This window comes from Mizuhopecten yessoensis, unplaced genomic scaffold, assembly GCF_002113885.1.
Source record: "Mizuhopecten yessoensis strain PY_sf001 unplaced genomic scaffold, ASM211388v2 scaffold917, whole genome shotgun sequence".
NCBI classification, from domain to species: Eukaryota; Metazoa; Mollusca; class Bivalvia; order Pectinida; family Pectinidae; genus Mizuhopecten; species Mizuhopecten yessoensis.
This window is the reverse complement of record NW_018403786.1, coordinates 1,497,858-1,617,099: the sequence shown is the minus strand read 5'-3', so window position 1 is coordinate 1,617,099 and position 119,242 is coordinate 1,497,858. Positions and strand designations below refer to the sequence as shown.

Sequence of the window (119,242 nt, the reverse complement as noted above, 5' to 3'; positions counted from 1 at the left end):
TTCATTGTCGGCTTACATATTGATGTACTATCTACTCTTGTTTTACTAGTAACACAACGGACATTTCATTTGCATTATAATTGTCCATTGATTTCAATTAAATGTCCATTATGTTACCAACGTCCATTATGTTACATGCAATGTCCATTATGTTATTTGAACTAAATATCCCAATACTTTTTGCAGCATTGCCTATTTTTGGTTCTTTTTGCCCATGGTATATCAATTTATAACCATAAGCTAATATATTGTTGTTTCATAAACAAGCATATGCATTTACGTTACAAATTCTATTCGGAACAGACCCCGTCACTATGCAATTACCTAAGCCATTGATATAGTTTGATTTTTGCCCTAACGAAAAAACTGAGGAAACTATTGTCCATGTCCTACTTATGAAATTGTACTGCTGTTCTAAATTAAACAAAATCTAAGTAAAAGTTCCTGTTTTTTACCTATCAAAAATCAATTTTAAAATTGGTAACATAATGGACATTTTTACCTTAATTACCAAATTTCCGTTGCTATGGTAACCAAACAGGTAATATTTCAGATTTCCGGTATTGAAATAATGAAATACTGATATATGTACTTCAGTTTGGTTATATAAAACTGATTGTTTATTGATGTTGTTTTTGCATTTTTTTCAATTCAGAAAATTGACATTTTCTGATAATGACTCATATACGTCCCTGGTATTACCACGGACTTAGATAATCTAATTCCGTGGTATTACAGACATCGTCTTACGTCAATTCTTAAATCGTGTAATTACGTAATTATCGTCTTACACCAGGGACACATCCCTGCTTACACTGATCTTAAAATCATGAAACCATGGCCATGATTGCATGAGAATTGTAGATCCACTATATGTGTTGTGAGAGTATGTAAATTTGTTTATGTCAATGTATGTGGTCAATTAATTCATGTAGAAGCTCAAAGTACCAATATATAATTCAACGATATTTGAAAATTACAAATTTTACTAGGTTATCCCCTATCACATCAAGAACAAAACACCAACAATTGTGTCTGGCTCAAGTGACTTCGCGTATGAATTAACGCATATAGATACGTATCTATAAATAGTATAGGTCTACATATTGTAAACAGGTATGCGACTTCACGTACTACTATCTGTATTAATAACTTCAATTGAATATTCATAAATAAGGCCTTATATAGGTGAGGTCATGCTTCTTTAATTCTACACCTAAGTGGCATCATATTTCTAGAAAACAAACATTTGTAGATCGAGGCGTACTCAAACATGGCGGCGTACTCAAACATATATGGCGGCCATATCCTTGCGAAGGGACCGTTCCACACACAGCTGCAGGTACACACTGACAAACAGTACTCCCTCAGTATCACTGTTGCAATTGTTGTTGTAGTTAAAAACTATCGATATAACGTAAAGCATTTGTGTTGGTTAATATTCTATGTTGTCCTTATCAAAATAATTAAATGATTTCTTTCTTAATTGAATTTTCTTTATATAGGTCATCACAATAGACTTACACAAGTCCGATACCTAACATTATGAAATATTGAAGTAACTTGAAGTTTCATTTCAATTAAATGTCGATACACTGGTATGGTAGCGTGACCACCACTCTGTTCTTTTGTGCTGATCCCTGTGGCAGGCCAAAATGGGGAAACTCCAGTAATTTTGATAATAATAAAAATAATATTAGATAACTTGCATAAATATATGGCGATGATTTTCTGGTATTTATCAACACTCAGTTTTAAAATTTAATATTAATATCTTTTTAATACAAGTAATTAATTTTCTAATATTGCCACCAAAAATTAAGTTATGTGATATTAAAAAAAATTGCTTAAATAATCGCCGAAAAGGCTGGTTTCTTCTTCTTCTTCTTCTTCCAGGTAAGGAACCGAATTCAATAAATGAATGTATTTGGTTCCGCGAGAACTTTGCGCAGTATCGGACAACACAGAAAGTATTCTCTTGACTATTTACATTAAAACGTTAAACAGAGGTATACAATTAAAATTGTTTATTGATAAAAGAGCGGAGAAAAGGTAGAGGTCTCAATTCAGTGCAGCAAATCATGAACTATATCTATCCATAAGAAAATATCCAAATTTGCAGGAGTGCCATATTAATCGCCTGGACTTCACAATTAATTCATATCCCGTCATCTAATTAAGCCAGTGATGTTTAAAGCTTGAACGATGTTCTACTTTACTTTATAATATGCTATGAGTTACCACTTAATTTTCTGGGGGGGGGGGGGGGGGAAACAGAGACGTATATATTACGTAATATATACGTATCTGGGGGAAAAGGTAGAAATTACCACTGAATCAATCAAACTATGTAAATATGCTGTACAGACCTTGATCCGCTGTCAAAGGGAGACAAATCTTACTATATAACCACTGGTATAAAAAATATATAAAAAAAATGAAGATGTGATTCGTTTCAAGTTGTTATGGCGTTATGTAAGAATACGAATAAGTACACGTAAAATATGCTACAGAGTTTGGTCTAATGTCTAACGGAGACGAATCTTACTTTATATCCAAAAGTGGAAAAAAAATGAAAAAAAAAACACTTCAGAAAATTCGTCTGCTGTAGAAGCGGACGTGAAACCACTCACTCACTCACTCAAACAAATAAGCGTTCAAAGAAAATGAAGATATGTTTCATTATGTCATGACGTAATGTGATAATTAATTAATAACGGTTTGATAACTTTCGGTTTGATTAACACATATGATATATGTAATGCTTACCCAGGATACAGGTACATTCTGCATTAATAATGACTTTTAAAAACAAGTTTATTAAGTTCAAATTCGGTAACATTTGATCTTATCAGAGACGTACATATATACTTTATATGTCTCTGATCTCATCGATGGTTATTTTTGATAGGTAAGTGTGAATTAATACATCTAAATAAGATTAATCTGTAACGTGATAAAAAATATCTATGTTGGTACATTTATATACTGTATAAAGAAATATTGATTTATCACGCATGCATGGTGATCAGTTGCAACAATTTAATAAATAAATAAATAAATAAATAAATAAAAATGGTAATTTTTGAGGACATGAGCTAAACGAAAGGCAAATTACATATTTAAAAATATGTATACAATTTTCATATAAAAATTGGATTAAAAATATGCAATTTATTGTTCAGAAAACATGCATTTTTCTATATAATAATTGGGTAACAATTATCGAATGGCCAAAACAGAAATCTATAAAGGAAACAATTGATAAGAAGAAAAATGCGAAAGCAAAGGAGGGAAACATTATAATAAACAATATACAATGTTACTATTTTGTATAATATTGGATAAAAAAAATGTTGAAAAATGTTAAAAAATATTAATTCTTGCACTGAAAAAAATCCCTGCAAGATCTAATATATATAATTTCATATGAGCTTTTGTCGTTTTGTTCGGATCTCTCTTTCTTTTTAAATATCATTAAATGTATTTACAAATATACTATGAATAGATTATATCTTATCCTAAATATAATGACGTTTCATCGTCAAACCCGAACTAGTCATAAGTGTGACGACACACTTGACTTTACGGTAGGAAACGTGACGTCACAAATACACGCACTCACTGGGCACCACAACACGGAAAATACTCGTCGGCCATATTGGAATAAACAAGCTTTGCTCGCTTATCGAATAAACACTGTTTACGGCCAAACTAGATCCATTTCGGAGCTATGGAGTAGCATTTATGGTGGATATTCAGCAAGGACCATTATGAGGTAAGCACACAACTGACAACTGAAGATTTATTATGCAACCGATCTGATTTTGTTTGGAAGCGCGAACGGCGGCCATTTCTATTTTCAAATTTCTTTGTGCGAACACATCACCCAAGCAGTCAATACCGATCTTGGGCAATGGGCGAATTTTGGAGACAAAATTCGGTACTATTCATGTGTTTGAGCCGCTCGTGAAAAGGCGAAGTCAATATATACATGTTTATGGTGGTATATATGCAACCGGAAATAATCGGTCGACGGCGTACGACGCGTGGTCCGTCGATTTCGGCGTCGTGTTTTTGTTGTGTTTACACGCAATCACTTCCTTTCATACGGGATTTCACATTCGTTTTCTCCATATTTTGCGTAGGTTTGTCATTTATGTGTAGCATTGTGTTAATTCAATGTTTATTGCATGACGCCAGTTTTGTTGTGTTTGTATAGGTGTATTAGTCTATATTACGCCCGAATATCGGCGTGGTAATGGCGTAATCGGATGACGTCGGATTCAGGTCGTTTCGGCCTAAATCTAGTTCGCCTAAGGTTGTTTCGACCTAAAATGAATATGTATTTTTGAACCTATAAATATCAATTGGAATGTTTTTAATGATTTAAAGAGAAATATTTTAATATTTCCAAACAACTGTGTTGTCTGAAGAATTACAACAAGGTATGTCACCTTGTATAATTTGCAGCTCTGATCGATCAACTATCAATCAAACAAGACAAACGACAAAAAGGCTAAGGGACACCTTGGATAACTTCAAGTTATTCATGCACAATTAAACAGAATGAAAACAAATCCGCCCTAAAAATAGTTTAGGGCGAAACAACTTGGTGCAAAATCACCCGGGACAAACAGGAATTAGAGCGTAATGCGACATGACACCAATGATGACATACAAAAATAATTTTGAACTGCAAATTAACATATATGAAAAAAAAATCAGCAACATAATTCAAACAGGATTTATTCATTCCCTTAGCATAATAGGCCTAATGTAGATCAAATGATATAACAAATGTCACATTTTAATCAGTTATAACTTCAATATTTAGAATTTTGTGTTGAAATGTGATATTTTCATAACAAACAGGTCTTTGTTTACTTTATATGTTGCTGTACTGTAGTTATATTTTGTGAGAGGGTGTACATGTTAGTTATAGTTATTTTCCAGTACAGGAACAATATGTTCCTCTACACCGGACTCTATTATACATGTAATATGTTCTCATGTTTAAATATTAGAGTTCACTTCCATCTATGGTTGCCTTACAATATATACCATACAAAGATTGGGTGGGGGAGCACTTGTCTGCTTGTTAAAATCAGTAGTATATATATAGACACAATCTGAATTTTATTGGCCAATGTTAGAAAGGATGTGGGATTAGATTAGCGCAGCGCTGCCAAAAGGAAGCTCCAAATTTGTAGGACTGAAACGATACGCCTACCTCACGATACAATTCATATCGCTGTACAGCATCCACGATTCGGTACGTTTCGATAGGATACAATACTTTCAATACAATGCTATTATTAAGAAATTGAAAACGTCAGGAAGTCACATTTGACTGACCAGGACTTTTTTGTTATGTCACCGATGTCTTTTTCTCTGGTGATGATATCGATGCCTTTGTCTCGAGAAAATGTCATGCTTCCTCTTTAGCCATATTTGTTGTGTTGTCTGCTTTGTAACTCATGTCAGTGTAACAAATAGTACATGTAACACATACTAACAAGTTTGCAAGGTAACGCATTAACTACGCGAAATCCGAAGTATCCTCAGACACAGGGGACTGAAATGATGCCGAAGCTTTCTTGAGCGTAACAGAGGCCTCAGAATTTGTTTCGTTGTTTGTTTAATTCATAGTGATCTGATTTTGAACCGACAACAGCGATTGAACAATGCAATCTCATGTTGAGGAGACCAACTAATCAGAAGCGGTGTTATATTGGGGAGCGTTGTTCTTACAGCCAAGCGGGAGCAGCACCGTACCGAACGTGTACCGTGGGACCGCTCAAATATTCGTGAACTGGACCGAAAAGAAATACTGCAGTGTTCTTGTACCGCAGTGTATCGTTTCACCCTTATAAGTTTGTCGCTATTTTTGAAAGCTGTTATTGTGTACTAACAAAATTCTGTCAAAATTCTGAGTAGTTATGAACAATTCATGTCGAGTATTCAAACTTGACAGGAGAAAATGTTTTCTTGGCATTCTTAATCTGTAGCGAAGAAGTTCTTAACTGTACAACCATACGCTTTAGAGGCAGCTGTCTGTGAACTTCTAGCCAACAAATTAAAGGTAAATTCTTACTTTATTTAGCTAACTTCTTGGAATACAAGTATCACCATTTATTCTTCATAAAAAATATCTTCGAAACAACATCTCAATCATCATTATAAATGAGTAATTTATTTTACGTCATATCCTACTTTTTGCGGTTTGAAATTCTCGCTACGGTACAGTAACCTCTTGCTCACGTATGTTCTCACTTAACATGTTTCTTTTTTTGGGCTATGAACACGAATATATATCTTATTCGATTTATATATTACGATACTTATAATTCTTCCTTGTGTTGTTACTATACATGTAAATTCAAAGCGACAATCATGTGTTATGTGCAAAGTCAGACTCACTGTCAGTCAACAGCGTGGTAGTATGTGTCACCGGCTTTCCCAAAAGAAAAACTGACCACATTGGACGTTGACGTCATGTCATTATCAACTACGTAAAGTGTGTTAGGAGGTATATATTTCCAGTATCTAATTGATTTTAAGGGTGTTACTTGACTAAATAGCCCCTTTAATATGTAAGTAAATATAAGAAAGTCATATGTACCATTATTCATTGCAAGATATCCAAATATATTGTAATAGTACTAATAGGCCATCGTCCGGGTTCAACGACTTGACTGTTTGTTGTGATTTATGCCGATGTCGACTCGGATTGTTCAAATTACTTTTTATTTAGCTGCTATAATTTCGTGTAATTCAAACAGGTTTGACAATATTTCATTAATTCTGTTTGAAATGGTCGGATGTTTATCGTAGTTGTGGACTTGCTATTTATTTTCGGATTTTCACTATTTCTATAGGAGTTCTGATTTTCCACATATGAATTTTGAAAAGTCCTTGTCCTGACATCTTCTCCTAATCTACTGGGCCAATTTCAAAGAAAGTTTACAGATGAGGAGTTATGGCCCTTTGTTAAAAATCTTTGTCCTGACAACATTTCCTTAACTACTACGACCAGTTCAGCAAAACTGGTTTATCTGGGCTAACAAGATTTGGTTTGCAAGTATGTTTTGGCATTTGAAGGGAGTACAGGAAGTATGTCAGTGACCTATATACTTAAATATGTGTACAGCTCAGTCAACAAAGATATCATTACTGGAGGGAGTACAGGAAGTATGTCAGTGATCTTTATATTAAATAAGTGTACAACTCAGTCAACAAAGATATCATTACTGGTGGGAGACTATGGATTGCTTTGCAATGCTCTGCCAATTAGCTATATATATATAGTTAGCCTTTGGCTTACAGTTCTTGTTTATATAGGAGCGGGGGTGTTAATTAGCATTTGGCTTACAGTTCTAGTTAATTTTATCAAAATTAAGTCATGAACTATCCTTAAATGAAAATCGGTGTAAAGGTTTTTCTTCAAAGGGGAAGATAAATTAATTTTGTGCCCGATATTATTCAGTGCACTTGTCCTATTTTAAAAACTTTCGAATTTGCCATATTTGATTTTTATACATCCATTAGCCCTTAAAAATAAAATCTGGAAAGTGGAATTTAGGACCTTTTCTGGAGCAAATTCTGAATGGTAAGTATTAACTTGATATTATTTCCAAAATTTTCCAAAACTGAAAAAAAGGATTCAATTACATTACAAATGTACATATAATTAGGGGATAGTACGTTGTTTTGAGTGGCTATACTGGCGATTAGAACAAGAAATTTGGGTTTGAACTCGTGACCGATAGGTCGAGAGTTTAAACCAAATTTCATGTTCTAATCGCCAGTATAGACACAAAAAACAACGTACTATCCCCATTCTAACACACCTTTACAAATATACTACGCTAATATGTTTTGAAACATTGTATTTACTTGTACGAAAGTACTTTGTGAGCTGAACTGGCGACGTGTCATTCTGCAGCGGACTGACCAATCGGAAAGAAGCTTTCAAAAGTCGGTCTTTTTGCCCCGCCCATACTGCCAAGAGCTCGATCTGTGTGTTGACGAGGCGGAATATTTGGATTGTTCGTGAACGTCCTGTTACCAAAGTTTATACGACACATTCGCTTTACTATTGAACAAGTTCTTACATTTCCATGTCAGTATGCATACCAATCTGTGCTTATTGACAAAATCGGTGATTATTTGTATAGATTTGTGAAGAGTTTTGTGTAAATGCATACGCTACATGGAAATGTTTGATTTGATTTCGGATCTAAATAGATGCCTTCACACGGATGGAACGAACGTTTCAGTGATAAATGGAGGTAAGAACAAGGAGTGTGTTCTTTTTACTTTTTAATTCATTCAACAAATGCATTTCATCGGTCGTTTCTGTTCTGTTGCCTACTAGCCTGTATCAGCGGGATTTCGCTATGAGGCGAGCTTGATGCCATATTATTTTGGTTAGAAACAGGGCGTGGCTTAAGTGCGATGGGAGGAGCTTAACACGATTGATCATGATTCTATCGCAGATTAGAACATGGTCCGTATCCAATCAAAACACGCGTTGCAAACGAATCGTGTTAGAATTACTGAATATGAACTGGAAAAAAATCTGGAATTAATCAATGAAAAGTTTTGTGTATCAATGCAAGCATTTATCATGTCTTTTGTTGAAAAATACAGATTTCAAAATGTAATTAAGGTCTGTTATCAATACTTACAATGTATGATGAATTAAATATTATTTTCTCGCTTGATCGGATCCATTGACCAGTTTCGATAGAGCAATTAATTAAACCTGCTCAACCAACAATCCACTGTTTTTGTCCTTCTTCATTGTTAAGCTTTCTTAACGTAGAACTATGGGTTAGCCTTGTTTTATATACTGTAATTACATATATATGATTATTACATATCGTCAGTATGGAAAGGTTGTACTGAATGGAAGCAGTTTAATTTGTTATTTTATACGAAAGTGAATATTTTTCTTAGAAGATAATCTGAAATGTAATTTTTAATTATGTCATGGACAGTTTAATTAACTTTTTATTACACTATAGAACTTTCAATATCTATACAGACCAAATTTATATAGAATAGTTTTTATTAAAATTTGGAAGATACATGTTTTCTTCATTTTTCTTAATTTTGGGAAAATAAAGCACATGATTTATTTGCAAAAAAATACAAAAGGGATTATTAGACACAAGTTATAAAACTTAAAAGTTTGCCTTCCCCCTTAAAGCAATAATGATGAAATATACATATTGCTGCACAGTAGAAAATATTGATGACAGTAAATTTAGATGATTCAAAGGGAACATGAATAAGATAAAATGTACAATATACAAATCTTATAGATTATATTTGCATTGAATATACCCTTACATGTCCCAGTAACCTGTATATAATATAAACATGCGCTGTAACATTACTATAAACAATCTATAGTTTTTATTTTCATATTGAAACTTCTGTCAATGATGCATATCATATAGTCACTAAAACAATATAAAATTTAATAATTTAAAATTAGCTTTGAAATCAACCTGCAACTTACCATAAGCCTATAATTTAATCAATAAACCCCTGTGCCACACCCTGTCAAAAGCCTTAAAAGCTTAGATATATCAAAAATGTCAGACATGTTTGTTGCTTACTTTCCAGAGCAGAACAAATATTATGATAAATTTCTATTAAGGCCAAAAAAAAAAAGTCTGTTTAGGGTTGCATTGGGAAAAAAACTAGGGTCCTAGTTGGGTCGGATTTTTTTGATGTTTTTTGGTATGTTTTTGGTCATGTGATTATGACCCTACTATGGTATGAAAAACAAAGAATTACATAAACAAGGTTCATTTGGAGGCAAATTTTTCTTCTTAGATGACATTTAGCGCCAACACGGAGCTGGAAGCCATTTTGAAAGGCAAGGTTAAAAGTTTTGGGTCGGGGGTAAAAAGCTAGGGTCAGTTGGGAACCCTAAACATACACCTTTTGTTTTTTGGCCTAATTGGTAAACGGTTGAATGTCCTTTAACAAAACCTGATTGATATTTGTAAAGTAAATTATTCTCTAACATATCATTATGAAGTTATTTGTGTATGACTCTCTCAAACAGTTTGCTTACAGAACTTACCAGTGATATCGGTCTATATAGTTAGATGGAAGAGTTCGTTCATTTTTCTTAAATAATGGTAGAACTGCAGCTAATTTCCATGCTGAGGGGAATTTGCATTCTCTTAATGATCTAGTGAATGAAATAAACAGGGGTTCGCAAACTGTGTCGGCAGTATTTTTTAACATATTATGACTGCTTTTAGAATATCATAAATATCAGATTTAGTAATTACAATGGAATGTAACGACGAATTACAACGGGATGGAAAACTGGGACTGTCCAGGTCTTCATCGATATTAGATATCAAACAAAAATACTTACTAAACACATTTGCTTTGCTAATTTCGTCATGCAATTAAAAAAAATGTTGTTAGCGTCGTATAATACTGTGATAGTTTGCTTATCAATCAGTCGGCGAGTACTAATGGACAATATCATTGCATCAATGTGACTTGCTGGATTGTAACGCATAATTTAACTTCCTACAATTTGATCTTTGGTATTAGACAGGGTAATGCCATGGCTATTTTGACTAGATATTCAAGTGTCGGGCTATATTTAGATGTTAATTTATGCTGGTTATATACATGTTTATGTATATCCAAACACGTTTTTCACTGGACATGTATAATTTGTCAGAACATGCTGTCCACCATTTTTAATTAATTTTAAAGTTACTTATCACATACCTTTTGAATCTTGTTATAGTAATGCAAGCAATTTTCAGACCATGAAATACAACGTTCTGTATTGCACATGTGTAATACGGAATGTTGTATTTACCTTCTAGCCGGGACTACTTTTTATGGGAATCCCCTTGTCATGGTGAACTGAAAAGTTCCCGGTATTTGCAAAAATTTTCAAAGTTTGTAAAATCTTTGTATCAATCTCTACCAAATACGGAAGGTATGTGATAAAAGCAAGACCACACACATGTGTTTTTCTAACGAATCAGAAAGCACTCATTTATTGCACGGACGTATATATTCGTCTGCGCAATAAACTCTTCGTACTTTCTGATTCGTTAGAAAAGCACAAGTGTGTGATCTTGCATATTTATGATACACCTAAAAAAATTAAAGAAGTTTTATATGTATGCTGTAAATTTTACAACACAGCAATTTTTTTTAATTTCAGATTTCATAAAGAACTGGCATTTTCAGAACAAAACTTAATATAACAAATTAGGATCGCAATATAATACCTTAAATATTTGCGTCTCATTTATAGTGCGCAGGTATAAAGTACTTCTTGGGCGGGAAAAAAAACTGTGGGGGGGGGGGGGGGGGATTCTGAAAATACCCGAACAATTTACGATAAATGGACTGGTTTTGGATTGTTATTGTGTATATATAGTGCACACACCTTTATTGACACTTTCATTTTCCCCTTAAAAAGTGCACTCTACACAGGAATATTTACAGTAAATCTATATAGAATCTATGAGTAATGCAGGGTCAGAGCAGGTAATGAAGAATATATGATTGACTTAGATGGAATAATGGAATATGGTACTTTTATGTATTGTAGGAAAAAGGTACAGGTTGGATGATGGAGATCAGATAATGTGTACAACGTTATACCACAGGGATGATAGTGGACAACATTGCTCTGCCTACAGATCCTGTCATGTTGTCACAGTTACCTCCCCTGGCTGTGGATTCCATGACACAGGTATATATATATACATACATGTACATGAGTATGATAATGCCATTGGCAATATACTGATACAATTTCACCAGCTCTACTTGTAATCAGAATAATAAATAAAAAAATGTTTTTGTTACTTTCTAACTTCTACGATTGCTGCAGCTTTCGCTTTGTTCTGATCATATATATATAATCCTAGCAACGAACACATCAGACTTTAATTGCCCTTATCGCTGATACTAATTAAACTGCTGTACTTTTTTAGACCATGAAATATTAGATTGAAATTATCTTCATGGGTAGATATTAAGTGTTCTTTTTTAATGGTGAATTTAATTAACATTTAATAAATTAATATTAATTAATATAACAACATGAGTTAAAGTTTTGCCCGAGACAAAAGTCCTTAATTTTTAAATTACATATCATTTCATAAGATAACATGCATGAGATTCATAACAGGGATTGTGATTCATATCACAATATGAATTTGTAAGAGATAAACAAAACAAACAAAATTATGAAACATCGGATAACAGGTACATTTTTTGTTTTGTAAATATCTATCACTTTTTGTCTACTTTAATGTTCACATTGACCAGTCAACATTGCCAGTTTGGATATGTGTATACACTCACATTGTCCGTGAACAAAATATCTGGATCTAAATTTAGAAACACCAGGTCGATATGGTCACATGCAAGACAAAAATAGAAACATGGGGTCGATGTGCTACATATCATCCAACCTGAGATCAAAGTTTAGCCAATAATCTGTGAGAATCAAGAAAAACCAGACCATGTATGTAATACAAACACTTCCAATGCAAGTATACATATACATACCTTGTTTATCTTCATGATCAGCAGAAAATAATTAAATCTTTGTTAGAATTATTATCATGGGATGTCAGTTTGCAATTGATCTATGAAAATTGAGGCCCCTGCTGCTGTTTTTGCAGTGTATCTTATTATTTTCTTTCCTTCTCTTCTTCATCTTCATCTATTTTTCCTTTCACCAAATGGTTTCCAGGTGTTTTCTCAAAGACTACCAGCTGGATGCCCACAAAACTTCACATGGGCATTTGTGGGCATGTATAGTAGGAGTAATATGATCCTTTTCCTGATCAGTCATCAAAATGGCTGCTGTGGCCTTTGAATGATTTACACAAATATTGGTGTATGCCAAGGTGATGCAAATTGTCCCTCTATGTGTCTTGATTTTGCTCAAACTAAGTGTGCAAGTAAATGTTATGGCATTGAAAGCTCTTTTGGATGCTTTATTTGCAAATACGGGGCAGTTTTGGGGACTCTTGTAACATGTACAAGTTAAAACTTGTATCACAGGGCGGTACTATAGATACCACAAGCCTGTTACAGTTAAAACTTGTTTACATATATATTGAAATAATGCTAGATATCTCTCTGATTGAAAGCTCTAGGGAAAACATGTTTGGTTGCTGACATGACATACATAGATCTAGTTATCTACTATTTTTGTTTTGCATAATTACTTCCACTTCTAGTCTAGACAAATAAAACCTGAATTGCCTGGTGCTTTGTTTCAGATACAATTAACAGAGTTTATCCCCCAGCTGGTCACTCTAGTGACAGGAAGACAGCATCCCCTGTTTGGTAAAAGCCAGTATCGACCAGACTGGTGGCCCCAGGATGTATCTTGGTCCTGGCCAGGTTCTGATGACATAAAACAAAGTGAGAACCTGAAACACAGTGACGACCTCAAACAAGACGAGGTGAGATGAGAAGGACACATAAAACAGACCTTGTCTAAGTGTTTGAACAGAAAAAAATCACTATCTATATCGTTTTAACAAAATACATATCATACTTGTTTTGAAATTATTGATAAAAATGGTAATTTTTGTTTTAATTCAGGCTACTTGCTCTTTTAGATTGAGCTTGATAGTGATGATAAATATAGTGACTGTCATCAAACAGCTGGTTTTAGGATGGCCAGGGCGGTACTATCGATACCACAAGCCTGACTCTTGGGCTAGTGTATTTTTTGACAGGACCAGTACTTTTTCTCTAGTAGTTACTAATAAAGAAATACAAATGTAGTTGATTCTGTAAAACTTAGCTGCAGATATATAAGTAGATGAAAATTAAAGCTGTACATCAGATATATAAGTAGATGAAAATTAAAGGTGTACATCAGATATATAAGTAGATGAAAATTAAAGCTGTACATCCCTGATGTCCCATGATCAGCTTTTATCAACACTTGAATTCATCATTCATGATCCTGTGAAAACGTGTTTTTTTCTTCTGATTCTGCCATGTCCTTAGATCAAATGATAAGATTTAAGCTGTGGGACTCCCCATCAATTGGGCAGATTTTTTCACTTTATTTTGGCATTGGAGATGTGGTTGTATTAAGAATGAAGCAGTTAGACGCTCCAATTGAATGTCGCAGAGTGTACACATGGCATCACTCCTGGGCCCACTTGTATAAAACATCTCAACTCTCAAGATTTCCGCAAGTCTAAGATTTCCCATAGACAATACATTGCTTGAGATTTTCCATAACTTCGAGATGTTTTATACAAGTGGGCCCTGTCTGGATGTCACTGTGTATTCCTAAGAACCCTATTGTCACTGATAATAACATTGTATATGATAAAGGTGATAGGTGGATTGCCTTTGTCGGCCTGATCCCTTCCCCTCGAACAGTCTGATGTGCTTGAACCTTTCCAATATAGCTCCCAGGTTTCCTTGGAACATGCAAGGCCCCCATACCAAACAAGGTAGCAATAGCAATCTATATAATTGTGGAGGCAAAATAAGGCCTGACTGTACATGTATATTTTGTATATGTATGTAGGTATACATTGTATGTGTGTAATTTGATAAAGAAATATCAATTGATCTACTAAAAAAATCATCTTTTTACAGCTAAAACTAGAGATGCTGCGGAAAATAGTCACAAGTTGTTACAAACATTTAGACCAGGAGAATCTACTAAGTGCTGCAAGTCTTCCACAGGAAAACAAGGGAACCTCTCAGAAACTTCCTGTCACCCGAGTGTTGGTGAGTATGTTATATAGAAACCTCCTGTCACCCGAGTGTTGGTGAGTATGTTATATAGAAACCTCCTATCACCCGAGTGTTGGTGAGTATGTTATATAGAAACTTCCTGTCACCCGAGTGTTGGTGAATATGTTTTATAGAAACCTCCTATCACCCGAGTGTTGGTGAGTATGTTATATAGAAACCTCCTATCACCCGAGTGTTGGTGAGTTTGTTATATAAAAACCTCATGTCTCCCGAATGTTGGTGAGTATGTTATATAGAAACCTCCTGTCACCCGAGTGTTGGTGAGTATGTTATATAGAAACCTTTTGTCACCCAAGTGTTGGTGAGTTTGTTATATAGAAACCTCCTATCACCCGAGTGTTGGTGAGTTTGTTATATAGAAACCTCATGTCTCCCGAGTGTTGGTGAGTATGTTATATAGAAACCGCCTGTCTCCCGAGTGTTGGTGAGTATGTTATATAGAAACCTCCTGTCAACGAGTGTTGGTGAGTATGTTATACAGCTATCAGTATGTTAAGTTTCAAAACCTCCTGTTATCCGAGTGATGATATATTGAGGGTCGGAACTTTCCTGTTGCCCAAATGTGGTTGTGTATGTTCAGAGGGAGAACAAATGTCATAAGTGTATTCACAGCATAGCTTGATAGTATGATGATAAACAAATAAAAAAGTTTACTACAGTATTTGATTTGTTTCAGTTCGAGCATGATGGAAACCAGAATGCTGTTTGTTCTCAGGAAAATCCTAAACCCACAGTCACACAAGGTAACTATGAAGCATATTGTCTGGCTTGATGCTGGGATATATTTGCCAGGCTCTGACTTAATGATGGCCAGTTCACAACAAATCCTGATAGTTAATTTTAACACCTTCATTCCTATGTGAACATTGAAATGAACACTGAATATGAATTTACCAGTGAAAAGAGAACATTTCACAAGGCAATTTTTTTTTCGTGCATACATTACAGTATAAATATATAGATCTGATCAAGTTAAGAAGTACACTTTATATAGTGCTATTTATTATGTAAACATCTTTTTTTCTGCTTGTCAATATCTACAATTACATGTTGAAAAACAAATTACTGATTAAGGTCCTGTTAATTATGATTACTTAACTCCCTGCCAGTAATATGCTCAGTATTTGAAGCTATCTAATTACAATAAAACCTGCTTGTTAGGTTACCTGGTCATGGTAACCTATTGTAATAGTCTTTTGTCCGTCATCGTCCATCGTGCGTTAACTTTTCCTTGTGAACACGATAACTTCAGTAAATGTTAACCGAGTTTGATGAAACTTTGTATGCAGCCATATATCAATAAGATCTCGGACGAGTTCGAAAATGGGAATTATTTGACAGTAACTCTGTAAGTTATTGCCCTTTGTAATATTATTATTATTGGACCTTGTGAACACGATAACTTAAGTAAATGTTAACCGAGTTTGATGAAACTTTGTAGACAGCCATATATCAATAAGATCTCAGACGAGTTCGAAAATGGGAATTATTCGACAATAACTCTGTAAGTAATTGCCCTTTGTAATATTATTATTATTGGACCTTGTGAACACGATAACCAGAGTAAATGTTAACCGAGTTCGATGAAACTTTGTATGCAGCCATATATCAATAAGATCAATAAGATCTTGGACGAGTTCAAAAATGGGAATTATTCGACAATAACTTACAGAGTTATAGCCCTTTGTAATATTATTATTATTGGACCTTGTGACAGAGAACTTCTGTAAATGTTAACAGAGTTTGATGAAACTTTGTATGCAGCCATATATCAATAGGATCTTGGACGAGTTCGAAAATGGGAATTATTCGACACTAACTTACAGAGTTATTGCCCTTTGTAATAATATTATTATAGGACCTTGTGAACACAATAACTTAAACAATTATCAACCAAGTTTGATGAAACTTTGTATGCAGCCTTTTATCAATAAGATCTCGGATGAGTTGGAAAATGGGAATTATTCGACAGTAACTTACAGAGTTATTGCTCTTTGTAATAATATTATTATTGGACCTTGTAAACACGATAACTTGAATAAATGTTGACGGAGTTCAATGAAACTTTGTCCGCAGTGTAACATCTAAAAGATCTCGGACAAGTTGACAACAGTAATTATTTGACGGTAACCTGCAGAGTTATTGTCATTATATTATTATTTGTCACTGTGAAGATGATAACTTAACAAAGTGTTTACCAAGATTGATGAAACTTTGTGTGCGTCCCTAGGTCAAAGTCACTTTTTAGATATAGAAAATCAACCGATTCATTATCAATTTTAAAGCATATGAATTGATTTTTCAGTAATGGTCTTCATGTTATTAGGTCCTCGCACATTAGTGCGGATTCCCTATAGTAATCACACAGTGTTTGTCTGTCAGCACTTTCTTTTCCGGAGAATATCTCGGACACCAAAATCACAACTTTATGAAACTTAACATGGTGATACACTGTCATGTGCAGATGTGCAGATGTGCAATAGAGGTTGAAAATATTCTAAGGTCAAGGTTACTGTTACTAAAAATAAATCGGGCCATCAAATTTTGCATCTTTTCACTGGTGATTGGCGAAAATTTTGTTATGACATGAAGCAAAGTTGATGAGAATTATACAAGGAGTCGACTCACCAAAGTTCAAGGTCACTTAGTAAAAAGTCTTGGTCAAACTTTATATCATTTTACTGATGAATTCTTAGTTCTGAGCATCAGATTTTGCATTTCTTCAATAATGAACATTTTATGACATGAAGCAAAAGTTGGTCAGAATTAAACAAAGAGTTGACTCGACAAATGTCAGTCACCGAGTAAAAGGTCAAACTTCATATCTTTTCGGTGATGAATAACAAAGAATCAACTGACCAAAGGGAATTTAGTGTCGTGTTGTTTTGCATAATTGTGAAGATCGAAAAAACACAGTAAATTTAATCAAGCAGGGTGGGGGTGGGGGGTCATGTATGTCTTACAGACATTTTCTAGTCTTAAGAATTTCACTTCTAAACTGGACGTGATGTTGATTGACATTACACAAGAATAGATGTAAATTCATGTGGTACACCTTTTTTTTCATTCATGACGCATTTTTGCTACTAACAAGGTGCTATTAAAATTTTGTGCCTTATTTAATAAATCATTGATTTACCCCTTTACTTGTTTCTTTTAACCAAGAACAGAAGACATACAGTTACCAAGTTTGTTCAAAACACACCCCTTGGGTCAAAATTGGAGTCACACCCATTTATTTCAGTTATCGTGTTCACAGGATCCAACAATAATAGAATTACCAAGGGGAATAACTATGTAAGTTATGGTCAAATTGGTCCGGTATTCAAACTTATCCAAGATCTCATTGATACAAAGCTTCATACAAAGTTTCATCAAAATCGGTTCATATTTACTTAAGTTATTGTGTTCACAAGGAAAAAATAATAAACGATGCAGCAAGGTCACTCAGACTGACGAAAAGTATGAATTGGCCCCTGGATGACAGTCCTAATTTGAATCCGATGTCAGGTGACCGTTAAGGCCCATGGGCCTCTTGTGTTGAACTCTGATGTGATAGTTGAATACTTAATTTCACTTAACGATTCCTTCAGTCCCTGTCACGTCTCTATATAATATGTATACAGGGTCATATATCACAACCAGTGAAACTCTTTATATGTTACACAATAATGACTTCAAGATCTGTCCACTTAATTAGACTGGTAAAGCTTATGTTCACAAACGTGTCTCTAACTTACTAGACAAGAAAATACATTTGAGTTAGTCTTGAGACAAATTTAATGAACTGCAGTTCATATTGAATATATATCAAGACCAACTCCATTCATCACCTCATGAAATTGACAAAAGTAAGATTCAATCCTTCAATGTTTAATCATTGTTATGTTTCCTCTGTCCAATTACTAAAATCAGGCCAAACAAAATTGTTGTTTCCTGTTACATGTCGGAAAAATTAGGGTAGGTAGCTAGGTTATAAATTTATTTAATTTTAGCTCACCTGGCCCGAAGGGTCAAGTGAGCTTAAGCTTATCCCATGGCGCAGCGTCCGTCGTCCGGTGTCCGTCAACTTTTTCCTTTAAAACGCTACTTGTCCTTAACGGCTCAGATAATTTTGTCCAAATTTGGTCTGGAGCATCATTGGCCAAAGGGTTCTCAGTTTTGTATAAACAGGGGGTATGGCCCCCTGGGGGGGAAAAAGAGGGGGAAAATATGTAAATCTGTAAAAAAAATCTTCTTCTCAACTAATTGAAGGATTTTGACCAAATTTGGTCTAGAGCATCTATGGATAAAGGAGCCTCAAGTTTGTATAAATGGAGGGTGTGGCCCCTCTGAGGGCAGAGAGGTGGGGCCCAATTGGGGAAATAGAGGATTTTTTTTCTCCTACTATACAAGTGAAGGGATTTAAACCAAATGCAGTCTGAAGCATGCCTAGGGACGAAAGAATAGATTTTGTATAAACTGAGGCATGTGGGTCCCCTTCTTTATGGCAGATGGGGGATGGGGCATTAGGGGAAATAGAGGAGACTTGTTCTAGAGAATCTTCGGGCAAGGGAAATTTAACATTTATAAATGGAAGATGTGCCCCCCCCCCCTCCAGGGGTTGAGGAGTGGGGCCCAATAGGGGAAATAGAAGGGATTTAAACCAAATGTGGTCTGAAGCATGCTTAGGGGGGGGGGGNTTCTTGTTTTTATGAGGTACATGTAAAAGGAGAGTAATCTTGACTTTTAACTGTGCTTCCTTGAAAGTTGTCAAAAAATAATTTAAGGTAGACACAAAAAATATGTTTCTCAATTGTTGAGACTAGAATGAAATTTTCCAACTGATTTCTATAATGGTGAAAACATTTTCATTAAAAGTGATTTGAATTAGATTTGTTCATGCTTTTCTTTGATGATTCAGTAAAATCAGGTGAAGATTTTATCCGCAATATCAGAAACTGGGTCAAGTGATATAGACTATAATCAGCATCTGGTCAGCTTACACTGGTTGTATGTTTCAGGCCCGCCACAGGAGGAAAGTCCTACCCAGGCTAACAACCCTATCTGGGTGTGTTTCCTTTGTGCCAAGCAATTCACCAACCAGTCTGACCTTATGGTTCACCAAGACAAATGTGAGAATGAGGAGGAGGAGGCAGAGGCAGAAAAAGAGACGGTCTCTAAAGTGTTACCCACACAGTTCGTCCCAAATACTCTGCCATTTCAGGCAGTCCCCACAATTATATCAGCACAGACTATCCAAATAGCCCAGCCTAAACGTATGGGCCGATCACGTGTCATTCCTACTCGTTTGGTGCAGAGGAGGAGGAGACGTTTTAGGGAGATTTATATCCCTCCGCCCAAGGATGTGTTTATAAAACTATTGGACCTAGGGGAGAAACCACGAGACGACAGTGCCCCGGTGGTCAAAGAGGAACATGTAGACAGTGACTGTGAAATTATTGATGTAGAGATGGTAACTACACCGGTAACTCCTCGCACTCCAAAGTCTCTAATGTCGCAGCTGAGTCGGGACGCGGAGGGAAGTCACAGGAAGCGCCAGCTCAGCTTCTCTGGACTTGTGAGTGATTCCGACAGTGGTGGAGAGTCAACAACGAAGGAAACCAAACCTGCTCCCGCCATCTGCTCCTTACTTCTTAACATTGATCTCTCCTCCCCTCTTGGACACAGGGTAAAAAAACAACTTAAGATTGACAACACTATTCCTATCATAAGTAAGGCAGACATTTACTGTAGGGGGTATGACAAAAATAACTTTTTTGAAAAATTAAGACAGAGAGAATCTGCGTATCCATGTACATTTAAGAAGAAAAGGAAACATGCTCAGTATCATCATAGAATGAAGTTCTCTAGTTCACAGAGACGTGAGTTTATGATAACACAAAAGACTGGTCTAAATAGAAAAAGTCGGAAACTTCTTAGTCAGATGGAGCCGTGTAAGGTTGAGTTGGAGCACATGGACCCTGCTGAAGTCAAAGAGTGGTTGAGGCCTAAACCCAGGCCACTCATGCCCAACTACTACCAGCAGGCCCGATATGCTCAGGCCGTGTTTTCAAGGACTTCTTCAAATGCCAGACAATTCAGCAATGAAGTTATACAGAGGGCCATTGGGAAGCCTCTGTGTGGACCCTTGTCTGCCAAGATCCGTCACATGAACCAAAGTCTAGCCTCACTTTCAAAGATGACCCCTATCCCAAGGTCATACATGGTCACCCAGGTTGTGAAGAATGCGGATGGTTCAGAGACCATGAGAATGGTGCATGACCAGAACTCTGCGTATCGTCCAGTCTACAGGTCCCAGGCTGCGGCTGCAGCCAGTCGCAGGAAGCAAAATTTTGTGAGTGAACGACTTGAACGATCAAATAATGAGGTAGAGATTATAGACTTGTCTTCATCTGATGAGGAAAAGGAACCTATCAAGCAAGAAGTCCGAAAACCCATCAAAGCAATCCATAGAGCTAATATACTGTCTAAGGTGTTCAAACCATCTGGGTCATTCCAGCCTCGTCCCTCTGGTAGTGGACTACAGAATAGCACCACCCTTAGCAGACCACACCCATATGTGCACATCCCAACATCTAATCCCAAGGGATTTAGTATTCATTCCTCCCCTCCAGGGGCTCGCACATGTAAGGAGCTTCAGCAGCGCCCCGTGGCAGTTGGAGGAACTCGTGTATCAGAGTTTGGCGGTGTAGGGCAGGGTCTTGTGATAAAGTCACCCAGTCCCGGTCCTGGTTTAAGAATAAGCTCTGTATACAGCCTTCAGGACTCTCAGTCAGAGCAAGTCAGGGACAACTCAAACTATACCACCATCCGGTACCAGGGTGGCCTACTGGCTCCCGCTGGGCCTAGACCCCAACTGTCTAGACCACCGGGGATCAGACCACCGGGGATCAGACCACAGATAATAAACAGTGCTAATGTCCGACAGGGACCCCCAAGGATGGTGAGGGGACCCAGGCCAGAGCCTGTTAAAACCTCTGTCCATAAAATGGAGGTGACCGGTAAAAACAATGATACCGAGGTGGTGGATGTTATCTGTATTGATGATGACGATTAGAAGACAAACAGAATGGTCACTGACCAGTTAACAATGCAAAGTTTACAGCAACATTGTGTGGTGTAAGCTAAGTAATGCAAGATATCAGCATATGACATTTGTATTGGAAGAATGATGTTATGTATTTTATGTGTGTACTCCTTGTTGCAACTCGTCCTGTGTGAGAATTTTGTATCCAGTCTGAGAAGATATGTTTCGTGTGATGCATACCCCAATGTACTAGTCACTCGGCAAACTATTGCAAAAGTCTATTGCAATAGTTTCCGTGTCTGAATAAGTTGGTAAAACATTTGGAATATGTGATACACGTGGACATCCATTTATTTTTAATTTTGAAATTAAGATGACAGGCATAATACACTTACAGTTTATGCACATCCTTAAGTAACTACAGAGTCTTATTATTGAAGGTTTGTTAGTGTAATTAGTCATCAATTACAATTTTAAGTATATATATTTTCCAATGTATTTTTTCCCTTGCAATCTGATAGAACTATACAATTTTGATGTAGTTTTACAACTTTTTATCCTATATCATAGATAAGAATTGAGCTGTCGCTACAACATAGGTTCATCAAATCTGTGATTTTGGACCTTTTGACGGACGTGATTTGTTCAGTAATATTTTGTAAACATTAATTGATGTTGAAATAAGGACAGGATCTGGCCAGTACTAGTTTTACTTGATATTTATAATTAAATCCTATTGTAATGATTACATGGTGACTTGCTGCAGTCACACAGTGAACTGCTACACTAAAATATCATCCACATCGAAACAGACTTAAATTCTGAGTTGAAAGATATTTTGGAGGTGTGATGGTATATAGTTTTCATACGTGAAGACCCTAGTTGTGTGATTGTCTGAACATGGCCTTCAATAAAGTATATGGAGGATTGAACAGTGACAGTACTCTACAAAAAAGAAATTTTGTCGCCTTTCACCTTTGAAAAAAAAAACGAATTATCACTAGGGTAGAAAATTTGTCATGATGCTAGCTTCTTCCCATCAACTTTTACCGGTACAGTAATGGATTGGTCAATGTTTTGTAGTTGAAGCCCTCCAATGGTTTTCGTCAGAACACACATTTATTGAGACATGTCTGCCGATATTTAATTCTATGAAAGTGGTAATTTTAGGGAACATTGAAAAGACTTTGTTTTGTTTTAGTATCATTCCTTAAAAGATTTAGGCAAATCAGAGATATTTAAATTAGGGGACAATTCTCCTTGGGGAATTAATACTGAAACTCATACATCTTGTGAAATGTAAGTTATTTATGATACCAGTATGTCACAAGCAGGTATGGAAGTAACATTCAAGGGCAAACATACTTTGTATATTACAGGGGAAAGTTTGCAAGTAGTTTTTACTGTCACACTTTTTTGGGGTAGTTATTATTTGCCATCAGTTGGAACATCAATACTGAAATATCTATTTACTAATTGGATATACATATAAGATCTAAGCTTGTTTTGTCTAGATCAAGATCAAAATGCTAAGATATACTTTCTATTAATTGTAGTGTTTTACTGGTCAGATGTATCTTACATCAAGTTATTTTTTTTGCTAGCAGTGTTTTCAGAAGAAGGGCTGCAACACCTGCATGGTCATCTAGATCTGATTATGATGTCAATCAGGATGTCTTTAAATGTGAAATCTTGATCAGTACTACTTAAAGGACACAAAAGCATAAACTCGACATTTGATATGAACCCATTGGTGTGGGGTTCCATCTTTATGAAATTATGAACTATTTTGATGTGGGATTACAGAACTGTAGAAGAGACATCATAATATACATCAAGTGTAAGATGGTTTCAACTAGCTGTATGTTATTTTACCATCACTAACAGACTGCAATCAAACATGAAACATTGAATATAATTTTATTTTGTTATTTGTTTTCAAATTCACTTATCTTTCTGTTAATATCCAATCTAATCACACTTTGCTCCCATTAACCTAAAGCAGAATTATATTACCATTGATTGATAACATAATCTTATTCTTTTGGCAAAATTGTATCAACATGAAGTCCTACTTCCTATTGAGAAATGAAATACAGGTGGGTCATTATATACTTATTAATCTGTTCTCAATGTTATAAAAACTTTATTCATATGCAAAGGATACAAAAGTTTGTATTATGTAAGTAAATTTACATAATTGTGATATATACCTCGCCTAATCACCATATCCCAGTTGTAAGGTTACCTCCCTTTCATCACTGCATCATCAGCTTACGACCTTGTGGCAGGGGGTGATTTATATCTAACATTGTGTCCAATATATTGTTGATGTGCCAGTGTGAATCGTAAGTTCATATATTATTACATAAATCATTTCACAGAGATGCAAAAATGGTTTTGGATGAGTGTATAACTGTATATGTAAACAAGTGAATTATTTTGTATGTTTTACAATCCTGCTCTTATTAATTTTCATTTATGAATACTTTGAGTATGTACATTTATCATTTTGATTGAGTTCGAAACTGTCCTACATGCACATGTTAGCCTACAATTGGTAGAATTTGCCAACAGAAAAGTGTGCACGGGTGTTGATCCTCTCTTCTGTCGTCCTCTTCAAGTTTACATGTTACTTCTGTCAACCTATCCTTACCTGGCCACTTATCAAATGTCTCTTCAGCTGTTATAACACAATATTTGCAGATTTTCTGTTTTGAATTTCATGTGTAATATAATAAGGATGAGTAGAAATTGGAAATGTTATCCTTGTTTTGCACCTAAGGATGGCCGAGTGCAGAATTCTGGTAGTTGCCATGGTTTTGAATCCTTGTAACCTAATAGGAATAATTATTTTTTAAGGCATCAGAACTTTTCATAATTTTCGTTTTGAACTTGGGTTTTTGTTGGGCGGATGGATGGTGTGAATTTATCCTTGTTTTCAAAATGACTGCAGTGCAGAAACACAAATTCAGTTAAAATCACAATCATGGCTTTAAATATTAAAATAAATCCTGGTGAATCACATCATCCTGAATCCTTGACCACTGCTGACCGAGGCTGTGGTACATTGTAATCTGTAATGCTGTACGGCTGATGAGGCTGAGGCCTGACATGTGTACCGATATTTACCCTCTGTATATGTAGCTACATTTTGTAGGTAGTGGTATGTCTTGTGTAAGTAGAATCATGTTCGCCCAATGAACTGTGTAATGATGAAATCACCCTGTACAGAAATGGTGATGTGTGTTCATGCCAGACTGGTACATAGATCATGTCTGGATTAAAGATTTTCTAATAATTGTCATGAGAAAACGAAAACAATAAAAATATTGAATATATAGAAGAGTAGTTGTGTTATCTGTTCTCATAACAATAGAACCTCATTATTTTTGGATTCTCAAGAAAGGTCCACCTGGGGTTACACAACAATTATGTTTAGCTACTGAAATTGTCTTGCCGCGACAGAGGGGCGAAAGCGAGACTAAGGTTTTGCTGTTCCGGCGACGGCGTCATTTTTTTCATTTTTTCACATACTTTGGCAGAAAACATAGAATTTTGAGTGAGTTTGAGAATTGGACATAACTTCTTTAATAATTGTTAGATTAACTTCAAATTTCATACACACCTTCAGTAAACACAGTACTTCAATATGTAATATGTTTTTTTTGCTGAGATGACCACAACAATTGTTTTGGCAGAAAACATAGAATTTTGGGTGATTTTGAGAATTAGACATAACTTCTTTAATAATTGTCAGATTTGCTTCCAATTTTATACACACCTTCAGCTTACACAGTACTTAAACATATAATACAGGTTTTTTTTGCTGAGATGACCACAACAATTGTTTTGGCAGAAAACATAGAATTTTGGGTGATTTTGAGAATTGGACATAACTTCTTTAATAATTGTCAGATTTGTGTCCAATTTTATACACGCCTTCAGCTTACACAGTACTTCAACATATAATACGGGTTTCTTGCTCAAATGACCATATCAATTTTTGGGGTAATTTTTGTGGTTTTGGCCAGCTAATGTTAAATTTTTGTTCTTGGCTCAATAGGCAATGCGGTGTACAACTCGTTGCGGGTCAGAAACAGATTTGAAATGCTTGGCTCCATTTGTATTGCGGGTCAGAAACAGAGATTTGAAATGCTTGGCTCCATTTGTGTTGCAGGTCAGAAACAGATTTGAAATGCTTGGCTCCATTTCTTGGGCAGAAAACTTTTTTGGGGTGATTTTTAGAATTGGACATAATTTATTTAGTAATTGTCAGATTTAGTTTGATTTTTATACACACCTTAGGAATTTACAGTAATTAAACATTTACTTTCAGAAACGTTTCAAGGGCCTGTTCGTTTATGCAGAACAACTAATACGTCGTTTTTAAATGTGACATTTTCGGGTATAAATCCTGGCAGACCTGCAAAAGTATATGCAGGCCTTGCAAGCTTAAGGCTTGCCTGAAAGCAGCATCAGATAACTAGGTCCGAACTTATTTCATAAATGAACAACTCCGGTCCACCCGGTTCACCCGTTTGGATCGCGATGAACGAAAAAGGCCCAGGTGTTCAAAGTAGGGTTAAGTTAAGGATATAAATCCTGGCAGACCTGCAAAAGTATATGCAGGCCTTGCAAGGCACTGCAGTTGTTTGAAAAAGTTGTCCCACTGCAGGTAAAACACTAAACATTTCACTACGTTTTCTTCATACGGGTATATTGTAACCTTCCATTCATTCGGTTTTTGAAACAACTGCAGTGCCATTGGGGCAGTGGACTTTTGTTGACCAGATAGCTCAATATATAACAATTTGAGGTCTAGAGTTGGAATCTAGGTCTAGCCTCGCAGAATTTTTACACTCTGAAAACTAACGATAGTTATCTTTTGTTCCTGTCTTGCAGGGTATAGTTTTCTTTTCAGAAATTATTTATCAAAGCCCTTAGTCATGCCTGAAAATCAAAAATCAGTTTCAAATGCATAGTTACAGTTTTTGGCAGTGTCATGGGGGAACCATACGGGCTGGTTAAAGCAAATCTTTTATATACAGTATGTAGTATATTAAAAATATCAGAATTAAAACTTTGTGTATAAGCATTAACAAATGATAGCATTTAAGGTAATTGGTTTGTATCACCATTTCTCAGTAAAAATTCTTGAAATTTTGTAGTTATATTGCTATGAAGTAAAGACAATTTCTGCCACAAAAAAAAATATAGGTTGTCAGAATTTTAAGGATCTTAAATGAAAATTTATGGAAAAGAAGTGAATTTTGAAAAAAAGATGGAAGACAATTTTAGTCAATAAAAATGATACTGCCATAGATTAGTATTGCATTAATCAATTTAATAAATGCTGAAATTGTTTAAAATAAATAATCTATAAACGATTAAAAATTGACATTTTATAATAAAACCATATACACATAGTAATTGCATGTAAGAGTTATCTTTCTTGAAAAACTTAACAGTAGTGAAATAGGTAGCCGGTTTCCTGAAGTACAGAAACATGGGCACATGTGACACATTGATAAAAAAAACCCACTGAATTAATGCCTGGATTGCTTTGAAATACTTAAATATTGAAAGAACACACTGTTCTGTCAATAATAATAAACATACAATATTCATCACAACTCCATAGAATATGCGGAAATTGTGATACTGTCTCCCTACATTGGATTTTCAACTAGGGATGTACTTCCTATTTCCGTTTATCAATACACTCATTGGACCTTAAAGTCATAGGAGTGTATTGCGAAACGGAAGTAGGAAGTACATCCCTAGCTGAAAATCCAATGTAGGGAGACAGTATCACAATTTCCGCATATTCTAATGTTTAATATTAAACTGATGAATATTGTATGCTTATTATTGACAGAACAGTGTGTTCTTTCAATATTAAAGTATTGCAAAGCAATCCAGGCATTAATTCAGTTGTTTTTTAATTAATGAGTCACATTCGTCCGTTGTTCCTTACTTCAGGAAACCGGCTATCTAGTTCACTACTGTGAAGTTTTCTAAGAACGATAACTCATTGCATGTAGTTACTATGTGTATATGGTTTTATTATAAAATGTCAATTTTTAATCGTTTATAGATGATTAATTTTACACAATTTCAGCATTTATGAAATTAAAATACATTAATGCAATACTAATCTATGTTAGTATCATTTTTATTGACATTATTTTGCAAAAAGAAATGTGTGTTTCAAGTCTTTTTTCAAAATTCAATCCTTTTTACATAAATATCCATTTAAAATCCTTAAAGTTCTGACATCCTATATTTTTTTTTGTAGCAGAAAGTTTTCTTTATTTCAAAGCAATATAACTACAAAATTTGAATAAATTCTACTGAGAAATGGCGACACAATCCTATTAACCTTAATAGCAAAAAATCATAAAATAATTATAATATTTCAGATATTTCTGAAAATGATTTTTTTTATCAAATGACTTGATGAAGTGATCAGGCGTTGAACGAGGATGCAGATTTAAGGGTTACCACGATTCAGTTAACGACTCATCTGATGAGGAATGTTAAGCGATACGATACATATGCTAATTTACTGTCTTTGTTGAATGGTATAGAATTCATGGAATTAAGATCAATAGCATCCTTAAATTCCTACATTTGTAAGGGAGATAACTAACAAAAATCACACATGTTACTTGTGTAAGGTAACATGTAACCTTTAGTTACATGATCAGGTGGTGCAGTGGATAGCGCACTTACCTTTCACCAAGGCGACCTGGGTTCAATTCCCCGATCGGAAGTGAAAAGGTTAAAGGTCACCTGTCTGACCACGTGGGTTTTCTCTGGGTACTCCCGTTTCCTCCAACACTAAGACCCCCCCCCCCGTGCGCCAACATCCGGGCCAACAAGAGTGATTAATATAAATTGAAATAACTTGTTTCATAATTGCTGTAAAATAAATACAGTTTATATATTATAACCTTAAGTCTAAGTTCATGAATTTGAAGCATGATAAACAATGTCAAACAGATTTAATATATAGTCAATTTTTATTGCTGGATCATAAAACTTAACAAATTGTAATTTATAGATTACCACAACACCATACAAACAGTCTATGTAATTAAGCACTTTTATCAAGGTGGCTTCAACTCATTCACCCCTGAAGACACATTTGAAGTCGTCCAATTCAGACGTTGGAATAGTTCATTATGAAATTTCAGGGGTGAATGAGTTAAGTTGGCCCTTCTGTTAATTATAAACACACCTCGGACTCTCAGCACTGTACTGCATACACCCATAATACATCTACACGTTTGACATTTAGATGCTCCTGGAGACCACACAATTGACAAGTAATATAGATACAGAACCCATTATTCTCAGATAGTTTACTGTTTGGCTAATTCCCTAATCTAAGTCCATTTATACACATATTTGTTTAAAATAATTTTTGTATGACGAGTTCTTCTTTCTGGATTACAGCTTATTTATTGGGTTACAACATGGCAACTCTCGCATACATAGTTCTGTATTGTATAACACATTGTATAGTTACTGCTCTGATCGAGGTACTTCAGGGATGACACTCTTGACTCTGCCAATGTGTGAAAGACGCCTAATGGTGTCAAAAGCTCTTGTTTTTGTTTTAAAACATTTAGTTATTATTTTTAACTATGGCGTTGACCAGAATTTTACTAAAAGATGAACATACAAATTTTGATTTACAAATATTCCTAGGTATCAACAGCCGACAGCTTATACAATGTTCTCTGCCATTGCACACTAATTTCATTTGTAGATATTCATGAAACCATTGCTGCCATCACTGCCATGTTTTGATTGATTTAGAAATGTTCAACAGCCTATACTCCTCCCATACACACATATTTAAGTTGGAGGTATTCATCAATACCATATTTGCTGCCCTCGCTGCCGAGACCAGATTCCTTCCAGCCCCCAAATGGGGCCTCGGGGACGGACACCACCCCTTCGTTGACCCCCACTAGGCCTGTCTCCAGCTGCTCAGCCACACGCCAGATCTGGCTGAGGTTTTGGGAGTAGAAGTACCCTGGGAGATAGAAATAAACTTGTGTTATATATCAATTTCTGTCACCATTGCAATACATTTGCAGTTTTGTCATGCTAATTAAAGTCCAGTTCCTAATGATATGTCTCATCCTCAATGCATTTGCTAATGTCTGGTTGCCATATTGACAGGATTGGAATATGGCATTACATTTTACTGTAGCAGTACGTTTATGTAACAGAAACATGCACATTGTCTGGATACGAGCCATTACACACTATCTTTTCTATATGTATATTCTTTACAGGGAATCCCAAGAACCTCAGGGTTATTGATTGTTCTAAGACCCTGAACAATTTCATGCTTTTATATATACAGAACATCAACTGGCATTGTAACAGGAACACAATTGGCATCTACAACAGTTAAATTATGTACTGTAAGTGGTTTAATTCAGTGGAAGTTAACTTTAACTGTTGCACCTTGATCAAGTTTACAGTGATTAATTATCTGATACACTTCTGAACTATTCTTCCTTCCACTTGGGATTTAATTTGATGGATTTTACATTTTACATATTCTTTCAAATTTTGTGTTGTTCTCAGATCTTGAATGAGTAATGACATACAAATTATGGTTGTAATATAAGCAGTGTACAGTATAATTATTACAAACCTGCCAACCCTGAGGATGTAACATTCGCTATGGCAACTGCTTCCTCCTCTGTTTTAAATCTGTAAACAGATTATTTTCAATTTATAAAGAATATAACGCTATTTATTGTGGTCTCCCTTAAGCTTCCTGGTACGCATGTTCTTTATGTGTCATAATTATAACCTAAGCTTGTCAATTGACCAGGGGGAAACATTTATAATTTAAAACATGAAAAAACAAATTGAATGTTAAGCTCAGGTATCTTAATCTTAAAAATATGGAACCTGGCAAAAAAAGATCACTTTTTATCCAACAATAAGCCCATGCCTGGAAATAAGCCCACCCATATATACATTGCACTTCAGTAGAAATACTAAGTTACTGTCCTGTAATAGGCCCGCCCCCTACTTGAAGTCAGAGGATATGTGTCGGCCTCCTGAGCTTATTGCAGGATAAATATGGTATAAGGAAAACATGATAATTTATCAGTATTTCAAAAAACAATTCAGTGATAATCAGCCATTGCATGAGCAAGGCCGAGAGATGTCAATGATGTTTAAATATACTAACTTCAAAATGGGAGCGACAGGTCCAAATGTCTCCTCGTATGCACACCTCATTTCCTTTGTAACATGAGACAGCAAGGTAGGTGAGAAGAAGTTTCCATCCAGCCTCTTACCTCCCCTGACTACAGTTGCGCCCTTACTCACCGCATCATCTACGTGGCCCTGGACCTGAGAAATATGAAGCATGGTAGTGTTTCTTAAAATGTCGCCTAACTTCTTGATTGAAAGTAATGATCTTGACATAAAAAGGAGTAATTCATAATAAGAGATATGACAATATGATAAAGGTATAATAAATCAAAGGAAAATACCAATTAATTTTAAATTCTTATATTTTCCAAGATAATGTGTTGATTACTATTGCATATGGAAAAAAAAATGGAAACTGAAGAAAGAGTGATTTAAATTGAAGATTTAAAAAAAAAATCAAAACCTAAATTGCTCAATATCAATTTATGATCACTGGTAAAAACAAAGTATGCAATAATACGTACGCCATCCTACACACAGGTCGTTACTGGTGGCCGCTGGCCTATAGCCATACTTGATCAGAGAACCAGGTGATATAACCGGTCATATCTGGATCCTTACCTTGTCTACAGCCTTGCTGTTGATCAGTGGGCCTTGTGTAGTTCCAGCCTCAAACCCGTCTCCCACTTTGAGTTCCTTGTCCATGGTTTCCGCTAGTTTCTGTACGAACTCATCGTAGATCCCCTCCTGCACCAGGATCCTGTTGGCACACACACAGGTCTGGACAGATTCATTGTAAATGTCAATAGTTTACAGAAACTTTTATTAAAACAAATACTTCTTCATTTTATAACTTTTATAACATTTTATGATATTTTGATAAATTAGACGAGGCAACGATTCAGGTGATAAGAAAACCAAGGTCAGACTTAAGCCAAGTAAAATGTATATCTGTTTCCATTATCCATCCTCAGTCTCAGGTGAAAATTGCACTTACGCTTAATAAATTATCATACCTATTTCACCTTAACTATTAAAAGAACAAACACAAACCTAAATAAAACTTTGCTTTAGAGGGATAACACAATTTTCCATTTAGATAATTTAGATTTTAAGGACACATATATTATAGTTACCCCCAAAAATTGAAGGATACATATTTAAAATACCCGTAGGTTTGCTAGTATTCTTATATAACTACCCATACAGATTTGAAAGATACATTGTACATACAGCGGATACATCAATTATATTTACTTTCATAGGAAATGTAGCTTATTCTGGTCAAAATGGTCAAATTGAAATATGTATTAAGAATATTAAACACTAAGGTACCCTGACATTACAATTCATATTGTATCCTCATTTTGTTCATAGATGTTTGAGAGAGATTTTCAGAAAGAAAATTAATTTTTATATTGTTGATTTTGCATTGTTGCTTAATATGCATACATATACAAGGAAAACTGTGTCCAATGACATTTGTTGTGTGTACATACAATTTAGCCTGTGCGCACTCTAGTAAAATTTGAATGATATGTAAGTGCTATCTACGGCATCAGATATTAGGACATTTTTTAAGTGAAGCATATCTGACTTTTACACTGCTGTGATCACTTACCTGTCCAGAACACCTGAACTTACAGCCCATCAGCCCCCTTACAGCCGCACCCACATCAGCACTGTCAAACACAATGTAAGGGGCATTTCCTCCTAGCTCTAGGGAAACTTTCTTCACAGTAGAAGCCGACTGCTCCAGTAGAATCTGAACAGAAAACACCACACACCCAAATTATAGCTTAATTCATATATCTATGCAGGAATAAACTTTACAGCATAAATTATTTATTCATAATTTTTTAAATATCAGATTCTCTGTATGAGTATATAAGCTCTTAAACAAAAAAGTGACTTAAATTTGATTAGAGCAATTCCTAATACCTATTAAAAAAAAATAATCTGATGAGCAAGATATGAATATACCTTGCCGACTGGTGTGGAGCCAGTAAATGAGATCTTCATCACCAGCGGGCTTTTACACAGCGTCTTTCCCACCTCAGCAGCATGGTCACGTGATGAGGTTACTACATTGAGGACACCTGGGGGTAGTCCAGCCATGGACGCTAGCTATGGAAACATGAATATAACAAAAGGTCATACAGGTGCTCAAAGGTCAGGTATGTATAGAATAGAACCTTCACTCTCTGAAAGAGGCATTTTTGATTAATTTGAAGAAAGTTAAGGTTATACTTGTATAACCAGTTTACATATGCAATGCATTTCTAATGTTAATTTTGTACACACTTCGCACATTTTCATACCATTGTTACTTATCTACAAAATGCACACATGTAGGTTTATACAATTGTTTTAGTGTAAAAAGGTCATGTACAGTTGTACTTGTGTACAAAATATGAGTTGTCTCAAATACGGGGTTATCTATGCATGAAAAGATTTGTACAACAAGAATGATATTTATTCCCGAAAGAGAGGCATACCTCACAGAGGGCAAGGGCCGAGTAGGGCGTGTCCTCAGCTGGCTTGAGTACCACAGTACAGCCTGCGGCAATGGCTGCACATGCCTTCCTAGTGATCATTGCGTTGGGAAAATTCCACTGCAAAAAAACTTTGTTACAGCAAATTGTAAAAAAGGAATTGTCTGTTTGCAAGTCTCCAATTGATATTAAATATGTGCTTTAGTACGTTCTTATATAAGTTATTCATTTATAAGGTAAAGACATCTTAAATGAATAACAAAGCTTGACCAAATTCACATATGTATTAAATAACTATGTTACCGGTGTGATCATCCCTGCCACTCCTAATGGTTGTTTGAGGACGAGGAGACGTCGTGTTTTGACGGGAGTCGGGATAATATCTCCGTACACTCTGCGGGCCTCCTCCGCAAACCAATCCATGAATGCCGTTCCATAGGCCACCTCCCCTGCAGCCTCTGCCAGGGGCTTCCCCTACATTACACAAGAACAATGTTTTACATACAAAATGTAGGTTACCTAAGTAAAATGTCAAGGTCAAGCTTGTCCCCAACATTACACGATTACAATGTCAAGGTCAAGTGCTCTTACATTACACGAAATGAATGTCAAAGTCATTGATTCCCCTAAATTACACAATAACAATGTCAAGGTCAAGGCCAGGGTCTTCCAAAATAACAGAAGAACAATGTCAAGGTTATAAGTAAAATGCCATTCCTTATACAGTAGTACTACATAAGTACAACGTCAAGGTCAGGGACATTCCTATTTTACACATAATAATAATAATAATAATAATAATATACAACATTTGATATAGCGCCCTATCTAAATGTAGCTAACATAAGTCACTCTAAAGCGCTTTACAGTGCCGAGATATACTACAATTAATACAATTAGGATTTACAATTTTTGAGGAATTCGCAGGAGCTGCCTTATCAGACGCTAACTACTAGTCCTATGCCACCTGGCTAATATCTCCCTATGTGTGTATGCCTGCATGTGTGCTGGAGATGTATTGTACAATGTAACATGTCAAGGTCAGGTTAACTCCAATGTCAAGGTTATGATTAAACATTGTTGTAACAAATAAATGAAGATTTCAAATGGACATGAGTATGTTTACAATGAGATGTAAGTTATCACAGACTGAGTACTAAATACTAGAATACCGTAGGTATCTTACCATTTCAGCTGTGAGAACCTTTGCCAGTTCATCTTTATGCTGTGTGCATAGTTCGGCCCATTTCCTAAGAATACCGCTTCTTTCCTTAAAATAAACATGCAAGGATTATACCTTGAAACTGGAAGTAAAATCAGGTACCTGTATTAAATATTCAAAATAGGAGTGAAAACATGAAGTAGTTAATGAAAAAGGTTTTAAATATATATGTACAAGTTTGGTCAATGATCATTTAACATAATTCTGTACTTAAATTGTATACTTTACCTCCAGAGGAAAGGTCAATGACCAACCATCAGGCCACCATACTCAAAACCAAGCCATATAACCTCTAAAGAAAACAGTTCTTGTATCTGTTTTCTAGTTCAGCCTACAGTGATAAGGCATAAAGGTAGATATATAGTCATGTAGTCACTGACCTTGGCTGTAGTTTCCTTCCATGTTTGAAATGCCTTGTGGGCTACTTCTATGGCTTTTTCTGTGTCCTTGGCATCCATATCAGGGACACTCCCAATCAAGCCACCTGTCGATGGATTCGTCACTTTGAACAAAATAAAAACATGTTTGCTTAGAACCGTTTGCCAGTAAAGATGATACAGGTGAACTTATTGTGTGGTGTCTCACATCAGCCTCTTTTAAAATCCTTGTTATCCTGAACAGCTGAAGGGATTTTGACCAACCAGGCAAGTATAAGGTCCAGAGCATCTAATGATCAAGAGGACTCAATCTGGCTTTTACTCCTTCACTCCTACCCCTGAGCCTCTAGAGGAGGGGCTATAATATGTTACTATATGTTCTAATTGATACACATTTTTATTTTATAAAACTGATAACAATAAATTTAAAACAATTACTAACAGCTGAAAGAAATTTTGAATTATTTTGAAATAAAGCAATAAGCAAGAAGATGATATCGTGTGTTTTTAGCTATGAAACTCAAGGAAATTCATGTAGTTAATTACTTTTGACTAAATATTTTTAAGTGTAATATTGAAAAAATATCATGATCTAATCTTACAACTACTGAATCTTTTTAATAATATTGGTTTGTGTTGTGATACGGTTACACTTCTATTAAACCATCAGTAATTGAGATACCTTGAAATGTTTTCCCACTGGCAGCAGACACCCACTTCCCATCTACAAAGGCACGTTCATGTAAAAATGAACTTGCATTCCGGGTCACCCCAGCTGCTGCAGCTGGTGCTTTGTCCATCCTGAGTTGGTGGAGTGTAAAGACTGTGATCTGGTGTCGCTGTAGATGGAGGACGGAATGCAATTTCCTGTACATAAAAGCCTGAAAACAGAGCATATCAGATACATTATGTATGAATGATTGTCAATGCTTTGAGGAGAAAAGAATATCCAATGACTTTAAATAACTTACATCTAGCTAAATTGTGATGCAAGTAAAATGTTCATCAAGCCAAAGGATGTCCTATATCTATCCGGCTGGCAATATACAAATGTATGAGAGGCTTAAGGACATTCCAATATGGCTGACACACCAAACTGTATATCAAATTCAATAATGCATTCCGTTAGCATTAAACAATCCCTGTCACAAAATAATAATCCTCCAATATTTCTCAAACATAATTGAGGTACATGCACACTAATTTTCAGAAACGAACATTCATTAACTGATGAAAAACTCACTTTTTATATGTTCATTTTCCAAGCTAAACAAAAGTCACAATTCTGAGAAAAAAACCCATTTAAACTTGTAAATATCATAAGGGAGATGCATTTGTCGAGAAAAATGTGATAAAATACTTCAAATCTCGATAATGATGACATGACGGTAATCTAGTATATATATAGTCGTAATCTGCCCTACATGATTGGTTTCCATTGATAAAGAAATTCTAGCAGTTTGAATTTTGCAAAGTAATAATGCACTTTATGAATTATCCTGATAATTTGGTATAATTGTTTGAAGTACAGGTATTACCACTTTTCATAAATTATGTTCATTTGATTTCTTCATGCGATCGTACCAGATCACGTCTACCGAAGAAATACCCCCGACAGGGTTTCAAATTTCTTCTACTTTCATTTTGCATTAAGTACAACTGACTATAATCTCTCTAAAATCCTCGATACACACCATGGTATAATGTCTGATGTCTGCAAGACCTGGCCGTCACAAATTAGACACTTCCTTGACCGGAAACGTACTTGTCAAAACACCTAATTACATATTGACAAAAGTTGATCTTTAATCTATCTGCATGTGTTCCAGTTTGCGACAGGATATTAAAAAGCTGGAGATTTAGAGTAACTTCCCTTGGGGCAGGAAGTGAGGCACCCGAAAGGGAGTTCGTCTTGTTCCTCACACGTATCTATATCGTTACCTCTACAGTTTTTTTGGGGAAATGAATGAAAATTAAAAACAAAACATTGAAGTTTATTTACGGTTTAAAAATAAACGAAATGATTCAATCACTTCCTCATAATTTTTTAATACATAGATCTAGATTTAATATTTTAAATAAATCATGTAGAAAACACGGGCGCTATACTGGCTGGCATATAACTCGTTACATGAAACTCAAAGGATGTGTCTTCAAGTTATTTCTTGGTCCCTTTAACCATTGCCGTCCCTCTGATATGAACTACAGCTGCTGGAATAGATTACCTATAGCTCCGGCTTGAGTTAGGCTGTCACCTTGATATAAGGGGAAAAAATCTTTACTTTCCGTGTTGTTGATATATATATGGAACAGTCTTCCACGGGATGTCAATGATTCATCTAATGTTATACAGTTTGAAATTGGTTTAGATGAGTACTGTAAACGTGAAAATATAACTTTTAATTTTTAGTTTTAAAAAACTGACACTTGAAGTATATCATAATGTAAATGTTGTTGTAGGTACTGCTGTATGGATATAGAGGCTAATTGTAGTCTGCGTCAATAATGTATCATATTAAATCAAAATGCACTTGCAGCGGAACCGGAACGAAGTGGCAGCGGAATTCAGACCAACAATAAATGATATGGTCACATGAAAGGTGTAGTGATTTTTTGTATATATTTGATATAGATATGTATATAATTATATAAATATATGTCTGAAGCAATATGACATTCAACGCCATTGTTAGTTGGTATAAAACTGATTTCCGTTCGGCAATCGTACACTGGCATACAGTATGTAGTTATACATGTATGTATGGTATGCATACAGCAGTTATTCTACAACACACATGAAATACTGTAGCAAATAGTGTATCAGGTTTTTTTCATCAGATAGTTCATTATTAAGGGCATATTTCAACATAAAAAAATGCGTAGGCGACTTTTTGATTAGATTAAATTACAATTATACATATTTTGATGTATATGTTGTTAGCTTAAACATGGTTCGTTCCATGACTGTGCTCCAGGAAATGTGTTTGACTTATTTGCAAATTCAACACTTAACAAATTAGGTAATATCACACGTATTTGATACACGACATTCAGGAATGTAATATATAGGAGCGACGGACATGGAGGCGTGAAATGGCGTGAAATAAAATAAGGAGGGGCGACGGACATGGAGGCGTGAAATAAAATAAGGAGGGGCGACGGATATGGATGCGTTAAATGGAATAAAAAGAGGGGCGACTGACATGATCGGGATGAGAGGCGTGTGAAATGAAATAAAGGAGGTGTAACGGACGTACAGGTGTGAAATGAAATATGGAGGGGCGACGGACATGGAGGCGTGAAATGAAATAAGGAGGGGCGACGGACATGGAGGCGTGAAATGAAATAAGGAGGTGTAACGGACATGCAGGTGTGAAATGAAATAAGGAGGTGTAACGGACATGGAGGCGTGAAATGACATATGGAGGGTCGACGGACATGGAGGCGTGAAATGAAATATGGAGGGCCGACGGACATTGAGGTGTTAAATGAGATAAGGAAGGGTGACGGACATGGAGGAGTGAAATGACATATGGAGGGTCGACGGACATTGGGGTGTTAAATGAAATAAGGAAGGGTGACGGACATGGAGGCATGAAATGATATATGGAGGGGCGACGGACCTGGAGGTGTGAAATGACATATGGAGAAGCGACGGGCATTGAGGTGTTAAATGAAATAAGGGAGGGTGACGGACATGGAGGCGTGAAATGTTATATGGAGGGGCGACGGACATGGAGGCGAGAAATGAAATATGGAGGGCCGACGGACATTGAGGTGTTAAATGAAATAAGGAAGGGTGACGGACATGGAGGCGTGAAATGATATATGGAGGGGCGACGGACATGGAGGTGTGAAATGACATATGGAGAAGCGACGGACATTGAGGTGTTAAATGAAATAAGGAAGAGTGACGGACATTGAGGTGTGAAATGAAATAAGGAGGGGCGACGGACATGGAGGTGTGAAATGAAATAAGGAAGGGCGACGGACATGGAGGTGTGAAATGTAATATGGAGGGGCGACAGGCATGGTCGGGATGCCAAGCGTGATAATATGTTAGACATGTAGGTGTTTATAACATCAATATTGTCGAGCTAAACGATCCTCTTTCGTTTTTAATATTTGCACATAATTAAAATATACAAATGGCTATGTTAAGTTGACAACAAATACAGCTTCGTGTTACAATCAGACATGGCTATATATACCGCTAAAGAGACAACTGTCAATTTACTGTGCAAGTTATGCCACGTACGGACTTCAAAGACTACAAAGTTTCTTTTTATAAAGGTATACTATAGACGAAACACTGTGCAGTGTTCTTTTTCATTTAAACAACATCACAAATAATAATCAGTTTAAGATAAAACATAAAAACACGTATACATGTTAAATATTCTGCACGTGCAGTTAAATCACCTTACCGAATTATATTGCAAAGTATAAATACTATAAAAATGCACAAGGTAGCACCACGCGGTAGAGAAATTTAAAGGAGATTAAATGATAATGTGTGTGATGTCGCATATACGGTTCATGATAACTGGTGACCTAGTTTGTGACCTAATTTAAGTTTGATCAATCTTCACGTGACAATATAAATAGGATACATTTGAGGATTTCTATATTATGTTGTATGACGGGTATACGCACTATAGAAATGCCCAGAAAATCATGACTTACCTGTCTGATCTGCTGTCTTACCTGCAGTACCGGTTTTGATGACCTCAGCAGATGTCGCCAAATTGTTTGGTTCATGGGAAGATAAGCCGTACTGTCCTTTACACACACACAACGACACACACGTGTGTACACATGACTATGATCTTGTGTACACAAGGTGGGGGTGCGGAACTAGACAAGACAAGACAAGATTTTATTCTTTTAAACCACAATTTACATGTACAAGATAGAGTACGTGCTGTTTTAACCAGGAGAACGGACTCTCTCTATTACTATATTAATATATTTGCATATTTTAACTAATAAAACTTTGTTATTTGTTGAAAAAAGTTGCTGGAATTTTAAACAGTTGAGATTTGTGAATCCTACTATGATGTATCCTACTCACACCCAAAGAGAACTGGAGTAAAACTATTCTACCTCCTGTCTGTACCGTATTATAACGAAACAAAGACACATATTTTGATTTTTTTCCTAAATCCGCGACAAACAAGTCTCTGAAATGAATTTTTTTAGAGTTCACTAGTCTTTGAAGTACACATTCCGGGATAATCCTGGAGGCCTTCAAAACTGAATTTGGATCCTTTTATTTTCCATTTCGTTTCAATTTTATGGCCGCTCTAATTTTTTCATATTAAATCAAAGTTACTATTGCTGAAAATGGCCAATTTCACTCAGCTTCGAGGGTTTCCTCCAAAAACTGAATGGCTGAACATTATGTTTACTTTGAAATTGTACAGATTTGATCGTAGGCCCGATTTATCAACTATATTGATTCACTATTGTCTATCCATGGATTATGAAAAAAACAGTCAGTTACATTGAATGGATTGCACATTAAAACCTTTCCATTACCAAACAGACGACCTATTCCTGATCATGGCCTTACGGTGTCATGGAGGGAGATCTTACGTCACAGAATACATATCTGTTTTCTACAGCTGTGTTATCAGGCGCGGATTGGGGGGGGGGCACATCCGGCCCNCACCCCACACATCCCATACGGCATCCTAGGAAATATTGTGGGTTTCCGTTATCTGATATTTTTACTATATTTTCATTATTAAAACAATATTTGTTGGCATCGCTACGCTCGTCTACTTTGTATCTTGACCCTAAAATGTGTTTTTTATTTTACTACCTCCGCGAAACCCCAAGTTGCAACTTGCAACGCTCGGCGATTATATTATTGACCGCTCGTTATAGATGATCTGAAAATTAAACTTTTTATTGTAACCTTCCTTACCGCCCGGGCGATATTAATCATATCATTATACAAGAACGATAAAGTTTTTTTTCGGCTGACAATATTATGTATAATCGACTAAACATATCCCCAAACCCCCCTTACGGGAGGGGGAAGACCCCATCCCGTACCCTCCCCCTACTCGCGCTACGCGCTCGGAGTGCTGCCTTATAGGAAATCCTGGATCCGCCCCTGGTTATATCTTTGCAGCGAGAGAAGTTGGTTAAACTATACTCAACATTGTTTCAGAAAACTGAAGTCCTTCCTACTTCTGCTGATGTCATGAGTATTATATGTACTCGTCTAATAGGGAAAGGCTATCTTACAGATGTCAATGAAAAGGAGACGGTTACCTTAACTGTCTATTAAAGAAGAAATTGTTGTCTTACATGTGTCAAAAAGAAAAGACATTGACCTACAAAGTAGCATATCAGACGAATGGCTGTAGGCTTGTCCACAGGTACTGGTACCCACCTATTGTTTTTCTGATTTGCTATAGGTACATATGTGTCTTATAACAGCCAATACAAGGAAAACATTGGCAACGTGAAATTTGTCTTTGATTTGCGTAGATATTCTGTAAAAGTTCAACCGATTAAAACAGTTTTAGTGTGTATCCATATTAGCTAGAAACTTGATAAGTTGAAAAAAATATTATAAAAACACTCATTTGCACGATTGTGTTTCGGCACGGCATTTTGGCGATTGTTTGTTTTGACGACATAAACAATGGAAGAAAATGTATAAAAAAAAACATAGACACATACTGAAAACAGTCTACTTTACCTCACGAGTTCAAGCGAAATCATTGACCTTGTGGAGTGATTTACTCTACACAACGCAAGCCACTAAGTTGTAATGCTCAGTTTGAGATACAAATACCCCATCGGCATCCTCGATACTTCAGGGGTTACGCTCACTCACGCTCTATGCACACTTGGAATACATGTCATGACGAAATCGAGAACACGCTGCTAGCTAATAGACTGGTCTCGGGTAACAAAAGCCTGACCGTTTGCTGGGCCTATACCTGTTCTTTGAAGATTGCAGAGTAGCGACATCCGACTTCTAAGGCAGTCAACTTTACCGTTGCGCTTCCGCGAGATTCTTTCGATTCTACTTGTATTTTCACCATGGTGGCACACACTCAGCCTTCACTTTTGTCATGAGATATTCCAAGGGTATAGGAAGCATAAATGAGCGTAACCCATGGAGTATCGAGGATACTCCATCGGTGGCCAAAACATCACTTGGAATCTTATTTCGGACACAAATAACCGTTTTACATCCTCCCATGTGTTATAACAAGGGAAAAGAGAAAAGGATATGTTTGAATGAGAATTGAACATTTTACAAGGATACTGACTAACTGGCCATTTCATTTCTGATTTTGAACATCTTCGAAAACACAAACATAGTTTAACTAATACTTTCTTCGCACAAATTCACTATATTTCAAACAATATAATGATATAATTACCTCTTATGTTTAATTACCATTCGAAGTCGATTTTTGAGCCTATTCAGTATTTTTCTGAGTGAATTGAAGATATCGAACAACCAAGAACCTGTTGTCACCATCAAAGATAACATTTAATAAAGTTACAAACAGTCACCTACAAAGAACAGTTTTTTTTTTTTTTTTTTTTTTTTGAGGGGGTATAATGAAAATTTTTAATCGGTGCCCAGACCCAGATTGAAAACATTTCACATCATGTCCTCAGGTTTGGAAAAGTTCATATTTGGTTTTCATGTTCAAAAAAGTTTATATCCGGTGCTTTGGCTGGAAAAAAATGATATCCGGTGCTAATCTGATGATTAGACCGGGAAAAGTAGATCTCCTATGATGTACACTACACCATTGGTAACGCTGACGTCACTCCGTATCACTGGGGCTCCGTTTAAGGTAATGGCGGCTAAAAGATAACAGAATGGCAGAGATAAGTGTTTTGATACCTAGTTCAAGGACATCGTAAACAACATATTGTTCACACATCGTCATACACTGGCTTCTTTAGTCGTTTTTCTCACACGCTTATACTTAATATCAATTAGATAAGTTATGCAACAAATGTGAAGAATACATGTGTCTATTTCGCATGCAGGCCATTAAGTATTTCGATACCTAGTATTGTTACGCCCGTGTTTTGAGCCACGTGTCTTTATATAATCTTATATTCTGGTAACCCGAAATTCCCAGACAGGATAACCAGATAACCAGAGACGTATGTCTATATTTGTATGAACAATATGAACATGCAATCACTGGCTGTTAGAAGGGACGCCAGTCGATCACATTACACGTACCAACATAGACAATATCTGCATTAGCACCATCTGGTGTTGACACTCATACTTACTTCCGTTATTCTTGACCGCGATGTGTTGTCCGAGCGTGTTGGTCAGTACGGCTCCGTCAGTCAGACTCGCGGAATAGAATGTGGAACTGACCATGTGATTCTTCACCAAATCTGAAACATCAGTTCATGTACAGGACCGTTAAGGGGTGATGATTGCCTGTACTATGATACTGACGAATTGTCACATAATGTTCCAATATTGCCTCATTTTCATTTGATTTACCTTGCCTCAGTGAATAATATCACATTTCTAAATAATTCTATAGCCCACATAAAGCCACGTGCTTGATGCTAAAAGTGATTATTTTCTGTTAAAAAAAATATTTTTACAAACAAATCTTACTTGTGATCCGTGTGACGTTAGATAGGGTATGGTTCTCGAACCCTTTTATCTTTCCAAACACGGAGTTGTTAGGGGCAAAGAGTGTCATGTTGTCTCCTGGAGAAATAGATTCATCAGGTACATGTACGTAATACACACTGATAACAATCAGGGGTGAAAAATACCCATCATTAAATGTCTAATTGATCATCATTGATCATCTACTACATTCTTCAAGGAAGAACAGCGTTATATTGTCTCCAACAGTATTTCATTACGGACGGACAAAGTATGTTGTAACAGTCTTGCCCCCCCCCCCCCCCCCCCCCCCCCCCTCCCTCCTCTCTGTTATATAATCTTAAATTGATGACAAACTTCAATTATTCGTTTTAGAATCCACGTTCTCGTTACGCACAATTTTAAAATTAAATATCACCTTGGAAACTACCAACATCAAATAGAACGACAGACATTTAGATGTACAAACTAATAAGAGATGCTTCAGTAGTCAGTTGAACGTCCCTTGACTTTCGGCCCACTTTGCCGACACAACCATGATGTTAACCTATGCAAAAGAGCAGTTTTTAGTTCCAACTAAGCATTTTGCCTGTACGGCATACAGAGAGTGTTACAGCCAAGTTACGACATCGTGAGGCTAGTGTTTACCATACACCCAGACAGCAAGCCTCCCGTCGTGGATAACAGTGACTGCCACCATCACGAACACCACACAAACATTCAAAGAAGAATGTGCTTGAGGATTATGACGCCATGTGGAAGGATAATAGGGTCATCCTCCTGGCGATCATCTACTATCTCGTTATAAATAGACTATTTCTAGAAACAAGCATCCCTGTTCAACGGCACTTCATTTAGCAAACGCTAGTAGAAACCCAGGTCATAAATCAGGCAGACAAAAGAAAATAGACCCAACGTAACTGATTGGACTACGTAAGGATCAAGCGGAGACACGAAGGATCATGTAAGATAAAAAGTAGACGTCAGGACGGCTGTGATGTAACAACTTGAAGGATAGCGAGAGTTTCCTTTGCTACCGAACTACGATCTACTCGAAAAAGGAGGGTAGAATCACACCCGAGAAGAACCCCATGCAGCCTATACACAAGTATCGATCACATTAAAATGTAAGAGAAAAGTGTGTAAATTCCGGAAAGCAACAAGACCATTCAGCATAACAGAGCCAGATCGACGACATAGCATATGTGCTTAACAACCGTGACGAGAAACATTGAAGCACAACAGGTTATAAAGCAAGTCACCAAGTTAGCAATGAAGAAGGAAGAAATATGTCAGCACGATCCGCAAAGTAATCAAGAACCACATATTTGTCCGTCTAACATCTCACAACCACCGTTAACGCCTTCAACTACTCCTGTGATAATTTACCATAGACGATCCTCTAGTGGAACGACTTATGAGATTCAGCTAATGTGCGATTCTTAGACCTTTCCAAGGACCGGTTTGCTGCTATCGTCGTTCAGTAGACGGGCTAGTGTTCTAATCCTGTTTTAACCGAGATATGTGTATAATCCTGCAAGTAAAATCTTACAAAAAAGACTCAAAAGGGAAACAACGCGTATTATTTAAAGAGCTTTCCGACTTTGATAGCAACGATTCCTTGGTGCGTCAAACTTGAACACACGTATATTACCCCTGAGAGTGTCTTGTAGGCCGGCTATCTGGACCACCATGTCCAAGGTAGTGAGGTTCCACTGTTCGTGGACGTATTGGTCGGCCGAGACCTGAGGGAAGTTGTAAAGCACGCGGTCCACCACGTGTAAGATCCCATTGGTGGCTACTGCAGACTTAACGATCCTTGCGCCCTCTGCCGTCACCATCTGTAATCAGTATACAAATTTAAATGTACCTTTCGACGAATTGGTCTGTTTCATTATCAATATCGAACACTTACACTGTACACTCGTCTGTTACATTGACGCACCCGGAAGTACCGGGCCTGTATTCACGAAACCGTTCTCATGCTCAATTATGGATTTTGTGTTCCTAATTTCTTAATTGCTTCGGTATAATTACTTAAAAAATATTATTTTGTCAATGATTTGAAAAAAATAAGATTTGAAGAGACTTTTAGCCAAATATTGTTTCCAATGTTTACATTTGACTTTTTGGTTCTTTGATATGATCTAAGTGATTTACAAGAAAGCTGATTTGAGCACAGTATCCATGCTTGAGCACGAGAACGGTTTCATGAATGAGGGCCCCGGTCTCGAGCACACTTCTCGATTATTTTTAAAAAGAAAATAATGTTTGAATAACTGACCGGAGCGCCACCTGATGAGTTGGAGTAGACGTTGACCCTAAGATCCTGTCCCTGCCACGTGCGGAGCCTAGCCTCGTTATGGAAATCACCCAATGACAGGTTGCCGTAAGCGATGTGAAACGTGATAATCTCGTGCATGTATTCCCAATTACCGTAGTTAAAGATGGCGGCGATGTTGGCCGGAAGGTTGTTAAAAGCATCGTCGGTCGGTGCGAACACAGTGAACGGTCCTGGAAAAAACAAACTTCATATGTCCATATTGCATGGTATTCTTCGTATATGGTTGTATATCTATTAAACGACTCATTGTCTTATCAAATGCTTAGCTTGATTTTTATATAAAGATCCACATTTGCTGACCATATATGTGCCTATTTTATCGGATCTAGAGCTTGATTTTGAAATATCGTTCTGATGACCAAATTGTGCGGTCGTTGTTGCTTTCAGTGACATTGACCTTGCTCCTGATTTTGAAATTACGTGTTGAGTTTCTTCATCGTGCTATTGCACGTATAACTTCAATGATTTAAATTTAAAGAAAACATTCTTTTTGAACCTTCTTATTGCGATATTTGCGATATTTTACCATTAATATTTTACAGTTTAGATAAAAAAGGACCCGTGGTTGAGTATATTCATTAGTCTGGCATGTATATATCTAATTGTATAACAGTCATAATCTAAGTTTAACAGGCAGAATAGGGACATGTGCATCGAAAAAAATGTGACATCATCCGCGTGCAACTTGTTGGTGAAATGAAAACAAGATATCACGTGACAAATGTTAGTACATAAAAAGAACAGCACGAGCGGCACGATCGATTTCATTCCGACAAAGTAGAATAGATATCATCCACATTTCATTTATGTATTTTATGGTGGAATATATGTCGGGGTTCCACCCTACAATGTTGAAAGCGGCCTTCGTTGCCTAATATATGTCTAATCATTTCTAACCAACGAGTCAAAGATGTCCTCTACACGTCGTTGTTAAACGAGGAGCGAATGAAATCAACATTATATCGAAGTTTTACCGTATTTGTGCTGTTAAGAAATATGTAGAAACTGTAAATTTATAATGTAAAAAAAGAATGTGGGTGTTGTTTTTGTAATGTCAAACAGCATATATGTTATAACCCAATTTTCGAGACAATGTCACACCGACGTACCGGAGTTGTTGTTCGATAGGACGTACATTGGTCCCGAGTTTTGTAGAGCACCGACGAAGTCTTTACAGCCCAAAGAGTCTGCAAGATCATAAATGTCCCATTCCGCCCCCTGGACAGTCGGAACCAGAACCAGGAGAATGGACAGGAGGGAGAACATTACCGGAAGAATGGGGGATAGTAGCATGCCAAAACCCAACACGAAACAGGACTGGGTTCAAGGGCGTCCGAGGTCAGGGAACGATAAGACACGTGCTAGCGAGGAGATAACACAGCAAAGTCACCATGCAGTGTCATTTGTCTTCTATATATATATAACTGGTTACATGTTTCGTATTTCAATTGTAAATGATTACCCTATATTTGTTTTGAGATTTTTTGTGATACATCTTTTCTCAGTGGAATACGCGAAAATTGCTTCTAAAACACGCATAAGTAAAGGAGACACAACACTTTTATTATCAGTTTGTATTTTTTTTTATACTATTGATGAATTGGAACTACATGTATGTTTACCCTCATAGTAACTCTCTTTTTCATATGACGTTGCATTTTACGAAAATGCGTTTGCAGCAAACAAAACTCCAATTTGTTCACAAGAGGTGACTTTTTCTTAGACACTCCTTTTGTTCTTTCTCTCAGAAATCGGATATTTGTTAACGTTATAAATGTAATAATTTAATCTTGCTTGTAACAAGCATTTTCGTTGGCTGAAAAATCTATGTTATCAGCCCATAACGTAAAAAAATGACGTCGCCATGTGTAACGTCGCTTTTGATTGGCTGATACAGCGGCGTAATAATTTCTCAGAGAAAAGAGTCCATCAATAAAAGTTGATTTCCACAGGGATTGTGTATAGTAGATTACAATTTAAGGATTGACTTGAATATATTTTTCATGTTATGGAGCTATAACTCAAAAAACGGAGTGTACTCTCATCATAAACCGCTTCGCGGTTTATTTAGAGTACACTCCGTTGTTTGTGTTATAGCTCCATAACATGAAAAATATATTCAACTTAACTCTTAAATATTTATTGGGAAATAGAGCTACGCACAATGAATCAACAGTGCTTCATTGATATCATTGCATTGCAGGTTAAGCGGTGTTTTTATTTTTTATTTTTTATAGTTTTTACCATCACTAAGTCCCTGTCCGAAAATAAGCCCACTCTAACTGGTATTTTTCAGTTAGAGTAGCTAAGGTCAGTCCTTATGTCACGTAATAGTTTATTTTATGACTATGCAATTATTGATCCCATGTCGTTGTTTTAACAATATGAAGACATAAATTTGTCGATTTTGAAAAGAGGAGAAAAACCTACTGGAAAAAGCGTATAAATTTCTGAAGAAAGATATAATGTAAATAAGAAAAATAAAAATCTAAATATGCAAAATAAACCAATAGATATATATAGTCATAGAGAAAAATAATCGAATAAAATATCTCATGTTATTAGAGACACAAGGGACAGACACGCGTAATTTTACATTCTAGTATATGTGGGGTTTGTGTGCTTTAGGGCACAGGACCTGGGAATATGTTACAGCTATATTTGGACCTTAACTAAGGTGTTCAGAGTAATTTTACTTGTTTTAGATCGACTTTTGGTAAAACTGACATCCCAAATGAACACCTTAGTTTAGGTCCAAATATAGCTGTAACAAATTAGCAGGTCCCTGTGCTCTACGGATCGTAGTTTAATTACAATAATACACGACCCCTAGATTTGTACAAGTCCCACATATCGTATGTATCTTTTCTCGTGCGATGGAAGAATGTGTCCCGGGACCTTTATCGTTTTATAGAGACGTACCCACTCTCTAAGCTGACAAATCTAACCGAACCAAGCATGTCAGCTAGCACACGTGAATGATCAGTAACGTACCAAAAGTTAGCCTGACAGTTGTTAAATCCCTATCAACAGTTACAAAAACAGCCTCAAAAGATTCTGACAAAATGATGATATTTAATAGCCTAAAATAGTAAGAGCGTATGTTAATAACAGTAAAAGGAAAGTCTGAGAAAGCTGGGATGCCAATTGGTCCTTCTGTTGGCTATCACCGATAAGTTTTAGTCTTTGTACATAAACATGTACATACCTTTGGCGTTATGCCGTCATGATATGACATGAATTTAAGGTCAGCTTGGCCACATTCCGAGATATGAGTGGGGTAAAGTGGGTGACCAAAATTACAAATGGCATCTTTTTAACAAAATCAAAACTGAATTTTTAAAGCTTTCTTCATAGTTTCGTTGTTTTGTGTAACACTAAAGCTGCCCATAATAAAAAGACGACTAAAAAACTAGTCACACAGTTGATAAGTAGTTCACAGTGACCTTGTTATATATCCGTTTATCTACCTTGTTATATATATCCGCTTATCTACCTTGTTATATATATCCGTTTATCTACCTTGTTATATATCAGTTTATCTACCTTGTTATATATATCCGTTTATCTACCTAGTTATATATGTCCGTTTATCTACCTTGTTATATATATCCGTGTATCTACCTTGTTATATATATCCGTTTATCTTCCTTGTTATATATATCCGTTTATCTTCCTTGTTATATATATCCGTTTATCTACCTTGGTATATATCCGTTTATCTACCTTGTTATATATATATCCGTTTATCTACCTTGTTATATATCCGGTTATCTACCTTGTTATATATATCCGTTATTCTTCCTTGTTATATATCCGTTTATCTTCCTTGTTATATATATCCGGTTATCTACCTTGTTATATATATCCGTTATTCTACCTTGTTATATATCCGTTTATCTACCTTGTTATATATATCCGCTTATCTACCTTGTTATATATATCCGTTTATCTACCTAGTTATATATATGTGTTTATCTACCTTGTTATATATCCGTGTATCTTCCTTGTTATATATATCCGTTTATCTTCCTTGTTATATATCCGCTTATCTACCTTGTTATATATATCCGTTTATCTTCCTTGTTATATATATCCGTTTATCTACCTTGGTATATATCCGTTTATCTACCTTGTTATATATATCCGCTTATCTACCTTGTTATATATATCCGTTTATCTACCTTGTTACTTATATCCGTTTATCTACCTTGTTATATATATATCCGTTTATCTACCTTGTTATATATATCTGCTTATCTACCTTGTTATAAATATCCGTTTATCTACCTTGTTATATATCCGTGTATCTTCCTTGTTATATATATCCGTTTATCTTCCTTGTTATATATCCGCTTATCTACCTTGTTATATATATCCGTTTATCTTCCTTGTTATATATCCGCTTATCTACCTTGTTATATATATCCGTTTATCTACCTAGTTATATATATCCGTTTATCTACCTAGTTATATATATCTGTTTATCTACCTTGTTATATATCCGTGTATCTACCTTGTTATATATATCTGTTTATCTACCTTGTTATAAATAGCTGTTTATCTACCTTGTTATATATCCGGTTATCTACCTTGTTATATATATCCGTTTCTCTACCTTGTTATATATATCTGTTTATCTACCTTGTTATAAATATCCGTTTATCTGCCTTGTTATATATATCCGGTTATCTACATTGTTATATATATCCGTTTATCTACCTAGTTATATATATCTGTTTATCTACCTTGTTATATATCCGTGTATCTACCTTGTTATATATATCCGTTTATCTCCCTTGTTATATATATCCGTTTATCTACCTAGTTATATATATCTGTTTATCTACCTTGTTATTTATCCGTTTATCTACCTTGTTATTTATATCCGTTTATCTACCTTGTTATATATATATCCGTTTATCTACCTTGTTATATATCCGTTTATCTCCCTTGTTATTTATATCCGTTTATCTACCTTGTTATATATATATCCGTTTATCTACCTTGTTATTTATATCCGTTTATCTACCTTGTTATATATCCGTTTATCTACCATGTTATTTATATCCGTTTATCTACCTTGTTATATATATCTGCTTATCTACCTTGTTATAAATATCCGTTTATCTACCTTGTTATATATCCGTTTATCTACCATGTTATTTATATCCGTTTATCTACCTTGTTATATATATCTGTTTATCTACCTTGTTATAAATATCCGTTTATCTACCTTGTTATATATATCCGGTTATCTACCTTGTTATATATATCCGTTTATCTACCTTGTTAAATATATCCGTTTATCTCTATTCTGTGCCTTAAGAATACACATTAGAACCAAACAATTAATATTCTTTTAACAACCTGTATTTATATAATTATCACGTTAACCAATCTATAAGTTGTGTTTCTTTCGCCATACCCTTTTAAACATTTTAATTAATATTTGCTTTTTTTTGTGGCTCAAAAGTCAAGACAACAACTGCTATTTAAATTATGTCACAGGGTCCGAATCGGTGTCTGGCATGTTTGAAAAATGAAATCAAATTTGTTTTATATAAAACAAAGAAAATAACATTAGGCAGATATTTTCTTTAAAGTAATGAAACAATATTATAACAGTGCTTCATGTGACCAATATGGCACCGGGCATACAATTTGTCTTGAGTGTTGCGGTCGTTTTTAATGATTTGAAAGAAAAAAACCTGAGCGGGCAACATAGGCCTGGATTTAGGTAGATTGGACAATATGTACGATGACAAGAAATCCCATGACAAGGTGACGTCAACGGGAATAAAATCACGAACTTACAAAGTCTTCTCTACCTAGATACATACATGTACGTCTCTACTAAGACCAGTCATGTTTAAACTTGGCCTGGAGACCCAACTATTCTTTTTTTTTCTCCAGCCTAAGCAAGTTCCGAAATGAAATACTGTTGGCGAAATATAAATAGTAAAAGGCATTTCCAGTTTGGAGATTCCTACATCTAAGTCTATAAATAGTTAAAATTGAGGATATGACGTTATCTACTGGAATATATTATGTACCTGTCTTACACAATAACCTGAGGGATCTTAAATTAATGACAACAATCTCATCACAACAATCTGATGTTCATAGATATTTACAAAAATAAAACATTAAATAAACTGAAACAAACTGTTCAGGCAAGAACGTACATCAAATATAGCATGCTATTGCAATTTTATACCTCCCACCGGGAACCTCAGTGGTTTTCCCAGTTTAAGAGTTACTTCCCTTTTACCATTAATACGTAGTTGTCGCACCACATCAATGGAGGTGTCAACAACGAGGGCTTATATGAAACCATAAGATATATAAGATAATGGACCGTCTGTACGGAGTGGAGGGGATGAAGGAGACGGACAGTCATGTGTACTGTACCCAGGACCTGCTCGGGAGGGGTGCCACGGGCGATGTATATAAAGGGATCAACAAGGTATCTAGGTTTACAGGCTAACCCTACTTTCGTTTTGATATTTTTTCTGGTGTCTGAATCAATTTCGCGTTACAGTTATTTTCAACAAAATATATTTTAGAAGTCCTATTACCAAATGATGTAATAATACCAGTTTCGGTGATAACCAGGACAAGAAATGTTAAACAATGAATCGTTTAAATTATTTTTGTTTCTTTATTTATAACTGTTTATATGTATATGTTTATACAGTCATAACATAAGAGTTAGAAATTCTGTCATAAATTAATAATCACAGGAATACAAAAACTCTAAAATGCTTAAAAAATACGTAGTATAATATAGTTTTTTTGGGTTGCTGTTATTCTTAATTCGCGACAGAAATGACAGAATTCCTGACTCTTGTGATACACATATATTATAATATTTTGATTAGTCAATTCAGTATACACACTTTTATAGTTACTACAGGTTTGAAAGGAAATGTAAGTGAATAGTGTGAATTAAACTAACATATAATGTTTCAGTATCTTCACTGCATTAAGAAATACCCAAATGTATCTTATTTAGTATCACCTGAGGTTTTGTAATTGTAATAATTAATATTAAGTTGGTTCCAAGTACTTAATCTACATCCTGTTCAATATCTCAAGTCATCCCAGGCTGTGCAGGGGTCCTGGAGACTAGGACTAATTATCTATAAATATATATCCTATGACACTTCCTATCTTTTCTGTCTTCTTTCTTTTCTATCTCACCTCCTGCCTCAGGCGTTGTCTCCGTAGACACCCAACCTCATATGACCCTGGCTGTTACATGTAGGAGGACGTTAAACCCAAAACAAAACAAAAAAATCATATGGCACATTAACCCACAGAGGGGTCACAGAAGTATAACAGAAATGAAATCAAGATATCTTTCAATGAATTAAAGATATCTAATTAATTTGTAGATTAGGATTGTATGAGATATCAAGATCTATTGTTTATAAGAAATCTCTTCATTAATAGAAATTGAAGGTACCAGTATTAATTGTTGAGTCGACTTGCCAAAAAGTTTAAGGGATGTGTAGACTACTAAATTTAAGGGATATATAGACTACTAAATTTAAGGGATATATAGAATACTAAATTTAAGGGATATATAGACTACTAAAGATATGTTGACTACTAAATTTAAGGGTTATATATAGAATACTAAATTTAAGGGATATATAGAATACTAAATTTAAGGGATATATAGAATACTAAATTTAAGGGATATATAGAATACTAATTTAAGGGTTATATATAGAATACTAAATTTAAGGGATATATAAAATACTAAATTTAAGGGATATATAGAATACTAAATTTAAAGGATATATAGAATACTAAATTACTGTGAAATTTTATTCAGACACTAACACTACTAACTTAAACTCAAATACATGTATCTCTAGGTGATACTTTCGGGAGATACTTAAATTATTGGTATCTAATAAATACATGTATCATTTGTCAGGTAGCAGGATTAGGAGATGCTCCTCTTTATTTCATTTATAACTGATACAGGAAAGATTCTGTTTTCTATTGGTTTTTATTTGGTATCATGTTTCAGGTCTAAGAATTTTTATAATCGGTTTAAATGTTGCATGCTGTTTTCTGATGATATCTGTCAGATTTACTCTTGGTCAAATTCTAGTAGTAGGTCAAAGCTAAAGGTGTAAAAGCATAAAAGACTGTCAAATGGATATACCAAGTCAGCCTTTGATTTTACATGGCAAAATCATGTTGCAAATCCCAATTCGAAGTGGTATATACCATCATAATTACACATATTTCAAATAAATTTACCAGAATTTGGATGTTCCGATTATAATCGATAATCGTTCATTAAAAGTCTTCCGATAATCGATTATGAATTCCGATTCCGATTCCCAACACTACTTGGTAGTATAATTATGTTATGTTGACGTTTCAAAAGACCTGTATTATAGTCACATCATCGGATGAGGCTGATTAGGTTATCATGAAATGTTCTAAATAGTGATAAACATTAACATGTTTGAAATAGCTATGATTTTATCTTTGTATTATCCCTACAGACAACAGGCGAAGTGGTAGCCCTGAAGATGTTTGAGATCAAGTTTACTTCACATATACAGAGGGAGGTAGAGGCTCTGGTAAAACTTCAACACCCAAACATTGTCCGATTCTCCCACTGTGAAAAAGATGTAAGTTACCACACCCAGACAGTCAGAGTCCAGCTGTGATAGAGACACAAGTTATTTTTGACAGTGTGCCCATGTATACGTTTCTAATTTTGGTTTCAAACAAAATTTCCTACTGTTTTTTTTTTTTACGCATTTCAGATTGTTAATTTTTTTCCACTTAATACCAATCATAGGTATCTGCCTTGGGAAAAAAGGAAAATATCTGATACGATCATATAATTAGTATGTTATGTGTATAGTATGTCTCGTGTGTACAGTATATATGTATCATGTGTATAGAATGAATGAATTATTGTTGATTCTTTCAGGTTGCATACTTGCTAACTCTCCCTATTTTGGAGGTAGACTCCCAATTTTGGACCCTAACATTAACATTTTCAACCAGTGAATTTGCTAAACTATTCCTATTTCCTAAGATATGTTGATTGCATCTGAAAGAACAGCTCAAAAGATGCCATTCAAAAGTGTTCATACACGCATTATGTTTATGCTTATAATTCTGAGCAAGCATAATTTCCCCCTTAAAAATAAAAAAAATGTTGGCAAGTATGCTGGTTAACCATAGACAGCTACAAAAAACATTGCTTCCTTTATTATATGTTGGTTGTAGAAATTGGGGGATTTTTTTTCTTTTTCTCGTGATAGAATGGTTTAATTGAAAACCAAACTATAAAAACCACATCATATATTGTTGTCTCCCCTTGATGTACCTTTGTTGGAGTAATCAATAGATCTGTCCCTAATCGTTGTGTTTTATTCTGTGTGCTCCAGAGCTTGACGAAGAGGAATGTGCTGGTCATGGAACTCTGTGAGAAAGGTAGTTTACTGGATCTCCTCAAGGAACCAGAAAATGGCTTCGGTATGGATGAGGAAGAGTTTCTCAGGGTCTTCGAGCATTTAGGTAAATGTTATTGACAGAGTGTTTACATTTTAGGAGGATGGGTGGTAAGCAGTTATATAATCTAAACACTGGAGTTAATTTGAATTAAAAAAGTTCCCTATTCATTAAATTGTTATTTTGAGATGAAAATATGTTTGTATTTCAGTAAATGGTACAAAACATTTGAGGAACCAAGGTTTTTCTCATCGAGACATCAAACCTGGGAATGTCCTTATCTTTACAGATGATGACGGCAGGTAGGTAACGATGCTGATACTTATTTTTATAACACCACAGTTGGAGCTAGTGCTCTTCTGGTATTAAGTGTTACTGAAGGAGCTTGATTTAAATCTAGAAGGAGTGTTTTTTGCAATGCAATAGTTTAAAGAAAGTTTTATTTTCACACATAGCATAGCTGATGCAAACCATTAATTTAACACTTAAACTGAATTTTTTAATTTGTCATTAGGTTATTTAAAAGACTTAAAATTTTTCTGTGCTTAAGTATGTATAAGTCTGATCTAGAATAATGAAGGATATCATTCTGATCTAAATGGTATTGATAGAGGATCCTCCTTGTTGCTAATTCCCAATTCTGATTTGAGGAGTGACATTATGTGATGAGTCTGCAAATCAAGCAGTTACAGACCTCATCCTAAGAATAGAAAAGTGTTACAGATATTTACTAAAAAAATAGGTTATGGTATTTCAAGTAACCAAATCTGTAAATATCCTACAGATCCCATTTTTAACTCACCTGGCCTGAATAACCGACAGGGCCACGATGATGATATCTGGCCAGTAGCATGCTAGGATGAAAGGCTTCCAAGTTTGTTCAAGTGAATGACCTTGACTTATATTCAAGATCACATGTGTCAATGTAAATAGTCATAAATACTGATATTTTGCCTGTAGCTTTATTTTAGATAATTTTTAAGGTTACAAGTGTTCGATTAATACCAGGTGAGCGATGCAGGCCCATTAAGCCTCTCGTTCAGAATAGAAATAACTGTTACATTATGTAATGGTCAATGCAATCCTTATTCCCAGCATTTAAAGTGATTCAGATGTGAGGTAAAGGATGAGCTACGTGAAAGGTAAAATGTCATGATTAAATGATTTTGGACTTCAATTGAGATCTACCATTAATGGGCTTATGTCTGAGCATTATTTACCTCAGCCCTCAGCCTCACTGAATATTTCTCATACCAGGTCAGTAAATTATGGACAGACCTCGCCTGAAGATCATAATTATGAAATGTCATCCTGATCTGGTATATACTGAAGGAAGATTCCGTTACATTTATATTGTTTATATTATTTCAGTGTTGTGGGTCTAATTAGTTTATATTCCGTTTCATCAGATTATGATACACTAATATTTACATGTACACAATATGTGACAAATTTCATGCAAATTTATGCTCTAGATTTTGGATGTTTTAATCCCAGTCTAATTGATGTCTAATTGATGTTTGTTTTTCATCCTGTTACACATGTTTATGGTTTCTGATTGTCTGTTCTGATATTTTCCAGCAATGTGTACAAGCTGTCCGACTTTGGTACAGCTAAACCTCTGGGAGACAAAGACTGTTTCATGTCCCTGGTCGGCACAGAAGAGTATTTGGTAGGTGTACATGTCGACAGAATTATAATAAATCTATCCTAGTACTTGGTGCGTCATGTTTCCACTGTCTTTGATGATATATGTTGAGATGTATTAGATAATAAAAAAAGTCTTTATAATGCACTAGATGCTGCTGCTCTAGTTGTACTAGAATCAAGAGAAGTCAATAATAAATAGAACGCTTCTCATCACATACAGAAGAGTTAACTCCCTTTAGCTTAAATACTCATTAAAAGAACTTTTTTGATGATTTTTTTTATCCTTGCTTGGTTATTTTTCTGTGTAATATCTGGAACATCTTAATTGGGAATTTGTAAAAGTTTTACCTTCTACACAATTTCATTTTCCAACTATTAGAGTGAGTGAATCGGCTATATTGATTGTATCGACAGTATTCTCATTTTGCTGTATACTGCTGTATGAGAAATATTCTGTATACTGGGAAATTTTCACCACAGTTTAACTTTCGTCTAATTTGTCCTCCCCAATGAGGGCAAATTTATCATGATGGAGAATTTTCAGTACAGCAACATAAAATTATACAGAAATTATATGTGAAGGGCAAAATTTACACCAGACAAGCATGGACTTTATCGACAAAGTGTGAATATTTGACTGGGAGAACGTTTCCCAGGAGACAGTATTTAATAGTTTTATTTCCATTAATATGAATCTATGTTTTCATCAGATTACAGTTACTTTTAATACGCCTGTCAAATTTGACAGAAGTATTATGGTATGGGGTTGTCTGTCCGTCCGTCCGTTCGGCATAAACTTTTGTTTGTCCGGCATTCTGCTCCTACATTTTTCGAACAATCTCCTTGAAACTTGGTATACATTATAATCATGATATGAAGTTGTGTCTCCCTTAAAAGAATTTTGATTCAACAATTTTTCCAAAAGTTATTGCCCTTTGTTCATTTCAGTATTTGATTTTTTGTCCGGAGATCTCCTCCTACATTTTTTGACGGATTTCTTTGAAACTTAGTAGGCTAATTAATCATGATATGTTGTTGTGTTTCCTTGAACAGAATTTGGATTCAACATTTTTTGCAAAAGTTATTGCCCTTTGTTTATTTCAGTATTTGATTATTGTCCGGCAATCTCCTCCTACATTTTTCAACGGATCTCTTTGAAACTTGGTATACATTATAATCATGATATGAAGTTGTGTCTCCCTTAAAAAGAATTTTGATTCAACTATTTTTGCAAAATTTACTGCCCTTTGTGCATTTCAGGATTTGATATTTTGTCCGGAGATTTTCTTCTACATTTTTTATAGCATGTCAGCTAACCACTCTTAGAATGAAGCAGATCTTTTTTCAATGTAAGAAAGTATATAACACTATATGGCATTCGACGGGTGTATTTTGTTCCTCCTTGCGGTACTCCTGTTCTTCAATGGATGATGTTGAATTAATTACAGCATCCTGACATATACAAGGCAGCGTTTATAGACAACCGTAACTGTCAGGGTTTTGACATCTCAGCAGACATGTGGAGCCTCGGAGTGACTTTATATCACGCTGCCACAGGACAGGTACCATTCCATGCATACGGTGGTCGCTTTGACAAGGCCAAAACGTAAGTGGGCACATCCCTCTGATTGGTTTTCTTATGAAGTTAGAAACAGATATTATTAGTACAGAATTTTTAGAACAGAAAATACTTGTTTGTAAATAGTGACCCCTTCTAGTGTACAGTAAGCTACTCTCTATAATGGTAGATTTTACTGGCCCGTTCACAAAATTTTATTATTAGTTATACAGGTTTTTCTGTAGAACTTTTATTAAATAGTACTTGTACAGGTAACACAAGTTCATATTACTTGTCTTGGTTTTGTTTTACTCATGAGCACAAAAACTTTGTAGAAAATTGTCTAAAATCCCTTTTTTAAGACGCAAATACAAAAAAAGTGTCGTTTCTATTTTAGGCAAAAATAGTGATCTAGGATAAATGCAAATAAGTTTAAAAAAATGATAAGTCATATGGTCTCAACTTTTAGGGTACATACATATGTATATATAATTGTGTTTACCAATGTAAGAAATCAAACCAAATGCTGAGTACACATTTTTTTTTAAGACAGGATGTTTTAGGGAGACAAAAAGACTCACATACAGTGTAATAATTCCCACCTTACAGACTTCATACTAAGATGTGTGAACAACGATACACATACTGTTGTTTCCTGCATTTCAGCTCTTACTATACTAACTACGTCCCATGTGTTGATGTTATTGCAATACCAAGTATACTGTCCAAATATTAGCCAATGAAAATAATTAGATTATCTATGTCAGTATATAACACACACTGGTATCACTATGATATATCTGATTAAATTACTATAATACTGAATACTATGACACGTTTCTACACCCAGTTATAGAAAAGGCTTCTATACATTTTTAAAACTTTCACCTGATCCCATCACAGCTAGATTATGGTAATACATGTAAAATATGTTTAAACTACAACACACAGGTATTACTTCATTACTGAACATGTTAACGAGTTTACGCACACTGGTATTATTATATAAATATATATCTGAGTACCTAAACTAACCAGTCACACTGCGAAGAAAAACAGGTATGAATACCTTTTAACTCTCATAACCTGAAGGAAAGAGGACAAAGAAATATTTAAAAGTTTATTGATCAATCAACTCCAATTCTGGACTTCTTTATCAGTTCAAGGTAATGGTATAGAGTACCAGAGACGACATTGCACTGCATGCTGGTGTTCGAGGTAATAGTTCATTTACCTTACAACACCTGGGCCCCAGGTGAAAATTTCACTTAAGACTAATTTAGATAAGTAAGTGTGATATTTACCTTGGGCAAAGGATAATGTTACGAAAACAGTCACTGTACTACATGTACATGAGCATGCAGCTGAATAAACTTGTAAAAATTAATATAAATATTTCAATGAAAAATGTATCAAGCTGGAAAAACACCTTGAAATATACAATGTCAGTGTTCTTTTTCTACTGGGTATTTTTAATGTGAGGCAGTCGTTATGCTGATTTGTTTTAGGTATGAGATTCTCTCGAACAAAGCAAAAGGTGTGATATCAGGCGAGCAACTGGTTAGTGGGGGCCCTATAGTGTGGAGCAGGGATCTTCCAAACACTTGCAAGCTCTCCAGGTATGTATTCGTAGATCTAGAGTAGAGCCAGGCTCCCAAATACCTGCAAGCTTTCAAGGTATTCACCCATAGAGTGAAGCAGGGAGCTTCCAAACAACTGCAAGCTCTCCAGATATTTATCCAAATTATAGAGCAGGGAGCTTCCAAATACCTGCAAGCTCTCCAGGTATGCATTCATAGAGTAGAGCAGGGAGCTTCCAAATACCTGCAAGCTCTCCAGGTATGCACCTAAAGAGTAGAGCAGGGAACTTCCAAAAAATGCCTGCAAGCTCTCCAGGTATGCATTCATAGAGCAGAGTAGGGAGCTTCCAAATACCTGCAAGCTCTCCAGGTATGCATTCATAGAGCAGAGCAGGGAGCTTCCAGAAAATACCTGCAAGCTCTCCAGTTATGCATTCATAGAGCAGAGCAGGGAGCTTCCAAATACCTGCAAGCTGTCCAGGTATGCACTCATAGGTCACTCAGTGTATGTATGTAGACAGTCTCAGTTATCTGCCTTGTCATACATCAATACCTTTTTCTGAGGAAACTGCTACCGTATATTATTACTCAATGGATTATATGGGTTGATTCGTTATGCCCACAAACTGTTCTGTTTATTTTCAAATGGAACATTTCAGGGATGAAGCCTAACAGACATGTAAGTGTTAGTGCAAACCATGAAAGTCTTTGCCAAGGCCGACTGTAAAAGCGCCATTAGATCATTAGGTCTGGCCCTAGTTCATAAACTACTCTTGTTGAATCAGTCTAGCTGTTTGGAACATGGTAAAAGAAAGCGACCTAGTAGTTTAACCCTTGCACCACTATGGACCACAATGGACTCATACAGATAAATGTATGGTAGAGTCTACTAAAATTACCTAGGGGTGAAAGGGTTAAGCAGATAGCAGTACTTACTCCTATGAATAATACTATACAAGCACTGTTGCCAAAGAAGAGAATATATTGATGTCTTCAGTATATCACACAAATTTAATTGGTTTCAAAAATATTTAACTAATTAAAACAGGCTCTCAACCTCAGGACAAAATTAGCTTCCAACAAGGAGAGGAGTTCGTTTTTAATGATGTCATTTAAAATGTTGTCAATACAGCTCAATGACTATACCATATATCATCTATGTGTAAACAGCCAATGAATGTCCTGGATTTAATCATGTGATATGTAAATGAGTAACATGCTTTTAATATTTATTTAAGAAAATATTCTTAACTGCAGCTTTAACAGATATCGTATTATATTTTTGTAAAAAATTGGATTTTTTCAGCAAATCAGCGCATTCAGTTTAAATCATTACAGATTTACAAAATAGAAAATCACTAATGGTAATCATAATACAGATTCTGTCACAAATTAATAATGTAATATTCAGGAAATTATTTTTTGAAAGGAAGGGAGTAGATGAATAACCAATAATACTTTTGTTATAATTACATTATCAAGAGGCCGTTCTGATTCTACAAATATATGTTCGTTGTTGAAGGCCCCTGAGGGACCGTACCAGGGACATTCTCGTCCGCATGTTCGACAGTGCTAAAGATACCTCCTGGGGATTTGACGATTTCTTTGATGCAGCAGACACACTCATTGACCCAAGCGTCCACCAGCTGCATATTTTCTCCTCCCTCAACGGTCAGCACTACCGACTTTTTCTGGACAGGGACTCTAGGTAACCATGTAATAATATTTTCACCAAAAGGAAAGTTTTTTGCATTTTGACAAACTTGCTAGCTTTCCAGTGTTATTTTCTAAATTGCATGATACAGGTTGTTACTTTCTGTAGGCAGACATTGAATAATTTGCCTGTTGTATAGCCTTTTAGATCATTTAGCTTTTTTTCTGCAAGGTGGCCTCATTAATGAGTATTGATAGACTACAATGACGTAGAATATGTCCAGAAAGCCAGTGTTATTATGCATGACCTCGTGAATGTTGAAAATAATGCTTAAAAAGTAATCAGGGACCATGCATGTTAAGATGTCAAATTCCAACTGTGACATAAAATCTGTATGGTTTCTGATTGACTTTTTCCTGATGATGATTGAAACAAAAAAGAAACCTGATCATGATCCATACAAAACAATACAGAAATATAAGGGTTTGTTTTTTTTTTAAATCAAAACCAGGTTTGAATATTGTTTTTTCTAAAACAAAACAAGGTTTGAAAATATTCTAAATTTTTATGATCATAATAAGCTCTTCTTTGGGCGGATTGGTCAAGTGGTTAACACTCCGACCTTCCACGCAGTCATCGCACGCATGGATATTCAGAGAAAGTGTTTTTCTCCTGCCCACACAACTCCAACAACCGAGGTGGAGTATAGATTGGTCTGGGATGGATGTTGCAGTATCTGTGCTGTAGCATTCAAGTGAGGTGGCACTATAAATGATGCCGTTGGAAACACGGTCCCACTACAAACAGGACACATTACATCTCCAGCACACACGCAGGCATACACACATAGGGAGATTTTAGCAAGGTGGCATACGACTAGTAGTTAGTGCCTGATAAGGCAGCTCCTGCGAATTCCTCAATTATTTTATTGATTCATGTATATGCTTATTGTATTAAATTGTATATCTATGTACTGTAAAGCGCTTTAGAGTGGCTTATGTTAGCTAGATGGGGCGCTATATCAAATGTTGTATATTTATTTTTATTCTTATTTTATTTTTGAGACTTTCTCCAAGAAGTGCTTCAGTGCATCATGGGATATGTTTGTAAGCAACCTGGTTTCATACCATCATAACTGTCATAAATGTTGATATCCGTTTTATCCCCTTACTGATGTTCTGTGTGTATTACCTGACTTTGATGTTCTGTATGTAGTAACCTCACTTTTTGTTAGTAAGTAAGCTGATATACAATTTTTGTGATGCTATGATTCATCGCATAGTTACCTGATGTCTCTATGTGATTTAGGTACAAAAACCTGTCAGAGGATATAAAACGGATCACAGGCCTGGCTGTAGATGAACAGGTCACGCTGTGTGAGAATGGAGATATTGTGGGAACACTAATGCAGGATACCCCTATCTACCGGTACCCACATACCTCCAGAGCAGACCCACTTGTCCTTATGCCAACAAAGACAGCTGGAAATGGACCACCGCTGTTTAAAATTGAAGGCTTTGATAAAGTCATTGACAGTAAGTCTACACATTACTTTTCCCCATCATGTACCTGAGATATTAAATGTTTGCCATTCCTTCTTTATCATCTGTCTCATGGTACATTTTATTTAATAGTTGATGATCAAAGGTCCAGATCACTAGCTTACTTGGTTTATATATTTAAAAATATCTCTTTCTTCATACATGCAGTACTGAATGGAATATCAACGCTCTTTATATGCTCACTTATGAAGGCATCCGATAGATATATTTTCATATTTTACTAATTGATGCCTCATCCAGTGCTTGTCAGCTTGTAGAGAAGCATGACAGCTTCAATAGTTAAGATCGAAGGTCAAGACCACCAGGTTACCATGTAGAGTTTATAGTTTGTTTTCAAAGTGGTGGGAATGCTGTTAACCTATTTCGTGTAGTGGCTAATTATATAGAACAGTGATACCATGTACTTTATGTGAAGGTATAAGTTGGTTCATTTAAAGAAACACCCAAGTATCAGTATTCTTTTCATAATCTAAAGACTCACTAATGCGAAGATAAATGATTTATGTTATGTTTTAGAGCCCTGTGCTGGGTTTCCCACTGTGGTCAATACTGACCATGACTATAGGCTGGCCAAGAAGATGTGTGAGGTCATTCATCTGTCCAGGAAGATGGTGCGCTCAGCTGTGCTCTCACAGAAACTCCTCACCAGGACCATCGCTAGGCATGGGTCAGTATATTTTACATTCTCCACAACACTATATTGCTCCTTACTATGTACTGTAAACTATGGCATGCCACTAACATGTGACCTATGATCCTGATTCTGTGTGCTGATGCTGCTGACATGTGGTCCATTTTTCTTGATAATCTGATGTTGTAAATATGTTACCCTTCTTGTTTTCAGTTCAATGTTTGATCAGAAGATTCGCCAGCACCGACGGGATTTCGACTTTATCTGGGAGAGATTTGATGATGTGTCCTGCTTCACTACAGATGAGATGAAAAAGCATGCACAAGGCTTTGCATGTGTATCTAAAGACGGTGAAGTCATCGATGATAACTTTGACAATGTGAGTACTAAAGCCAGTTTGATATTGGTTTCTGAATGATTTAATGACATCATTTATTTCTGTTTGAAAATAGGTTTGATTCCACAAACTGTATTTTAAACAATATAATTATATTTCTAAGCGTCCAATTTAGCAAGGGTCGTGCGTTCATGAAACTGTCTGCATATATCATTAAACAGTCATGGCAAAAACAACCTCTATCAAAGACATACAAATCATTGTACCATTATATTCATCTAAGATCCTATGTGGACAGAACCTCTGTTAAACAAATCATGTAAATATTGTTCTAGACGACAACAGACAACTGCTAAATGTAAAATATTCATGGGAAAGGAGAATCAATATGGCCAAGAGGTACCAAGATAAACATAAAACATGTACCATAAGTGAGCTATTAAGGACGAATTCGGAACTAGAACAAAGGTAATAGGAAAATAAAACAGCAGCCAAGAAGGGACCAAAACAACTATGTAAACCCCACAAAACAAAACCCCATTGACAAAAAGACCTGTACCCCTCAGACACCTGTCAGAGGTTCTGTTTTCAACATAAATTATTGGTCAAAGAAGAAACATACAAAATGAGTGTACTAAAATCATGGCATAACTCGAAAACGAACCTATAATTCAAAACCTTGGAATGTGTGTTTATAAAGCAAATGAAATCAGAAATGAAGTATTATTAAACTATAATAACTTTAAACATATTTCAAGGTTACCTGCGCATAAATTGTTGTAACACTTTTCTCAATGCTGTTGTAACCCTGTGGAAGTATTATGTATAAAGGTAGCTTGTTGAAAAGAAAGGGAGAAATTCACGTCAAGAAGACATGAAGCAAGCTAGAATAACAAAGTAGCAAAAATAAAATAAAGCAAAATATGAGCATGGGAAACCCTGGAAAAAGTACAAGGAGAGTAAGACCAGATGATCTGGAAGGGTTAGCATCAACTAAATCAGTCAATGTCAAATACAAGTAATCACACGACTTCAGTGGGAACCGGGGTAGAAAAAACGAAAGAACAAGGTACGCCAAATAACAAAATAAACAAAAAAACATCGACATTTATAAAACACAAAAATAATTATTTATTAATTATTAATGATTTAATGACATCATTTATTTCTGTTTGAAAATAGGTTTGATTCCACAAACTGTATTTTAAACAATATAATTATATTTCTAAGCGTCCAATTTAGCAAGGGTCGTGCGTTCATGAAACTGTCTGCATATATCATTAAACAGTCATGGCAAAAACAACCTCTATCAAAGACATACAAATCATTGTACCATTATATTCATCTAAGATCCTATGTGGACAGAACCTCTGTTAAACAAATCATGTAAATATTGTTCTAGACGACAACAGACAACTGCTAAATGTAAAATATTTATAGAATAACAAAGTAGCAAAAATAAAATAAAGCAAAATATGAGCATGGGAAACCCTGGAAAAAGTACAAGGAGAGTAAGACCAGATGATCTGGAAGGGTTAGCATCAACTAAATCAGTCAATGTCAAATACAAGTAATCACACGACTTCAGTGGGAACCGGGGTAGAAAAAACGAAAGAACAAGGTACGCCAAATAACAAAATAAACAAAAAAACATCGACATTTATAAAACACAAAAATACATGTTTCCTAAAGAAATCATAACTTGCCCTTAGTTTTCATCAACTGTATCTCTTGAAACTAGGTAATGCAAGTTTGCCTGTCAGCAGTCGACATATATCACGAACAATCATGATATCGGAGTAAGCCTTGATTACCGAATCAACTGTGACGTGTTAACATCGTGTGTTGGGGAAGCAGGACTATTATTTCCCAGAAAGGGAAATTCATGACTAAAATTGTCTAGAGGTAGTCGTCTCTGTTGACAGTGTTGAAAAGTAAAGATCGATGAAAACGGCTGATGTAAACGAATCTGTAATGCCCTTGATTGGTCAGTAAATTTCCATTTCGATCGAGTGGAGGTAAAAAAACGGCAACAAAACAAAACACTTATGTTGTCAAGTGGAGGAACAAAGGCAAGAAGACAACAAACCATTGTGGCTTTTGGAGTAGACAAGAAACAAAACGGCATTAAATCGATCATAGCGAGTAGTAACAGAACGGCATACAAGCGAAACATCACTATCATCAATTGACTTGTCGTTAAGACAAACAGTTGAGCTGGATAAATGGAAAATGAAGAGGCAACAGCTACCTGGTATTCTTACTTTCCATAGAAAGTGTATCGTTGTTGAAGCAGTGCTCTCATTTATACCAGTTGAATCCACTGTTAACGTCAATGAGTGGTGTCAAAGTGGTAAGAAAGCTTAAATGAACAAATTAGCTGCGTGTGTGTAGTGATAGAAATAAATATGTAAGTTTAGTATGGTGATTACCTGTTTATCCTGATTGGAATCGGAAATATATAAGTTAAATACCTGTGCGTCTTCCCTCAGATCCGAGACAAGCTTCAGACGTGTGGTAAGAGGCTGAAGAATGTCCGTGATGAGTACGACGCTGCTAAGGAGGCCTGGAACATCTCCGACAGCACTGTCCTACAAAACCAGCGCTGGTCAGTATAATAACCATTATAACATCTAATCTTTCCTTTTATAATGGCAGTAATGTTGGCAAAATTAATATGCGACTTTCAAAACCAATACCGTCACAATATCATGATGTTATTTTACGTTGGGATGCCGTTTCAGTTTGCATAGTACCATTTTGATGTTTACCGATCAATGTAAATATTCTGCAATTTTTTAATTGAAAGAATCTACTACCCATAAGTTAATTACTTTCCGATGAACCTACAACTTTAATTTGTCATTTAGTACAGTGTCTACAACTATTTTGAATCGTTTTGATGTAAATTATTTAAAATATTTAATCCCAGGTTAGTATTGCGAAGTGTAAAATGATCATTGCATATAAAACGGTTCCCCCATATGATGAGCCCCGGGTATCATTTCAGGAGACACCATCAAATATAAAAAAAAAAATGCGATCACATGCGTTATATGGAATTAGTATATATAACTGAAATTCGCATATTTACATCAAGCAGCTAATATACATCTTCCTTAATCTCTTGTGTTTCTATTGATATGTACAATTACTTAGTTTACATGACATGGAAGACAGTCATATTCAATTGTATTGTTATAAACCATGAAGAACAATTATTGATATCAATTAAATCTGGAATAGAAAATAGCACGTTAACCTAAAACATTTTTCCCGTTTACCTTTAGAATAGCATGAATGATAATAACTGTATAAATATTACATATTCTGTCAGGGAGGGAAAGGCAGACCGAATAGTTGAACTGAGCAAGGCGCGTCTCCAAAAGTTCAGGGATTACAGATGTAAGAACAGACTGTCGTACCACGAACAGAAATTGTTTGCTTTTGACAGGTAAGATTGCTGTGTGATAACCCAAGTTTTGTCTTCATGTGAAGAAATAAAATACGGATGAGATCTTTGAGGATACTGGAGAGGATGTGTGAGATTATATAGTACTAGTGTAAAGGGCTAAGATGTGTTTAATTCCTATCTGTATTTGTTAACACTATGACATTTGTTTTTGTTTCTAGGAAGGCTATGGAGGATCTCAACAAGAAAGCTCTTCATGGATTTGAGGACTGTCGGCAAAGCCTAGCAGAAACACATCTGAAGTTCATCGTATGGCACAGGTTTGTTTTGAAACCGCAGATGATTTAAACGGTGTGATTGAAGTTTTTCAGCAAAAAATGATAGGAGGCATGTTACATTCTCGCATATCAGTTATTCAAATTATGAAAAGGCGCATCTGGTTTAAAGCTTGTTAATAAATGCAGAAAGCCAAACAAAATAAATGTTATCTACACAAATGCCATTTTCGTCCATTTAGGACTATACAATGGTACTAAAGGTCACATATTAATATGAAAAAATCCATGTGTTCTGAATCATATAGAATACAGCGGGAAGGAAAAGGTGAATACAAAAATCCGAACTTTCGCTAGCACTGAACAATAATACTTATCAGGTATTTCATGTAAACGTTGACAGAATAAGTTTAAGCCAACCTCAGGGAGTGATAGTCCACCAGCAGAGTCAAATAACTTGTTACATGAAATATAGACTCGAACAACGTTGAAAGGAAAGTACAGGACAAGAATGCATTTAGTACAAGGTGTTTACAGACAGAATCAAGATTAGTGTATCAGGATAACAATTTAACAAAAATATACGAGCATATGCGCGTTTTACTTTTACAATTGCAGACATTACACAGGATTTTCAAAGAGTATCAAAGATCTTGGAGGAAATTTAGAAGATTTGCGGTCGTCGATTGGGGATCTTGTGAAAATTCTACAGGTGAGTTTACACCAAATGTTAAAAACAAAATGTGATATCGCTCAAAAATATATCAAAATATTTATCTTGACATACTTTGTTGTAAATGTTACTGTCATATTTGATCGGAGGTTATTCCATAATGTTTCCCTTTGCGTATAATACAGCTTTAGACCCTTTTTTTTATTATAGGGAGTACCTGAAACATTACCCGCTCCCCAGAAACCCGCATCACTGATCAGGAAATCACTAGCACAGGACATGAAGTTTGGGTGAGTATGCGTTTGTGTTATCTTCAAAACATATGTTCCGTTTTCAGCTACATATTTAGAATTGTAGTTTATTAATATATCCAACTATCTTCATGCTACAAATCTCCATCACGACTGAAGCTAATTTTTTGGATAACTATACATCAAGAACAACAAAGAATAAAATATGTCCAGTAAATGTCATTTTATTAAATGACGAATAACATGGCAGACATGGATAACAACAATGTCAAACATGTTGCATAAACATATTTACAAACATAAACAATATCTTAAATATATATCAAAAAGGTGGAGCTTTATATGAAAAACAATGATTCCTCGGCCGGTATAAATGAAATCGTTCTCGTGCTTAAACATGGATTTGTGCTCGAACCTCATTTCCTTTTCTGGTTATAAGACAATACAAATCTTATTTTGTCAATGATTTGGAAAACAATTAGGGGAGACTTAAAACCGAATACTATTTCTAATGTTTACGTATGTGTTTTAACAGTTTGACATGATTTCAGTAAGCTACAAGAAAACTGATTTGAGCACAGAATCCTTGCTTGGGCATGGGAACGGTTTCATGAAAACGTGTCATGATGCTTGCTGTCTATTGAATTTAGAGTCGAATATGTAGAATCTCTTGTTAAAATAAAGATACTTTGTGTTTTAGTGTTGATGGTTTTGGGAAGGAATTAACAGAGCATCAGTCTCTGGTAGAACAGACACGTGAACAGATTACGAGGTAAGCACACAATAACATAACTTTATAAGTTATCAATATCAGTCTGAACTACTTTGAATGTAGTTTTATAAGCAGTCAGATGTATGCTTACTATAAATACAATGTGATATGTCAGCGAAATGATAACGAAATGCACCAAACGTTTAGTTTCTTAAAGTGGATAAAATCCATTGAGGTTATGGATGTACATGTCTTATCAATTATCCACAATTAGTGGGTGCCAATATTTCGTGTCGAGAGTGGCCAACTTTGCAGTCGTTTAATTGAACATGTTACGATAGAACGTTATGTAACGTTAATTTCCGTTTCAAAGTTATACATTAGTGACGTGTTAATTTTGCCACTGGCAAGTTTTAATTGATCACAGACTTTGTGTAGGTCGTCTTGAGATTTCATCTCGCATACATCGCCGGTCATATACATTATAAAGTAAATGTGATTACAACATACCTAACTTTTGCTTTGTGCATTAGAACTTAAGTATTGGTGCAAAATCCGAAAAAAGACATGAACGCTAAATGAGTACCTTAATAAATGTAAATAACTTTTTAAAATCATAAGTGAATCAAAAATGAAAAGCAAAATCAAGAAATAAGCATAATTAACGTCAAGTATAATTCACTACAAAATCCTTTCGACCGTTTCTGTTTCAGCAATGACGATATTATATATTTTCCCTTTGGAACCCCAATGAGAGTGTTCCCTGTAATTTACACCACTACCACTCGGCTTCCTACATGATCAATAATATTAGTTTCTTTTTTAATTTGCATTTAAGGTAATGGGTATTTACAAGTGTTTTAGGTAATAGCATCTTTCACTGTTGTGAAATATTTGTTTCGGTACTTAAAAGAACTGTTCCATAAAGATGACATGTAGTCATGCATTTTACAAAATTGTTGTTCGGAAATTTTGATTGTTTGGGAAAAAATAATCAAGAAAATAGGACAACTGTAACGGGATCGAGCTCGAGACTCCTATATGCTGAAGCTCATACTTTACTGATGTTGCTAAACAAAAAATGTAAATACACAGCATCCAAATGAGAGTCCAATTGAACATAGAAAGATACATAACGTGACAGGGGAAGTTACTCCAAGCTTGAATAAAAACGTATTGTTTGCTTCATTTTCTATTTGGAAAGGGCGAATACTCTAACTAAAAAAATCTCCATCGAACTCTTCTTCGCGGTTATAACTGAGGCAATAATAACCTTTATCTTAAATTTAGAAATCCAACCTTGACAAAAGTTTACTGATCTCTATGTACAGCTTGTTTAATATATCTTGCCATGGCTTTTCAGCATGTCGGAGCTTCTAAAGGACATGCATGATGATCTTCCGGCGATCATAGACTCCAACATGACCAACACGTGATCACCAAGGAACTTTTACACAGATATAATGTATTGCCTAAGATAAGATGGGGTTGGGCATCACGACCCTATAACATGACGACGACGAGGATGGCATCACAAGAATATATTAAAAACCAAGGACCATTCGGCAGTCACGTGACGTTAGGACGCTACGTGTGGACTTGAATTGATAACGATAGCTATTATGTAAACATTTCGACCATCTTTTAGAATTATGTATGATACAGGACCTAGTGCACTTTGGCTACAGAACATTTAGAGCAATATATATATATATGAGCAACATATAGAGCATATATCAATTATTTTTATGTTTCCCTTTTCCAGTGTTATAAAACTGATATGCAGGAAATCTGTTGCTTTTTGCCATTATCCACTATTATAACATTTATTTAACAGTATTTTGCCTGTCATATTGTTGACATTCCTTATATCTGATCATTCAAATGGCTTCTTTTCTGAAATATACAATGGTTGGAGTATGACAAAGTGAAGTATGTTCAATAAGTAATCAGTAATGCAATAAGTATCGAAAATATCGAAATGATTGATCTGATAAATATGATACTAAAAATTATAATTGACGTATCTAGTCGTGATTTCCTCCGTTTTCCCCCTAGACTGTCTTATTGTGTGCTGGCTAACTAAACGTTTAATGAGAAGTCGTTATATGTATTTTAGAGTACAGGTTTACCAATAGAGCTGTAGAAAGATCCAGATTTTTGCCTCTGTACTTGTCAAAAGAATGAGACTAAGTAATCATTTTGATTCATATAAAGTTTATAAATGACACTGTATTGAATACTTTCAAAATACGTATTGTATTGGACAGAGGATAAGACGTGAACGCTCAACGAGAAGATATAGGAGGAGGCCTCGTGCGTTATTTGAGGGGCGCACCGAACTCTCTTATTCATTAAAAAGGTGCCGAGACCAATAAAAGCAGTTTTAAATTAAAACCAACACATATTTGACCAAACATGAGATAATGTGTGATATGAGGTCAATGAAATTATTGCGGTTCATTGCAACAGAGGAGCCTTTTTGTGTCTTCTTTAAATACATGATAAAATTCGGTTACTCGAACACTGTTCAATTTTGATAATTCATGAAGGAAAGAATATTGGTTGCCCAAATAGTTATACCACATCTAAAGATGTTGTTATTGATGCTCCCCAACCAATGTGTGTGTTGAGTGGATTAATATTGTCCTAGACCGATGTGTGCTCCCCAGCCAATGTGTGTGTTGAGTGGATTAATATTATCCTAGACCGATGTGTGCTCCCCAGCCAATGTGTGTGTTGAGTGGATTAATATTATCCTAGACCGATGTGAGATAGTAAAAGCCATTTTGACTGGGACATGATTACTATTTTATTTTGATAACTGTCGAGTTTATTACATTATGTAACGTTAACTTTATACAATTATGTTATAAGTCAACTGATGCTATACCTTTTTTGTATTTATAACACAACCCTATGTCAAGTACCACAGCAATGAATATTTCAATTTCTTCTCAAGTTGGACTTGATGAACAACCAATGCCCATGGCATTGACCACATGCCCTGTGCCTTTTTTTTCTTATTTCACGATGTTTAGCCAGAATTGTACTGACGCAACAGTTGATATTTTAAAGCAACACCTTTACTGTATTTTTGTGACAAAGGTGTTGTATTAAGAATGATTTGTTTTAACATGATCCACGACAACAGATATTCAATAACGGACGATGATTTGACATGAGTACACGTAGATGTGCGTCAGCTAAATGTCTATTGCCTAATTATAAGCTTACAAACGATCCTAATATTACCTAACGAGTTTAATTGAACTATGAGGACTGTATAGTGCTTTGGTCAATCTTATTGAGTGATAAGCTGACATCAACTGTTTTGCCTCAAGCTCAGCTTCATTTATCTCCCCATGATATCGCTCAAAGCAGGATTTAAACCTCAAATTAACAATTATATATGCATTTCAAGAAAGGAGACATGAAGTACCAATGATGTAATGAAGTTGTGGGCCCTTCTTCAGGAAGCCAGGTTCTTTTATTAGTATACTTCTACAATATGTTAATCTGAAGGAAAGGTTACTCGTTTAAGTGTACTAATAATGAAAATATTTCTGCACAGAGTATCTATTTCGTATTTACAAATACAGATAGTGACATGTCCACAATATAATATTTACTGACCAACTTAAAGCGCTTCTACTGAATTTGCTGTGCAGTTTCCCGACGTAGAAATTGTCTTTTGAGAACATATGCTGATATTTTTGAGCATTCGCAGTGACAGCCTAAAGGATGGATATTATTGCGGAAACAGCATATCCGTCTTCTTTGTATGTATTTTTTTTATTTATTTGATTTTTAGTACTCCATGAATCATTCCTATAACCTTGACTGGGGCCAATTATCTTTAGTGTCAAATGTGATTTGTACAGTCTCCTTTACATGAGAAATAAAATATTAATTAATAAAATCAGTGTTCTTTCATTATTTATTGCTTTAACTTAAATAATCGGAAACAGTTAGGTTTGATGGTGGTCGTCGACTGAATATTTGGGGGGGGGGGGGGGACTGAATATACCTGTTTTATCGGGTCACTTTGATTTATATCTGTCCGTCAACTTTACGGTATCCGCTCAATTTCTTTAGTAACTACTAACTGATCAACGCCGAACGTGGTAGGTTATTAGAAACTGTGCTAAATTAAGCTTGTCTGTCAGCCCTTCTATTAACCAGTAGATGTACATTTTACAGAAGGGTTGTTTGTAAAATTTACATCTACTGGTTAAAAGAAGGACTGACAGACAAGCTACGGAAGAACTCGAGTGAATTTTGTTCTTGTCAACTTCTTGGGTCTGAAGATTAAGTTCTATATTATGTGGTAGTTTGTACGGAGGTCTGCTTCATAAATATCCAGTACATTCAAATAGTACTTTGCATGAATCTGAACTAAACAACTTGAAGGAACTATACCTTTATGCTTTCATTTATCCAAAATCAAGTTTGCAGTTACTTTCAGATTCTTCCTCAATGGGAATGGGGCGGGAGTACAGTATTACATTCAGAACATGAAATTCTAATACATTTATCAAACAACTTTTAGAAAATGGCAGTTTCCACATAAACGGTTTTTATTCACAAAATCAAATAGAAGGCGTCGCTCTATTTGACAAAGTTGGGGACTGGTGTATCACGTACACAACGTACTCTTTGGGTTTTTTTAATCTGAAATTACGATGCACTGCATGGAACGCCAATGCTATGATTATGCTAAACTTTGATTATGGCCTCTATTGAGTCATCTGAAAATAAATAAATGTATGTGAAGTGTTTTCAAACTGTTAACGTTATGTGGTAAATACGATCTTGCATTCGTGTCCAAATCGTAATTAATTTATTAAACGAGTTCAATAATTAGATATGACACGAGCCTTTAGGCGCTCATGGACACGTATGTAAGATCCACTACATACAGCTACTATCTGTCACTGATATTAAATGTATAATGTTTGTGGGGACAATAAGAACAAGTCGTTGCTTGTGGGCCTTGGCAGCGAACATTCAATCCACTTAAAAGTCTGCAGTTTATAGATCTTCAGTATAAAACACGATTGCAAACGTTACCGTCGCACTACCTAGGGTGTCTAGATACAAAGCAACGCGTTCTCACTGATGTTGCGGGACTTTGCAGTGGTACACGTTAGGCTATAAGGCATACGAAAACTTTGAGTCAGTGAAATGGGTTTGGTGGAACATATTCACCCCTTCTTGGTGGAGTTGGATTATCGAAATCCTTTCACCAAACTTAAATGCATTGGTTTATCCTCAGTTTTCTTCTGTGTCCTGTTCATCCTGTCTGGTGCCATTTCCTCGACTTTATCAAAGACATATAGAAGTCTCACACAAAAGAAAAAAGCATTCTGGAATATATACGTAGTTCATGGGATCTTTGGGATTTTCTGTTTTGTAATTGGAGCATGGACCCTTTTCTATGACACCGAACTTTTAAAGCATCCAGGGATTTCTACGAATTCCACCAGCTGCTTCGCAGCGTTGTTGAGCACGGGATTTTTCTTGTTTGAATGTGGAGCTTTACTTGTATTTGACCTGCACAAGAACACCAGTACTTTGCTAAGTGTTCATCACTGGGCCTCTTTGTTTGGATTTTGTTTGATCACGTATCATGACATCGTACATTATTTTGGTTTAACTTTCCTCTTTATATCTATTAGCGCACCATTTTCTGGAATCTGCTGGATTCTCCTCAAGTGCGGTAAGGGACAAACTGTGTTATGGAAGGTGAATCAGTTCCTGTTGGTGCACGTCTTCCATATACGGACTATGGTAGGATATTTTGTGTGTTACCAAGCCTATCAGAAATTCGAGCTATTGGTGGCAACGCTATCACCCTACTTGGTTTTCATTTTAATCAGTCAGTTGGCGCTATTTCATTTGGTTATGACACCATATTGGCTTTACAGGAGGACTCAACAAATGTTCGTTCCGGTTGACTTTAATTTCGTTGAAGGAATTGATGCTAAAAAGGAAGTGAATGGGAGCTACAAAAAGGATTCCTAAAGTGCGGATAGTAGCGATGTCATGCGACCTAAGCTACATACCCATGCAAGTGGCTTCAGTTTACGGAATAAATGACGATTTTTACAGAAGGATGCATTACAGTAGTAAGGCGACCGATGATCATTTATGATTTACGAGAGTAAATAGCCAATAGTACCATATCGTCAAACATACGAAATCATTGTTAGTTTATTGAATTTACACTGTGTAACACAACCAATGAACATACTTTGCAGTGCACATAACCAATGCATATACTATGTATTACATTGTACAAATATACTATACACAATGTATCATTTTACGTAAACAACCAATATTGATACTAAAATATCAACCATGTACACCATATATGAGAATACCATATTGACACAATGAATATGCTATGTATAATATTACACAATGAAAATACAATGTTGTGTTCACAAACATTGAATATACTATATAACAATATATATATATGTACAAAAGAAATGAATGTACTTTTTATCACATACATTATAGGTTAACAATGAATAAAAATACGTTTTAGCATATAAGCAGACAACCTATGAATATACTATAAAGCATTTATGCACGCACCTGCACGCGGTCTATGAATCTAGAATGTATGCTTTATAGGAAACAGATGAAGTTACCGTATAGTAAGGAAATAATGTTAATTTGTATTGGTTATCTTCGATCAAAAAAGTGTATCAAATTAGAGATTAAATTTTCAACGAGTGTGTATTTACAAATAACAGGTGTGCGCGTCTACTTGAGAGATCAACAATCATATGAGTGTACATCTTTGGTTACAGTGTTTGTATGGGGTTATTGTCAATAAATGGGAATGGAAATTATGCAATCAGAATGCAAATTTGTATTTTATTATTTGTCATGTTTTTAATAACAATTGCATTAATTCAGATTAATAAGAATAATAGGATGGTCGACGTTAAAGTGGAGAGTATCTCATAATATTCTTTTAGTTCGTCACCTTAATGTTAAGGTAATGGTAATATGTCAAATGCCAAACAATCGTATCTCTACTTCAAACTATAACATTGGATAGGTTTTGTATTTATTTATGAAACCTTATAGAAACGCTTTTATGATCAAATGGGGTGTCTTATGAAACCTTATAGAAACGCCTTTTATGCTCATATGGAGTGTCTTATGAAACCTTATAAAAACGCCTTTTATGATCAAATGGAGTGTCTTATGAAACCTTATAAAACGCATTTTACGCTCAAATGGAGTGTCTTATGAAACCTTATAGAAACGCTTTTTATGATTAAATGGAGTGTCTTATGAAACCTTATAGAAACGCATTTTATGATGAAATGGAGTGTGGAGTGTCTTATGAAACCTTATAGAAACGCATTTTTTGAAGAAATGGAGTGTCTTATGAAACCTTATTGAAACGCCTTTTATGATCAAAAGGAGTGTCTTATGAAACCTTATAGAAACGCCTTTTATGATCAAATGGAGTGTCTTATGAAACCTTATAAAACGCCCTTTACGCTCAAATAGATAGTTTTATGAAACCTTATAGAAACGCCTTTTATGATCAAATGGAGTGTCTTATGAAACCTTATAAAACGCATTTTACGCTCAAATGGAGTGTCTTATGAAACCTTATTGAAACGCCTTTTATGATTAAATGGAGTGTTTTATGAAACCTTATAGAAACGCATTTTATGATCAAATGGAGTGTCTTATGAAACCTTGTAGAAACGCCTTTTATGATCAAATGTGGTGTCTTATATTGAGGATCCGACACTGGTGTTCATGTTATATTGAATTTATTGAACGAGTTTATTAATTTCGAGTTTAATAAAATCAATATTTTATGAACACAAGTGTTAGATTCTATTAATTATATAAAAAGAGAATTACTCCTACATAATTGTTCTTAACACGTCTACTCTATATACCGATGACTGACGAAAGGACGCATTACATGCATCTTTCTTGTTTGGAGCTCGCTGCTCGACAAAAAAATAGCTCCAGAAAGTTCCTTCCGAGAACATTTTAAATGACCAATCATTAAGGTTTCTTTTCATTAATCAATGTTTTAAAAAAAAATATAACAACATTGACAATTATTTTTATACTAAAACTATTCAACGGATTAGTTTTTACGAAAATAGCAGTGGCTTCACATACTTGGCACAACGGTGCGAACACTGTCAAGGTAAATGTCATCACAATACACATTGAAGTCTGCACCTTTTAAAAGTTTACATGGACTTGGAGTGATTGTCACTCTCTATAACACGGGCACGTTTCTTTGGAGGGGGTTGCTGGTGAATGTGAACCTCGAGGTTTCCGCCTGTCATTGAGCCAGAAAATATAACTAGAACACTGATGAAATTGACCGGTTACACGTGTTCGCCATTGATTGTGTGTGTGTTGGAGAAGTTCAAGTGGAATTTAAACATGCAACTTTTAAATTTTGTGTGAATCTTACACTCGTTTTCATGTAATATTTAATTTATCAAACTAGGTTACTAATTCCATTCTTTCATAGTACCCCTGCCTCTGCTATCAATGCAAACAGTATCTCTTGTAACTCGGTCAGCCATTTTGTTTACAAACGTAGAAGTTGTAGTGCGTAGGAATATGACCTGATTCCCACGGAGACAATACTCATTTGCATGTTTATTGTACGTTTTTATTGAACGGCAATATTGCACGGAAATAGCCTGTATTATATGCCTTTACAAACGCCTTTTATAAGCAAATGGAGTGTCTCGATGAACCTTCAGGTCAATTTCAAAGAGTTCATCGATTCGCGGGTCACGACACACTTCCTAGAACTGACGGGAAATATCATGAAGGACGCTACATGTGGTGCATATAATACTTATTGTTCCAGAGCCTCCGGTTTTGCCACTATTTTAAATATTATTGAATGCCTCCTCTGCTTTGTTTCCTCATTTTTTTGTTTCTTTATGTTGGAGGGACTCCGTGGCCTTTTTTTCGATGTAAGGTCGAAATAACTACTTTATTTGTCTCAAAGTATTGACGCTGTGGTGTAGCTTTTTTTGTCAATGCCATGCCTGTCAGAAGTCATACTACCGTTGATTACCTGTCCCTAATCATTTTTGATACTCCAGGGGTTACGCTCACTTTCGCTCTTTGCACCCCTGGAATATGTCATAGCAAATTTGAAGACATGAAGATAGCTGTTTGATTGGTCTCGGTTAAGAAAAACCTGACAAATTGCTAGGCTGATAGCTGTCCTTTGAAGATTACAAAGAGCGATACACCACTTCAAAGCCAGTCAATGTTTACCGTTACGCGACCGCGATATTCTTTTGATGTAAATCAAAGGATCAAATTAGTTTCTTGTGTCATTTTGCTACGACATATTCCACGGGTGCAGAGAGCGAAATTGAGTTTAACCCCTGGAGTATCGAGGATGACCCCGAATGTGGCGAGGGTGTTAATCACATGTACCAATCCGAAATGACAACGTTTCTTGACAAATGCATATAAGATTCATACTACCATATGTATCTTCAAAATGAAGGTCAATCCTTATATTTACATCCAAAAAATGTTTAAATACTATAATAAGTAGAACAAAATAGCCGAAGCGGGTTGCTACGATGGTAACTACGATAACCGTGGTTGCTGGAAAAACTGTTTCCAGATAATCTACATCGATATACGAATAAATTAAGAACATCCACAGTGAACAACGTTTGTTTTCTTCCTTTTATAGCATTTATAACGGTCATCATGTACGCGGATTGAGTGGCGCGGTCGAATGTTTCAGATCGAAGCCGCCATTGTTTACGTTACTGTCAAAGAAATTTGAATGTGCATCCATGCAATAAGGAGCATTCCTTTGTTGTATAATAAGACATAACGGATACCGAATATTTTCCATGTATCTAGTTGAAGAAGGAACCAAGCAATCGTTTTAATTGGACTGTTATTTCGCTGAAGCGTGCGCGGCGCAATATTTGAAACAAGTATCAATGCGCCGAGCCATTTATTTACTGCGTATACGCCAATTTATACGCACCAAGGATAAACCAAGAGAAGAATTGAAAGACGTTAAGATATTTATATATATATATAACATATAACACCTTGCAGATACAATGTCTATTGACCTTTGACCAATTGAAAGTCCAATTCTCGATGGGGATAAATGAAAGTGTTGGAGAAAAGTCATTCCGAAAGTAAGCAAATTCACTATAATATAATTACGGGCCCTCTCTTATTCTTTCACTTTCGGCTGTTTATCCTAATATCTGCAATTGTTTTTCTACAAATCTGCATTCAACTACTGGAACGTTCTTATAATTCGCTTGATGTCTGTACTATGTCCACAAAAGGTAATTAAAGATGTCAATATAACACATTTATAATCATTTATTTTCTAAAGAGATTGGAAGAGTTGGTGTTTCACATCGTATACATGTGTACCAGTCTTGGTTCATCATACATTATCAAGTCCTAGCATACGGATGACCCAGGCCCAGTTAAATGGGGGGTCAGTGAGGTAGCTGTTGGGGATGGAAGTCACGTCAATGTAGACTCCTCCATCCGGTGAAGGGGCACTGTATGGTACCTGTTGATCATAGCCCAATAAGTACGCAAATGCTTGGGTGGTGTCTCGTACCACTGGGGAGCCGAGGTGCAGTCGAGAAGTGTTTTTAATATCAGAGACGGGGATAATGGCGTAGACGGCGGTAGTTGTTTTGATTGTGAGTGATGTGTACCTGTAGGTGAAAACAGTTCATGTCTAGAGAGCTGAAATAAACCTAAAAGTTGAACTATATTGAACGAGGACATTTATATCCGATTACGTAAACAAATATATGTAATGATCGTTCGATCGATGATTTTTTGTCGATAAAATCAAAGGAAATGTTTGTTTTTGTATTAAGTATCAATTTCATACGATGGGTAGTACACATGTACATCTAGTTTTAACTTATTGAAAAGAAGTCATTTCTTCAACGCAGCACTGGGACAACAACCAATATATCTTGTTATGAAAGGTATTTCTTTATTGTATTTAAAGTAACAAAACAGTTTTAAGTTTTCCGATAACCTTTTACACCGTTTAATGAGTTTCGAGGTAAATAGACTGATGCATTGAACGGATATTTACTTGATGGCAAAATATGGTATACGAATTCTTTCAGGGGAAACTTATAAACGGTAAGCCTTTTCATGAACTTCAATTCTACACAATAATCAGATTGTTCTCGACCTATATTGGTAAGATTGTACACGACCTTCAAGAATAGGAAACATAACAGAAAGACTAGAAAAGTTTTTTTTACTTTAAAAGATAAATTTCAGGGAAGGTTTTACACCCTAACAAAGATATTTGATGGAGTTACTGACAAGAAAGAAAGAAAAGAGACATGGACGAATATGTTGCAAACCGGTAACGCAATGATTCGATGATGTTTGTTTAAATTGCACAGAAATATCACAGTAGATTAAAAATATATATTAATTTATGGAAAATTTTGAGAAAGCGTCTTTTTCAAAAGCAGATTTATTTGATTAAAGATATTACGCAAATGAGAGATTTTGACAAGAGATTTATGAACTACATACCAAACTCCCGGGGTCACTGAATCATTCTGATAGCGCCATGACTGTGTTCCGTATATTCCTTCCGCATTGACCTTCAACCACGCCCCCATCTGTCGCAGGCGCTCTTCAAATATGGGTGGAATGTTACCGTCTAGCGTGGGACCAATGTTCACAAGCAGGTTACCACCGCAACTGTATAATACTTGTGTAAGTCACTGTGTGTAGCATCAATGCATTGAAAATACCTTGCATTGCCCTATCGGACCTATCAAACCAAAACCAAATTTACACGTAGGCAGTAAAGAATTGTTTTCTGATCTACAACGCCCTGTGCTTGATATTTGCTAATCTACCAGGTTTTGGGAGACCCAAGATCGGACAGAAACGCTGTTATAATTTTCAATATACATAGAGTTCTAAACAGTAATCTGTATCTTGCACTGTTACAAAATACAATGTCTTATTATATTTATATCATTAAGCATAACAAATAAAACAGAAGGAGTAACAAGTTTCTCGAATCTTTGGTTGGGATTTAAACCTCACCTCACTGTCTCTGCAATTTTGGCTATGAGTTCTTTTATTGAAACAACGTCTGATAACTCAATGTCTCGTCTGTATCCCCGCGACTTCCGGTCCAATGATATAGTGTTTTCCCATTTATGGTTTTGAAGGACGCCTGTGGAAAATACGGAAGCAAAAGGAGAATGTTGCATGTAATAATGTACGGAAATTGGGAAATGGAATACTACGGCAGACACAGGGCAAAACGAAAGGCAACTGAAGTGAATTCATTTTGAGGGTGGGTTAAATCTAATAAAACCGCCATTTTGAAAATAATTTGCAGCTCGAAATTTGCCTCTGTAACTTGATCCTTATCATTTGATATATAACAAAAAGTACGCTTGCGTGAAAATCATGGAAATATGATATATTCAGAAGACGGAATACCAGTTATATATAACAAGGGCACTGGCCAGCCTCGATATCATTGGTGTTTCTGCTAGTTGCGCTGACAAGTCATCTTTACCATTTTGTTTACTACCATTCTAAGCAGTATTTAATCAGGATTACGGTCGACGCTGTGTCCTCAAGAAGTGGAATTAATGGAGTGAAAATATTAAGGTTCTTGACAGATCTTTTTAATCAACATTGAACATCTTTTCCTAAAAAAAAGTTTTTACCAATGGGAAAATTTGATGGGCGACTTTTCTTCTCTTCACTACAATACTTAATATCAAACTAAAAGAACGCTAAAAGCGAAAACCTAACAAGCATATGTTGGTTGACTGTTTAATCGTACATTTTGTGAAAAACACAATCGCCAAAATTTAACATTATGAGGATGAATATATAGGAATGAGTAGCAGATTATTGCCATATCAATTAAGACTTATTTTGATAACAAATAAGTCTAAATTCATCCGAGGACTTTTCAGGTCATGCCACAAAATCTTTTTTGTCACTTCCTGCAATTTCACGATCGGATATATGGACAATGTGAGTTTCAGTTTGCCTTTAGATTAACAAAGAAAACTACTAGCCACGTCGATTGTATAAATACTCTCCTGAAATCCTTAAATTAAGGATATAGTTATCATACTCCTTAGCATGGCAATCAGGGATAGATGAGCTGTATAACGGGAAATTTTCGCCCAGTTACTTTCGCCATCAGCCGGTAAAATCCGTATTCACCCAGTTTAAATTTCGCCCTTTACATTTAATCACTGTGTATATTATGTTGTTTATTAATGTGCGCTGTAATGATAAATTTGCCCTCATTACGGTAAACGGTACTATGATAAAGGATACGTGTGGCAATTTCAATTTTTCAACCACTTTACCCACCTCCTACATTTTACCATTTATTCGATACTTTACTGGCTTCCTCCATATATGACGATTTCAGTGGTAGATTTCGAATGTTTACGATGAAGGTTGATCAAGGGTATGGACAAATTTTTATGGTGCCATTTTGTCTCACTGAAAATTATTCGTTGCCCGATACATCTATCGACATCGTCACTGCCTCGGTTCTCCTTATCAGAACTTGGCATTCCTTGATTTTGACTTCGATATCATGGCATTTGTCATCAAGATGTCTTACATTATATTTAACATGCAAACTTAAAACCAGAAACAAACCTGAGTAAATCGTTTTAGCTTAACAAATCTAGCCATATTTCATATATGTCAAATTTGGGTGTGTTCATGTACTATTAAACTGTCCACCGTCTCTAGAATATTGAGTTATTAAGTAAAAGATAACAAATCATTTTGATCACTTGGATGTCTCAACTAAGTTCTAAACTAGGGGAGGATAAGCTTGTAGTAAAACGCAGTTGAGAAATTCGTCATAAAAACTTAGGGGCTGGTACGTGTAGCTAGTCTAATGTAAGATATGCTATATATGAACTTTTATATCATATATATTTCATATCATATTTTATATATTTAATAATGTATCTTTTATAACTTGACTTAAGTTTTAAGTTGGCTTGCCATATATTTATTAAGCAAGAAATCTTATAAAAATATACCAACTATCAATAAATTAAAATCTATCGCTTAAAACTTAAGACATATTTTGCATTTATATATATAAGATATTAATGCTATTTGTTTAACATAATTGACATGTTACATTTTTTTATTGCGTTTCCGTCCCCTGCAATTATCTTTACATTTTCCCCCAAGAAACGTTTCACATTAATCCGTATAAATATATACACAACGCAATTATCAAAGTTTTTCCTGCTCGGTACTTGTAACATTTGCAACATAGCCTGGAACATACTTAATACACTGGGTGAGTGCCCCAGGATGATGTAGGGGGTTCAATACCCCGTACACAGTTGGAATTATTTCTCAATTGATTTTATCATACAATCTCAATGTAGGCATGCATAGCAAGTTAACGTAGATGTGACAATGGTTGAACTTCGTATAATCTGAAAACAATTGTTGCCGTCGGTCACCCATTAACGCATTGCGTTTTGGCCTACACAACGATAGGTTGATTTTCTCAATCAGTGATAGGTCATGCAAAGGCCAAAGACTTAACGTGTCAACAAAATTAAAACCCACATAGTGAGACATTAATAGAATTTGTATCCGATACGTACACAGCACTGTAATATTAATCGTAGTCCTACAATACAAAGCTATGCTAGAAAAGCACTTAAGTAGTAACGTTTTATATATAGACACTTCCATATATATATCATATACGCATTCAGCGAATATTTGTTCGGATCCAGTGCTCATATTAGACCATGCTGTAATTATTTTCTTATGTATAGAAAATTATATCTAACTACAGACTAAAAAACAAGCTGCTTTCAAGCAACTTGTTTTTTAGTCGGTCGTTAGATCTTATTTTTCTATACTTACCTGCTACAAATGGATATTTTTTTTATTAAATAATACTTATACAGTATATACCTTGCCTGTATTTCGAACTAGAGTGTAGAATGCTTTTACATAACATGTCAGTATATGTACCTTGATCGTACCTGTTACGAAATGTACTTGGATTGTACCGGTCAGTACACGTACCTGGATTGTACCGGTCAGTACACGTACATAGATTGTAACGGTCAGTAAACGTACCTGGATTGTACCGGCAAGCACACGAACCTGGATTGTACCGGTCAGCACACGTACCTGGATTGTACTGGTCAAAACACGTACCTGGATTGTACCGGTCAGTACACGTATCTGGATTGTACCGGTCAGTACACGTACCTGGATTGTACGGGTCAGTACACGTACCTGGATTGTACCGGTCAGTACACGTACTTGGATTGTACCGGTCAGTACACGTACCTGGATTGTATCGGTCAGTACACGTATCTGGATTGTACCAGTCAGTACACGTACTTGATTGTACCGGTCAGTACACGTACCTGGATTGTACCGGTCAGTACACGTACATGGATTGTACCGGTCAGTATACGTACCTGGATTGTACCGGTCAGTACACGTACCTGGATTGTATCGGTCAGTGCACGTATCTGGATTGCACCGGTCCGTACACGTACCTGGATTGTACCGGTCAGAACAGGTGAAATAGCCCCCGTGTTTACAGATGTCCCCACTTCCCCATCGGTCATTAGTCACCACTGTGGTCTTCACTGGACTGAAACAACAATCAGGAGCATCATGTAATATGCGAAAGATAAAAAGAATTTTCTTCCCCAGTTTAATGAGTACTCGTTACTTGTCACACTGCATGATAAATAATGATTTACAAATTCGCTGTGAATTTTGGCTTTCTGACGCATATAGCGTAGGCCAGATAGCCCATTTCATGGGAAGCGAGAAAATGGCATCGAGGATTTTGTGATCGTATTTCCAAATAAACAACAGTTGATTGCACCTTGTGCGTTTGTAAGCTGGTACAGGTGAAGTTGTGCATCCTTCATTGCATAATAAAAATGATAAAAGTTTTAATAGAGGGTGAGAACACATTATTCTAGATCTGGGGTTTTATCAATTAATATTATCAAAAATATCTGACGATACGAGAAACGGGAATTCTGGGTAAGAATATGACGTATACACATTAAGTAGGGCAAGGGGCATTTACAAGAGGGTTTTCGAAGTGGCGCCACCTAGTTGTATCAGCACCTACTACGCCTAGGTTCGGTGTGCCAATGGTATAGAATGAAAAAAAAACCACAACGAGCTGTACATAAAGTTTAACAATTTAATATTTAACAAAAAGATGATGATATTTACAATGAGATGATTCTAGCTTTGGTCATTAGCCTTAGTCATAATAATACTATAAAGTTCACACACAAATGGGTTGAGGTTACCTTTACCAAATACTGACTAGTTTATATAGTTATTGGGTCAAATGCTGATAAAGCTCCCGGCGAGAGATATTAATGTCACTACGGTGCCTCTTGTAAATGCCGGGAAAGCTTACCGTCTCAAGTAGGTTCTGTCAGCAAGTCACATGCCACATGGTACTATGTACGATTAAGGTAAGCTTGCACAGGTAACATGAGAGATGGGCGCTACAACCTACATATCATGGGTGTGAGCGAATGCAGATGGACAGGATCAGGTCGACAGACGACAGTAACGGGTGAGACACTTTTATACTTGGATGGAGATGACGGCCAACATACAGAAGGAGTGGCATAAATCTTGAAAAGGGGAGTAGAGCGATGATTGCCAGAATGGGAGCCTGTCAGCAGTCGTCTGACAAGAGGCACATCAATGAAATTTATCCACTGAAAGGGAGGCACATCAACATCACTGTAATCCAGAGCTATGCCCCGACGAACGACATCGAAGACGAGACCAACGACAGCTTCTACCATAGTCTTCAGGCAGGAATGGAAAAGACAGCTAAGCACAATCTCATAGTCGTCATGGGTGATCTAATAGCGAAGGTGGGGAATGAGGGTACAGAGGATGACAGGGCAAGGGGGAAACATGGATGTGGTAGCATGAACAACAACGGAGAGAAAACGGTGGACTTAACGACATGAATGACCTGGTCTCTGGAGGGACCTTGTTTCAGCATCGACTGATCCACAAGCTGACATGGTGCTCCCCAAGTGAACCAGGCAAGAATCAAATAGACCATTTGATGATTAGCGGGACGTGGCGACGTGCACTTATGGACGTCAAGGTGAGGAGAAGAGCTGATGTTGGTAGCAACCATCACATGGTGTAAGCAAGCTTAGAAGCACTGGTCCACAGCCCAAAGGTCGCAGACGTGGATAGACTAAAGGATGCAGGTGTAGGAACGGAATTTACCCTTCAGTTTAGGAATAGGTTTCTAGCTCTAGAAAACCACGACCAGCCGATGGAAGGAGAACAGAATGAGCTCCTTAACAACAGATGTGACATGATTACATCACTGTATAGACAGTGCAGCGAGAAATGCATAGGATATAGAAAGAAGAAAAGAAAAGACCGGACGACACCTGAAGCCTGAAAGGCAATTGAGACAAGTCCTTCTAAATTTCTAATAAAGAGGACCTTGTTTTAACGGCCGAAAATAAATCCTATCCTCTGTGTCGGCGTGATCACGCCTACTCTTTTTCGAAAAAAAAAGGATCTTTTCCGTGCGATATTGGACAGTTCTCACACGGGCCACCATTTTTTAGTCCCATCCGCCGGACTGAGAGCGAACACCTGATTGATTGATTGATAGGTTTTACGTCCGCTTCACTACCGCGTATTTCGGTTATCCAGCAGACAGAGCGAACACCTCAAACTACCCGACTTAATACACGAGAAAATAGTATCTAACCACAAGACGCCACTAAACAAAATCCTACGAGAAGAACGATTGGCTGAACCCAAGACGAACAGCCAATCACAAAGCGGCTAACAAAATTAAACCACTTCCGTCATTATGGCAGCAAAATAGACAACAAACAGATCACAAGTGATTTGTAACTAAATACCGGAATTAAAAGGATACAAATAACGCACGGTATTATTGAATGGAATTGCAAGGTGATAAACTATCTCCGCTAGCTAAATGACACATTGTCACGATATACAGAGGTCTGTATAACTCTAAAATTCATAACGGCAAAAATCGCCTCTACCACACACATATATAAGAGCCACATGGACCTGAGTATGTGTCAAAGCTATATTTGAACCGGTACTAAAGTGTTCAGAGTAAATTTACATGTTTTGGGATTTAGGTCGACTTTCGGTTAAAATGACACTCCCCTGATTATGTTTATCTTAATTATAAACGTACGAGCTGAAAATAAAAGAACGCACGATATAACATATTTTACAGAGTGATAAAGTCGACTTCGTCTTTGAGAATATGAAATACGACATGAACCATGCTACCTTGTATAAAATTTACTGCAGAAAAAAACACACCTATATAACGTAATTGAGATCAGCGCCGACGTTAATTGACTTTTGTCGCGAAAACACTATACATAATTTCTATCGCTTTAAAAATATGAAAATTGTAAAAATGTCAATATAACCGTACCTTCAACTCAAATTCTAAAACCCTTGAAGGGGTGCAAGGAGAAAAAGACAAGGGTTCAATATGAGCAAGGGACTTCTGCTTCTATCTGCTTTATGTTAGGTTCTGAAAGGGAGAAACCATTAGTGATAACGAAGCCACAAGGTGACTTTTGAGTAAAATTAAAAACGTATCCAAGTCACACCAGAATTTAAATATGTGATTGCGATCTAAAAACGGGCCTATTTTCTTCAATAATTTGCACCTCTCAAAACCATTTGGTGTATGTTTGGACGACAGCAGTCACCCCTGTCACAGGGAATTGTATTCTTCCGAGCAAACCTGTGAATATCGAATCACATGCGATATGTTAAAAGGTTAGAGAAGCAGGGATATTACTATCAAGACAGGAGAAATTTTAGGAGAAAAAGAAACCGTAACGCTAATCCGAGATCTTTGTAATAAGCCTCTCATTGTGTTCATTTAGTAAGTAACGACTGAGGTAAGGGTTTGATATAGAAAGGTCGGCATTGGACGGACTTATCAAGATCTCTGCTACCAGTCGTTCAGATCTTCCGTAAAGTCAGCTTTATAAGAAAAACAAAAACTGCTTTGTCAAGGGAAGGGTATGGCCTATTACCATCATGGGTATGCCAACGTTTTGCAGGAAAGGCCTGCCCCCGAACTAAACACAAACAGTGTTGATTAACTCAGCTTTGATCTCGATATGTGTCCTCAATACAGGCGCTATGGACAGAAACCATGTTGCCACAGTCAGGACAAAGTGTTGATAACAAATAATCGAGAGAGAAATCATATCAATTTTGACCCCCAAAGTCTCCAAATGTCCCACATTTCAGACAGGCACGATTCACAAGCTTCTTTCAGTATTGTACAGTGTTTGGGACTTCAGTGGTGTACAGTTCAGTCAGATCCTGTGTTATTGTCCTAATTTTTGGCATGGATGTTCATGTGGGGTCTAACAAGGACAATAATGATTTTATTTGGGAAAATATTTCCTATTTTTGTAAATTTTGGACTTTAGCAACAAAAGCATCAGTGCAAGCATTTTTATCACATAGACATGACACTGGCTACCAGGTACTTTAAATATAAAACAAACAAAAACTCATTGGATAGGGTCAGACGGGCGTATTATGCATTCGTTTGCGGTGCTCTTGTTGAACTAGCCCTAACTCCCCATACATGAATGGTTCACGCTACTCTGAAATTGACCAAGCTGTACCTGTCGTTATAGAGCCAGGCTAGGAATTGAGTGGAGTTCCAGTAGGAGTCGGAAGCCTCCCAGTCCCCGTCTGACCAGATGATATCGGGTTTGTACCTGTTCACAATTTCGTACAGCTCGGGGAGAGTCTTCTCCTAGTAGAAACATAACACGTTATATATATATATATATATATATATATATATATATATAATAAACACTTGTCACAGAGGTATATTTTACTATCGGCGTCGGAGAGAAATTGTGTTGGATCTCTAAACACGGTCTTAATGTAATTGATAATGATATATATGTGTTTGTATGGAAAACAAAATAACATATATTTAAATAGAGGAAACGGAAAGATACCTTTGGCAACTGTTGATACAAATACTTATCCTAGTTGTTGCAGTCATGTGAATTTCTCTACATTTTCCAATCTCAGGGTTGAGTCGCCTACGTCTGTGCTTTCCAGTGTAATTTCAAGTCTCGAGTCATTATATGGTTAACCATTACTTCCGGGTATTCTGATTTTACTTTGCCGTCCTTGGTTTTAGCTACATCATAAGAACACGTACCCTGACAAAATCTTGGGTTTGGAAATTGTTTGCCTTGTCGGCAAGGTACAATGGGTGGAACCATTCGTACAGGGAATGGTACAATCCAAAATTCATATACGTTTTGTTCCGAATGGCTCTTGCAAATTCACCTAGAAAATAAGAATGTACATCGATATTAGATGCTATATTTAACAAGGCTTCTTACTGGGTATCTGGTAATGAATAAATACTTGGAATTCATTTTCTCTTCGTCAATTTTGTTTGTCAAAGGAGTGGATACATTTAATGATAATGAGTGTACAAATAACGTACTAATACCGTACCTATGATCATTACTGTTAATGTGAACTCGAATTAAAATTCCAAGCCACATGATGGCTCACCGCTATCTCTACATGAATCGTACATGTACAATGTACATAAATCAATTTACTAAAATAAAGATTTGTCTGTGAGTCTCATCTCAAGTATTTAAAAACGAGTGACATTCTATTAGCATGTAATGATACTGAGTATTCATGCATCATTATGTTTATACTGGGAGAACTTGTTTCTAACCTCTCGTTCAATGTTACGGTAATGGAATTATTGAAACTAGCGTCACATTAAACCTACCGACAAGGTCCCGGTGCGGTCCGACGTCCATGGAGTTCCAGTTCCAGGAATGCTGGGAAGGCCACATGGTGTAGCCCTCGTGGTGTTTGCTCGTCAGTACCACGTACCTATAAAGAATCAAGACATCAGTATTGCCTTACATCTAATACTGGTTAACACCATGTGACCTTGTAAGGAAAGCTGTATGCCTCTGATCAAGATCCTCTGTTTTACAACTATAAGTATGCTCCTATCCTTCGCCAGGATGTCTCCCGAATTAGCTGTCAACGATATTTCCGTCTCTCTTAGGGCTTAGAAACTAGCGTGCGATTAACAGGAAGTAGCAAGATGATAGTGAATCTGTTTCAATTTTCAAAACAGAAGGTAACCGAAGAGCAAGTATTATTCTATGTCGACTTCGAAACTCTTGCAGTAATTTAAATTATGATTTACACCATGACCATCTTACTAATAGTCCTGCTTGTACCTGCTCTGCTGAACATGAAACAGTATCTCATTACTTTTTGGAATATCCTATTTTTGATAATCAAAGAATAACTTTGTTCACTTCTCTTAATAGTTATGGAAACCACAACCACATTGATAAAAACATTCTTCTCCAGGGCTGTCCTGATTGTGATGGGCTTACAAATAGAAGAATACTTGATGATGTGCATATTTTTATTGGAAAATCCCGTCGTTTTAATTTTTATATGACTTAAAGCCATGATGTTATACAAAAATATACTATATATTCTATATTTCATCCAGGAGATTCTAGTTGAGCATGACTACTGTCTATTGCGTGTACTTATCATGACATTGTAAATAATTACACTTTCTATGTATTAAATGAATTTATTATTTTGAATTGTAACATTTGTTGGTAGCAGTGACCTGTGCAATATATGCACATGGACTTTTGGTCTAAGCCTGCCAATATCTGTCTATGATAGTGTATTTATATGCTGAAATAAATGTATTTGTACATGTACTTGTATGTGTGTGTAAGTGTGTATGAGGTGTGTGAGATGTATCCTTCATGAGTTACTTCCCCTTAGCCTTGTGTTATTATGAATTAGTTTGTGTTATTTTTTTCATTTGCAACATGTCTAAAATATTATGTCTCCTTGTTTATTCAACTTTGGCCATTTGACGGAGAGAGTTTATTTGGCTTTGCCTGTTATTCAATCCAATTGATTATGACATCTTGTCAATAAAATTTGATGAAATGAAGTAGCAAGATGAGTTGAAATCATTTTAATCATTTAAATACATACACGACAATGAATTAACGTTCTTGGAAAACTACCAAGTTGTTGCGTTTTGATATAATCAAGCAAAGCTATGAGGCTCTGTTTACAATCCGTCAGCTTTTTCGTTTTAAACTGAGAAATAGAAAAGCTACCTTTAGGGTATAACAAGTAGTCTGTACCCTCGGAATTAGATATGTTAAGGTCAAGTCCTCGACGGCCATTGACTCTGTAGACTACCCGTGTCGGGTTGATATTTCTTGTCACAACCTCCAGGTAGTAGAGAAATTATATATAACCAACCCCCAAGGAATGGACAACTGACACGTACTGTACCTCAAAATCATATTTCACCTATTATAACGACCTAGGCCTGCCGCTGATGCTAAACGGTATTTATGTCTTTACTGGATTCATTTTCGTTGAAATCCATCGACACAAAAAACGTGCAGAAATCATTAACACAAAATACAGCTCCCAATGGTAGAATGCGGTATTAACACTAACCCTGCTCCAGAGTTTGCCAGTATATCCGCCCATTTGTCAGCGTCGAACCGAGATGCAGTGAACTTGGGCCCGAAGTCTGGGTAGGTGAAGCCGGGTGGGTAGTTTGCCTTCATAAATTCGATACAGTCGTTATACTTAGCGCCCTGCCAGTCCCACCAGAACCATTCAGACCGGAACGCTGGCACGGAGAACACGCCCCAGTGGATAAACACTCCCACCTTGGTACCATCATACCAGAGGGGGAGGGGTCGCGTGTCTAGTGAGTCCCAGTCCGGGGTGTAGCGTGCCCCGCCCACACATCCACCCAACAGGACTACCAGCATCAGCAATGCGTGTTTCCTTACTTTTACCATGCCGAATAATTTTACAACAATAACAATGATGACATACAATGTATGTACCACTTGAAATCTACAGAAAAGATAAAGGACGTGTGGTAAGTTCAGGAAAGGTCAAGGGTTAAACGTGGGTAGTCTTCCAGATAAGCTGATAGGTAGACAAGGCATAACAATTGTGTTACCATTAGGATTGAAAACGTATTGCTATATAATTCGTTATGAACTATTCCAACCTTTGAATCGGAGGAGTTCAAATGTGTCTTCAGGGGTGAATGAGTTAAAATTTGTAACAAGTCATAACTAAAGTTGTCATATGAACGTGACCGGCCAATACTATATATGGCATTTATCAGTTCCATATCTTTCGTACATATTTTTGGTCCAAAACTGATCAATCATTGCCAGCTGTGACATACCTGGATACGAAATGCTAGAATAATGGTTACAATACGATTTTTTTTATAAGGGCATTATAACTATTATACAAGCATTACTCATCCAGTTATTGTCACGGTTGGCAATGGTTTATCAGTTGGTGACCAACCAAACTATATAAAAAAGGGATAAGGTTACCCTAATAATGCTTTATATTATAACAATTAAAACCAGCATTACTTATCCAGTTATTGTTATATGAGACCACACTTCCATCTTAGACCCCTGTTCACTAACTGGTTGAGTTGGGATGATCCTTTCCGCCATTTTGGAGCACAGAGACACCGTTTTTTATTGGGTTTTTTTCCTTTCATAGTACGATGTTTGTAAATTTTTTCCGTGATTTTATTTATATTTTTCTTTCAATTAACTTGGTACGCAATCCCACGATTTAAAGACGATTTTTTTCAACTTAAATATTGGATAAAAAAAGGTTAATTTTAATCCCGAAAAAACAGATGTATTGTTTATTTCGAATTCAATTGATATCGAGGAAGACGCAGATTTAGAAATTGATGGAAAAGTCTTAAACTTTACAGATTATCATAAACAGTAAGGGGTAGCTTTTAATTCGAATGCAAAATGGGGGGATCATCAAAATGGGAGATACACTTCCGTTATGAAAAAAAAATAATATCTTACGGAAACTAAAACACTTATTAAGTAGGGATGCTCTTTTAATAATATACAAGACTTTTATTTTACCTTTTTTAGAATATGCTTGTGAGTTGTGGGACGGTTGCACTATGTTTGAATCGGAAAAGTTGTAAAAAGCCCAACGTGAAGCTGCTTGCATTATATTAGGACTTCCCGCATATACCCCTATTAATACTTTATATTACGAAACTGGTCTTGAAACTTTATCTAATCGCAGCAAATGGAGTAAACTTCAACTTTTGTATAAGATGCATGATAAATTAACTCATGATCTGGAGGAAATAATCGTTACGCTTTACGTAACAATAATAACTATAGGATTTCTCTTTTCAGACTGCCTCTTAATATTTCTTCTTTTCTGCCTTTTACTCTTCATTGTTGGAATAACTTAGAAAATTCGGTTCGATCCCTGCCCTCTATAAATTCCTTCAAATCCTGTTTAACATCAAATATTCAGTAAAGTCCACCTTTTTACTTTAAAATTGGAAATCGTAAACTTAATATTTTGCATACTAAGCTCCGACACCAGTGTAGTTCTCTTAATTAAATGTATGACCTTTTTAGAGTTAACCTTGTTGGGAGTGCAACTTGTAATTGTGGTCATCCCTGTGAGAATGTCTTTCACTATTTTATGGAATGTCACCTTTTCACAATCGAAAGACGTATTCTGGTTCAAAATTTAAATAATTTGAATGTTGCGTTAAATTTAGAAATACTTTAGTTTGGCTATTAACAATTTTCCGTGGACATTTTCTCAAACTTGTTTAGATATGTGAAAAACTTTATTAAATCCAGGAGGGATTTTGAGTTCAAATTATAATAACAATTGTATATATTTATTGTCATTATTGTAATGTCATTCAAAATGCATATTGGGAGAAGGCGTTGATAAGTTGTTTTAACTTGTGCCTAGTCCCTTGTCTACTTTTAGCAATATATTTAGCTAGTTATATTGACCTTGCATATCAGGATTTCTATACAGCAGCAGATTTAAGTTATTCCCAGGAGGACGATTTCTAAAACATTGTAATCTTAATTGTTCGAAGTTAAGATAAAAGAGGAGAAAGTGTTCATTAGTTTCAGCAGAACGGTTACAAGAACACATATGGGACTTTCAACTAATTTACGTAAAATCAAGTGATTATCAAGGGAACTACAGTTCATCCTCAGTCGAGCGTGGTGAATTTGGCCATATCTACTATTTCAGTAATAGTAATAGGATGGAACAAGATTACTGTGATGATAGTTGACAAACACAGACTTCTTAAGGTTAGTAAGTGATGGGTTATGCTTAACGTTGTCCGGAAGAGCATTCCATAAGTCAACAGAGGAAAGTAAAAAAGAATCTTTATAGAGTTTAGTACGACATCTTATTTGACAGAAATTATTCGCGTTTCTAGTATCGTGAGAATGAATGTCAGAATGACGAGCGGGGAGTATGTAAGTTAAATAGGAGGGACACTGACCATGAACGATTTTATGAAGTTGTGTTATTTCATGTTTTCGTCTTCTTTCAATAAGAGGGTCCCAACCAGTTTCTAAATACAATCATTCATGACTAGTTAATTTAGTGGCCCAAGTTACAATCCTGGCTGCTTCGAGTGGAATATTTTCTAACAGTTGGCTTTGGCCTAACGTTATGTTGTCCCATATTACGTCCCCATATTCTAACAAAGGTCGAATAAAAGTAAAATAAATAGTTTGAAGCGTTTTTCTGTCAATGGAAAATTTCAGGTTTCTTAAAAGGCCTGTTTTGTTGAAGTTTTGTTAATTATATACTGAACATGATCAATCCACCATCCAATAGACGAAATAAAGACACCAAGGTGTTTGTGGCATGTTACCACTGTTAGTGGGTTGTTGTTCATATACAAAGGGGGATGAAGTGGTTTGTCATTTTTTCTACTTACTGTCATTGACACTGTCTTACTAGGATTGAAATAGACAAGCCATGGTTTTGACCATTCATGAATTTTGTTTAGATTATCATTCAAGAGATTAGCGCTCAGATCCGGCAAATCCACTATAACGTATAGAGACGTATCGTCAGCAAACAACTTTATGATACAATAATATACAATAATATCTTCGACGATGTCATTTACAAATTAGAAACAATAATGGACCTAGAATTGACCCTTGAGGAACTCCAGCAGAAATGTAATTTAAGATTGATTGTTTACCATTGATGACAACATGTTGGCAGCGATTACGTAAATAGCTCGAGAACCAATCAAATAATTTACCTGTGATGCCACAGTTTTGGTGTTTAGAAAGAAGACCACGATGCAATACTCGCTCGAAAGTCTTACTAATATCGCAGAAGTCTATTCTAATTTCTTTATCATTATCTAAAGCGGAATATATCATTAGAAATAGATACAAGTTGATTCATAGTGGAATCACCGGATCTGAAACCCGACTGACAAGATGAAAGTAGGGACTCGTCATTTCAATAGTTATAAACATATTTATATAAACACCTTTCCATCATTTTACCTATGATAGACAAAAGAGAGATAGGACGGTAATTTCCGAGAACAGATGGATAAACTTGTTTGTGCACGGGAGTAACATTCGCCCTTTTCGAGGTCAGGACCAACAGCTTTTTTGCAGTCAAGAGAATGTATTACGTCAAGAACATCTTGTCGGGATATGCAAATGTCAGAAAGAGTATGATTATGGGATTTGTGTAGATCAGGAGGGTCAACATTAGTGTCGTTAATATAAGAATGTGAGCTGAAGAAAGTGTTAAAGGCATTGGCTTTGTCTATGTCGTCGTGTATAAAGTTACCGTTATAGAAAATAGGAGGATTTTTTTTAATTATTTGTTTTAGTTAGACATAAGACAATTTACAATCTTCCACCATTCTTTGCTACTGATATTAGTATTAGTATGGTTAAGCTTTGTACATAATTTGTTAAAATAATCACGTTTAGATTTACGAATGGCATTTATACACACGTTACGAGCTTTCCTGAAATTCGACCAGTCGTCCGCATTCTGTGACTGTTTGGCTTTGCGGTGTATATACTTCCGTTTACGAATCAATTTTCTAATTGCACTATTCATACAAGCAGCATCATTCGCTCTTACAATTATATTTTTATTAGGTATGCACTCATTTGCAATTGTAAGTAAACAACCTGTAAATTGCTCTGTACTTTTGTGTATGTAATTTATTGTCGAGAGTGCTGTCCCAATCAAGTCTGTCACGATATTCGTCGTAGTTGCCTAGGTCATATAGCCATACTTTACGTTTAAAACTGGATTTTAGGGGTTTTGAAATGATTCCTGAGCAGGGTGTCCCCGCTCAGGACCCATAACGTATTATGATGGAAACGAATGTATTCTATCATTGATGTAATGCATATATCCATTTAAAATGATAATGTCGTATCTTTTGACGGTGTTCATTGCCAACTTACATAACGAGAAACAATTATTTTATGATGAAAATATATGAAGTATTCCTTTATTTTGATTTAAATGTTTAGAGGACTTACCATTTGAAAATTATTATGACACCTCCATTGATCTTTTAAATTGACGAGTATATATATGTATTTGATAAAAATAACCTAACGGAATTATTTCCATTTGATTTCCTGATCAGGATGTCCCCGCTCAGGACCGTGTATGTTATAAGATGTTTATATATAATATTTCGTCGTTCATGTTACCTATTTTAAATTTTAAAATCATTATGACACATCTTTTGACCGTATTCATTGATTACTTTACTGACGGTGAATAACAGCAGATGTATTTAACATTTGATTTCCTGATCAGGACGTCCCCGCTAAGGACATGACATGTTCTTAGATGTATATGTATTATATTGCTATGCATTTATTAGACGCTAAAGTGTTCAAATTAAATTATCCTTGACTCGTGGTCAGTGCCAGAGTTTTATTTGAAGATAGTAGCCGTAGATATCTGTAGATTAGTGTGAATGTTCTAGATGGATGGAGTTCTAGTCTGTGACGTAGTTTTTGTGCCTCCAGTTGATCTGACCGCGGGGTCAAATTTAGCAGGATTAATTGCCAGTTTCACCTAGTCGTAAAGGAGTCAAATGAAGCTGGATTTACCTACCTTAGCAATGTAGCAGGATTTTGCGTCTAGGGAGTCTGACACTAGAGACTTGAGCTAAGGAGTCTAGACAGAGTTGAGAGGTCTAGAGACACAGAGGAGAGTTAGAAAGCTACAGTTAGAATGCTAATTAGAAAGTTAGTAAGAATAGTAGTTTAGACTGTATTTTGTCGATATAGTTGGAGATAAGTTTTAAGTGGAGAGAGTTCATTCACAATGGTAAGGACTTATATATTTTGTGACAGATTAAAATACTTGTGTTGTAAATAAAATGTTAATATAAATGTACTGATTTTGTTGTTAAATTAATTTGAACTGGTGGCAACGGAAATTGAAAATAGAAAGCATCAGGAATACAAAAGAGAACGTAACACTGGTGACTATCAGTTGATTTTGGATCACTAAAACCTAGTGTCTAGCAGTAGGGATATTTAGAAATGTTACACGGATGGCAGCTGTACTGAGTTAATACAGCAATAGAAAACGTTATACTGGCGACAGCAATGGTATTGTTACAAAACGTTACAGTATTCCATCGCTAATGTTACTTATTTTCGTGTTCTTTCCTAACTTTGCTGATGTGCTGCATAACAAAAGATATTTAAAGTTTGATTTCCTGATCAAGATGTCCCCGTTTAGGACCGCAAACGTGATGATGAATAATAATCTATTCCATCATTGATGTAATGTATATATCAATTTAAAAAATAAAAATGACGCATCGTTTGACCATATTCAATGCTAAATTTACTTTCATAACGAGAAACAACGGATATATTCATAATTTGATCTTCTGATCATGATGTCTCACACACGACCGTGTGCGTTTTACGGTGTTTATATGAAGTAGTTCATCATTGTAATAATATTCAATGGATTATTCATTTGAAAATCATTATGATTTCAGATACATTTAAAGTTTGATTTCCTGATCAAGATGTCCCTGTTCAGGACCGTAAACGTTATAATGAATAATAATTTATTTCATCATCGATCTAATATATATATCAATTTAAAAATAATGATAACGCATCGTTTGACAATATTCATTGCTAAATTTACTTACATAACGAGAAACAACGGATACATTCATAATTTGATCTTCTGATAGTGATGTCCCCGCTTATGACCGTGTGTGTTTTAATATGAAGAATTTCATCGTTGTAATAATATTCAATGAATTATTCATTTGAATACATTATGATTTCAGATATATTTAACATTTGATTTCCTGATCAGGATGTCCCTTCTCAGGACCGTGTATGTTATAAGATGTATATATATTATATTTCCTCGTTGTTCATTTCAAAATCACTATTTCACATCTTTTGACTCATTCATTGCTGCTGACTTTACAAACTATAAGAAATACAACAGATATTTTTAAAATTTGATTTCCTGATCAGGATGTCCCCGCTCAGGACCTTGAACGTAATGAGATGTATATATTTAGTATTTAGTCGTTCATGTTCAATTTTTTGCATTTAAAAGTCATTATGACATATCTTTTGACCAGATCCATTACTGACGTTACTAATGTGAAGACATACCAAGGATATATTTAACATTTGATTTCCTGATCTGGATGTCCCTTGCTCAGGACCGTGTATGTTATAAGATGTATATATTTAGTATAACGTCGTTCATTTTACCTGTTTTGATTAAAAATCTTAATAACACATCGTTTGACCGTATTTTTTGCTAACTTTATTAATGAGAAGATTCACAACGAATATATTTAACATTTGATTTCCTGATCAGGATGTCCCCGCTCAGGACCGTGTTTCTTGTAAGATGTATATATATAGTATTTCGTCGTTCATGTTACCTATTTTTTCTTTTAAAAATCATAATAACACATATTTTAACGGTTATATCTAACATTTGATTTCCTGATCAGGATGTTCACGCTCGGGACCGTGTATGTTATAAGATGTATATATTTAGTATTTCGTCGTTTTTTTTTGTCTATTTTTGCATTTAAAATTCATCATGACTTCCCTTTTGACCGTATGCATTGCTGTCTTTTCTAATGTGAAGACTCGCAACAGATATATTTCAGTATGTTCCCGCTCAGGACCATGTATGTTATAAGATGTATATATTTAGTATTATGTCGCTCATGTTACCTATTTTTATTTAAAGATCATTATGACACATCACTTGACCGACTCATTGCTGCTGACTTTACTAATGATAAGAAATACAACGGATATCTTTAACTTTGATTTCCTGATCAGGATGTCCACGCTCAGGACCGTGTATGCTATAAGATGTATGTATTAAGTATTTTGTCGTTCATTTTATCTATTTTTGCACTTAAAAATCATCATAAAACCTCCTTAAACGTATTAATTGCTAACTTTACTAATGTGAAGAATTACAGATCACTTGCACATTTGATTTTTGATCAGGATGTCCTCATTCAGAACCGTTAACGTTATGAGTTGAGTACTACTGTATTTCATTATTGATGCTATGTATATATCCTTTCAATAATTATTATGACACAACTTTTTACCGTGTTGATTGCTAGCTTCACTTATATGACGAGAAAACATGGATATTTTCATAATTTGATTTCCTGATCATGATGACCACGCTCAGGACCGTGTGTGTTTAAAGGTGTTTATATGAAGTATTTAATAATTGTTATAATATTCAATGGATAATTCATTTGAAAATCATTTTGAAACCACCTTTGATCTGTTACATTAATGTGTGAATGTGTTTTATTAAAAGGGTCAAGCGGTATATCTTTCATTTGAATTCCTGATCATGATGTCCCCGCTCAGGACCGTGTTTCTTTTAAGATGTTTATATATAGTATTTCGTCGTTCATGTTACTTATTTTTCTTTTAAAAATCATAATGACACATCTTTTCACCGTGTCCATCCCAAACTTTACTTATATGACGAAAAAGACCTGATATATTTAACATTTGATTTCTTGTTCAGGAACGTGTTTCTTGTAAGATGTATACAAATAATATTTCGTCCTTCATGTTACTAGCACCTATGTTTTCTTTTAACAATCATAATGACACATCTTTTGACATTGTTCATTCCTAACTTAACTTATATGACGAATAAAAACGAATATTTTAAACATTTGATTTCCTGATCAGGATATCTCCGCTCGGGACGGAGATGTATATTTTAAGTATTTCGTCACTTTTTTGCCTATTTTTGCATTTAAAAGTCATTATGACTTCTCTTTTTATCGTATGCATTGCTATCTTTACTGACGTGAAGACTAACAACGGATATATTTACCATTTGATTTCCTGATCAGGATGTCCCCGCTCAGGACCGTTTATGTTACAAGATGTAAATATTTAGTACTTCCTCGCTCATGTAACCTATGTTTAATTTTAAAAACATTATGACACATTGCTTGACCGATGGATTCGTTACTGCTGACTTTAATAATGTGAAGAATTACAAAGGATATTTTTTACATTTGATTTTCTGATCAGGATATCCCCGCTCAGGACCGTTAATGTTATATGTATGTTATAAGATGTATATATATAGTATTTCCAAGTTCATGTTACCTATTTTTATTTAAAAATCATTATGACACATCGCTTTACCGATTCATTGCTGCTGACTTTCCAAACGATAAGAAATACAACAGATATTTTTAAAATTTGATTTCCTGATCAGGATGTCCCCGCTCAGGACCTTGAACGTAATAAGATGTATATAATTAGTAATTTGTCGTTCATGTTCAATTTTTTGCATTTAAAAGTCATTATGACACATCTTTTGACCGTATCCATTACTGACTTTACTAATGTATAGTTATACCAAGGATATATGTAACATTTGCTTTCCTGATCAGGATGTCCCCGCTCAGGACCGTGTATGTTGTAAGATTTATATACATGTATATAGTATTTCATCGTTCATGTTCAAATTTTTGCATTTAAAAATCATTATGACACATCTTTTGACCGTATTCATTGCTGACTTTACTAATGTGAAGAATTACAACGGATATATTTGATTGCCTGATCAGGATGTCCCCGCTCAGGACCGTAAACGTTTTTAGATGCATAATACTGTATTTCATTATTGATGTAATACATATCCTTTCAAAAATCATTATGACGCATATTTTGACCGAGTTCATTTTTAACTTTTATAACGATAAAACACGGATATATTCATAATTTGATTTCCTGATCATGATTTCTCCGCTCTGGATCGTGTATGTTGTAAGATTTATATACATGTATATAGTATTTCATCGTTCATGTTCAAATTTTTGCATTTAAAAATCATTATGACACATCTTTTGACCGTATTCATTGCTGACTTTACTAATGTGAAGAATTACAACGGATATATTTAACATTTGATTGCCTGATCAGGATGTCCCCGCTCAGGACCGTAAACGTTTTTAGATGCATAATACTGTATTTCATTATTGATGTAATACATATACTTTCAAAAATCATTATGACGCATATTTTGACCGAGTTCATTTTTAACTTTTATAACGATAAAACACGGATATATTCATAATTTGATTTCCTTATCATGATTTCTCCGCTCTGGATCGTGTGTGTTTTAAGGTGTCTACTCTTCAGTGAATTTACCACTTGAACCCCCACCCCCTTGATCTTTCTCATGCATGAGTGTATGTATTTGATAATAATGACCTACCAGAATAATTTACATTTCATTACCTGATTAGGATGTCCCCGCCTAGGACCTTATACATTTATCCGCTAACAGCTATGGTTATAGGATATACGGAATTTTATCATTGATACAACTTCGACTCCTGTACTTTTTAAACTAGTATGGCCCCTTTTCTGACCAAATCTAACAATTAAAGTCACACAGAAATTTCAAATAATTAATTTTAACTTAATTCTTAATACACGAAATAGAAAGATTTGTTTCAGATATAATCTGATATATACTTAAAACTCATTTATTTGTCTCTTTTGGTAAGTTTTGTGGTAGTTTGACAGAACAATTAACAGTGTAGTCTGTAGTTCACAATAAATAAAACTTTTTTTTTTATTATTAAAGATTATAATGCCCCGGCGGATTTTCAAAGAAAACAGTAGATAATGTGTATACAAACATGAAATAATTTGGATTTAGTGTACTCCGATCCAACATCATGTAGGTACATGTTTGAACCAGTTCATTTGATTTGACAGAGAGGCCTTTATGAAAAATTTCTATGGAGAAAGATATTTTTTAATTTACGCGTAGTTGTATATATTCTGAACTGTGTGAACTATAACAATTTAGTCAGAGCTCCATGATCAAAGGGAGGTAACTGTTATATTCCAACTCCGCATTATGAGTTCTGCTTCACTTTGTGTATTAAAAACAATGATCATAATCCCTTTGTCTTGATAATTTTATGCTGATACTTTCCCATGCTAAACACTAGTCATATATCGATGCAAATCATTGCAGATGTTTGCTAAAACAAGTGTAGGAAAACGCCACAATATGCAACGGTCCTGGTCAGCGGCGGTCCCAGTGAGAGCAGCTCAGCTGTTTGATACTGTTGGGTACAGCGACCAATTATAAAGCTACCACCCTGGGATGGTAGCAATAATAAAAAGACGCCTAAAAAACCTAGTCACATAGTTGATAAGTAGTTCACAGTGAGCTTGCATTTTTTTGTTATATATCCGTTTATCTCTATTTTGTGCCTTAAGAATACACATTAGAACCAAACAATTAATAATCTTTTAACAACTTGTATTTATATAATTATCACGTTAACCAATCTATAGGTTGTGTTTCTTTCTCCATACCTTTTTAAACATTTTAATTCACATATTTGCTTTTTTATTGTGGCACAAAAGTCAGACAACAACTGCTATTTGAAATATATGTCACAGGGTCCGAATCGGTGTCTGGCATGTTTGAAAAATGAAATGAAATTTGTTTTATATAAAACAAAGAAAATAACGTAGGCAGATATTTTCTTAAAAGTAATGAAACAATATTACAACAGTGCTTCATATGACCAATATGTCACCAATATATATTGGGCATAAAATTTGTCTTGAGTGTTGAGGTTGCTTTTAAAGATTATGAAAAAAAAACACTTAGCTGGCAACATAGGCCTGGATATAGGTAGATTGGGCAATATGTGTGATGACAAGAAATCACATGACAATGTGACGATTTTTTTTTAACAAGATGACGTCAACGGGAATAAAAGCACTAACTTAAAAAGTCTTCTCCAGCGAGATACATATACATGTACGTCTCTACTAAGACCAATCATGTTTAACTTGTCCTGGAGACGCAACTATTCTTTTTTCTAGCCTAAGCAAGTTCCGAAATGAAATGCTGTTGGCGAAATATATATAAATAGTAAAAGGCATTTCCAGTTTGGAGATCTATGTAAGTCTTTAAATAGTTTAAATTGCGGATATGACGTTATCTCCATGAATACATTATGTACCTGTCTTACCACGGAATAAGATTAGAGGGAAAGGCAACATTTGACAATGTTGTACCTGCTTGGCATAGTTTGCAATATCATCACATGTATGCATTAATGTTCTAAAGTTTTAGCCACGATGATTACACTGTGTTACTTGCCTGTCAAATCAGTGTCACCCTATGAACAACGTGTTTATCGATACCGGAAATCGGTCTGTGAGATAGCACGCAAGCGCAGAACAGGTAAATTGGCTCCAGCGCGAGGTCATGAAGGCCGTCACGGTTAGGTGCAAAAATACAAGAGAAAGACAATACGTACGCGAAATGAAAGAGGTGTTGCGAATCCCTGCTATCTAAAATCCGTGGTCCTACACAATAACTTGAGCTGGGATCTTAAATTAATAACAACAACCTCATTAAAACAATCTGATGTTCATTGATCTTTACAAAAATAAAACATTAAACAAAATGAAACAAACTGAAACAAACGTTTCAGGCAAGAACGTACATAAAATATATCATGCTATTGCAATGTATACCTCCCACCGGGTACCTCAGTGGTTTTTCCAGTTTAAGAGTTACTTCCGTGTTACCATTAATACGTAGTTGTTGCACCACAAGGAGGGGATGAAGGAGACGGACAATCATGAGTACCGTACCCAGGACCTACTCGGGAGTGGTGCCACGGCCGATGTATATAAGGGGACCAACAAGGTATCACGTTTTACAGGCTTTGGTAACCCTACGTTCGTTTTTATATTATTTCTGGTGTCATCAATTTTGCGTTACATTTATTTTCATCAAAATACAATTTAAAAGTCATATAGCCAAATTATGTTGTTACACCAGTTTCAGTGTTTAACTAGGACAAGAAATGTAAAACCAGTTCATCGTTTATGCCTTAATTGTAATATGTGTATACAGTCAAGAGAGTTATAAATTCTGTCAAAAATTAATAAAAACAAGAATACAAAAACTTCGAAATTCTTAAAAAAACACAAAAAAACATAACATATTATGTATTTTTTGTGTTACTGTTATACTTAATTAATGACAGAATTTCAGACTCCTGTGATACAGTGTATTACTATAACATACTTATAATATTTGTTTGAAAGTTAATTTAAATGAATAGTGTGAATTAAAATAACATATAATGTTTCAGTATCTTCGCTGCATTAAGAAATACCCAAATGTATCTTATTCAGTATCACCTGAGGTTTTGTAATTGTAATCATTAATATTAATTTGGCTCCAAGTACTCGATCTACATCCTGTTCAATATCTCATCTCAGGCTGACCCATGGTCATGGGAGACTAGGACTAATTATCTTCAAATATATCCTATGGCACTTCCTATCTTTCCTGTCTTCTTTCTTTTCTATCTACCTCCTGTTTCAGGCGGTGTCTCAATAGACACCCGACCTCATATGACCCTGGCTGTTGTGTCTCCCTAGACCCCCGACCTCATATGACCCTGGCTGTTGTGTCTCACTAGGCACCCGACCTCATATGACCCTGGCTGTTGCGTCTCCCTAGGCACCCGACATCATATGACCCTGACTGTTGTGTCTCCCTAGGCACCCGACATCATATGACCCTGACTGTTGTGTCTCCCTAGGCACCCGACATCATATGACCCTGACTGTTGTGTCTCCCTAGGCACCCGACATCATATGAACCTGGCTGTTGTGTCTCCCTAGGCCCCCGACATCATATGACCCTGGCTATTGTGTCTCCCTAGGCACCCGACCTCATATGAACCTGGATGTTGTGTCTCCCTAGGCACCCGACATCATATGAACCTGGCTGTTGTGTCTCCCTAGGCACCCGACATCATATGAACCTGGCTGTTGTGTCTCCCTAGGCACCCGACATCATATGAACCTGGCTGTTGTGTCTCCCTAGGCACCCGACCTCATATGCCCCTGGCTGTTGTGTCTCCCTAGACACCCGACCTCATATGACCCTGGCTGTTGTGTCTCACTAGGCACCCGACCTCATATGACCCTGGCTGTTGTGTCTCCCTAGGCACCCGACATCATATGACCCTGGCTGTTGCCAGGACGTTAAACCCCACATTTACCCACAGAGGGGTCACAGAAGTATAACAGATATATTTAAATGAAATAAAGATATCACTAAGATTAATTGAAATGTCTTTAAATGTATTAAAGATATCTTTACATAAAATAAACATATCCTCTTACAGGTATCTTTGAGTCTGATTAATTTGAAGATTAGGATTGTATGAGATATCAAGATCATTTTTTTTTATAAGATATCTCCTTCATTAATAGAAATTTAAGGTATTAATTGTTGAGTTGTGATATTTCAGGGTTTAAGGGATGTATAGACTACTAAATTTAAGGGATATATAGCTACTAAATTTAAGGGTTATATAGACTACTAAATTTAAGGGATATATAGACTACTAAATTACTGTGAAATATCAATATATAAAACTAATAACTTACCCGCAAGTACATGTATCTCTAGGTGATACTTTCAGGAGATACTTAAATTATTGGTATCTAATAATACATGTATCATTTGTCAGGTAGCAGGATTAGGTGGTGCTTCTCTTTATTTCATTTATAACTGATACAGTAAATATTCTGTTTTCTTTGGTTTTTATTTGGTAAGATGTTTCAGGTCTAAGAATTTGAATAAATGTCACACAGGGTCGTAATCAATTAACGATAAGACGTTTCGACCTGTAAACATACAAACACACGCTTACATCCTGAACAATGAAACAGACTATAACGCGGACAATATACATAGAAACCGAAAGTAGAACACGCACTCACACACTCTGCTTACCAGGCTATCCAGTGTTCCCTTCTATTATCTCTGCGAGGAGGTGTAATAATCTCATCTAGAGGTATAATAGCTCAATAGTGGATGTGTCGCCCTCGCGAGCCAGACACACACTGACTCACATATTGGGGTGGTCAGCGTAACAGGAAGTTAGTAAGGAAGAACGGGCGGGAAATTGAAGCGTGCAATATGTGGTTCCGGTCAATCAAGCTCTTTATGTAATTTATCGCTTGGGTACTGTCCAAAGTCCAGGTCAGTGTCAGACATTTACATAACATAACAACACAGGACAATGTCAAGGTCACTTGACTGTACAACACAGTACGTAGGTAGGCTACGTGCACAAATGCACTGGGTTACTTATTCCCCTCCTTCAGAGAAATGTGTCCCACATTTACTTCCGGGATCCCCAGGAATCTACCTAGGGTAAACCAAAATAATCTTATTGATCATGCTAACTATTAGTATAACTTAATTACATTAATTGTAGCATAGCCATGCTATGACAGGAGCACTCCTGCAATAAAAACATAGCAGCACATACATTTCCCTCTGCAAGAGAAACAAACATATACATTAGTTAATTACACACGTTGAACAATATTCCAACTAAATACATTCTTGATCAGCAACGATCAGCATATTGAGTAAATAGAATTGAAATATCAACATACTGTCTGATACATAGTTTATTTTATACTAACAGTGGTACTATCTATTTACATATTTAATCACACTTTCTCCAGGAAAAAGCATAAACCCCATTATCCAACATAATTGTTATACCTCTGCTAAACACAGAATAGGGCTCATTGTCATGAAAGTTCATAAATGCTGCAGATGTACACCTATTTTTATATTAATATCACAGAGATTTCATAAACCCTGAAAATGTACACGGTACATCTATTATTACATGTCACACATAGATTTCCTCTCGGTTTGTTATCATTTGAGAATAAACCCACTGATCAAATCGTTCTGGAGGTTTTCTCTGTCTTTGAGATCTCCTAGTTGGAGAAACAGGATTGGACCCAACATCTTGTATCCTATCAGCGCCGCTGATACTACATGTATTATCACCCGTCACCTCAACGTAAGTTTCTTGGTGATTTATATCGGTTCTGTCATTTCTTTGAGAAGTTACATTAGACGAATCCTCTCGTATTGACTGTGAAAATACTCCTTTTGGTGTGACCTTGCGGTTGACCTCCAGCACTGGCTCCTCAGAAGGAATGAAGGTAAAAGGCAATAACATATCTGTATGTAAGGTCCGGACCTACCCCTTATCACTTTCCAACTTTACCCTGTACACAGGTATATCACTATCATGGTATACTTACGACTATGTTAGGATTATTTCCCCACCTATCGGCGAGTTTATGTTTTCCTTGAAAACCAACTTTCCTTACTAACACCCTGTCAACAGTTTCAAGCTTTGAGTCTCGCACGTTTCTGTCATATCTAGTTTTGTTTCGAGCAGCACTTTTTCTTGACTCCTCTAGAGCAATCCGATAGGCATACTCCATCTCTCCCCTGAGTTTAGTGGCATAGGTGTGATGATTTGCACCTTTGTCCTGGTTTGGTGATTTTAACCCCAGGAACGCATCCACAGATACACGTGGGTGCCAACCAAACATCAGGTAATGGGGAGAAAAGCCTGTCGAATCATTCTTAGGAGCATTATAGGCCTGAACAAGAGGTGCGAAAGAAGATTTCCAGTCGGATTTTTTGTCTTGCTCCAATGTGGAGAGGATACAAGTATCATAGTAATAGATGTGTACTGCAGTTACATATAATACATGTAGTCACTAATGATATTCGATGTGAAGTTTCTGAACAGATCTAAATCATGGCCTATCATTTGCTGAGTCATTTCATGCTATAGCAATTTCTGCTCAGAGTTATGGACCACAATAAAAGTTGTTTCATTGAATATTTTAATCGTGTTCTTAAAGATGGGGAAAAAGGCCAACATCTTCCGCAAAATGGCTGCTGCAGACTGGCTTTTGATAAGTCGAAATGTATGCATTGTTCAATATCCCTATGTAAAAAGTGTGCAGTGTCACTACGAACACTACTGCGATCTGCGTTGATATTTTTATTTGACAAAATATCCGTGTTAGGTCGGGTCCTGGTCGGTCTACATTTAGATATTGACCGATGTTATAGATTCGGTTTGTAGATCAGAGACGTATATATTACAAATCTCTGTAATATATATGTCTCTGTGTAGATGTATTATGTAGGGTTGTCAACGGTTAGCCGGTTATCCGGTTACTTGGGCGAAAGACCACAAACCGGTTACCAAAATCCTTAACCGGACATTTACTTACCCCCTTTGGGAGCCCCATGTTAACCTGTCTTAGACCTACAAACTATCTGCATTTGTATAGATGCGACCGAAATTGGATAGTTGTGTAATAAAAACAGTGTTCGGTGATTACATGTTAGTGTTTATTTTGTACTCTAATTTAAATACTGGCAAAGAGATGTCGCCAACACCATAACAAATCTGTACAAATTTTAAAAGGAAGCTAGAATACAAAGCTGTGATATATCAAATTTCTGAGATAGAACGCGCCTTTACATGCGAGATGTAATCTGAAGAATACACTCTTAAATTAGAAAGCATGTCTTAAAACGTTTGTCAAGCAAATTTTGTTATAAAGAATAATATTACCGCATATGATTTAGAGTACAGATAACTGTAATTGAATCCATCTTACTGCATTCCGACATTCGTTGTCCATGAAAAATATTTACTGAGGTTACATGCAACTATTTCCTGTGTAAACCTTGAAATACACGAGTAAACGATCATGCTATTTAATATATACATGTATGTTTGTGGTGTAAATACGTTTTAGATAGAACATTTTCCAAACATATAATGTATTTGTTGCTGTTTATTATTTGACTACCAAATTGACCGAGTAACCGGTTACTCGATCAGTAGAAGAGTAACCGGTTACTCGGTCAATTTGGTAGTCAAATAATAAACAGCAACAAATACATTATATGTTTGGAAAATGTTCTACCGGTTACTCGATCGGTAGAAGAGTAACCGGTTACAAAAATAAGCCGGTTTGACAACCCTAGTATTATGGCATTACGATCATTTTCTGATATATCACTTGCGACTACTGGGTTAGTTTCGACACCTTATGGTGTAACGGTTCCTGTTACGAGTAGATATTGTTATACTTTATAATAAAAAAGGGAAATGTATGTACCCTTCCAGAGCAATGATTTCACATCTTCTTTAGTAAGTTCATATTGTGTACAAGTCCGTGTCCTTTGTTCCTTTGGCCAAAGAAAGATGTCCTTTGTTAGGTATGACTTGCATATTATTTCATATACGGTATATCTCGCGCAAATTGTCTTGTGAGGTGGTAGACCCGATGGCAACACACTGTCGTCGTACTGTATCCAGCATAGTGAGGTATCAGTCACTCCATAAGAGTACTCCAGACCTTTATAAAATATGCCATGGTTGATGACGTTGTCACTATTCGTCCAAATGATAAAGTCTGGATGAACAATGATATTAGATTACACATTAGGAAACGAAAACGTCAACATACCAGGGCCAAACATACTACTACTACTGCAGCCTGGCAAAACTTTAGAGATATGCTATTGACCTTGTAAGAGAAGCTAAGCAAAAGTATCTACTTAAACTCGTAAATTCCCTTATTGACAAATCTATTCCTCCAGGTAAGTGGTGGCGGGTTGCAAAGTCTATTATGAACATTAATAATAAATCAAACAATGTTGCTCCTCTTGTAATAAATGGTGAACTTAAATCACATTCTGTGGATAAAGCAGAATCTTTTAACTCATATTTCACCTCTGTCTCTACTTCTGACAAAACTAACCTTGATATTCCTCCTAATTGTCATATCTCACAAGAAAAATTATCTTCCATTATTATCACTGAACAGGATGTTCATGATCAGCTCCAACTTATTAATGTAAAAAAAACCTGCTGGTCCAGATGCACTTCCCCCTTATTTTATTAAAGGTATTGCTGACTCTCTTGTAAAGCCCTTACTGTTAATTTTTTATCAAATCCATATCCACTGGTTGCATACCTAATATTTGGAAGTGTGCTAATGTTACCCCCATATATAAGGGCAAGGGAGGAAGAGGTGACCCCAGTAACTATAGACCAATCTCTGTCACATCATTATTTAGTAAACTTCTTGAAAAAAAAAGTTTTTTAAACATCTCTTTAATTTTCTTTCTGAGAATAATGTTATATAAAAAAATCAGTCTGGCTTCCTTCCCAATGACTCCACAGTTAACCAATTAATATATTTATATGATGAAGCTTCAAAACAACTTCATCAAGGAAAAGAGGCAAGGATAGTATTTTGTGACATCAGCAAAGCTTTTGACAGGGTTTGGCACAGTGGATTGATTTACAAATTGAAGAAATATGGAATTTGTGACGACGTTTTGAACTGGATTCATTGCTATCTTACTGATAGACAACAAAGGGTATTAGTAGATGGCTACAAGTCAAATTTACAAACATTAAAAGCTGGTGTACCCCAAGGCTCGGTTCTCGGGCCTTATTTATTTTTAATATTTATTAATGACCTAGAAGATGAACTCCAATCCCATGTCAAACTCTTTGCTGATGACACTTCTCTTTACGTTTTGATAGATGGTGANGTCAAAAATCATAAACATCTTGGTTTGCTTTTTAATAGTCATGGATCATGGTCTGATCAAGTTAATTACATATATGGAAAAAGCTATACAAAACTGAAAATAATGCGAATGCTCAAACACAAGCTAGATAGAAAATCTCTTGAAATAATTTAAAAATCTTTTATAAGACCAACACTTGAATATGCTTGTGCTGTGTGGAATAATTGCACCCAGGGTGAAAGTTACTTATTGGAATCAGTCCAATTAGAATGTCTCAGAATTATATCAGGTTTTAGAAGAGGTACGAGTCATAACTTAATATATAAGGAAGTTGGTGTAGATAAACTAAAAATAAGACGTAATAATTAACAATGTATATTATTTTTCAAGATACTGCAGCATGACTGTCCTGACCATCTTTATGATTGTATTTTACCATATTTTAATAATGATATTAATCCTCGCCTTAGACATCATAGAAACTTTATTGTTCCCTTGTGCAGAACCAACTTGTATAAAAAATAGCTTTTTTCCTAGAATGATGTCTATATGGAATAGGCCAGACTGTATTTTTCCAAAACTCACTTCATTGAGCCAGTTAAAACTGGAATTACTTAAGGAAAGCACACACGTTTTGCACCATCTAACTGTACGGATATTTTTAAATACGGTGACTCCAGGAAGTTGAATATAACATTATGTCAACTACGGAATAAAGTCAGCCAATTAAAATCAGATTTATATAATGATCATCTTACAGATAACCCTAAGTGTGACTGTGGTTTTATTATTGAAGATTCAAATCACTTCTTCCTCAATTGCCCCAAATATATAGATGAAAGACAAGTTTTATTCAATACGTTATCTAATTATAACGAAATTGACAACATCATCTTAAATACTGATACTTTCACTAAGGGTGATATGAACCTTAGCAGTGAATCAAATAAATTTATTCTCTCATGTGTTCTGGAGTTTATTGACAAATCTGGAAGATTTTAACTTAAACTATACTAAATATTATATTACAATGTGTTTGTATTTGCTATGTTATAACAATAACTCTGGTGTAATTGGGATAGATGGCACTGTGTATAGTGACAGTGTCTTTGAAGTGCCTCCAACCAAACACTAGGCTATTAATAATTGAAGTAAATAGACTATATTAATTGAAATGGTAAAATCAATGATTATCTGGTTACATGTATTATTTTCTGTGAACATGTATTAAATGGTTCTAGTATTAAATGGTTCTAGTATTCTCCTATTAATTCGAACATATACTACATCATCTCCATAATACTCTCTCTCTCTCTATATATATATATGTATATATGAATGTATGAAATGTGTGTATTTTCTCTGGAAGAGGCTTTTTATAGGCAATGCCTGTGCCAAATCCAATTGTGTTTTTTTTAATATAATAAAATTGATTTGAAATGAAATGATGTCAAATTCAGCTGACAAATCCAGCATGACAAGCACCGCTCTTAACTTGTTATCCAAAGCAGAAGCTATATCACTATGTACACATAGGAGGGCCGTCTCAGTAGTGTCCCATGCGGTAGACCGATTGCAGGTTGTCACGGAGACTGTTTGCATGGAGAACCTCTAAACGCCGGGACACAACCTTCTCCAAGATCTTATACAGAAAAGGCAAATTTTATATTTGGCGATAGTTCCTCAATTTTTCCTTGTCCATTCCATGCTTCTTCAACAATGGTCTAACATGCGCCTTCTTGAAACACAATGGAACCTTTGACTTAGCCAATGATTTGTTCATGATTGAGATAATCAAAGGAAGCAGTGCTTCAAGACATAGGTCTGTAGGCAGTGGATCAAGCTCACTGGGCTTTTTCAGAATTACAGCTTGGTAGGATAAGTTCACCTTTCTGACCCAACAAGTTTTTGGTGAGTCTAAACAGCAGTCTATGGTCCTTACTACATTCTTCAATTCTTTCGAAATAATAAGCATTCTTTGACTGAATGAGAAGTGAACCAACTAGTCGACATTGTTCCCTATAAGTCTGTTGGTGAACGGTTAATTTAGTCCTTCGCCACTGTCTCTCTGCTTTTCTACGGTTCTGTTTTTCTACGCGGAGATGTTCATTATATACCACGGGGCATTCGGACACCGAGCGACAGTTTAAGGACATTAAATTCAGACGAAAAACTGACTTACAGTGACCAGCTGTTGTTGGCTTGATGACATGTATATTCTCGTACGATACTGATGATTTCGAAATCCGTGTTGAAGTATCGTAAAGGATTAATTTAGGTGAGCCGGATTGCGTTTGAATGTTTTTAAGAAGGTGCGCGCACGTGCATTGTATGAATCATGCATCAGTATATTTTTCATCGTCTAATTGAATCTGTGAAGATTTTTTAAGACTTCTGTTGCGTATTTCAAAAATTAATGAATAAATTATAGATTTATAAACTTCCGTGTGATAAGCAATTGACGGTCTCATTTCCAGATAGAGTAGTGGTAGTCTTTGATAAATCATTTTCATATTATAGCTCTAACGGGTCACCGTACATGTCTACCGGTTTGTCGCCTCACTGAATCTATGTGAACAAAATACATATGGTATGATTAAAAAATAAGGTTCACTTTATCATAACAAAGAGTATCGGATTGTGTTTGCATCTGATTTGCAACTAAAGCATTCCAGTGCATAAATAATTCAAAACATATTCACTGGAGTTTAGAAAGCTGTTGACCTTCAACAAGGTGACAGACATTACGACAGGTATTACATAATAAAATGTTAAATGCGTTTAACTTTCCGCAACACCTATCACAGTCTCAGTAAGTTTTTAACACTGGTTTGTTTATATGTCTATTCTCAGATCCTGTTGTGGTCTTTTTATTTAGTTTCAAGTTACTTTGATTTATTGTATATCAAATATTTTTACTCACCTGCCTCGAAGTGTTTGTAATGTTATGCTGTGGTATCGTACGTCAGTAGTCTATCAACTATATTTATGTACCACCTGTACCAAGTAGTCTTAATATTTGACCAGCAGATACCTTGAACGGTTGCGGAACACTTGACTTACTTTTAAGGTAACTGTAATCTTACATGTTAAACGTTTCAAACAACATTATATAACAAAAACACTTGTATATATGCATTAAAGACCAGAAGTGCATTCATTTATATGCACAAAACCTTGAAAATTTAGTCCAATAGTCATAGCATAGAAACAAGTAGTCATAAAATGTCATTTTTATATGTTTTCGGGTTTTTTTTATATGTTTTCGGGGTATTGCTTTCGTGGTATTGCTTTCGGTAAAAAGCAATACATTTTATATAATAGATTGATAGAAAAATCAATCAATAAATATTAGGCATGTTGTGCATTGAACTACTACTCATTTGAAATCATGTCGGCTCATCTATTACATGTTCACTTAGGCAAGTGTTAATATAAGACACCATGGACAAGATCCATCCCCAATTAAGATAGAGAGTTTGGGTGAGAAATCGTGCCGGGTGAGAAAACGTGTCACCTATGTCCATATGTTTTGCACGATTTCTCACCCGGGTGAGAAATCGTGTCTGGGTGAGAAATCATGCCGTAACAAACGTCAATTCATCCAAGCGTTTTCCATGACAATAAAGCAACATACAAAATGTATTTTGTCAACCATTCATAAACGATCCATGAACACTGACCAATGGCCGATTGATGTTATCGTTCAAGATGTGTTACCTGCATTTTTATTTCGTTTTAATTCTTAAGGAAATGATCAAAAAACTTAGATTGCTTTGTTTTATTGCGGCTAATTATGAACACTCACAATGACGTAACGTCAGAGGTTGACGCACAGTCGAAAAATTGGGGATCAACATTATCTTACAGTATGAAGAAGGATGACATGTATATGTTATGATATACTACCTTCAGATCAATTTCATCTACTTAAATATTTGCTCTTAATGAACAAAGGTCTTGAATATAATGTGAATCACGTACGAAAACTTCAAAATTTACCTTTTTCCCAATGTAATATACAAACCATTACTGGATAGTGAGGTAAACAGTTGGAAATTTTAAAGTAAAGTAAGGGCTTATTTGGAAATTATTCAAATATAACAAAACTAAAAGAATAATTTCTTTAACGATATTATGTGCATGTAAAAATGTCGACAGCATATTTTGTAAATCGCAAAAAGGCGGGAAACCCGTAAATAAGAAGTAAAAAAAAAAAAATCTAGCAGAATAATTTCTGTCAAAAACCTAAGAATCGGCCTTGTGTCAGTTCCTTGCCAACTCTAACAATTTGAAAAATATCATAGAAATTCATACAAAAGTATTTTTGAAACTCTTCAGTAATACGATCTATCCGTTCTGTAAAGGGGTCGTAAAATGCACCTTTTCGAAAAGAAAGTCCTATTTGTCACTTTGTGATGAAATGACAAACATATTTTCACCTTTGAAAATAATATCATACGTCGACAGCTATTCTTTATGAAGACTTAATGAACGATTGACTGTACAGTGTGACGTTTACAGGACGAGACTGTACATTGTGACGATTACATGATAAGCCTGTGCAGTTTAACGATTACAGGAGGGTCTGTATAGTATGACGATAACATGACTGGACTGTACATTATGACGATTACAGGAGGGGCTGTACAGTATGACGATTACAGGACGGTGTCTGTATATTGTGACTATTACAGGACCTGACTGTACATTTTGACGATTACAGGACGATACTGTACAGTGTGATGATTACAGGGCGGGACTGTACAGTGTGCCGATTACAGGAGGGGCTGTACAGTATGACGATTAAAGGACTGATTTGTACAGTAAGACGATTACAGGACGGGACTGTACATTGTGACTATTACAGGACAGGACTGTACATTGTGACTATTACAGGACGGGACTGTACATTGTGACTATTACAGGAGAGGACTGTACATTATGACGATAACATGAGGGGCTGTACATTGTGACGATTACAAGAAGGGATTGTACAGTGTAACGATAACAGGACGGGGCTGTACAGTGTGACAATAACATGACATGACTGTACATTGTTACTATTACAGGACGGGACTATACATCGGGACGATTACAGGACGGGACTGTACAGTTTGCCGATTACGGGACGGAACTGTACATTGTGACGATTACAAGACGAGACTGTAAATTGTGACTATTACAGGACGGGGCTGTACATTGTGACGATTACAGAATTGGAGTGTACAGTTTGAATTTGTTTAATGTTATTTTGTACTTTAGATTTGACCTAAACCACTGTTTAAACGATTTAACATTGGAACCGTATATCTAGCGAAGACTGATAGAATCTTTATAAAAGTTCTCTTGATATGTTATTGATTTTGACAGACAAACCTAACTACAGTCAATTCTGTACTGAAATGTGAATGCATTCCAACCATCGCGCCATTCATGAATCATAAGACCTTATTCAGTCAATCAATCAGCGGGGGGAAATATGTCGAAAGACATATTTATGACAGAGCTTTTCTTGGTTGTAAAGTACTCGCTTAGTAATAGACACGTTAGGTGAAAGATAAGTAATTCCAGTTGCCGTTCTAACTTTCCACTTCCACCGCGACATTTTGTAAACGGTTGAAGTGCGATGATATCTAAGACAAAGCGTTTGTGTACAAGTATACTGTAGTTACGTAAATTCAATAATAAAACACGCGCTTTATTAACCCTGCTAGTATGTAGTCACGTGTCTAAATCAAGGAGTGCAACTCTAAATAAAACTTATTTAATACGTTCACTACACTCATTAGTAGGCTAATGGTATGAACATGTACACCTAAAAGAAGCACGTACCGGTGAAATGTGAAGATCACATAAATCTAAACGAAAATGTATTACGCTCAGATATATTAGAAAAAAAATCAACTAGAAGCAGCCAGAATAGTTACGGGTTTGCCTTCATTCGCAAGTAGACAGTCTCTATATATGGAAACCGGTTAGGAGAAACTTGAGAATAGACGGAAGCAGACATTTTTTTCTATCTTTTTCTTTGTAACCGATTTGATGATTGCCGTGCTACATTGTTCATAAAGTTATCTAGATCTGGTAGTTTTGTCACATTGAATGGTTCTGATATACTTAGTCAGAAGGATAACGAAGCTATAAGATTGTTTGTACAAGAATATATAAAAAAAAAATACAAAACGTTTTGAATGATTAATATAATGTTGAAATTATATGATGAAATCGAGTTCCTATTAAGCATTTATTTATGAGAGAGAGGCCATTGTCTGGAGAAGTTTGATTTCATAAGCTAGATTTAGTGTTTATATTATATCTATACGTTTTACTAATCCCAACAATTTCGTATTTCGTCTGTTACTCTGATATACATATATAATACATCATTTAGCAATTATGCGATGTGTTTAATGTCAGCATATGTCTATGCCAATGTTTGTATTATTACGACATTACACTGCCAATGCTTGTATTATTATGACATTACTTTGCCAAATTATTAAAACTGTAATTGTATATCATGTATAAGTCACTGAAATGGGTACTGGTATGAAACATGTCTTTGATTGTTGCCTAGTAATATAAACTTATAAAAGTGTTCTATTGTTTAGGTAAATATACGATTAAATTACCTATCCCAAATCTCAAAATCTTGAGAATAACATTCAAAGGTATAAGGTCAGCTGATGTTCTGAATTTTTCTAATAAATGGTTTAAAATTTAAAATGATGTGTAATAGAACAATCTTATTGCTAAAAGTTTATTCTTTAAGTCACTTCTCCCACAGGAGTTTAGTTACAAATGTCTAATATACATAACGTTATCACTGAGAATCACTTAAGGACGAAAAAATCAATTCTACGACTTAATCTACCTTATTATACCAGTAAACTTCAATTAGCATTGAATTTTACAAAACACAATCTAAATCATAAATTCATGACCCAACTTAATGACGTACCAGCTCATATATTATTCTCATTGTCATGGTTGACCTGAAGCGGAAACGTATATACTACTTACGGCTTTATATGTCTCTGTCTGAAGACAGGTAATACAATATTCAATATTAATTCTGATAATTCATATATTTAACAACCGGATCACGCTTTACCTTTTAGATAAGAAGTTTCATAGGTTCTAAATTTTAGTAATCACAGGTTCGTTAGACGAGAGCACCTGTTTAGACTATACACAAA

At 35.6% G+C, this 119,242-nt stretch overlaps 6 protein-coding genes across 9 annotated transcripts in view; 3 read left to right on the top strand and 3 right to left on the bottom strand.

Annotated features, from left to right (window-relative positions):
* The first annotated feature begins 3,630 nt into the window (after positions 1-3,630).
* LOC110455023 lies at positions 3,631-25,193 on the top strand. 2 transcript variants are annotated; one of them, XM_021504910.1, is made up of 6 exons: positions 3,631-3,778; positions 11,618-11,761; positions 13,308-13,493; positions 14,656-14,790; positions 15,494-15,560; positions 19,821-25,193. In XM_021504910.1, exons 2-6 carry the CDS (start codon positions 11,678-11,680, stop codon positions 21,875-21,877), a joined length of 2,529 nt encoding a protein of 842 aa, XP_021360585.1. In that variant the 5' UTR covers positions 3,631-3,778; positions 11,618-11,677; the 3' UTR covers positions 21,878-25,193. The 2 variants fall into 2 exon arrangements, with proteins under 2 accessions (XP_021360585.1, XP_021360593.1); XM_021504918.1 differs by lacking the exon at positions 3,631-3,778 and adding an exon at positions 6,037-6,085.
* Positions 25,194-28,862: 3,669 nt separating this feature from the next.
* Positions 28,863-39,944, bottom strand: LOC110455008 (succinate-semialdehyde dehydrogenase, mitochondrial-like). 3 transcript variants are annotated; one of them, XM_021504890.1, is made up of 12 exons: positions 39,847-39,944; positions 35,822-36,020; positions 35,143-35,264; positions 34,727-34,810; positions 33,844-34,014; positions 33,544-33,660; positions 33,029-33,172; positions 32,667-32,810; positions 31,667-31,825; positions 31,080-31,243; positions 30,531-30,589; positions 28,863-29,897 (listed from the first exon to the last, which is right to left on the bottom strand). In XM_021504890.1, the coding sequence occupies exons 1-12, from the start codon at positions 39,898-39,900 to the stop codon at positions 29,692-29,694; spliced, it is 1,623 nt and encodes a 540-aa protein (XP_021360565.1). In that variant the 5' UTR covers positions 39,901-39,944; the 3' UTR covers positions 28,863-29,691. The 3 variants fall into 3 exon arrangements, with proteins under 3 accessions (XP_021360565.1, XP_021360556.1, XP_021360573.1); XM_021504881.1 differs by having other exon boundaries at positions 39,826-39,941; XM_021504898.1 differs by lacking the exon at positions 39,847-39,944 and adding an exon at positions 36,834-36,999.
* A 2,803-nt stretch (positions 39,945-42,747) lies between these two features.
* LOC110454321 (transforming growth factor-beta-induced protein ig-h3-like) lies at positions 42,748-47,460 on the bottom strand. The gene is made up of 6 exons (XM_021503773.1): positions 47,225-47,460; positions 46,056-46,285; positions 45,426-45,612; positions 43,775-43,870; positions 43,432-43,542; positions 42,748-42,987 (listed from the first exon to the last, which is right to left on the bottom strand). Exons 1-6 carry the CDS (start codon positions 47,406-47,408, stop codon positions 42,890-42,892), a joined length of 906 nt encoding a protein of 301 aa, XP_021359448.1. The 5' UTR covers positions 47,409-47,460; the 3' UTR covers positions 42,748-42,889.
* Positions 47,461-52,386: 4,926 nt separating this feature from the next.
* On the top strand, positions 52,387-73,833 carry LOC110454999 (inhibitor of nuclear factor kappa-B kinase subunit epsilon-like). The gene is made up of 18 exons (XM_021504867.1): positions 52,387-52,584; positions 54,650-54,778; positions 55,550-55,679; positions 55,825-55,915; positions 57,195-57,285; positions 58,712-58,869; positions 60,330-60,440; positions 61,924-62,109; positions 63,364-63,590; positions 64,134-64,284; positions 64,462-64,627; positions 67,078-67,193; positions 67,923-68,039; positions 68,219-68,317; positions 68,891-68,984; positions 69,156-69,235; positions 69,897-69,968; positions 71,272-73,833. The coding sequence occupies exons 1-18, from the start codon at positions 52,471-52,473 to the stop codon at positions 71,342-71,344; spliced, it is 2,205 nt and encodes a 734-aa protein (XP_021360542.1). The 5' UTR covers positions 52,387-52,470; the 3' UTR covers positions 71,345-73,833.
* A 6,467-nt stretch (positions 73,834-80,300) lies between these two features.
* On the bottom strand, positions 80,301-92,972 carry LOC110454991 (alpha-L-fucosidase-like). Its single transcript, XM_021504856.1, has 8 exons — positions 92,598-92,972; positions 90,859-90,965; positions 90,262-90,392; positions 89,705-89,838; positions 85,535-85,632; positions 82,038-82,170; positions 81,513-81,683; positions 80,301-80,659 (listed from the first exon to the last, which is right to left on the bottom strand). Exons 1-8 carry the CDS (start codon positions 92,948-92,950, stop codon positions 80,377-80,379), a joined length of 1,410 nt encoding a protein of 469 aa, XP_021360531.1. The 5' UTR covers positions 92,951-92,972; the 3' UTR covers positions 80,301-80,376.
* Positions 92,973-105,153: 12,181 nt separating this feature from the next.
* The window catches only part of LOC110454975 (inhibitor of nuclear factor kappa-B kinase subunit epsilon-like), a 47,876-nt gene continuing 33,787 nt past the window's right edge, over positions 105,154-119,242 (top strand). The window contains exon 1 of the mRNA XM_021504833.1: positions 105,154-105,269. Within this exon, the coding sequence (XP_021360508.1) occupies positions 105,183-105,269 (87 nt within the window). The 5' untranslated portion in view covers positions 105,154-105,182. The remainder of the gene's footprint in view (positions 105,270-119,242) is intronic.

What these genes read in the sequence shown, in the direction of transcription:
- LOC110454999 (XM_021504867.1), top strand. Translation starts at nt 52,471, where the DNA reads ATGGACCGTCTGTACGGAGTGGAGGGGATGAAGGAGACGGACAGTCAT. An exon ending in TCGATGATAACTTTGACAAT is followed by an intron (nt 64,628 to 67,077) that starts GTGAGTACTAAA and finishes GTCTTCCCTCAG; the next exon opens with ATCCGAGACAAGCTTCAGAC. An exon ending in AAATTGTTTGCTTTTGACAG is followed by an intron (nt 68,040 to 68,218) that starts GTAAGATTGCTG and finishes TTTTGTTTCTAG; the next exon opens with GAAGGCTATGGAGGATCTCA.
- LOC110454321 (XM_021503773.1), bottom strand. Translation starts at nt 47,408, where the DNA reads ATGCTACTATCCCCCATTCTTCCGGTAATGTTCTCCCTCCTGTCCATT. An exon ending in CCTATCGAACAACAACTCCG is followed by an intron (nt 46,286 to 47,224) that starts GTACGTCGGTGT and finishes TGTTTTTTCCAG; the next exon opens with GACCGTTCACTGTGTTCGCA. An exon ending in ACTCATCAGGTGGCGCTCCG is followed by an intron (nt 45,613 to 46,055) that starts GTCAGTTATTCA and finishes TACTGATTACAG; the next exon opens with ATGGTGACGGCAGAGGGCGC.
- LOC110454991 (XM_021504856.1), bottom strand. Translation starts at nt 92,950, where the DNA reads ATGGTAAAAGTAAGGAAACACGCATTGCTGATGCTGGTAGTCCTGTTG. An exon ending in TTCTGACCGGTACAATCCAG is followed by an intron (nt 82,171 to 85,534) that starts GTACGTGTACGG and finishes TATTTTCCACAG; the next exon opens with GCGTCCTTCAAAACCATAAA. An exon ending in TCAGTGACCCCGGGAGTTTG is followed by an intron (nt 80,660 to 81,512) that starts GTATGTAGTTCA and finishes TTTCACCTACAG; the next exon opens with GTACACATCACTCACAATCA.
- LOC110455023 (XM_021504910.1), top strand. Translation starts at nt 11,678, where the DNA reads ATGATAGTGGACAACATTGCTCTGCCTACAGATCCTGTCATGTTGTCA. An exon ending in CTGTGGATTCCATGACACAG is followed by an intron (nt 11,762 to 13,307) that starts GTATATATATAT and finishes GCTTTGTTTCAG; the next exon opens with ATACAATTAACAGAGTTTAT. An exon ending in TAAACCCACAGTCACACAAG is followed by an intron (nt 15,561 to 19,820) that starts GTAACTATGAAG and finishes TGTATGTTTCAG; the next exon opens with GCCCGCCACAGGAGGAAAGT.
- LOC110455008 (XM_021504881.1), bottom strand. Translation starts at nt 39,900, where the DNA reads ATGAACCAAACAATTTGGCGACATCTGCTGAGGTCATCAAAACCGGTA. An exon ending in CAGTGGGAAAACATTTCAAG is followed by an intron (nt 35,265 to 35,821) that starts GTATCTCAATTA and finishes TTTTGTTCAAAG; the next exon opens with TGACGAATCCATCGACAGGT. An exon ending in TGGCAGGGATGATCACACCG is followed by an intron (nt 33,661 to 33,843) that starts GTAACATAGTTA and finishes GTTTTTTTGCAG; the next exon opens with TGGAATTTTCCCAACGCAAT.